This window comes from Papaver somniferum, unplaced genomic scaffold (assembly GCF_003573695.1).
Source record: "Papaver somniferum cultivar HN1 unplaced genomic scaffold, ASM357369v1 unplaced-scaffold_115, whole genome shotgun sequence".
Lineage (NCBI taxonomy): Eukaryota > Viridiplantae > Streptophyta > Magnoliopsida > Ranunculales > Papaveraceae > Papaver > Papaver somniferum.
Genome location: NW_020620492.1, coordinates 920,435 through 1,064,613, shown reverse-complemented (window position 1 = coordinate 1,064,613; position 144,179 = coordinate 920,435). Strand labels below are relative to the sequence as shown.

Sequence of the window (144,179 nt, the reverse complement as noted above, 5' to 3'; positions counted from 1 at the left end):
ATGAAATTTCTACATTAGGAAACCTTCATATATACAAAGATAATACTAAAATTTCAGCTTTGTCCGATAAGCGGAGAATGAGATAAATAGGAATCAGTCCCCTATTCGGGATTTAAACTCAGCAGACCATAGTCATATATTGTGCAAGCTTTTCATTATCAAACGTGACCTGATATGCGTGAAAATTTTACTGTACTTATATAACAAGGTAAAATACGACATACCTAAGTTTCATCATATTCCAACTGTTGAATTTAAAGATATCATTATAACAAAAGCACCGTATGAATTGGCTAAAACACGCCAATCAGAATGAAGTACGCAACTGTATTGAACTTTGGCATATAGAATAGAAGAGAAGTATGTGTCTAAATAAGATGACTTAACAAGTGATAGTGATTCTCAATGACACCCATGCAAAGTAGCAAGCCAATTAATGCATGATGACATAACAAATTATGAAGATAGTTGTAAAGGAATTCTGTTTCACCGAAACACAGTTTTAGTTGTCCAATCTTTGCAGTACTAATACTTACCTGATCCTCTTTAAATTTTTATGGTACACTTAAAACTCAATATTACACAACACACTCAAAAATCATAGCATTCCAACGGTTCATTAAAAAGATACATTACTCAGAACCCGACTACTTTCAATACGTGCATACAGAATTCAGTTCCGGATTTCTCACACTTTGGTGTACCTAAAGTGATCAGAACTTCATGAAATTTCTACATTAGGAAACCTTCATATATACAAACATAATACTAAAATTTCGGCTTTGTCCGATAAGCGGAGAATGAGATAAATAGGAATCAGTCCCCTATTCGGGATTTAAACTCAGCAGACAATAGTCATATATTGTGCAAGCTTTTCATTATCAAACGTGACCTGATACGCGTGAAAATTTTACTGTACTTATATAACAAGGTAAAATACGACATACCCAAATTTCATCATATTCCAACTGTTGAATTTAAAGATATCATTATAACAAAAGCACCGTATGAATTGGCTAAAACACGCCAATACGGAATGAAGCACGCAACTGTATTGAACTTTGGCATATAGAATAGAAGAGAAGTATGTGTCTAAATAAGATGACTTAACAAGTGATAGTGATTCTCAATTACACCCATGCAAAGTAGCAAGCCAATTAATGCATGATGACATAACAAATTATGAAGATAGCTGTAAAGGAATTCTGTTTCACCGAAACACAGTTTTAGTTGTCCAATCTTTGCAGTACTAATACTTACCTGATCCTCTTTAAATTTTTATGGTACACTTAAAACTCAATATTACACAACACACTCAAACATCATAGCATTCCAACGGTTCATTAAAAAGATACATTACTCAGAACCCGACTACTTTCAATACGTGCATACAGAATTCAGTTCCGGATTTCTCACACTTTGGTGTACCTAAAGTGATCAGAACTTCATGAAATTTCTACATTAGGAAACCTTCATATATACAAACATAATACTAAAATTTCAGCTTTGTCCGATAAGCGGAGAATGAGATAAATAGGAATCAGTCCCCTATTCGGGATTTAAACTCAGCAGACAATAGTCATATATTGTGCAAGCTTTTCATTATCAAACGTGACCTGATACGCGTGAAAATTTTACTGTACTTATATAACAAGGTAAAATATGACATACCCAAATTTCATCATATTCCAACTGTTGAATTTAAAGATATCATTATAACAAAAGCACCGTATGAATTGGCTAAAACACGCCAATACGGAATGAAGTACGCAACTGTATTGAACTTTGGCATATAGATTAGAAGAGAAGTATGTGTCTAAATAAGATGACTTAACAAGTGATAGTGATTCTCAATGACACCCATGCAAAGTAGCAAGCCAATTAATGCATGAAGACATAACAAATTATGAAGATAGCTGTAAAGGAATTCTGTTTCACCGAAACACAGTTTTAGTTGTCCAATCTTTGCAGTACTAATACTTACCTGATCCTATTTAAATTTTTATGGTACACTTAAAACTCAATATTACACAACACACTCAAAAATCATAGCATTCCAACGGTTCATTAAAAAGATACATTACTCAGAACCCGACTACTTTCAATACGTGCATACAGAATTCAGTTCCGGATTTCTCACACTTTGGTGTACCTAAAGTGATCAGAACTTCATGAAATTTCTACATTAGGAAACCTTCATATATACAAACATAATACTAAAATTTCAGCTTTGTCCGATAAGCGGAGAATGAGATAAATAGGAATCAGTCCCCTATTCGGGATTTAAACTCAGCAGACCATAGTCATATATTGTGCAAGCTTTTCATTATCAAACGTGACCTGATACGCGTGAAAATTTTACTGTACTTATATAACAAGGTAAAATACGACATACCCAAATTTCATCATATTCCAACTGTTGAATTTAAAGATATCATTATAACAAAAGCACCGTATGAATTGGCTAAAACACGCCAATACGGAATGAAGTACGCAACTGTATTGAACTTTGGCATATAGATTAGAAGAGAAGTATGTGTCTAAATAAGATGACTTAACAAGTGATAGTGATTCTCAATGACACCCATGCAAAGTAGCAAGCCAATTAATGCATGATGACATAACAAATTATGAAGATAGCTGTAAAGGAATTCTGTTTCACCGAAACACAGTTTTAGTTGTCCAATCTTTGCAGTACTAATACTTACCTGATCCCTCTTTAAATTTTTATGGTACACTTAAAACTCAATATTACACAACACACTCAAAAATCATAGCATTCCAACGGTTCATTAAAAAGATACATTACTCAGAACCCGACTACTTTCAATACGTGCATACAGAATTCAGTTCCGGATTTCTCACACTTTGGTGTACCTAAAGTGATCAGAACTTCATGAAATTTCTACATTAGGAAACCTTCATATATACAAAGATAATACTAAAATTTCAGCTTTGTCCGATAAGCGGAGAATGAGATAAATAGGAATCAGTCCCCTATTCGGGATTTAAAGCAGACCATAGTCATATATTGTGCAAGCTTTTCATTATCAAACGTGACCTGATACGCGTGAAAATTTTACTGTGCTTATATAACAAGGTAAAATACGACATACCCAAGTTTCATCATATTCCAACTGTTGAATTTAAAGATATCATTATAACAAAAGCACCGTATGAATTGGCTAAAACACGCCAATACGGAATGAAGTACGCAACTGTATTGAACTTTGGCATATAGAATAGAAGAGAAGTATGTGTCTAAATAAGATGACTTAACAAGTGATAGTGATTCTCAATGACACCCATGCAAAGTAGCAAGCCAATTAATGCATGATGACATAACAAATTATGAAGATAGCTGTAAAGGAATTCTGTTTCACCGAAACACAGTTTTAGTTGTCCAATCTTTGCAGTACTAATACTTACCTGATCCTCTTTAAATTTTTATGGTACACTTAAAACTCAATATTACACAACACACTCAAAAATCATAGCATTCCAACGGTTCATTAAAAAGATACATTACTCAGAACCCGACTACTTTCAATACGTGCATACAGAATTCAGTTCCGGATTTCTCACACTTTGGTGTACCTAAAGTGATCAGACTTCATGAAATTTCTACATTAGGAAACCTTCATATATACAAACATAATACTAAAATTTCAGCTTTGTCCGATAAGCGGAGAATGAGATAAATAGGAATCAGTCCCCTATTCGGGATTTAAACTCAGCAGACAATAGTCATATATTGTGCAAGCTTTTCATTATCAAACGTGACCTGATACGCGTGAAAATTTTACTGTACTTATATAACAAGGTAAAATACGACATACCCAAATTTCATCATATTCCAACTGTTGAATTTAAAGATATCATTATAACAAAAGCACCGTATGAATTGGCTAAAACACGCCAATACGGAATGAAGCACGCAACTGTATTGAACTTTGGCATATAGAATAGAAGAGAAGTATGTGTCTAAATAAGATGACTTAACAAGTGATAGTGATTCTCAATTACACCCATGCAAAGTAGCAAGCCAATTAATGCATGATGACATAACAAATTATGAAGATAGCTGTAAAGGAATTCTGTTTCACCGAAACACAGTTTTAGTTGTCCAATCTTTGCAGTACTAATACTTACCTGATCCTATTTAAATTTTTATGGTACACTTAAAACTCAATATTACACAACACACTCAAAAATCATAGCATTCCAACGGTTCATTAAAAAGATACATTACTCAGAACCCGACTACTTTCAATACGTGCATACAGAATTCAGTTCCGGATTTCTCACACTTTGGTGTACCTAAAGTGATCAGAACTTCATGAAATTTCTACATTAGGAAACCTTCATATATACAAAGATAATACTAAAATTTCAGCTTTGTCCGATAAGCGGAGAATGAGATAAATAGGAATCAGTCCCCTATTCGGGATTTAAACTCAGCAGACCATAGTCATATATTGTGCAAGCTTTTCATTATCAAACGTGACCTGATACGCGTGAAAATTTTACTGTACTTATATAACAAGGTAAAATACGACATACCCAAATTTCATCATATTCCAACTGTTGAATTTAAAGATATCATTATAACAAAAGCACCGTATGAATTGGCTAAAACACGCCAATACGGAATGAAGTACGCAACTGTATTGAACTTTGGCATATAGATTAGAAGAGAAGTATGTGTCTAAATAAGATGACTTAACAAGTGATAGTGATTCTCTATGACACCCATGCAAAGTAGCAAGCCAATTAATGCATGATGACATAACAAATTATGAAGATAGCTGTAAAGGAATTCTGTTTCACCGAAACACAGTTTTAGTTGTCCAATCTTTGCAGTACTAATACTTACCTGATCCTATTTAAATTTTTATGGTACACTTAAAACTCAATATTACACAACACACTCAAAAATCATAGCATTCTAACGGTTCATTAAAAAGATACATTACTCAGAACCCGACTACTTTCAATACGTGCATACAGAATTCAGTTCCGGATTTCTCACACTTTGGTGTACCTAAAGTGATCAGAACTTCATGAAATTTCTACATTAGGAAACCTTCATATATACAAACATAATACTAAAATTTCAGCTTTGTCCGATAAGCGGAGAATGAGATAAATAGGAATCAGTCCCCTATTCGGGATTTAAACTCAACAGACAATAGTCATATATTGTGCAAGCTTTTCATTATCAAACGTGACCTGATACGCGTGAAAATTTTACTGTACTTATATAACAAGGTAAAATACGACATACCCAAATTTCATCATATTCCAACTGTTGAATTTAAAGATATCATTATAACAAAAGCACCGTATGAATTGGCTAAAACACGCCAATACGGAATGAAGTACGCAACTGTATTGAACTTTGGCATATAGATTAGAAGAGAAGTATGTGTCTAAATAAGATGACTTAACAAGTGATAGTGATTCTCAATGACACCCATGCAAAGTAGCAAGCCAATTAATGCATGATGACATAACAAATTATGAAGATAGCTGTAAAGGAATTCTGTTTCACCGAAACACAGTTTTAGTTGTCCAATCTTTGCAGTACTAATACTTACCTGATCCTATTTAAATTTTTATGGTACACTTAAAACTCAATATTACACAACACACTCAAAAATCATAGCATTCCAACTGTTCATTAAAAAGATACATTACTCAGAACCCGACTACTTTCAATACGTGCATACATAATTCAGTTCCGGATTTCTCACACTTTGGTGTACCTAAAGTGATCAGAACTTCATGAAATTTCTACATTAGGAAACCTTCATATATACAAACATAATACTAAAATTTCAGCTTTTTCTGATAAGCGGAGAATGAGATAAATAGGAATCAGTCCCCTATTCGGGATTTAAACTCAGCAGACCATAGTCATATATTGTGCAAGCTTTGCATTATCAAACGTGACCTGATACGCGTGAAAATTTTACTGTACTTATATAACAAGGTAAAATACGACATACCCAAATTTCATCATATTCCAACTGTTGAATTTAAAGATATCATTATAACAAAAGCACCGTATGAATTGGCTAAAACACGCCAATACGGAATGAAGCACGCAACTGTATTGAACTTTGGCATATAGAATAGAAGAGAAGTATGTGTCTAAATAAGATGACTTAACAAGTGATAGTGATTCTCAATTACACCCATGCAAAGTAGCAAGCCAATTAATGCATGATGACATAACAAATTATGAAGATAGCTGTAAAGGAATTCTGTTTCACCGAAACACAGTTTTAGTTGTCCAATCTTTGCAGTACTAATACTTACCTGATCCTCTTTAAATTTTTATGGTACACTTAAAACTCAATATTACACAACACACTCAAAAATCATAGCATTCCAACGGTTCATTAAAAAGATACATTACTCAGAACCCGACTACTTTCAATACGTGCATACAGAATTCAGTTCCGGATTTCTCACACTTTGGTGTACCTAAAGTGATCAGAACTTCATGAAATTTCTATATTAGGAAACCTTCATATATACAAACATAATACTAAAATTTCAGCTTTGTCCGATAAGCGGAGAATGAGATAAATAGGAATCAGTCCCCTATTCGGGATTTAAACTCAGCAGACCATAGTCATATATTGTGCAAGCTTTTCATTATCAAACGTGACCTGATACGCGTGAAAATTTTACTGTACTTATATAACAAGGTAAAATACGACATACCCAAATTTCATCATATTCCAACTGTTGAATTTAAAGATATCATTATAACAAAAGCACCGTATGAATTGGCTAAAACACGCCAATACGGAATGAAGTACGCAACTGTATTGAACTTTGGCATATAGATTAGAAGAGAAGTATGTGTCTAAATAAGATGACTTAACAAGTGATAGTGATTCTCAATGACACCCATGCAAAGTAGCAAGCCAATTAATGCATGATGACATAACAAATTATGAAGATAGCTGTAAAGGAATTCTGTTTCACCGAAACACAGTTTTAGTTGTCCAATCTTTGCAGTACTAATACTTACCTGATCCTATTTAAATTTTTATGGTACACTTAAAACTCAATATTACACAACACACTCAAAAATCATAGCATTCCAACTGTTCATTAAAAAGATACATTACTCAGAACCCGACTACTTTCAATACGTGCATACATAATTCAGTTCCGGATTTCTCACACTTTGGTGTACCTAAAGTGATCAGAACTTCATGAAATTTCTACATTAGGAAACCTTCATATATACAAACATAATACTAAAATTTCAGCTTTGTCTGATAAGCGGAGAATGAGATAAATAGGAATCAGTCCCCTATTCGGGATTTAAACTCAGCAGACCATAGTCATATATTGTGCAAGCTTTGCATTATCAAACGTGACCTGATACGCGTGAAAATTTTACTGTACTTCTATAACAAGGTAAAATACAACATACCCGAATTTCATCATATTCCAACTGTTGAATTTAAAGATATCATTATAACAAAAGCACCGTATGAATTGGCTAAAACACGCCAATACGGAATGAAGTACGCAACTGTATTGAACTTTGGCATATAGAATAGAAGAGAAGTATGTGTCTAAATAAGATGACTTAACAAGTTATAGTGATTCTCAATGACACCCATGCAAAGTAGCAAGCCAATTAATGCATGATGACATAACAAATTATGAAGATAGCTGTAAAGGAATTCTGTTTCACCGAAACACAATTTTAGTTGTCCAATATTTGCAGTACTAATACTTACCTGATCCTCTTTAAATTTTTATGGTACAATTACAACTCAATATTCCAGAACACACTCAAAAATCATAGCATTCCAGCGGTTCATTAAAAAGATACATTACTCAGAACCCGACTACTTTCAATACGTGCATACAAAATTCAGTTCCGGATTTCTCACACTTTGGTGTACCTAAAGTGATCATAACTTCATGAAATTTCTAAAGTAGGTAACCTTCATATATACAAACATCATAATAAAATTTCAGCTTTTTCCGATAAGCGGAGAATGATATAAATAGGAATCAGTCCCCTATTCGGGATTTAAACTCAGCAAACCATAGTCATATATTGTGCAAGCTTTTCAGTAGAAAACGTGACCCGATCCGCGTGGAAATTTTACTGTACTTCTATAACAAGGTAAACTACGACATACTCAAATTTCATCATATTCCAACGGCTGAATTCAAAGATATCATTATAATCAAATCATGCATTTTCTTACCAAGATCTTTTGAACCACAAATTAGGGTTTTGACAGAGAGAGAGTACCCACAAAAAAAAACTAGACGCACAATCAAAATAAACAATCATGGAGATCAAAGATATGAAAAACAATCAAAACAGTACACAAATCAAACTATTATAAACAATCATGGAGATCAAAGAAGAAAAAAAACATACCTGGAAAAAAACTTTTCCTCTTCTTTCTCCTATGGTTTTCTACGCACCAAACTCCTTCCAAAATCTCTACTCTTTTGAGAGATTTGTTGTGAGACCAAAATACACTAAAAACTCCTTCGAACTCCCCAAAGCAACCAACTCCCTAGTATTGTAGGGTTTTATGACTAACAGGGAGTTCAAGAGCTTTTTTTAAACTCCTCAGCGACTAACATGTGTTTTCTAGAGAGTTTAGGAGACTCCTCTAAACTCCCCCACGACTAACAGAGATTTGGAGAGACTCCCTCAAACTCCCTCAGGACTAACAGGAGAAAACCTAAATACATTAAAATCTCTCGAACTCTCCCACGACTAACCCCCTGATAATATGTTTTTAAGATTTTCATCTTTAAAAGCAAGATCAAGATTGGACTATAACATGAAGATCTGAACTATGATCATGAGTCCATAAAAATATTCAGTTGAAATTCATTACTTCAAGGTAAGTTCAATTATTAAAATATGATGATAAATGAAACTTACCTGCAGGTCGATTTGATTATGCTGATGAACCTTCAGATGTAGTTGATCTTCTTTGGTTAATAATTGCATTAAACATTCGTCTTCCGTATGATTTCTCTCAATCAGATCCAATAGACGAATAGAACGAGAAGGTGAGAACCTGCGAAATAACTTCTTTTCCGTTGTTGCAACAGAAGATCTAAAAGTAGAAAATGGAAAATGAATCTCAGACATGTATCATACACAACTTAAAATCAAAGAAGAACGAGGTAAAGACGACGAACAGAACATATCCGAAGAATAAACTACAAGATTACGAACTGTTTGTGAAATATTGTGATGAATCACGAAGGCATGTGGAAAATTTGGATGACTTACTACGGACAGATATTTATGAATACACCGATGCAGCTCAGAAACGTTGACCCGTTTTCTTGCTATAGCCTGTCCCTATTTTTCACTTTTTAGGTTTTTTCGATTCATAATGTCCCGTAGTGCAACTATTTATTTGAACATCCGTAGTATTTTTTTTTTCCATTCTCCCGTGTCTCAGATTGGAATATGATTGGAATATTAACAATATCTAGCTCACGATTGTTCTAAATTTTAAATTCTAATTATTTATTTTGTTTTATCTTGATGAAAAGGTTAATGCAATAATAATAAAAAGACGCTACAACCAACTTATGACGTGATTCTTTTTTTTTTTTATTGTTGTTGTTGATATTTCTGTTCATGAAAGAAACTGTTTAAAGATCAGATAAAATTTTAGGTCTTGATATGTAATACATAGATAATGAGAATATGATGTGTTTTGCACTAGTATATGTATATACATCAATCATGATTCTGGTGATACCAGATCCTTTTTTCAGTTGAAGTTCTCATCTTTATATATATATGATGCATGTACTTCAGTTCTTGTGGTTTATCTGAGGATGGAAACTTGGAATGAGGTATATGCTCGACTAAACTATAAAACCAGGATCCATAAGAAAGAGGTAATGTATATTCTTCACCTTTAAAAGAACGTGTTTGTGACAGGCATCTTTAGATAACGTTTTCGCTTTCTTTGGATGGTCTAGCTTTCAAAGGGAACAAGCAATGGCCTAGTCTAAGCCTTAACAACACCTAACAAAGGAAAACATCCCCCACCTCCAAAGAACTAACAAAAAAAAAGGCTAACATTGACAAGATTCTCCACCTTTTGCTCCCTAAACATAAGTCTCCTACTGGGTTTTTCTTCTAGAGATCTCATCTTCTCAACTTCCAAATCTTCATTATCTGTTTCATACTCCGACTCGTCACACAGATCATCAGAATATTCAATTGTGACTTTGTCATCGTTGAGTTTCTTGTTACCATCTTGTTCTGCATGTTGTTCTTCTCTACTCTCTGTCAACGATTCCCCTAATTATTCATTAACAAGTTCAACGTCTGTATCCAAAACAGAAAAAGGATTGAGGGTGCAAGATTGAACTTGCGATGTAACTTTTATGCTTGATTTATTCTTCTTTCTATTACAAGAAATCCAATTTTCTACCGAAGGTTGGGCTACCTCTTCTATAACCCCATCATGATGTACACTAGCAGTCAAAATCTTCTTTGATTGAGCCGCCACCTCTAACTTGTTGCTTATACTCTGTAACCACTTTTGTTGTCTCCCCTACACCATTCTCATAACACTTCATTGTTGCTATTGCAGCATTGCTAGTCTTAGGAACCCACTTTTTTCTGTACTTAGGTGCACGAGTAGATCCAAACATAGCACTTGAATGCCAAAACTCTTATAAAGACAACATAGAGTAGGTTTCCAAGGATATTCGACCCTCACATTATACTTTGTATCATCAATTTGATAAGCAAGCTGGATCAATTTCCACTCACGCTCTAGTACAGAACATTTCTAGTTTTCACTGTTGTAGGAGTGTCAGTCATAATTGGAGTTCCTAAGAGACTACATATCCTAGCAAATCTAGTACATTCCAAAGATAAATTGGTAAATATCTACAGGTACAGATATGATTGAACCAATATGTAGATTATGGACGAATTAAGAACAATTTACTACTTATATACAAGAACCCATTTCTAAAATTCTTGTCCTATCCTGTTCTTGTGAAAACTTGAACATGAAAGCTTGTTCACCATAAATAGTCATAGAAAAATCTTCCTTCGTTTTTAAACTGATTTGTTAAGCTTTCTTTCACAAAAATAAAATCAGGTCTCTTACCCACGAAGTAACCCATGAAGAAAGACCCATTCAATTTAATATGAGAATGAAGATTACCTGATGAGAAGATGGCAATAGGTTCTCCATCGATGTTTTTAGGTTCATCAAACACAAGTTTTGTGGTTGTTTACATCCTAATAGAATTCTTTAGACGTGAAATCCATTTTTGATTATCAGTAGATGTAGGGTTTGAAACCTCCCAAATTTCATATTCAATAGATGAACCAGGCTATCTTAGAAAATCTTCGAACATAATGTTGAAACTGAAGTTAGAAGATGATTTAGAAGGGTTAGGTATCTGGATTAATCTCGAGGGAGGGATTGGAGAAAGAGGATTTTCGCATCCATCCATGAAATTTGACCCTATAAAAATCATCTTGAAATCCCTTGCCATGTCATTGCAAAGAGGACAGGTTCAGAAATTAAGTTGTCGATGGTCTAGCTTCCCACTGGTGAGATTCGATACGGAATTGGCAGACGTCTTTTCTTTGGTACAACAATGACGTTTTTTTTCCCAGAAGCAAATTTAACGGTTTTTATTTGAATAGCCTCACTTCCTGCCTTTGGTGAGTGCTATAGCGCCCACAGAATATAAACACTATTAGAGCACTGCTCTGTCGAGATCGCAAGCGTTGCTATATCAAGCTTGTTTTTCAAGTTTATTTTTCAAAACTATAACTCTTGATTTCTAGTCTACTTATAGCTATGTCTTGGATTAGGATATAATTTGTAGTTGAGCTTTAGACTTCACGGCGTTCATCGATTGAAGACGAAGAACTACTGAGGGGATCTTGTAAAAACTTCATCAACAAAAGGTATGTGGAGACTTGAACTCATCTCCTATTGAGACAAAGTCGTATAGCTATATATACTTTACAAAATATACATATTTGATATTTAGAGCTGAGTTTAACTCACTTATATCGTTCTCGAAATATGTGTTGGAAAGCTTTTGCTCAAACTACGATCCTCATTATTCTAGACGAAAGTCAAAATATGATCATGTGAAAATCACCTGGAAACATCTTACATGATTTGTGTGAGACAGTCATTTGATGTAGACTTGGAATGTTTCGTATTGATCATTCGATCACTTGAAAATTGCTTATAAGCTAATAGTTTGTGTGAGACAGTTGTTATCGTCTTCTAAGAATGTTTCAATACTTGAAATGAAAGTTTAGAACAATTAATCATTTTCTGGATATAACACAGTATGCATACCCATATGCAAACTGTTGTAGAAGTGATTCAGGTCCGGGAACCAAGTATCGTACCTGTATGCGAACAATTTTAACTGTGAAAGTACGAGAACTAAGTTTGCGTACCCGTTTGCAAACTTATTCACCTGAGTTCAGTCTGGAACGACAGTATGCATACCCATTTGCGAATTGTCGGAAAGGATTAAGTCCGAAACTTAAGTTTGTATACCCGTTTGCAAATTTATGTGGTTAAGTTCTGAAATCGGCTAAGTATGTTTGATAATCATGAACAAATATATTTATATATTAAGGAACGTAATCTTTGCAAACCGTGGATAAAATGTTCATGAATTGACTCTTTTGAATCAATCCGATTTTGCTTCAATTGTATCATGTATACTTTTATGAGAATATAAACAATTAAAAGACTCTATGATTAACATAGTTAGATTCATTTGATCTAGAAGTATTAAGATGAACATGGTTAACACAAAAGTGTTCATATGGCTAACTTCGGTTAACTGTTATTGATTCAACTCAAAATACACGTTAGGTACGGTTACCTATATCTAAATGAAAGTATATTGCATTTGTATGTCACAAGCTAAGACCATCTAACGGTGGAAAGATATTAGCTTGAATCTTAAATCACGTTTCATCTGACGGTGAATATTGATTGTTGTGTTACAAAGTTATCAAACTCGACTTGAAGACTATATAAGGGAGAACTCTAGCAATTGGGAAACCTAATTCCCACACCTCATGTGTGATACTAGTTACAACTGGAGTCGATTATATTTTAACCTAGGTTTTTCCTAAAACCATTATAGGTTAACGACTTAAAGACTTCCTTGGGATTCTGTAGCTAGACCCAACTATTTTCTCTGTGGTTACGTGTTCTTATCTTACTTGTTCTACTGTTTTGAGTACTATCTTCTCTAATATTTTCTCGAGATTTATCTACGATAGGTAAGATATAAAAAGTAATCACAAAGCTCTTCGTTTCATTCTTCACTAGTACAAACCTTTACATAGGCCACATGTTTTCGTTTATAGCCTAGCCACGTTTCAGATTATTTGCGTGGCTATTCATCATAGGTATAACTATAGCCACGTTTTGTGTTACCCTGTAGCCATAGTACGCCATTTTGGTCATGGGTTTAAACATAAACCCTTCAACCGTAGCCATAAACACCTTTTTGTCATGGGTTTAAGTCTAAACCCTTCTCATATTTCTTTACCATCTCAACTGCACTCTACAGAAATTTTCTATTGGAGAGAAGTATCTTATGTCTGTATCCCCTATTAAAAACAATTCTCCGATTGAAAGGCAGGAATATAATACAAACAACAAGTACCCTGAATGTCAACACACATCTCAGTCTACGGCATCGAAAGACAATTCTGAACTCCAAGTGGTATGTTCCTTTTGCAGGTATTTAAATATATAGTGTTTTGAGAGTTCCATATGTTAATGTTAATATAACATATCTGTTTGCAGTCTGGAAAATACGAACAAAAGTCTCTTGCATCTGAGCGTCTGCCCCTTAAATCTCCGGACGATTCTCAACTAAAAGACTTGACGTAACTTTCAACGGTATGTCTTTATCGCAGGTATTTAAACCCTTGGCTTTTTGAGAGTTGGTAAATACAAACTGGCTCATGCTTCACTGAAAAACTTCATTGCAATGGGTATTGTTCTTCCATTGGAACCAGGTCAGTTAGTACATGGAGATCCATCCAAGGATGACTGTGTCAGAGTGTCGGTTGAAAAATCGATATTAAAGAATCATTGTTTGCCAGTCCCATCTACTCATCTCAAAACAGTAGAGGATGCTAAAGGATTTTTTGTAGCATGGCCCAAAGAGTTTGTGATCTGTTGCTCTACTGTAAGTTGCTTTATTCCTTAATTTAATCTATCTGTTATAACAAAAATGTGGAACCACATACCTGCTTGTTTAGCTTTTCAGATCAGAACATCTATCATATGCATCCTCAGCATATAACTGTTAACATGGTTTGTTGCCTTATTATACGTCCACTTGCTTGCTGCAGGGCCTGCCACTTTCAGAAGAAGAAACCTTCAGATACGAAGAGCGGGGAGTTGAAGTCTAGGAGATCCAACAAGAGACTCAAGATTGTGGCCTAATTATTAAGAGAAATAGTCGAGGACTGTAGAATTTTGATGTTTAAACTTTTAAATCTCCCATTGAAATTTGTTATCTTTTGGTTATTTCACTGTTGATCAGATATTGAGACATTTATCATATTGTTAATAAAAAATATTTTGGTTCAATTATAATTGTAGTTTGATTAATTTTTATGGACGGTTATTTAGGTGAGTTTTGCTACACATGATAAAACAGGGGGCCACTAGGTCCCTGAAGACCGGATATAGTGGCCAGTACTACATTCACTTGGTTGAATATAAAATACCACCACCATTTAGATCTTAAACCATGTCCAAAGAATAAATTAATTTTCGAGTGGCTAAAAGCTATTATTTGCCACGTTGAATACGTTTTGTGTCATTTTATAAAGGTTATGGCTATCGTTTGTGGTATTCTCTGTGTCCAAAAGGTAAATAATAGCAACATTGAAAACACTTGATATGTCTCTAGAATATTTTTTAGCCACGGTGCGACAAATTCTTAGTAGCCATAACTTATTAATTGGCCATGTAAAATGTTTATTACGTGTCCATAAATATGGATGGCCATGGTACTATAGATTAAACGTGACTACAAGTCATGTATTGACCATGTTAAATTATTTTCCGTGTGACCAAATGGTAGAGATGGTCATGGTTAAGAAAAATTAATGTGGCTGTAACTCATGAATTGGCCATGATAAAATGAATTTTGCGTGTCCAATTGATGACAAAGGCCACGGCTAAACTAAAATTCACGTGACTTTAAGGTAAACTTTGGTCACATATAATCAAATTGTGTGTCTATAAGGATCCTATGGCCATGGTGATAGTGAAAATGCTTAACTACAAAAAAATAAATAATGAGTACCATATAGACACGGTTTTAGAGTTATGGCCATGGTAAATCATATTTTATAGCCACTCAAAGTTTATGTATCCATAAAGGTACCTCTTTGTCACGGCACCTTATGCCACATTTTTGGAGTGAAAAAAATCCATGACCAAAAGCCTATGGACACGGTGATTAAGTGTAGCCAATGTGAAGATTTGTACTAGTGGCTTTGTGATTCCACGATAACTTGTTCTACTACCAATTGTGAGGTGATTGATATTTCTAGGTTGTTCTTCGGGAATATAAGACCTGATTATCAGTTGGTTCATGTTCACCTTGATTTCTCAAAAGACGGAACAAAAAACTTCGTAGGTATTTCTGTGGGAGACAGATTTGTCTATCAGAATAAACTTTTCTATGGGAGACATATTTGTTTATAAGCTCTTCGACTTTGGTTCGTCACAACTCTTAGTTGTGGGTGAGATCAGCAAAGGGAATCAAGTGCGTAGAGTCCTTTTGGGATTCAGAGGCGTAAGTTTGTGACTGTACCTTAATCAGTGTGAAATTGGTAAGGGCTCAACTATATTCCAGTCCGAAGTTAACTTGTAGTAGGCTAGAGTCTGTAGCGGATTAATACAATGTGGTGTTCAAATATGGACAAGGTCCCGGGTTTTTCTTCATTTGCGGTTTTCTCGTTAACAAAATTTCTGGTGTCTGTGTTATTTCTTTTCCACATTATATTTGTTTATATAATTGAAATATCAGGTTCTGCATAGTTCAATCAATTGGTAAATCCAACCTTTGGTTGTTGATTGCAATTGATTGACACTTGAATATTAGCCTTTGGTACCATTCAAGTTGTTTCTCATAATAGTCAGGCTTGCGGATTTCTATCTGTTTGATTTGCTTATTACATTGAGAAACAAAGATATAACTCTTGGATACATTTTCCTTGATTGAGTCTAACTGTCTAGTTGATTATCTTGGAATTATATTGGACTTAGTCTATACAGATTGCCTAACGAAATATTGGGTGTGGTTGTTAGGCCCCCTCTTTTTCAATTGGTATCAGAGAGGGAAAACACGTTTAAGACCTCATAAGTCTGTGTTTTAGCAATCTGAATCTATGGACAGTAGTGTTATCTCAAACAACACATCACCAGTTCAGAAACTTTCTGACTTGGTGCAAAGCTTTATTTCTCCTGAGTAATCTCTCATGTCTTCTCCATTTTTTGAAACTATGTATAACTGGAAAACGTACCTGGATGAATAGTTTGAAAACATTGCTTCAATCGACGATCAATCAATGGAGTTCTGGAAATGGTTTCTCAAAATCTTTCAAACAGGTATACGAGAACGTCTAAAAACCGGGGGATGATGGCATGTCAGGAGAGTCGTCTAGTGGGAAAGGGGATGATGCTCCTAGGCCAGTTGGGATTGAAAGTGCCGGCAACGAAGAAGCCATTGAACCATAAAAGGTCCTTGGTGAGTGGGTTTTTTTTACAAAAAAAAAAAAAGAAAAAAAAGAAATACAACAACAGAAAGAATTTCCACCGCTGAAGACTAACCGTGAAAAAAAATTTAACGATCTCGCAAAAAACCATGATGATCTAATAATAAAAGGTGTTGACGAAGGATAATTGTAAGTTGCTCTTTGTTTTTCAGGTTTTGCAAGTTGTGTCTTTTTTGTTGAAACTCTTTGTATTTTTAGAAATTCCTTTGTTTATCTTTCTTTTTGATTTTTTGGACTTTTTGGTTTTTGTATATTGTCTCCGCCCAGACATGGCTTGTGTGCATTTTTGTCTATTCTCTTGAATGAACAATAATCCTTTTCCCAGAATCTAACAACCTTTTCTAGCGGAGGCAGAAATGACACCCATAAATCCAATGCTTCCCATTCTAACATAACAACATGTAATTATTGCACTATACAATTTACATGCAAAGTTGATATTTCTGGAGCTAGAAGTCATAGCCCTTACGAACTGAAAAATGCCGGTATCGGAAGATTCTGAGTCGTTTATTTAATGGTGGGTGACGTTGGTCCAATAATAAGCCAATTAAAATATATTTTGGGCTTCTATTAAATATATCCATGCTTTTAATAACGATATCCCATATTAATCATAACCCACAAAAAAAATCAATTTATTAACCATAATCCAAATCATAACCCAAAATATATCTAGTGAGTTACTAAGGATTTATAGCTAGTTAGTGAGTTAAATTGAGATATTACAAATCCAAATTGTCGACCAAAATATTTTATCCTCTTCTTCTTCCTTTCTATCCATAAACCCTAGAATTTCATTTTTTGAATTTTTAAAATGTCAGTCAACCCTATGATCTCCTAGGTTTAATGATTACACTAGATGACCGCTGCCACGGTGGGAAGGCCGACCTAAAAAATTGACGCAAGATTAAATTTGGTACTTACAATTAAGTTATGTCATATCAGCACGCACCCGGATTTGTAAATTTCCCATAAAATCGAACTTGTAAATTTGCACAGCGAAATTTCTAGATTACCACATGCGGACGGACGATTCGATAGTGATTCTATATATAAGCGTGGAGCAGTGGAGTTGCTAAAAAAACCGGCACAAAGCCACGAGTCCACGACCTCAAATATTAGTATTTTGTTTTATCTTTATACCAGTCCAAGATCAGTTCACACTTAATTATTGTTGTGCCATACGTCCTATCCAATCCACGCATGAATAACAAGTGTAAATAGTAACAACAATTTTGTAGGATCAGAATCTCGCAGCAATAATGCCTCAGCGAAATTATTAACAACACAACACAACAGTGTCGCAGAACAACCTCAGAAACGAAATAATAAACGACGTCAACTAAATCATGAGAAAAATGTGATGGTCTTGCGAAAATTAGGGAGTTTGCGAGATTAACATTTGTAAGGTTGCGAGAATGTCGCAAGCCATATCCGAAAATAAAGGACAAATTAGTTGTCATCCACTATGTAATTCCCTATAAATAGCCGTTCAGTTGTAAAGGAAAGGGGAGATCTTTTCTGAATGAGAAGCAAGTAAATAGGAGAGAGAAAATCTAGAGCAGTGGTTATTCTTGATTCCTTTATCTTTTCTTGTAAGATTATTCAAAGATTCATCAATAAAATTAAGATTGTTAATCCAAAAATGAGTTGAATGTTAATGAAATCATGTGAGGGGTGTAGTGTAGGATTTCCTGCAACTACATAATGGCGCTAGAAACAGGGAGGGATTGAATATTGTTCTAGAAAAAATTGAAGATTAATATTGAGATTTGTGAATATTTGGAGTAATTGGTTAAGAAATTTACATAATCTCTTGCAATTCATTAATATTGAAGAAATGGCTAGAAGAAGAAATACATCAGAACAACCAACTACTGTTAGAAGAAGCAAGAGACTTGCTCGAAGGGAAAGAAATGAAATGGGAGAATCTACTAGAATGAGAAATAATGGAGAAAATCAAATTCAACCACCAATTAAACAAACACTAGTACAAGGAAGGAATATAGATTATGATAGGGTGAGTATACACACTTGGCAATCAAATTCAGCAGAAGAAGTAGAAGAAGAACAACAAACCAAGAACCATAGATAGGTAGAGAGAAATCAAGAAGCAGATGAAGGAATAATTCATGGAGATGAGGAAATTGGAGCGTTAGAAACGTTGAGACGAAGAATACATGAAGAAAGAAGAGCTGAGGCAGAAGAACGTGCAAATTTAACAAGGAAAAATCACGAATTGAGGATGGAAAATATGAGACTACAGAGTAGAAGATCGAGAAGTACAACAAAATCATATTCAAGATCGACTAGAAGAGAGATGAGGCGAAACTCACCCACAATTAATGCTGGAAATAATATTCGAGAAGAAATATCAAATCTTAATGAAGAACATCGCGAAGATAGAGAAAGGACTGATGATCGTTACGTTCCAAAAAATGAAACTTTTGATGATAGGCAAAATGATAGAAATCAAGAGAATGGACAACGTCAGGGACGAAATAATCAAGATGGCGAAGGGAATCGAGAGGAAGTAAGGAGAATTTTACATGAGAGAGAAGCTCAAAGAAATTAACAAACGATTGAAGAAGAAATTGAAAGACATTATGCTGAACAAGCACGTTTAACTTGCGAACGTGAAAGATTGAGAGCGGAAATGGAAGAAAAAGAGTTTCAGGAGACAATTCGCCAGGACAATCACGACAATCGAGAAAGAAGGCGTACACAAAATCGGAATAACGGTAATATCAATGAAGAGTACAGAGGATGGCTGAAAGACAACGAATGGAATTGATAAGAAATGAACAAAATCATGGAGGGGAAAATGAGAGACATCATCATATGCGAATTAAAGATATAGATGAGGAAGAGAATCGCAGAAGAAGACGAGATGAGGATGATAAAGAAGAAATGCAAAATTTCGCGAGAGAAGAAAGACATGAACGCAGAAGAAGGGAGGTGAAATTAAAAAGACCAATGGATCAAAATTCAGATGTAAATAAACAAATCTTAAAAGAATTGGAAGAAATGAGAGGAATGCTAAATAATAGAGGAGAAGTAGGAAGAAGACAATTAGATGAAGCTATAGAAGAAGCTGCGAAAACTCCATTTACAAGGGAAGTACAACTAGGAGGAATACCTCCGAAATGCAATTTTCCCGCATTAACCAGTATTTTTGATGTAACAACTTGTGCAATTCAACACATTAAAGCCTACATGAGGTGCATGCACTAGTACAAACCTTCACATAGGCCACGTTTTTTGGTTTACAACCCAGCCACGTTTCGGGTTATTTGTGTGGATACTGGTCATCAGTATAACTATAGCCACGTTTTGTGTTACCATGTAGCCATAGTTCACCATTTGGTCATGGGTTTAATCCTAAACCCATCAACTGTAGCCATAGGGTATCGTTTGGTCATAGTTTTCAGTCTAATCCCATCACATGTAGCCATAAATGCCTATATGGCCACATTAAATAATTATGTATGTGTCGAAAGTGTAGGATGGAAATAACCACACCTATAAATCCGTGGCGGAAAGAGGATTTATTTAGCCACATTGGTTGGTTTATGTGTCCATAATATATGCTAGAATAGAGTTTGTTTAAGGTTTCAGAGAATATTCTGAAGGAATCTTACATGTAAATGGATCGTTCTTACCAAGTTTCCGACTTATAGTAGTCCACTCCCGGCTAGGTTTCGATCTCGGAGCCAGTGTATGCATATAATATGCCAGAACAGGGTTTATTTAAGGTTTCGTGGAATATTCCGAAGGAATCTTACCTGTAAATGGATGGATTCATCGTTCTTACGAAGTTTCCGAATTATAGTAGTCCACTCATGACCAGTTTTCAGTCTCGGAGCCAGGGTATGCATACAATATGCCATAATAGGGTTTGTTTAAGGTTTCAGAGAATATTCTGAAGGGATCTTACCTGTAAATGGAGGGATTCATCGTTCTAACCAAGTTTCTGACTTATAGTAGTCCATTCACGACCAGGTTTCGATCTTAGAGCAAGGGTGTGCATATAATATGCCAGAAAAGGGTTAGATTAAGGTTCCGTAGAATATTTCGATGGAATCTTACATATGAATGGTTGGATTCATCGTTCTTACAAAGTTTCCGACTTAAGCTTGTACGTCATAATACCACATTTGAAGTTCGAATCGACACTAAGCTTCATATTGATCGATTTCGATGATGTATCCTGATAAATTTGAAGTCATAACCCTCATGGAGCTTCTTGGTTCATAGTTTGTATGTCGTCGTACCAAATTTGAAGTTTGAATCGACACTGAGCTTCATATTTATCGACTTCGATTATGTATCATGCTAAGTTTGAAGTGAGATCTCTCCTGGATCTTCTTGGTTTATAGTTTGTATGTCGTCATACAACATTTGAAGTTTGAATCGATACTGAGCTTCATATTTATCGATTTCGATGATGTATCATGCTAAGTTTGAAGTTAGAACCCTCCCATAGCTTCTTGGTTCGTAGTTTGCATGGCGTTATACCACATTTGAAATTCGAATCGACACCAAGCTTCATATTGATCGATTTCGATGATGTATCATGCTAAGTTTGAAGTCAGAACCCTCCTGGAGCTTCATGGTTCATAGTTTGTATGTCTTCATATAACATTTGAAGTTTGAATCGACACTGAACTTCATATTGATCGATTTCGGTGATGTATCCTGCTAACTTTGAAATCAGAACCCACCAAAGCTTTTGGTTCATAGTTTGTGCATTGTTGTACCACATTTGAAGTTCATGACCTGTATCACTAGTCAAAATTGCTTCATGACCTATGTGACTAGTCGAAATTCAAACCGGAAGCATAAAGAGAAAGCACAAAAACACAAAGAGAAAACACAAAAAAAAACACACTTTCTTATTTTTCTGCTTCATTCCCATATATTTTTCGGATTTTTTTTTCATATCGAAAGTTGGTAATAAGATCGAATACACGAGTTTGAAATAGCACAAAGAAAAATACACGAGCTTCTCAATCCGTATGACAGTCTTAAATCAAATCTTGGCCATCCAAAGAGTTTCACAATCCGCATGACAGTCTTAAATCAACTCTTATCGTCGTTCAAATTCTTTTACATATAACAAAAAAAAAATGCTCCCATTTTCCTTCTCTCACTTTTCCCTCATCTCTCCCGCCTCTCAAACAAAGAAAACCCTAACTCTACCAAATTTTTTTTTCCAGAGAAACAAATCGGCTTCATCTTTATTATTTTATCATCTTACGATTTGAAGAACCCTGATCTCTCTTCTTTTGTTTTTGATGCATAACCCTGAATTTGTTTGACATAATGGGAGTTCAGATAAAAAGGAACATGGGTTTTCCATGACTGAGTTCAGAGAAGCACAATAAGGTGATAGTAATTTGATTTATATTTTCAATCTACGTTGTTTAATTGGATTTAGGGTTTTATTGATTTTTTTATGAAACGATTTTAGGGTTTAAGTGGTGGGATATGATGTTTTCTGTTATTGTTTGTGAGGATATGAAGATCAGACAATTAATTCTTCTTTTTCAACTGGTTTTTCTGCTCCTCCTCTTTATTTCGTTTCGATTACTTTTATCTTTACACCTCATTTTGTTTGTAATGGTTCGATTTTGTTTCAATTTTTTGGGGGTTTTCATCATAATGAATCCCTAGGTTTTATAATTGGGTTTTTCATAATATAGATGTTTGATTTGGTGTTTTGATTTAGTATTTGAACGATAGTGTAACAGGTTTAGTTTTGTTGTTGTGATTCGATTGAACATGGTTGGTTCTTGATTCAACAGGTCAATTCTTATTAAGAGATTGGGTTTGTTTGAATTCTTATTACATGAGAAGAATCAAGAGATGGGGTTTGTTTGAATTCTTATTACATGAGATTTTGTGTAAGGGTTTGATTGAATTGAGTCCTTACGTAAGGGTTTGAGATATTGATGCCATGGGTTTGTGGTTGTCGGGTTATAAATCTGAGAAGATGCGATAAATGATATACACACAGCTACAGGGAAGAAATGATTGAGTTGAATCCAAGTTGCAGGTGGTTTGAGCGGCTGATGGCCTTGAAAAGTTGGTTTGAAGGTAGGTTCTAGCGGTGCTGAAGAATGAATTTGGCTAAAGCTGATACTTTTGTTTGGTTGCAGTGAGCTTGATGGAGATTGCAAGGGGCCAGATGTTTCTACTGAGAGCTTGTCATAATTTCAGGCTAGGCTTGTAAGCTAAGCTTGAGCTGGTGATTGCAGAGAAAAAGGGTTGCTATATGCATTTTTGATGATGTTGCCGAGCAGTGTCAAGAAGCTGCTCTCAAGTAAGCACCATATAATAAGGTTCAATTCTGAATGTTGAGATTTCTTTTTATTCAAATCTATTTAATTTACTTTTGCTGACACAGATAGTATGATACTTATCTTCCTATTGGAGGCTTGCAATGATGAGAATTCAGATTTTCGCCAGGTTCATTCTTTACTGAGTCCTGTTGCAGTTTCTATCTCTTCTTTATATATGGATCTCATGTAATATGAAATACTATCTTCAGGATGCTGTATATGGAGTTGGTATTTGCATAGAGATTGGTGGAGCAGCGTTCAAACCTCTAGTAGGAGGTAACTTACTTTTACTGCGCATTCTATGAACTATCGGCTGTGGGTTCTTGATATGAACAATAATAATTGTTGGTATAAATATATATAAAAGCGTACCGACTTGTATTCATAATTTTCATTACAGAGGAACTTTCCAGGCTAAATGTTGTGATTAGGCATCCAAATACGCTATCTATGGACAATGTTATGGCGTATGACAATGTTGTTTCAGCTGTTGGGAAAATATGCCGGTACCATCGAGACAGTATTGATTCATCTCAGGTATTAGTTTCACTTGAGGCTCATATTCTTGGTTATTCGCCTTCATAACATGACTTTTCAAGCTCATATTCCTATATGCACTTCTCAGTGAAAAGGAATTTGAGTTCCTTCTTCTAGCATGATGATTCTTAATTAAGATTATGGAAGAGTCTGGTCCTTTTCGTATGATATCATCCTTCTTTGCTATGTCTTTATAATCAATTTTTAGAGTTGCTGATGCCTGATTGTGCTTTTTTTCCAAAAACTTAAATCAGCTATTTTGTTCGACTCATAACTTGAGTTTTATTTACCTAGACAAGTTATCTTTGTTATACAGAATTAGTCAGGAATTCAGAAACATAACATATGCATGTTCTGTTGTTTGGAAGGTTGTCCATGCCTGGATAAGTTGCTTGCCAATCAAGGGTGATCTCCATCATGGTGTCATACTGTCGGTCACACTAAGATAATAGTAAGCTTTGGTTCGAACAAAACTAAGTGTAACTTTATATCTTTATTTATCCTCTTACATGATAATCACCTAACTTAGATTTTACCCTCTTACATGATAATCACCTGACTTAAATTAATTGTGCATATACATGCCAACACAACTTACTCTTTATCTCTCATCGTTAATTTTGAAATAAAAAATTAGAGCGCATATAGCTTCATATGATATAATTTTCTTTCAATTTGTTCAGCTAAAAAACAAGTAATTTGAATTCTGCAGGTCTAAAGAAGATCAACAAGGACAAGGATGAATCCCTGGTTCAAGCTGAAACTGTCAATTGTCAGCTGCAGATCACTTGCTTGCTCCTTTGAGTGGTCAGTTCTGAAGTGTGCTGTCTATACAAAACATCCGCAAGGTGCAGGTGGAAGGTCAACTACCTGAATGCTTATCTAGGTTATCGACTGGATTTTCTTTTTAATTTATCATTGTACAAATCTGGTCTTATTTTGTTACACCCTAATAAAGGAGAAAATTGCAAGAGCTCAAGTGTGGGAATACTGTCACATTTTAATGGTTTACATTTTAATGAATGCTGGTATATTTTAAGATTCGATTACTGTTGAGATCTTAGACTGGTTCAATTCTAATTGTAGTCTTGATTAATTTTTTATGGATGGTTATTTAGGTGAATTTTGCTACAAATGATAAAAGAGGGGGCCAATAGGTCCGTGAAGATAAATTGGGCGATAAAAATTGCAATTTTTTCGAGTGACTAAAAGCTAATATTTGCCACGTTGAATACGTTTTGTGTCATTTTATAAAGGTTATCGCCATGGTTTGTGGTATCCTATGTGTCCAAAAGGTGAACAATAGCTACATTGAAAACACTTGATGTGTCCAAAAGGTGAACAATAGCTACATTCAAAACACTTGATGTGTCTTTCGAAAAAATTTAGCCACGGTGCTACAAATTTTTAGTAGCCATAACTTATTAATTGGCCATGTAAAATGTTTATCATGTGTCTCATAGTCTAAGAAATCAGCCATTTCTGGATCATTGTTGTACTTGATATGTATTTTCCTAGGTTTTTTAGATGAAGAGTGACCCTCCTCATCCTCCATTGAATCAAGAAGAAAATTTTTCTCACTTTCTCCTTCTCCTTCTCAATAAAAACTTTGATTTTTTTTTTCCCAAATTTTTTCATCTAAACATACCTTTATAATTCTGAAAATTATCTTAATCACTAAACAAAAGTTTTAATCACTAATACATATTACTAACACTAAAACGTAAAGGGTAGATTTGCCATTATAAAAAAATTTAGTTAAGGGAATTTCTGATTTTGTTATTTCACATCCTTTTTTATCTTCATTCAGTATGCCTAATAAGATTTCAGTATGCCCAAAATCATAGTTCCATTTCATTGTATAAAAAACAACGTTGAGAAATTGCAATCACATACGGATGCAACAGCATAGCAACCCCATGTATACACCAACCCAGACCCAGTGTGGGGTGGGACTAGGGGAAACGACTCTATCCCAAGACGAGTTGGTAAAGAGAGCGTTTGATCTTAAAATGCGGGTCCATCATGGACCGTCCATGTATCTTGAAACTTTTGATTTACATAGCCTCTTAACAAAAAAAATTATGGAGTCTGCGGTTCAAACTAAGTTTGATACAGGATTAAATCTCGATGTACTAGAGAATAAAGTTTGCAAAGAGTAATTTGCTAGTAGGATTTGTGGAAAGAAAATCACATGTCATTAGAGCTGCACATGAGCCGGTACAGTCCGGGTTTCTGATGGAACCGGCACATGTACCTGGTGTTGACCGGTACCTCACTTTGAGGACCGGTACCTGTATCTGGACTTATACCGGTTCCGGTAAGACTGTCAGTTCCACTTCGGTATGGGGTTTTTACCCGGTCTCTTTTCTTATATCTTCATTGATAGATACAGTTAACTTTATAGTTCAAATCATAGAATTTCCAAACAAATTGAATAAACCAAATTACAATGAATAAATACCAAATTTATCATCAACTGATTTGCATAACTCATATAATCACAAATTTGCATATTGAAAAAAAATTATCCCTGCCTTTAATCAAACCATAGCAATTAATCATGATTGAGTGATTGTTTTTGAAATAAAAATAAACTCCCACTGGAATTACTTTTCAACTATTCCTCCATCTTCAGTTACTCTTCAACTATGCCTCCATCTGATTCCTCTCTGTTAACCCTGTGAAACCTAATATCACCAGCTCAAGATCTATGAATCTGAAAAGAAAAAAAAAATTCAATTAGAAATTGGAGATTCAGAAATTGAAATTGAAATTAATATTATTAGCTCAAAATCCTGACTAAGATAGACATAATTAACTTAAAACCCTAATTGAGATTGAAAGATAAGTCTCATGAAAACCCTAACAAACACATAACCAAATCATGAAATAGAAAGCATAGGAAAAAAAAGAAGACAATGATCTTTACATACGTAGGATAATATTCCTTTGTGGTAGTTGTATTGGCACCTCCTCCGTACTGGATTACTCGTTTTCTTCCTCACGAAATCAGAAAAAGTGATGATTAGAGGTACAGAAAAAGTGAATGAAGAAGATGCATAAAGAAGAAATGACGAAGATGATGATTAGCGTGAGACTCTCAAATAGAAGGGAAGAAGATAGAGTAGCCGAAGGGAAGAAGAACTCCGGTAGAAGGGAAGAAGATGAAGTGAGACTCAACCGCAGTGAAACTGAAAATAAAAATGACAAACAAATCAATAAATTTCTTACTACTCCTAGCATGGATGGTTGAGATTGATTTCTCAAATGTTGATCAACGACTGCTATTAACCGGGATTTTCAAGACGGTACAAACCGGGACTCCCTTAGAACCGGTACCTGTCCCAGTCTATATCGGTTCTGATGTTCCATTCCCATTCCCTGTACCGGAAACACCGGTTCTGGTTCGATACTGGTTCTTTTTTTCGGTTTTGGTCCGGTTCACCGGTTCGAGTCTGGTTCTTGTGTACATAGGTCAGACCCAAGTTTATCCTGCAAGAAGTTGGTGCTCAGGGGAGTAAAATATTGTACGAGTCGTAACCTGCGGTGTGTCATTAGCATCAAAAAAGAAAAAAACCTTTATCAGCGTAATTAGTGTCACACGCCCAACTATCTAAATTCAATAGGTAACTTAGTTTTCAGATTCAAAATTTGGCAGCATCAAATTTTCTTTTATGCGATTGTCATTTCTAGATAAACAATCTGGTTATTTTCTTCTTTCTTTTTGATTTGTCTATTTGGTGTTTTCTTTGATCACTTACTCAGGTAAGTGGCATCACTGTCAAGTGACTTTACCACTAATCAATTTCTTTTATCCATATGAACCGCCATAATTCCTGAATCAAACTTAACAGGATGGACAAACCCCAAGCAAATACCGTGTGGTCTTTTAATCTGGAATCTATATTTGGAACGATGCCAAAAGACAACCACCATGCATTGAAAATGATACTTGAAAGACTAGCTCGAAACTAGAATCGAGAGAGCAGCATATCAACGGAGCTTTTGAGGCACTCAGCATTTGAAATTGTCGGGTAGACAAAAAAAGTTGTGAAATCACGAGATGAATCCGGCACTAATCGATATAACATATATTCAAAAGTAAAGCAAAGATATTAATTAATCCATTTTCAGCTCTGTATAAGTATTGTTGTTATTAATCTCTAAACCGCTGCACATCTTTACCTGAGATGAGAACACTATATCTGTTTTGCTTTGCTTTCTTCCATCTCTGGTGCTTTCTTCATTCTTTGTAGTTCTTACCAACGGTGCATCAGAAATGTTAAACAAGTTGGTGGTCGGTGCTGTTACTGATCAGGAAGATTTAGGTGCACATCTGATTCTCGCTGTAATGGCTGACGCTGAGAAGAGCCAATAAACGGATGGAACTGCAATACTTTGGGGTATGATATTGCTGAAGATGTGGTGGGTGAGTTTTCCTATGAAACCATGCGTACGTCTGAAAGAGGAGACTGCTAGAAGCATAAGGTACGCGGTTCCATTTCCAATCTAATTTTTTCCTGTTTAAAAAATGGCAAAAAAGATCAGGGATACTACTCAAAGCTTAGACAAACTTAGTAGTGATATGGGTAGATTTGAGCTGCAAGTTACTGCACCTTAATAGTATTAATGATTTCGTTGTTTTTTTTTTTTTCGTTTTCCTAATAATTCCAGATTTTCAGGGGTAAATATCCCGTAAAATCTAGCGACATACATGGTAAATATGGGATCCGGTGTGAGACAAAATCACTTCCTATTTTTTTCATGAGTGGTCTCGTGATCTCTGTCTGTAGGTGGATTTTTCGGGATCTTTATTCACTTTAATTTCTAGCATGACAGATTTTTTTTACGAACCAACATTTAGATAATTTGGAATCTTCTGGCCAAGCAAAGTGTTCCTTGTTTTCTAGGTGATAATTTGGAATGTTCTGGCCAGAGCAAAGAGTTCCTTGTTTTCTAGGTATGCCCGACCTTAGCTTGGGAAATTCTAACGAAGTTTGATACTGGATCCAATCTGGATGTAGTTAAGTACCTGCACCCATTGAAAAGTGGTGTATTAAAATGAGCGCAAGTCATCTACGAGAAGGAAATCCAAATTAAGTTAATACGCCCATGGACCAGTAGACCCAATTTATTTCATACTATCGTTTTGTTGTTTACCCGATTTATTATCTATGACCTTGGTAGAATGCTACCCAATTCATTTTACTAGACAGGGTTGAGAACAATTTATGTTTACTTTTTCGTGCCATACTAGACAGTATACTTAATGGAAATTTGGTATGATATCACTAACCGTGTTAAGCAGATGGTGGTGAGGATTTGCCAATTAATTCATCACGATCATCTGGATAAGTAGGTGACATACTAACAAAGTGATTTTTCAATTAGCACATACTAATTATCTGGATATGAAGTTGATATGACATTTTGCTTACCTAGAGATGACATCTCTGACTTTAATCCATAAAGAATATGGGAAATTTTGATAAAAATATTCCCGTTTTTTGATATTCAAAAAATAAATGCCCCGTTTTTTTACAATTTGTTAAAGTATCCTAACGTTAGTTTTTCCATCTAATGTTAGTTAAGTCTAATTTACTTTACATATTTGCCCTTTATTTATTCCCACATTGATTTTATACATCATTTTTCAGGCTTTTCGAGTCTGGTTCAGGATCGTTACACCGCTTTCAGGTTCGTTACCTCATTCCCCAAAAAGGGTTCATCATCTCAAGTATTTTGGGGTTTTTGGTTGGAAGAAATCGACCGTTTACGACATATTTTAGGTTCATCGAGCCCGGTTAAGGATCGTGACAACGCTTTCAGGTTCGTCGAACCCCGTTTTCAGGATCGTTACACCGTTTTCAGGATCGTCGGAACATTTACCCTCCCCTCCAAGGAGATGTAGTTCAGGAGTAAATAGGACTTTTAATCGGAAAGATAACGGCCACCTAGCACTTAACTGGATGAAATTCGCCTTTTGAAGAAAACGGGATACTTTAACAAATTTCTAAAAAACGGGGACATTTTTTTAGTGTAATGTGAAAAGTAGGGGTACTTTATCAAAAAAAAAAAAAAAAAACCCAAGAATATAAGCTCATACAACTAGTTGTTCCTGTACCTGCAAGCAAGCGGGCTCTATTTGTTTATTTACTAAATGGGATGTAGTAGAACTTTCACAATAGCCATTTCACATATTTCTTATTACATGATACATATTGGCATTATACATTATGGTCATACTCATACATGTGGTTTACTAATTTGTCTGTCCCAATTCTAAGTAATTGTATAAAATCCAAAAAAAATAAATTGTTAAACCTTAAAATGGTCAAAAAAACTAAACGACCTATACCTACATAGGACAATCACTTCAAAAAAGATGTTCATTTCATCTACATTGGAAGTGGATCAGCCACCTAGGACCAGTGACAACACACACGAGAAGACATAAAAGTAATTATACCTGGATGCAATTCGATATTATAAAATACAGTGACAATGAGCAACCATAGAGTAAAACCTGACTATTAAGTGTCACCCAAGTGAATTCAACCAGTCGACTATGTAAAGTGACAAAAAACAAACCTCTTGGCATCATTCGCGAATAAATAGAGACCTATAATGCCTTTCGTAGCCTGATCCTTAAACGGTGTTGGCCATGCAGTCAACCGAGGCACCTCCTCCAATAACACTTTGTAAGGGAACTTTCGTACCGCCTCAGGAACTTTGGGGGATGAACCGGTGGATAGATGTGCTTGAATACCATCAAATAACTCATAACTCTCACATTTTATTGACCAAAAAATCTACCTCTGCCAATAAACAAGAAATCAACACATTAGATTCCACATATATGACAAACCAGAGCTGATATGCCTTCGCCATAGGTTTTGTCACATGTATTCCATTAAATTATTAGTTACGGATATGCATTTAGTTTTAAACGAAATCCACTATTGACAAAAATGGCATACTGAAAAACATCTTAAAAGGCAAGAAAGAAAACCCAATTTATTGTATACAATCAATTTAGTTTCTACCCAATTTATTATATACGATATTGTAGAAGTCTACCCAATTTATTTTACTGCATCTGAAAACTTCCCCAAGGGGATGAGGCACTCAAATCAAACTTCACGGCATTAAATATGTACAATGTGGTGTATCTGCCAGTTTTTGTGATAGATGCCAACATAGAAGCCCAGAAAATGAAAAATTCATTGCCCGACCAGAAAATTTAAAAATCTTGTCAAATAAAATCACTAAGCAGATATTATGCCAATATTTGGATCTTACCCAAAGATGAATTTAATTTCCCAAAAGAAGAAGTAAGTAGCTTGGTCACCATCAACCATCTCAATAGTAGTATAACTGTTTTCTCTAAAGGCCAAACTCTATGCACTAGTATATCTTCAGAACCCACCAAAAACACTAGACTCAGATGTTTTGTTATTTACATCAGATGCCAATATCATGTACACTAGCGTACCTCCATGGTTACTATCACCTGCTAAACATTAAAGGATCACCATTACATTCTACAAGTTGGCCATTACACTCTATTAGATTTTTCCCATTAACACATCCAACTCAATGGCCACAACCAATAATTTCAATAATTTAAGATGCAACAACTTAACACGAAAGAATCGAATTAGATTCATGTGGATATCAGTGATTTGTTGCTGCTCAGTAGGGTGAAATACCTAGGCAAAACATGCTTTTGTTGGAAAGAAATTTTTTATTGTTTCATACATAGTCATTTACCTTACACGGAGGACCTTCGAGCCAAACATTGGGAACAGAAGCAGCAGCGACAACTTGAGCAGCGTGTCTCTTTTTCTTATAATGGAAAGTAGCAAATTCTAACATTTTCAATTGGCATATTGTTGCACATAGTAGTAAACGAAGAAATCCTTTAATCATATGAAACTGATACACTAAGTCGCAGATTCACATGAAACTGGTTCATAGAACAAATATCTAAATCATTTGAGCCGTTTCCGTTGCCACATCATGTGTCGCTAACTATACACTCCCATTTCTCTTTATCCTATGGATAAGATCAAGCCTCTGGCTATGGCAATCATCATGTGATCCCTAAATCCCAATGTAGCTGATATGCTCAAAGGGTGTCCAAATATTCTCCTCATCTATCAAATAGCTGGCAATGATTTTACGATTGCTATCAAATCTCGGCAATGATTTTACGATTGCTATCAAATGTTGGCATGAAGTCTAATGAAAAAAATTACATCTGATTGTCGAACGGACAATAAATTGCAATGTTTCCTATGAAACAAATTACATCTGATTGTGGAACAGATAATAAATTGCAATGTTTCCGATGGCATTCGACATGGATTTCACCTAATTAACTAACACACAGTGAATAATACTAAATTTATAATGTGATATAGGTACAACTGGTTACTACTATACCCAAATTGGTATGATGTTTATGATTAGATACAATGAAATTCAACATGAAAAAAAAAAGAATTACCTTTTGGAATGATTCACCTGCTAATCTTGCCCGGTTAACACCTTCATCAGCTAATTGATATTCCGAAAGAAGCCCATTTTCCTGATTTATGAAAATTACTAGTCCTTTTAGCAAGAAATCAAACCAATTCATCAAAGTTTAAGGTTTACATAAAGAGATCAGAAGCAAGTTCACAAAATAAACCAACAAAGTTGGAGACAAGAAAACAAACCAACGAAGACATGAAGCGGCCTTTCTCATTGGGATGATTTTACCATGTCTCAGATCCAGTATTTGTTTCCAGGGAAACAGGATTTCGCATGTTTTATTTCACAGGTTTCGCTCTCCCTCTCTCGATTTAGATTCGGGTAATAAAAAAAAAAAATTACCCATATTACTAACTAATTTCATAGAGTAACTAGGGTTTGCAAATATTAACTATTGTTGGGGATAAACTTGTAAGAAAAAAAATGAAACTTGAGAAAAATTGACGGACAACCGATTTTGTCCGTCAACTTTAGTTAACTTAAAAGTTTTCCTTATCAAGGCAAAATCCAAACGTCTGTATTTCCATGACGATAGCTCTTCTTACTTCACTCCTCCAACACAACAACCATACATTAAAATTTCCTGGGCATTTAGCCCATTTCTCTTTTATTCTTTCAACAGATTTTTAAAAACAAAATTCTCATCAACATAAAAAAAAAACCACAATACTCGATGGAGATGAAAAAGAATAAGGTGGTGCTGGTGATGCTTAGGATGATAGTGGACTAGTGCAAGGGACGGAGCCAAAACTTTGCTTTAGGGGACAAATTTGTATATCGAAACTAGTGATGGAGCCGGAATATTTACTTAGCTGGGTCGAAGCCAACACCTAACTGTAACTTCCATTTTCTTGGGACCCCACAAAAGGCCAAAATTATAGTAGAGTGATGACATCGGAGACTTGAGTTCAAGAGTCCTCCGCATCGAAGTTTTTTTTTTTTTTTATGTACCAATATTCTGTGGAGCACGTGTCACAGTTGTAGTGGTCGTATACTCGTATATAAGATAACTGTATAACCCTAACGATGCACATGAGTTTGAGGAACAGCAGATCCCTTCCTGATTTGCTTTATCCCATCTCGAGGAAGCATACTTCGACGGTTTAGATGGTAAAATAAACCCTAGTCTAGGGAGGTGGTTTCTGGCGAAGGGACATAGGTAGCTGACATATCTAATCTACATTCAATGCAGGGATCTCTTATCTACACGCTTAACCAAAGCACGTGGAGAGATGTGAGATGGCAGATTCTGACTGGCGAAGGCTCGCGGTGAACGAATGTACAACTTGTACTGAGGTTGGGTAGTTCTCGAGAGAACGTGGGTCAGCTGAGGTGGCATAGTCCGACTGGAGAAAGTGTGCGGTGAACAAAGGTACCATTTGTACGGACGAGATATCAGGATACAATGGACCCAAAGACAACAAAGATATATCTAGAGAAGAAGGGGATATAAATGCCAAGCTCCACCAGCAAAGAACGACATTCAATACCCGAAGGAAGATCTAGTCTTAAGCGTATACCTCTTTAATGTTTAGAACTTAAGTAGTTACTATAATTTGAGTTCTCTCTATTACTTTGGGAAGCATTTAAGATCTTTGTAACAACCTAAATTTAATACAAACAATCACTCATTACCCAGACGTAGACGAAAGCTAAACCACGTAATCTCTTGTTTCTCTTGATAACTTGGTAGCTTTTACTTTACCTCGGTATTGTTCGTTATTATTATCTTTATCTTGAGTACCTTTTATTACTTAACCATATCAGTTCAACTGAGATATCATTACTACTTAGTATTGGATTCTCTGAGATGTATACAGTAATATGGGAAAATTAGTAGTCACACTTTACTTGTTGAATGAAGAAAAGAAAAGGAAAAAGGCCAAAATTATCAGAAATATCAGTCCGATGTTACAAATTAGCCCCCACAGAAGGCTAAATTCACTAAAACTTTCGAGCTTATTTACACTAAAACACAAAACTGCACCAGAGAACAGAAACAGGTAAATAATGTTATGGTAATTATAATTTACTGAGATCTACGGCTATAATTCATTAAGATTTATGACCTTTATCAATCAGATGAAATTGATGCTTTCTCAGATCGCTTTTGGAAAACCGAACCATGATTTACTAGTTTGTATGGAAACTGGAAGGGGGAGGACTCGTAACAGTTAGATTAATGGAAGTCTAGATTTTTATCGGGAGAGAGCAAAGATCCTAGCCACAAGTTGATACAACGGATGTATCCCAGCCGTCCCGTGACACAGCATACACTATTGTTGTGTAAGCATTGATTTAAAACCATCAATTACCATTGGATTAAACATGCGGTTTAAATAATTTAAAACCATTAATTACCATTGGATTAAACATGCAGTTTAATTTCGGGTTAAAAAGTTAGGTACAGACGTCCACTTCGGTTTTACCCGTACACAGTGCAACTCAGTGTTAGGTACACTGTTATTATCATCATTATGTATCTGTCGAAGAACTTGTCGGTCATCTCGCCTGCTGTAATCTCAAAGGCCAAAGGGGAAAAACTGTTGCCGAGTGCCGACCACCGTCACCACCCTATATCAAATTAAGGGGTTCACGCATGACAGGAATGAATTTGCTGCTATAATCACAAAACGCTGCTCTTGGAATTAGAATATCGAAACTTGAAAGGCCTGTAACTTGGACCGAGGTAAGAAAAATATCATGGGTTATTACAAGCATATATCACAAATAAATGAAAAACAAAAGAAAATTTTTTGGCTTCGTCTGGATCGTGGTGCTGACGAGTTTCGAAGTGGGATCATTATTGTATGATTTACTACCAGCCTTTACCATTACATAACACATTTACCGCAAACGATAACGCAATCTTAGTGTAAAATTATTTGAGTGGTCTTTACGGGATAAGCGTGTTCTTGTTAGGTACAAGCATTCACTGAATACGGTCAGTCGATCTTTACTCAATATAGGTGTATCCATGCATTTACTACATATGGACAGTGTTTACTCAGTATAGATAGCCAGCCATACCTGTTGGAATATATCGTGTGTTCAAGTCAGAAGACCAAGTTAGTAACTGGATTTGAAGACTAAGTCAGTAACAAGATATGACTACTCTAGCTGCATAAGTTCAACCTAGCTAGTCAAAATAGGTTTACCAGTATTATTCCTATAAATAGGAATCATAATGTAACTGTAAAGGCATCTCTGAATGTTCTCATGATCATCAATAATATTATCTCACCCTCTGGGGTTTTATCAGGTGACGTAGGTCGAGTGACCAAACCACTTTAATCTTTTTGTCTTCTCTATTTTATTTTAATCTTGTCTCTTATCATAAATCTATTATAGTATCAGAGCAGGAGAAGATCAAAATATCTTTTTCTGATCAATTGCTTCCGCATTTGATTTTTTTTTTCGCCTTCTCATTTCATTATTTTTCCCGAATATTACTTTTTGTTCGGTGATTCTTATGTTTTGAGTTGGTAGCGCAACTAGTTGATCTAGTTTCTTATTTGGATACTGTCATTTGGTTTTCCAAATTCTCTTTCTCTTCATTATGTCTTCAAAGCACTGTAATGGCTAACACAGTCGACTACTTTTGTTATTCAGTGCCTTGCTCATTAGCACTGTCATTTGCTAATCAATCTAATTTTATTTTTTATTTTGATCTTTTATATCAAAGATTAATACAATGTTATTTTATTCCAAAAGTAACTTCAATAATCTCTCCATTATTAAACAACAATTAATCTCTTTGTTGTTCTGTCCAACTAATTTTGTTGGTCTCCATTAGCTTTGCATATTCCGAATTTGGAGGATCATATTTACCATAATGTGTTGTCTAAGCCTCGCGAGTGGTGTGATTCTTTCGGATCTCTTTTTTTTTTTTTCGTTGTTGTTGATCCGTTGAAAGCTATCGGTCAGTCAAGACTGGTCCCTTCAGGTCTACGGTTGGCTATTTTTCTTTGTTCTCGTGTTGTAAATGGTGGAGTACTCCCATTACAGACGATGTTTGCTAACCTTCTTTTTTGGTGTGTCTCTGATGCATCAACATATATCGAGTGGATTTTAGGTTCTCATTCTAACCTAGAATCACTGTTTCACTTATCAATGAGTTACTATCTTTCTCTCTACAAATCAACTTCTTATTGGGTATAATTTTGTTATTCCAATAATATTAATAAAGGATTCTGATCTTGTCTTGTTCAAGCATTCAACCAAGTTAATTTGGTTGTTCTCAATCAACATCATTAGCTTCTTGTAATGGTTTCCGACAATGGATACTATTGTAGACCTAATTGTGATCATTCTATTATCACACTCGAAACAATTATCTTAAAATCAGTTCTCCCTGTGATTAACATCAAGTGTTTATGGGTTTTTAGGATTCATATGTGTGAATCTTCCCTTTCATAATGAACTGAATTTCCCTTCAAATTACGGATGAAAGGGTACAGCAAAACTGCTTTTGTTAGTGTCTGTTTTTTTTTTCTTTCTGTCAATCCTGGTATCGAACTAGTCTATTGTACACAGTTCTTTATTGGTCTCTCATCCAATTCATGGTTCAAATCTAGACGTAGTTTTCCATTGCAAAAATTCTCTCAAACATTATTTGTTTTTATAAGAAGTATCAATTCTTGTTTGGTTAAAAAGATTCAGTAATCAACTTCTAAAGCAATTTCGCTCATCTAAGCTCTTTTGAGCCCATAAGGCAAATGCAATTGCTTGTTTAAGTATTTCTAGGTTTTGCTGAATGAACCTAGTCATTGTCCTACTCTCACACGATCCTGACGGAGGAATTGCGATATTATTTCTTCTCTTAGCCAGTTTATCAGAGTTATCAATCATACGACTCTTTCCAGTTATCCTTGTGGACAATCTCTTTGGATGTTTTATTCACGTCAAAGACCTGTTTTATATTTTTGGTTTATGTAAAATTGTCCCTTTCATCAAAATATTGTGTCTCAAGTTGGTGGTTCCTGCCACCATCGTTTTATCAAGTTCTACCTTCACAAATTTTTTATCAAGATTTCTTTTTCTTTTTATCAATACCTAAATGGTATTCATGTTCTCGGTTCACAGTTCCATTTCTTTTGCACTTTGTGAACAGTCATTAATCTTTTCAGGTTTCTTTTCTCTGAAAATCAGTCCCAATTTTTAGGAGATGTCTGTTCGATTTGGCATTAGTAGCCATGTATTTCCTAAAATATTTCACATATCTCGAGAGATTTGTTCAATCCCAAATTTTTCTTATCAAATCTTTTCTTTCCATCTGTCATACATTTTTCAATAAGTTACGAGTTGTTCATAAACCCATGTGGAAGAAGACACTGAAGAAAAAAAATAAATCAAATTGCTGGCTTAAATTACTTAAGAAAGCCGGCTCATAAAGTTTAACTTCCAAGGTCCGTGAATGAAGATCAAGTTGAGGATCTAGTTTAATTCCATGGTGTTTTCAAGATATCGTTCAAGTTGCACATTTCATTTCTTTCCGTGTCCAACTTGAATGAGGGTGTTGGAATATATTGTGTGTTCAAGTCAGAAGACCAAGTTAGTAACTGGATTTGAAGACTAAGTCAGTAACAAGATATGACTAATCTAGCTGGATAAGTTCAACCTAGCTAGTCAAAATAGGTTTACCAATATTATTCCTATAAATAGGAATCATAATGTAACAAGGCATCTCAGAATGTTTTGATGATCATCAATAATATTATCTCACCCTCCGGGGTTTTATCAGTGTACGTAGGTCGAGTGACCGAACCACTTTAATCTGTTTGTCTTCTCTATTTTATCTTAATCTTGTCTCTTATCATAAATCTATTAATACCCCCTACTTTGATTTCCTATTAGCCTTTCTATAAAAAACGAGGACAAAAAAAAAAAACTATAGTATGTCATAAAAAGCAAAGAAAAAAACTATCAGTAACTACGGTTAGTTTTCTCTGCTTGTTTTTAAACTTTCTTGATGTTTATCTGTAGACTGTAATTATACATCCGCTGCCTCTTCTAATTTTCAGCTGTGTCGGTTGAAAGTTCTATGCGCTTGTATGCGTCGATTTGCGCAATTTGTAGTTTTCTAATCCTTTTTTTCTTATGCGTGAAGGTGAAGGTCGTACCGTTTCTGGTCAATCATCATGGTGATGATTGAAGTTAAGAGGGAGATAGTCATCTGTAGTCAAACCGGCAGAAGTCAAATTTCAACCAGCCTCCAGTCTTAAGCAAGGCTTTCGTTACTTACTACCCAGTTTCTGGGACAGTGAAGGAAAATGAGTCAGGTAGAGCTGAAATCAATTGCACCGGTGAAGGTGTAAATTTTATAGAGGCAGAAACAAATTTATTTATAAGGATTTCGAGGAATTCACTTCTAATGAACAACTTTTGCCTCTATTTCCCGATCTTGATTATAGCGACCCCGATAGTTTCTTCGTATCAACCCTTTTCTGGTTTGGGCTTGTATATATCTATACTTCTTTTGGTTCAAGTAACCAGGTTTAATTCTTACTCATCTTGGTTTTCATGAATACAGGTAACCATTTCAAGTTTAAGTACATCCCTTATTCCAGTGGCTTGGAGTATTAGTGTATGAAGTCTCCGGGATAGACTTCATCAAGACGTGGTCATAGATGGTATCATACCTGTACTGTTCTTTACCCGACCATATTACGAGCACGTGAATCACCGGTTGTTTCTTTCCTTATATCGAATATAAACTACCTTCAGTCTTCTATCGACATGAAAGGTAGTTTATAGTCGATATGAGGGAATGAAATTATTGATGAAAGATATAATAACATCAAGTTATTCATTCTCTGATGGTTTTCAGCTGGTGTAAGAGTGAAAAAAGCTAAACCAAATCATGGAATCTACTTAAAAATCTTTAATTAAATTTTTGGACGAAATGTTCATAGACGTATCTTTTTTTCTTCTTTCTTCTTTATCTCTTGTTCTTTTTGTATTTTTCTCTGGAGGTTATATGTCCCTCGGCCTATTTTTATTCTTAATAAATTATAATCAAAATAGTTATTCTTTTTTCTCTTCCCTTTCTTAAAAAAAAGAAAGAAAACCCTTGAGCCGTCTTGCTCAGATTTAGTCTTTTTTTTAACAAGTTTTTGGTAGTAGGTAATTGAATAAAATGTTTTTACATCATTTTTGATATTCTTTGACATATTTTTTCGACTTCTTGTGGCGATTTTCCTACGTCGTTGTGGGGCGAGTTCATCGAATTTTAATGGCTAGTTCGTGGCTTGCTATTCTTGATTCAAAAAAAACGACGATTCATCACAACATCGCTCTCAGTCGACATCTGTGTTCTTGTGAATCGACAAGTTTATGGAAAAATTACTCCATTGTTTTAGGAGCATCTCTTATCGAAGAAGAATACAATCAGATTAAATGGTTGGAAATTACTTCCGGATATACCATCATCTTTCCCTTATACATAAAAAGAAATTGGATATCTTTGCGGTTTATTGCTCTCTCTTCGCGATCTACTTGTAATTGATGTCCTTATTTGTATTAGGGTTTTGATTGTAATGTTAGATGTTTTTGTTATTTTTGTAAGTGAACATGTAATCGTTATTTTGATTTGAACGAAATGAAATATGTTGATTGTCCAAAAAAAAAAAAATTTTGATAAATTATTCCGTCGAGATCGATTTTACTTTACCCATGCTCTAAAAGACAACATCTATGACATAAAACAACATGAGTTCATGAGCCTTTGACGGACGGATTACATTTTGAGAGACAAATGTTATATCCGACAATTGCAGTTTCATCCCATCGAAAAATATCTGACGGATATAAGTGTTATAACCTCTTTTATTTATGAATATACTTTGAGTAGGTTCCTTCTTAATTAGGATCATTAATAAAAATCAAATTAAATGTTATTAAAAATAAATTAAAATCAATAACTTTTTAATTATCTCAATATTTAATATTTTACTTTAATATCTTATTAAAGAGGTTCGGCTTCGTTGTCCAGGTATTTCTCGTTGGGGAATTTTGCTATGCTAGACATGCTAAACTGTACTATAGCTATGACGAATACATTTTGTCCTTTGTGCTCGGTGTTCAACAAGGTGATCCTCTTGGTCCCCTTTTGTTTGCTTTGACACTTCATCCTCTTGTGACGTCCATTTCCTCTCGTTACAAGCTTGATTTGCATGCCTGGTACCTGGACGATGGCACTATCATTGGTGACACAACGGAGGTTGTTATACCTTTGAGTATTATTGAGCCTGAAGGACCGGGTAGAGGTCTTCATCTTAGTATCAAGAAGACTGAGGTATTTTGGCCCACTCCTGATCCTCGCAATATGGAGGTAGGTGCTTTTCCCCTCAGACATTGATAGGCCTAGCAAGGGAGTTAAGCTCTTGGGTGGACCAGTGAGTTTGGATTTGGATTTCATGAGGGACATGGCGCTTCATCGGGTTAATAAGACTATTCAGCTAATATCCGCTATCAAAAAACTCAGAGATCCCCAGAGTGAGATGTTGCTACTCCGTAATTGTGTCGGTGTATCCATACTATACTTTGCTATGCATACCACTAATCCGGAAGCTTTGCAACATACCTATGATCTCTTTGACGATCATCTGGTCCAATATTTGACGTTTTTAATCACCGGAGATAGAGCTATTTTTCAGCCTTTGCAACAGAGACTGGTTACTCTTCCTATCAGAGACGGTGGTCTTGGCATTTATACCATGGATGACACTCGCACCTACTGCTATCTTGCCTCTCAGAGTCACACTGCCTCGGTGCGGAAGGTGATACTTGGTAGCTATTTCTCAGGGGATAATGGGGTTGCCTATCAGTTGGCTCTTCAGAACTACATTCAGGTATGTGGTTTTCCTTTCAATTATTGCGTCAACGACACTTCCCCTCCTTCTATGCGCTCCCTGACAGTCACTTATTTTGATGCAGTTAAGAAGGAAATCCCCGACCAATTTACTTTATCTGCAAGAGACTCAATTCTTTGGCACTGCAATCAGATCAAACATGCTCAAGATTACCTTTTAGCTGTTCCGATCAGTGGTCTAGATCAGTGCCTTGGTCTCAGACAGTTTAGAGATGTCGTTTGTTATCGCCTTGGTATCACTTTATTTATTGAGGTCGGGTTGTGCTCTTGTTGTAATAAGCCTATGGATATGTTTGATGATCACACGCTTCACTGTGCTAATGTTGTTGGTCTGAAGTTCTGACATGACTTGGTACGTGATATAATTGCGAATATTTATTTCAAGGATGGTGTCCATGTACGCAAGGAAGTTGATTTGGATTTTTTATCTGCGTCTAACAAGGATTTACGTCCAGCAGATATCCTTGTTCTCAACTGGGAAAATGCCCAAGATTTGTGTATGGATGTCACAGGTGTCTCTGCCTTTACTGAAGATGGTGTTCATGCTTTCATCCCAAGCCAAGCAATCGCGCGTAAACGTTCTAAATATTTGGATGTGTGTACTTTGCATGGTTATGGTTTGGGTATGCTAGCCTTCTCTACCTTAGGGGAACTTAGCAATAATATTGTATGTTGTTTCAAGCGTCTGAAGAATTGTTTAGTTAATCATGATGCTGGCAGTGGACTTGATAGTTTTATTTTTCATAGATAGGGTGTTGCTATTCAGAAAAGGGTTGGTGTCGGCTACCAACTAAACCCTCTTTTGTTAATAATTTTTAATTTTATATATAGATTAGTTAATAAATTATAAAATATTTTCACACTAAAAAAATATATTTAAATAAAAAAGTACAACACCCAAAAATGCTTACATTCAAGAATCACAAAATTAAATGAAAACTAAATTATTCTCCGGTCATTGAAGAACTATGCATAAAAACACTAACTATAGAGAACCAATTGTCTATAGCATGATAACCAATTGTCTTTTCATTTAAATCATGCATCAAGAAGCAAATTAAATAAACAAAACAAAACAGTAAAATTGTACAAATCATTTATAAAGAACAAAATTATATAGCATGCCTGGAGGCGAAACAAATCAAAAGAAAAAAATTGTTTGGAAATTACCTTGGTGATATGAAGACATTTGGTGCAAAGAATCACAACCACCATTCTCCTCATCCAGGCATCACAGATCCGATATGTAACCTCTCTAAAATTTTCAGTGGACATGAGATGAAAACAAATAATGTAGTATTAATCCATTCGATTGATCTGCACTTAATAATTTGACAAGATTCATTAACTTATGTCAAGAAAAAATCAAAGACGTAGTGGGAATCAATTAAAATTTTAGGGAAGTTGTTAATTTTGAGAAATTCAGTAATTTTAGGGAAGGAAAATAAAGGCTCACGTCAATTTTGGGTTTAAATATTGTCAGAATGTTCATTAGTTTTAATATCTTCTACATGCGACAAATGCCGACTTTCTTTTAACATGATTTTTCATATTTTAATTTTGAAATGGAAGGGAAAGTTGATGTATTTTTAATGGCATACACATGTATAGAACATCTAAATTAATCCTAAGAAAATTAGTAAGAACTAATAAAAATTATGTGAGATCCGGCCTAACCAAAGCATACGTTAGAGGAAAACAATATTGCCCACTAAATTGGATGAATGTTACATTGTCCAATTTTTCTTTTTTTATAAATGAAAAATTATTAGAACACGGTGTTCTAGGTTATTTTGGTTATTTTAGGGTTCACCAAGTTATTAGATAAATTAATATTGCAATGAGTGCCGTCATGGAATGGGTTATTTCCAGTAGTATGAATACAAGCAAATGTTTATGTTTTGTACTATATCATGTATTATACATGCATATTTTCCCCTTTTTAACTACTATGGTGAAAATTGAAAACACAAAGGCCAATCAAAATGGTAAGCTATTTCGTTTCGCTATAGATTATTTGTAGCGAAATTTAACTACTATGGAATTCTGTCTCGCTTAAATGTCGCGATACCCCTTAGTTATACTTTAAAGTTGATCATATCTGATGCGTCTTCTAGATAAACGTAATTTTTGAAACTGAGTTTCAGTTGGATTTTTTATTTTATGGAAACTCAGTTTCTGTTTTTCAGTTGAAACGGTAACTGAGTATCCGTTGACCTTTATTCGAAAACTGAGTTTTCGTTTCGTAAATTTTATTTTTTTGACCTTTTTCTAGTTACACTCCTCTCACACTTGATCGTAACCATCCATCATTTTTAATGGCTCTATTTTCTCCACTATTGGATCGTAACAGTTATATTTCAAAAATTCTTGATATTTCCTCTATATAAGGGAAATCTAGTTCTCAATTCAATCTTGTCACAATCAATTGAGTTTAATAGGTTTCTTATCTCTCTTCTACTGTAGTTCTTTGATTTTTCTTATAATCGAATGCACTATCATCGTTTTGACCAGGAACAACTTCTTAATTTAATTATGTATCAGCATATTCTCCATCTGATGATGCTCGTATTCCATATTTGAAACCTCAAAACTAGACGATTCTACTACCCGGACTGTCGGTTGTGCTTGGCCTCCTTTTTGAGGACATGCTCTAATGTGAGCAACAATATCAATCCTTAGTTGAACGTGCATTTCAAGGTTTTTTAGACGTGACATAAAAACACGACCATTATTCGTTGGCTCTGGAATCGGAAAAGGAACAACTCTACCACAATCCCTATCTCGATGTTCATGCTCAATAATCATGTTATGTAAAATCAGGGAACATTTCATTATTAAGTTCAAGTTAAATTGGTGCCAATACTTATACGGTGATCCGATGATTCTAAAGTTACGTTGAACCACTCCAAAAGCACGCTCGACATCTTTTGTTTCAATTATTTGATACTTGTTGAACCGTACCATGTCTGGAACTTCCGATGTCTGGATGAAAGCTTATATAATTGTAGTCAACTTTTTATAGATACTATCGGCTAAGAAATAACCCATTTTGCATTGGTCACCATTGATGACATAATTGGATGGATGTGCTACACCCTTGAGCATATTATCAAAGAGGGGCAAGTGTGCCAACACATTGAAATCATTATTTCACCCAGAAATTCCAAAAAAGGCATGCCAAAACCATAAATCATATGATGCCACCGCCTCTAACACCACAAAATTGTGCTTCTGTTTACCTCGGTAAATTCCTTGCTAAGCTATCAGACAATTCTTCCATGACCACTGTATAAAATAAATACTACATAGCATTCCCGGAAATACTCGCTCGGCATCCTCACCTAGAAATCTATGAACATCTTCATGAGTAAATTGGCGCAAATATCTTTCTCTAAAAGTCATGCAAATTTTATAGCAAAAATATTTTTAGGAGATAGTATGTTGTGGTGGCACCCATACTAGTGTAGTTATCGACGCTATCAGCCGTTGTACTACGGTACAAACATTTCATCATGACAACTGATTTCATATGTGGAGAATGCCCCATAACACTAGTTGCATTTGGACGTTGATGTCATTCTTCATCCACTTCAAGTAATTTTCCTAACAATTTCTTGAATAAATATTCCTTCATTCCTAGACGTTGTTTGGATTATCTTGAAGTATAACCAGTTCCGGTAAGAAATAATCATTTATCATTTTCGCATCTGCCACACTCGATCTCGAGTTATTACACTCCGTGTTTGCACCTTCTTAGGCACTGATTGCCGAATAATACACCAGCGTTCTTTTCCAAATGGATTCCGTATTTAATTCTCACATGCGCCCGTATTAGACTCATATTGTACCTTTGTAAATAACAATTCTAGTTTCAATTTCTCTATACCATACATGAAATACAAGTCAATCAACACTAAATGTCAATACATAGTTTATAAACATTTCATTCAACACAAATTAAGATATATATCACAAAATAAGTAATAATCATGGATTTTTCACTATATCTATGTCTTAATGTTGCCATTGACTTACATATGATATACCTAATCAACTTCATATAAAAGATTTGGCATCAAAAAATAAAAAAAACTTCATATAAAAAATTTCATGATTTTCAAAAAAAAAGAAATAACTTCAAACCCTAACATTAGAATGACCTACCTGTGATGATTTTGTGAATGATATTTGAAATTTAAGAATGCAATAGAACCACTCTTTTGTTTTTATTTTATGGGTTTTCATAAAAAAGGAACCCTAGATTTTTAGTTTGGGGTATTTAAATTTAATTTTCTACTAGATATATGTTTCCCACAGAACAGCCGACCTAGGCTGATTTGTTTTAGGGAAAAAAAGATTTATTCGATTAGAAACTTGGACTTTTTACTTCAGATAACTTTTGAGACTTGGTTGTTCGAAGTGGTGAGTTTGGGGTTTTTAAGAGAAAAGTTTATTTAGGTTATTTTGATTTTATTTATTTATTTTGAAGGGAAAAAGGCTTCGAAAAGCCCCAGAAAAATTAGATTACCTCATTAAGTTGAGGTTTTAAGAAATACAATCAGGAGGAGATGTGGCATTCCACCATCCCTCCAAGTTGTTGTTCATTGAAAATTGACAAAGGTTATGAGCTAATTCATTAACATATTTTGGAACATGCTTAAATTATAAACTCTGAAAACAACCAGTCGATTACTTTATCCTTGTGACCAAAGAATAGATGCTCCATGGGATATGACAGTTGTCCTCTAGAATAGCTTTAGTCATATTGGAAACATCTCCTCCGGTTACTACATTCTTCGGCTGTAATTTTATTGCCAACTCCATTCCTAATAATACCGTTTTTGTTTCAGCAATCAACGAACATGTAGCATCGAAGATAGACGTACCACATCCCAAGTATAATCTGGAATGATGTTGTGCAATAGCACCAGCCGCACCATTGTTAGGGATGAAGCAACATCTACATTAATTTTCACATGATGAAAAGATGGAGGATCCCATTGTATAGAAGAATGAGAATTAATGTGACAATATGCACCATGCTTATTTTCTTGAGTGCAGTTGGTAAAGTTCAAATTCGCCAAATGAATCACTTTTCTAGGAGAGAAAGCATTTCTTGAAAAGACTATCACTACACCATATGACATGCTTGTTTCACTATTCATGGCGGTTGTCATGCAACCCACGGGTTATTGAACCATGATGGTGTAATACTGCACTGGCGATCCTCGCACTGGCATGAAGCACCATGAAAACGCTAAACTGCACTTAGTCACCCTTCCACTGGCTGATGCACCATGTTCTCGGCCAGCCACCCACTGACGTTATGTACCATGATGGTGCAATATTGACGCTTGACGAATATAAACTGCGTAATGCACCGTGATGGTGCTCTAGGCCAATATTCCTCTTAGCACGCAAAATAAGCGTGAGATAAAGTTTCAACTCATGCCAATGACGCATCTTTGAGTGCAGTTGTTACATTACCACTGCTAGTAATTCAATATGCAGTTTTTAAGGTACTTTTTAGTCACCTCATTTGTTGTAATCTCAATTCGATATCAATTTTAGCAAGATAATGGCTTCATGCAATCTCAATTCGACGCATCAATTTTATCAAAGTAAGCAGCGCTTCACACACGATTGAAACTAGAACATCGAAACACATGATCACAAAATGCTAGTCTTGAAATTAACTAGAATATTAAAACATATGATTGATCTTGGAAAATTTCTTTCTGAAACTAAAAATCTTTAACTTAATCTTATTTGGTAGGATTTTATTCATTTTGAATGAAAGAATTCGGAATGAAATGAAAAGGCTCGTGTTCCCTGTTAGGACTAAGATAAAGAAAAGAAAAGGATTGTATATATATTATCAAATGAGATATGAAAAACATTTTTTTATTTTTGATAAGATAAAAAATTGATCCTTAAAACTACATTTAGGTACATTAACAACCAACAGTGTTGGGCGGCCCTTTACCATCATATATAGCTGCACTAACAAGTAACAATAAAGAAAAAAATAAAGAGCTCCTCATTCTAAGGTAAGATTGTTTGAGTGGAAATGCTAGGTCTCCCTAATTCTTTTCCCGGCAAAAATCCCGCGTCTAACAAAACACCGGCCACATTTTTCCCATTGACCATCACGATGCACAGAACGCACCCATAACTGTCTGATTCCCTATCGGGATAATTTGTGGGAGCAAAGTGCGGTAGGGGGAGCACTCCCCTTATTTGAGTGGTCTTCAATTTTCCAAAAACGAACTATTTGAGTAATCTTTACGGGTGAAACGTGTCTTCTGTTAATAGTTAGGTACAAGCGTCTATCAAATATTGTTAAGTCTTTACTCAATATGAATAACCATACCCTACCTTGAAGTTCGAACCCAATTAGCCACTACATAAAAAGCGAAGACAAAAACTACAGTATTCCTCAGCATGGCTCCATAGAGAAGATACAAGAATAGACCCCCATCAGTAATTACGGTTAGTTCTGTCTGCTTCTTTCTTAATATTCTTGGTGTTTATGTGTAGAGTCTGTAGACTATAGTTATAATCTGGGAACTATCCTCGGTCTAAGATGCGCTTATATACTAGTTATATTTTTAGGTTAACTGGTAGTAATCTGTTTTTCAATTAAAAGTTGTACCCGCTCTTGTAATTTTCATCTGTTTCCTTGCAAGATGCGCTTATATGCATCAACTCCGAGCGCAGTTTGTTGTTTCTAACCCTTTTTTCTTATGAGTGAAGGTCGTGCCGCGTTTCTAGTCAATCAATATGGTGATGGAAGTTAGAGTGAGAGAGTCATCGGTTGTCAAACCGGCAGAAGAAACACCAAAAGTGTGTTTATGGACGTCAAACTTCGACCAGCTATGCGTAGTACACGCACAAGCTGTGTACTTTTACAAGCCTCCAGAATCAACAGACGACGGTTTTTCTTCCAGTTCTGGCGATTTCTTCAACTCTACTGTACTCAAGTATGGTTTAAGTAAAGCTCTAGTTACTTACTACCCAGTTGCTGGGAGATTGAAGAGAAATGAGTCAGGTAGAGCTGAAATCCATTGCACTGGTGAAGGTGCCATTTTTATAGAGGCAGAAACAGATTCATTTATGAAAGATCTCGGCGAATTCACTCCTAATGAACAACTTGCGCCTCTCTTTCCTAGAATTGATTATAGCGATAACGATATCTCTTCTTATCCACCCTTTCTGGTTCAGGTTTGTATATATCCACAGTTCACTGCCCCTTTTTGGTTAAGATAATCAAGTTTAATTTTTAATAGTCGTCTTGCTACTCATTTATACAGGTAACTCATTTCAAGTGCGGTGGTGTTTGTCTAAGTACAGCACTAAGCCATATATTAGTCGATGGAGTCGCCGGAATTAACTTCATCAATACGTGGTCAGATCTATGTCGAGGAGTTGAACACATTAAAAAACCTCTCCCGTACTTTGATCGAACCTTATTACGTGCTCGTGACCCACCAAAAGTTTATTTCTCTCATATCGAATACAAACTACCTTCGGTTGATTTACCTACTACTTCACCCTTACCCAAAATTGCAATTGTCAAGCTAAATCTCTCAACCCTGCAGGCCAATCAACTGAAATCCAAATGCAACAATTACCAGTACCGCCGGTTCAGTTCGTACGAAGTCATGGCAGGACACATATGGCGTTGTTTATGTATAGCACGTGAACTTAAAGACGATGAAGAAACCACAATATCTATCCCATTAGATTGTCGTTCGCGTGCACGTCCTCCTCTTCCTGATGGTTATTTCGGGAACGCTATATTTGATAATACAGTTAGGGCATTATCAGGTGATATTGTCTCAAAACCATTAGGTTACACCGTTAATTTAATACACGAGACGTTCAGGTCATCTGGAAACAATGAGTATCTTAGATCAGCTATTGATTATCTGGAACTAAACCCAAGTATCCGTACCATTGCCAAAGGTAAGGGATGCAATTTCAGACTTCCAACCTGGGTTAGATTGCCATTATATGAAGCTGATTTTGGGTGGGGAAAACCAATTTATGTGGGTCCGGGTGTGAATAAGTTTTTGGGTCGAACTTTTCTGATTCCAAACCCCGCGGAAAGTGACGGTGGCGTTTGTTTAATTATTCCTTTGGAGTCTGAATATCAGATGAATATTTTTAAGAAAGTTTTTTATGATATTTGATTTCGTCGATCACCTGACTTCATTAAAAGTCGCAATGGTAATTGCAACTTTAAATTAATTTTCCTCCTGTTATGTTTGGTTCTTCTTTAATATTAATTTTCATCGGAGTTGCTTTAAGAAAAAATAAAATTTGATTTGATTAAATTGTGATAAGTTAAGATTATTTAATTTGGATTTTTTGTTTACGAATGAATTAAGTTTGCTGTGTAAGTTCATTTCCATTTTTCATCTAAGTGATAACCGCAATTAAAATTATGTACATGTTGCATTTTTTTTTTTCAAAGGAGAATGGTTATATTAAGAAGAAAAACCTAGCCCCAGCCAGGAAAACAATACAAACAATCTCAGTCACGAAAGCAAAGTTGAAACAACAAAGCAAAACCAAAATTGCAGGCTAAAAAGCAAAGCTACAGCTTGGAAAAAGAAGTTGCAGGGCTCTTAAACTTGGCTGCAGCTGAAGAACACCCCCAAAAAAGAGAACTGCAGGCAAGCTCCAAGTTTGCAGGCGAATAAACCAATACTGCCGGCGAAAAACCATAACTGCAGTGCAGAAAAAGGAGCGTCAAGCCTGTAAAAGAAACCTGCAGTTGAATTTGACGCGAAATTAAAAAATGATTTCTCGTTTGGAACTTTTTTTTATTTTTTGACGCGAAAATAACAAGATATCCCTCCCCTTTCAATGGCAGCAAGGGAATAAAATAACCAAAAATGTTACCAAATTTCGTCTGCCTGTATTTTTCATATTCCCAACGTATTTTCCGGCAGTATCATCCGCCAACATACTACTCTCGAAATGGCAACACTATTTAAATGGCAACGCTTAAGCTTGCTACCGTCACTGGCCTTGACGTTAGAACGCTTATAAGTGTTACTGAATTGGTGACAACAAAAAATTTAGAAATGCAAGCGTCTGAATTTGCCATGATCACTAAATGCTTCTTTTGAGATTAGAACATCAAAAAGTGGGTTGAATTACATAACTCCTTCAGTATGTGTGGCTGTATGGTAGAGATGATTGATAATCTTTGGCTTCATTTTAAGAATTCTCAGAAGATTTGGCTGATGTTTTAACTCTAAATGAGGGCTAGTATTGGGTGTTTCCTGAAATTCTGAATTTGTTAGCTTGGTGTTGGGCATCCAATGTATTCTATCATTTAACTGATTCATGACATATGTAACAAGCTTGCATTTGTATCAATATATACATGGACATTGTATTCGCCCGATATAAAACGTAACAATCTCAAAATTTGATCAGTGATTGGAAGGGCAAAATGATATTATATTAGTTGCAGATCAAATCAGAACAATGTTGTTACAGTACAAACTAATTACTTACAAAGTCATAAATTTCTTTGAAAATACAGTGTAGGCACATCATTTTCTGACAGTTATGTATCCACTTATGGTCCCTCTCAACTACATTGTTAGAGATCAAAAGAAAACATATTAAACGATGTACATACGAGTGTATAAATAAGTAGAGAATAAACTTGGTCTTGAATGCCTACCAAGAAACAATAGCTATATGCCTATGTTTAAACCACGAGTGAACTTATTGCTGCGGTAGTTTTGTTCGTACGCTGGAACATGACTCGTTGAAATTACAATAAATTGATTTACAATATAACAGGTGCAACGAGCATTTTCTAGAGCATTTTTCATATCCGTGTTTACCATAAGACATTACTTTTGCAAGATTGTTATTACAAGGAGACCAATTTACTTGGGGGAGCGTAACAATTCAGTGCTTGGGACTGTTTTGTGTACTTCTGTTCACTCATTCATTCTAAACTAAAATCTGCCATTCTCGATATACCTAATCCGCTGAAATCAATATACATACTTACCCTGTTGATATTAATGTAGTACAGTGGTAAAATGCCAATTGCAATGACCTGAAGTAGAAACTTACCAGGACCAGAAAAAATTATCCATCAAAACCAAAACGAAAAATTCTTTACCCAAAGTTGCTTGATTTTATGAACTTACGTCGTCAAGAATCCCCATTGATCTTGGTTTGAAAGTAGCTAGGGATATCCTCAAAGATTCTAGATGATTTTTTTTATTCTGGTGTAACTCCAGTTAGGTTTCACCAATAACTTTTGGAGAGTTAGTTGTTGGTGGCAAAATCCTATACCGACAGTAACAAGCAATTGCTCTCACTCTTTCTCTCTCCTCTCTCCAAAATTCTTTTTCCTTCTTTTCATGAGTATGGAGTAATCTGTTAGGATATGCATGGGGCTTATCAGGATTATGAGTTAGGGGAGGATAATGGGATTAAATAACTTGGATGTTGCGGAAGTAATAAGAATCATGATATGTTTTTTCTTAATTTTTGAAGTTATTTTTATTTTTTTATTATTTTGATTTTTTCTTATTGTGGGAGTTTTGGTTCTGTTCCATCTTTCTATCTTTCTCCTTGAATCTGTTGATTCATTTTCTTCCGACTTCTTTTGTTTCGGATTCTCTCTAATTTCTCTATTGCTTTGGATTTCTATTGCCTCTCCTCTTTTTTCATCTCTCTAGATCTATATCTCTTCTATGCTCTTTTTAGCTGTTTGGGTATTTCTCTTTTGGCTCGATTTTCTTTCAACAGTAAGCTGTGTTTGATCTTCTACTTTCTTCTTCTTCTCAGGTCTTTCTCTCTTTTTCTTTCATTTTTGCTGGTCCAATTTATGCTTCTCTCTTGGTCTTAACCTGATATAGATCTAAAAATAAAATATTTTCCCTGAACTGTTTGATGGAAAAATTTAATCATTTTTGCTAAAAGTTTTCATATAAAAAAACCCTTATTTCCCCTCTTCTCTGGATGTTTCTCTTGATTTAAAATGAATTTCAAAATGGTGACCATCTTGTTTCTTCTTCCCATTTCCGGATCTAATCTTCAAAAGGATATTTACCCTTCTTCTGATTGTTAGTCCTCTTAATCTTTCTATTATTATTTCCTTCCCTTGTTCTTTCTAATCTTGATCCGGAAAATGAAATTTTTGAGAGTATCTAAAAGTTGTTTCTCTTCTCTCATTTAAGGTGTTTTTCTTTTCATCTTAAATAGGCATGTTTAAAATTTTCCGTGAATAGGGATGGGGGTTGTTTTGTATTGGCTAGTTTTATTTTAGGTTTGTCTTCTTTAAAGACCTTGATTATGTTCAAATCTCTGTTAGATTTCTTTGGATTGGCTTCTTCTTTCTTGCCTGTTTGGTCAGATTTGCTTAGGTTTCTTAAGGATTTTAATCTAATTCTAATCTTTGTTTTCTTCTTTTGTTCATCTTCTTTTCAACTGTTGATAGGATTTTCACTTAGTCTTTCTCTGAATTTTTTGTGTGATTTAAAAATTTGTTGTGAAAAAAAAAAATTGATCCCATGTCCCTAACCCTAACTCCGCTTATCCCAAATAGCCTCAGGTAAGTCCTTCTTCGCTAATTCCTTTTATTTATATTTTCTCCTACTGTTTCTTACTCTTAATCTTAAACATCTTTTGTGAAATTTATTCGAAGGCATCAGTTCGTTCTCTCCAAGGAAAGTGTTCCGGCGGTATTGCGGTTGGCTACACAGGGGCCTTTTCCTCTACTTTGTCTCTTGAAATTACCTTTTTGGGTTCGTGTTTTTTTTTCCTATTAAAACATTTTACAGATCTAAAGGATTAGCATCCGGTAAGAAACTAGTTGGAAGCCTATCAACAAGCTGAGATCCAACTCTTTTTTGAATAACTACACCCAACCTATGGAAAAGAAATTCCCCAACTCGAACATTAGGGTCATGGCTAGCAATATAATTGCATAGACGTTTCAAGAAGTCTATACCATTATCCCCCAACTTTCCCAAGGTGGTGAAAGCAAGCGCTCTAAAACCATAGCCTTGAGATGTACACTTCTCCAAATATTTAGCATTCTTGCGAGTAACGGCGTTTTTAATGGCCAAGGCTGAGACAAAGGAACGAACCTCACCACCGGTGAAAAGTGAAACACCAGTCACATCGAAACACACGTCACGCCCATCATCCCAATTATATTTTCTTTAGATCTTTTCTCTAGCAGACAGTAAATAGTCTTGAATAATTTGTAGCGTGGTACTTGATCCTCTATATAGGATAGTTTAATTGCTTTTTAGTTTTCGGTTGGTTATCCAGGGAACTCTTTTCCCTCTCTCTATTGTGATCCTTGTCACTTTTCACTTTTTGTTTCCATGTTTATAAATTAATGACAACATTTCAAGTCCACTAATTTAGGTTTTAATTGAACATTAGGATCTCAGTGTTGCTTTGAAAGAGTGTTGCCTCAATTGTTAGATAGTACAACACTAGTACTAGTCTCTAGTTTAAGTCTTTGGTTTTTATAGAATCCATACTTTTTTAAAATTTCCCTGTTGTTAGGCCTTGGCTCCAAGTCTCTAGTTTCTTTATTGATATTCTACTTTATCGCTTTGTCACCAGAGTAGTTGAGACTGGGCAGTAATCTAGACTTCTTAAACTGCCTTCATCTTGTACAGTTGTGCTAGTTTTTTTAGTATCAGTTAGTTTTCGATTTGTGTTAGTTTCAATATGTTTTATTTCAGTTTACTCTATCCTCCTATTTATATGTATTGTGGTTGTGTAATGTTAGTGTGTAATTTAACCATTTTTTGTGTTTCTTCTTGGAATAGGAATCTGAAAACTCCTGTGAAACAACATGATGCTGAAATCAATACTGGCGATGTTCTATTTGGTCGTATTTTTTCGAAGATGCAACCTTCACCATTTAAATCTTCGATTGCGGCAAAGACTAAACCGTCGTCCTTAATCATTAAGAAGAGATTTCTTTCCTGTATAGACCGTTGTGACAATTTTATCAGACTTGTTCATGGTAGAAGGGCTCAAAAATCCACCTTGATAATTTTATCGCAAGTTAAGACTGCGAAACTTCACAACTTGTTTGTGAATCAATACATGCTGTCAGTATTAGAAAACTACTCATTGGGTACCGATGGAGATCGAATGCTTCCTAATTTAGTGAAGAATTATAAAAGTTTGTGTTATCTTTGCAGTTTTAGTTTTAGGGTCTTCTCTTGGACCTATCGCGTTGTGCTCTTTTCCTTCATTAATCCCTGCGAGTTTTTTTTTTATCTCTACGAGTTTTCCTTTTTAAAGTTTTTAACGAGGCAATAAATACGTGTCCAACACGTCACATCTGAAAGAGCTCGATCATTTACATTTATACTTTTGTTTTCGTCACATTAAAAATCATAGATGTGCGGTGTGCCTATCTGTTTTGGAAGTGAAATGCTTTGAATAGACACATAACAAACACACATTAACGTTATTTCTTAGGTCACACATTTTCTCATTCGAGGAATTTTGTCTCTCGTATATGATTATATCTAGGCCCACTGACAAAATAGGTATTATTTTGGTGAGATGCAACATAATGGACCTATTCCAATGAATTCACGTTTTGGTACAATCAATTATGATACACAAATAAATAGATCACGTACATTTTTGGTTTGGCGCACCAATATGTTAAGGGAGACAAGGACTCGACATTTATCTCTTTTGGTTTGCACTTGTGTTTTTAGCTAGATATGTACGAAAATTACAAAGCCACGGAATAAGTAGAACATTTTCTCTTATTCCAGGAAAAAAAAAAGAAAACTTAAAGGAAGATCATGGAGGATCCCGTACGAAATCAACAGTCCAATTGTAAACACAGCTTTGCTCTCAGAGGACTGTGAAAGAAAACAATTTGCTATTAACCGGACTAACCATGCCACTTGGGTCCAGTCTTGGATGATGGATCCATTCGGCAATAACCAGGGAAGGCATTGCCAGTTTACTTTTTTGGTGTTTATTAGGAGGGTGTGTATATATACTTATAAATGAGGGAGGATCCCTGGACACTCTTAGATGGACAAGGTCAGACATGATTTGCGTCATTTTTTCCGTAAAATCTAAACGAAAATTTGGGATGAATCTGGCGACGCACAAAAGCTTGTTCGTGAGGTTTTGAAGATACCGTTATCTGGAGGTGTTAGGTGTGATGATGACACTAAGGAAGACAACAGGATTGGCACCAATGTTTCCACTTGTTTGCGCAAGGTAGCAGATGGGCACTTCACAGCTGCCGTTAAAGCCATTAATTCATCAGGGGTAGCGTCGTACAATGAGACTACAAGGAAAGCGTTGGAGGATAAACACCCGGCCATGTCCCCTCCACGGATACCAACTACTCCATTGTATGAGACATCTTTAATGGCTGAGGAGGGAACCACTCTGAGCTGTATTAAATCGTTCCCTAAAGGAACCTCATGTGGAAGGGATGGTCTTCGGGCACAACATTTGTTGGATGCCTTTTGCGGGGAAGGTTCCACTATTGCTGTTGAATTAGTCACGGCAATAACGAGGGTTGTCAATCTATGGCTTGGTGGGAGATGCCCACCTAATCTTGCGGAGTTTATTGCATCGGCACCCTTAACACCTCTCCTTCAACCGGAAAAAAGCATCCTCCCTATTATTGTTGGGACGATTTGGCATCTCCTTGTGTCCAAGGTAGCAATGAAAGGGGTTGGCAAGGACATGGCAGCATATATACTTACAAGATTTTTCAGTTTGGAGTAGGTGTCTCAGGAGGTATGGAGGCTATCTTACACGCTGTGAACAGGTTTTTCAGTAAATATCACACAGATGCTAGCTCACTATGTTAACTGTTCACCAATGCTTTTAACCTATTTGACCGAACATCTATGTTGCTTGAGGTACGTAAGATGTGTTTATCCATATTTCCTTGGGTAGAATACCTGTATGGTCAACCCGCAAAATTGTATGTGGGAGACACATATATATTCATCTATAGGGGTACAACAAGGTGATCCTTTCAGGCCTTTATTATTTTCTTTGGTGCTTCATCAGCTCGTAACAAAGATAAATGAACAATGCATATTATCCCTACAAGCTTGGTATCTTGATGATGATACCTTTATTGGTGACACTGCAAAAGTGGCGAAGGAACTTACCATCGTCCAGACAGAAGGACCCGTGCTAGGGCTTATATTGAATATTAAGAAAACGGAAATTTTCTGGACCTCTTGTGATGGACGAATGAGAAGTGATGAGATGTTTCCTGCTGAAATCTCAAGACCAAAAAATAGGGTCAGAATTTTGGGTGGTGCAGTCATCCTGGATGATGGGTTTGTGAAAGAACTTTCCATTAGGAGAGCAGAAAAGGCAGTGGATTTAATGCAGGTTTTATCCAAGTTACGTGATCCTCAGAGAACTGTTACTCCTACGTGCATGTATGGGTATCTCCAAGTTTCTTTTTGGGCTTCGTATTTGCCATCCGGATTACAATGTGGAAGCTGCTGATATTTTTGATAGAGGCCTGAGAGAGGTGACAGAGGGGATTGTAGTTTGTGGGGGTCCATTCTTTGGATATCTATATTGGAGGCTATCCACATTACCTATTAGATATGGAGGCCTGGGTTTATACACTGCTAAGGAAGCATTACAATATGCCTTCCTTGCATCGCGTGTGCAATCTTGGGTACATACTGAGGGTTAGTGGAGTAGAAGGCATGGATGACAACTTTTATAAGGCCTTGATGACATTACAACTAACTCTTCCTGATTTTGACTTTCGTAGCTTTACCAATAAAGACACCGCCCCCCTTACAGCACAAAGTACCCTGGCGAATGCTCTTTTTGGTAAAGTGGTTAAGGACATGTACTGAGTTTACGGGTTATCGGATAGGCATAAAGCGGTTTTTGGTTGCCCAAGCAGCACATGCCCAGGATTTTCTCCTTGCAATTCCGATTGAGAGACTTCGACAGGAGATGACTCCCTAGAGGACTGGTCCATTCCTAAATACCGGTTAATGATCCCTCTATACCCTTCAGATTCACGATGTCCTGTCTGTATCACAGGATGTTTGGACTCATATGGGGAACATGCAGTTCATTATTGTAAGGTAGATCCTGGGTTCAAATATAGACATGACCATGTGAGAGATACTTTATATGATGTACCATGGAGAGCTTGTATCTCGGCAAAGAAAGAATCGACTGTCAATTTTTTGACAGACCCACTTGAGGGGAGATCAACACTCAGACCAGCAGATGTTCTTATTTTTGGATGGGCTAATGGAAGACACACATGTGTTGACCTTACTGGGGTATCCCCATTAGTAGGTATTGGGCATGGCGTTTTTACAGTGGGTCAAGCATCTCTTAAGGCTTCCTCAGGTAAGATATCGAAGCATGAGAAAGCATGTATTGACAATGAACATGCTTTTATCCCTTTTTCTTTTGATACTTTTGGTTATTTGGCTCCAGAAGCGGTTGGACTTCTCAAGGGAGTTCAGAAAGTCATGCACAGTAATGTCATGACCCCCGGTTCGAGAGAGTTCATTTTTAAGGGGATAGGTTTTGCAATTCAAAAAGGGATTGCGACGCAGCTTGTTGCTCGCTTGCCTGCTATGTAATTTATTTTTCTTGTTTATCTAATAACATAATTAGCTTTTTTTTTCTTTCTGTTGTTGATGTTGACTTAAGGATTTAATGACTATCTTATTGTTTTGGGTTTTAGATAATAATCATATATAATTTTAAACGACAATAAATCTAAGTTTAATATTTTGATGATATGTTCTTCGATATCTTACCTGAGGCATCCTTAAGAGCTGCTGTATTTTCCAAATAACTATCCAATTTTTTTTGTTCTTCCGTCTTCTTCATCTCCAAACCTATATTTGCTCGGATTTAATCTGAGATATCAGATATTCCGAGTAGATTTTGGTTTGTGTCATTAGTTTTTAAAGCTTTCAATAAAAAAATCACAATTTTTGTGATTTTCGGTTTTTTATTTTTGTTTTTTCTGATCGATCTGATGGATCATCTGTGTTGTCAAAACTTGTTATATAATAGACTTAATGGAGTTTTATGATGGTGCTATTGCATTATTGTCAAGTATGTTTTGTAATAAGACGATAAGATTTAGTAAGTATTTTTGTTGAAGTTAATTCTTTAGCCGAAATATGGGGTTGTATGGTAGGATGATTTGGAATGTTGGTTACCTATGACTTATTCTCTAGTTTTTGAGGTTTTGGAAAAGATGTGGACAATCCTAATCAACATAAGACATTATCTACCTATAAAATGCATGTATTTATAAAATTAACAATCAATAAGATTTAAGGCCCTAAAATTTATCCGAATATATAACCTACTTATCAATATTCTGAACCATTGAAGATTTTTCATCAAAACTCCCTTAATTATAGAAAAATTTGGTCCCCAATTGATAAAGAAAGTCTTTGGTAAAAACTCACGTAAGAAATACATCAAGTTTCGACGGGACTCTTTGAAGATTGTAACAGACACCATGTCATAACCGACTCGTGGTTTATTTATGTCTCGAACCCATTCCATCTTTTGGTAAATCTTAGTGGTATATTCAGTCATATGTGCACCCTTGTTGTTTTTCTTCTTTCATTATTCTGAATCATGTTTAGTGATAACGAATGCTTAAATTTTTTGATTTGGTTTAACTTTGTTATGCAGTTGAATGCAAATGTGGTTAATGAATATAATCGAAGTAGCAAAGCTGTTATAGGTGAGACCATATGGTTTGGGTTGATAAGCAAGTTCACCTCCACTATAGGAGTCATTGATTTAGTTCACACTTCAGTTGGGTTCAGAGTATAATAAGCTGAACATAATTCATACAATTGAGATGTCTTTCAGCTGTTGTTATTTCCATTCAGAACAGGGGCGGAACCAAGTTTGTAAGATGGAGGGTGCGTAAAAAATTCCTCCATATGCTTGGGGGTGCAAAATGGGCTTGGGATGCCATTTTACATTGCAAAAAGGCCCAAAAAAGATGCAATTAGTTACATGCTGAAAAAGCTCCAGATAAGCCCATCGATTCAGAATCGTCTTTAACACATATTCTATTGTTGGAGTAGTTGGATATTATTATCCAGCATATTCTGTAAATCCTCGTACTCATGGTAGAGATACAAGTAATAAGACACGTTGTTCCCCTTTAATGTTTTTGACTATTATTATTGGGAAACTCTTCCGTTCAACGGTAGTGTGAGATGTAATCTGAGAATTTTCATGATAGTACCAATCAAAATTGCATCACCTTACAAAAACCTTTTTTTTGTTGTTGAATTTCTGAAAATTAAATGCCTAGTAAAATTAGTAGAAATCATAGGGTTAAAAAAAATTAAGTGTACATAGAATTAGGAAAAATTACATCACAAAAAAGCATCATAGGGTGGAGTTAGTTCAATAGGCCTAGCTTAGGATTGTAAATGAGTAAATGTTAGATCAATGTCCATATTATCACTGCCACTATATTCAATAAGTTTCCATGTGAACTTATTAACGGCCACCCAATGAGGGGCTAACATCTTTTGGCTCTGCATAAACGCTTTTCCTAAACAATTATCCTAATTTTTCTCTAACCTATTTTTTCTCAATCATCTTCCTGTTTAATCTAGATACTCGGTTTTGGATCTTAGATTTACCGAGTAAATCTAGGAAATAATAGTCTATTGTTTTATTTTTCAATAAAAAATATTGTGTTCTTGCAATATTTAGGCTTTAGGTTTTAGATTTATGTTTTTCTTGTTTTAGTTTCAATAAATTTATCAATGGCTAATACATGCCATTTGTTATTTCGTTACGCTTATATAGCGGTTTCTTATTGTCAGCGGGGCTTTCTAATGAGATTCCATGAAATAATCAATATATGGATTTGTTACAGCAGAGTTTTTCTTCAAATATTGTCTCTACAATCTCATCAATCCAGGTTAGTGGAAGGAAGAACATAGAAAATATGTTATGTTGGACGAAATTTGATTTTGTTGTTCGTGTGGAAGATTATTCAGGGTTTTCCGTTACAAAGTTTTGAATACCAAACTGATTTTGATACAACTTCTTCTCTAATGGACGAGACAAAGGTATGTGATTTGGAAATTAAATTGAAGAAAAATCTTAATCTTAAGGATGTGATTATTGAGGAGTATGCAATAAATGACCAACAAGCCGATTTAGGGAACGGAAAATGGGTCACTTGTCGAAATATTTTTTAAAACATGGTTCAAATGGACGAGTAAAAATTATTATGGGTGAAATGGACACCAAAAAAATAGCAAGGATGAAACTGGATTCCTCCTGACTTTAACTTAAAAAATAGCAAGGATGAAACTGGATGCATCCTGATGTAAATTAAAAATAATAAAAAGTATTTGAAAATGGGTAGGATGAAACTGTTTACATCCTGGCTATTTTTACATTTTTGTCCATTTAAACAGTATCAAAATCTAAGTGTCCTTTTCACCCAGGAATTGTTGATTTTGGTCTTTTTAACAAATTTTGTGTTTGGGGAATGATCAAGTTATTCTTTGGAGCATCTTATTTCTCACTTGTAGGATCAAGACCCATGTTAGTTTCTTCCATATTATTTGGTTTTATGTAATCTCAAAAAATGTAAATCACACTGCATGCTTGTTGTGTCAATGTGCAATGTATAATGATGAAACAAGAGGGTGTATTTATGTTAATACCTCTTCTATGTAATCCTCCAAACCTCAACTTGAATGAGGTAGTCAAATAAATAAATTATAGGGGCTCTTCAAAGCCCCTCGTCCCCCTCCTTCCTTCAAAAAAAATTAACGGCCACCCAACAAGTCAGAATGTCAAAATCATATCTAACTTAATATTTATGAATCAGACGTATGAAAGGAGTCAAACATCGAGTCAGATTTCATACCAAATCCAAACAAACTTGAAACCATCTAAAACGGAAAAATAAACGGTTTAACATTTGATTCGTGTCGAGTCGGAAATCCATATCGAGATCGCGAGTCAGATGGTGTGAATACCGAAATTAGATTGCCATCCAAAAAATCCAACTTCAAGAGCTATGCAAAAAGGTCCTAGGGTCGAACAACAAGAGCTACGATATACGACTACAAACTTCATTAAGGTTTGTAAAGATGCCCCTGAGATGACACATCTTCTGTTAGCTGATGATTCTCTTTTATTTTCTAAAGCCACTGCTCAGAATTTTCTTGTCATAAAAGACAATCTTCAAAAATATTGCTTGGCTTCTGGGCAGGAAATAAATTTTGAAAAGTATGGTATTTTGTTTAGTAGAAAAATCCCTGAACATAGGAGAGTTCTTTTGGCTAATATCTTAGATATCCAAAATAGGGATCTGAGAGAAAAATATCTTGGAACTCCTACTGTTTTCCAAGCTTCAAAAATCCAAACCCACATGGGTATTCTCCAAGATGTTGATGCCATAATTACTGTCTGGCTTCACAAGCTGTTATCCCAGGATGCTAGAACTACTCTTATCAAACATTTTGTCCAGGCTATTCCTCTCTTCCAAATGGGTGCCTTTCTTATTCCTAAACACCTCTGTAAACAGAAGGACTCTTATCTCTCTAAGTTCTGGTGGGGTGAAAATTTAGACCCAAAAGATAGGAAATTGCATCTGCTTGGCCGGGACATCCTTTGCTCCCCCAAGGAAGAAGGTGGTTTGGGTTTTAGAAAGTCTGAATTAAACAATCTAGCTATGCTAGCTAGAAATGCTTGGAGAATTATTGAAAATCCTGATTGCTTGTTAGCTACTGTTCTCAAGGCCCAGTATTTCCAAAGAACTGATTTCTTGAATGCTAAGTGCACTGATAAGTGCTCTTGGACCTAGAGGTTCTTACATGCCATAAAAGAACTGATTAAGCCTTTTATTTCTTGGATTGTGGAGGATGGTCAATTTATTGATCCCTGGTGTGATAAATGGATACCTACTCTGAGTTCTGCTACACCAAACCCTCTAGTCCCTCTTGACCCCAATGTTAAAGTTTCTTATTTTATTAATCCCCTCACTAGAAGTTGGGATGTTCCTAGACTCAACACCCATTTTGACAATGCTTCTGTTCAGAAGATTGTTACCATTCCCTTAAGACAGCTTTGCACTCCTGACGGGAGGGCTTGGGATCTTTCAAAGAATGACAAATTTACCTCTAAATCTGCCCATATGGGACTCAGAGGCCTCATGCCATGTAAAAATCTTTGGATGTATATCTGGAAAGTTAGAATCCCTTACAAGATTCAAGTTTTTCTATGGAAAGAAACTAGAAATACTCTGCCTGCTAGAACTATTTTGCATACTAGAATGCCTATGCATGTTGTGGATTGCACCAGGTGTTCTGATCCCCATGAAACCATTATGCATGCTTTGGTCCTTTTTCCTTTCGCTAGTAGGGTTTAGTTTATTTCTGATTTCAACATTAATACTAAGTTTTTTCAAAACAAATCCTTCATTGATTGGCTCCTTTTTTGGCTAACTGGTACTACCTCTAAACTCCCTGATGAAGCTCAAAGCCTCTTTGTTGCTATCCTGTGGTGTGGTCCATTTGGACCAGTAGAAATAATATTATTTTTCAAAATTTATCTGAGAAATATACAACTGTCCTAGCTAGATCCAGAGCTATGCTCCATACTAGGAAACCTAGTATCTCAGTCTCCTCTTTGATGTCTGTTGGTATTTGTGACAAATGGATGCCCCCCTCTCTTGGTTGGATTAAATGCAATACTGATGGTGCCTTTGATGTTATCTCTGGAGCTAATGGTGCAGAGTATGTGATGCGGGATTTCTCAAAGAAAGCTTCTTTTTGTGCCTCCTTAGTTTTTGAAGTTCATTCTGCTGAAGAAGCTGAAGCCAGAGCCATCTGGGCAGTTCTGAAGAAAGCTCTGGAGAAAAAATTCATCCACATCATTGTTGAGAGTGATGCGAAATCTCCCATTGAACAATTTTCAGCTGACAAATTTGATGGAGATTCGCGAACGGATGCAATTTTTAAAGATATTAAACTTTTCTCTTCTAAGTTAGTAGCATGTATCTTTACTTTTCAACCGCGTATTTGTAATTCTGTAGCTCATGAGCTAGCCCTTTGGCAAAGAAAAACAATTCCTTTATGTACTGGTATGTTTCTCTTGTTTAGCTCATCCCAACGGTTGAGGGGGACATTAGCGTTTTTGAAGGAAAAAAAATAAATAAACCCGACACATTTCAGATGCGGCGATGTGGCCCGAATCATCTCATACGAACAAAAAAAATGGGAGAAGAAATTTGGGGGAAAATAGAGAAATCAAATCTTTCAATTCAATCATTATGTTCAATCAGGTCACTAATCATAAACCCTTCCACTTCTAATCATATCATCTGTGCCATATTCGAAACCCTAACTCAGTATTTACATCAACAACAAGAACAAACCCTAGAAAATCAAAATCAAAATCAAAATCAAAATCATTACCTCAAACTCCTCTGTGATATAGCAATTAATCATCATGATTTCACACGTATAATATTCGACAGGGTCCGTTCTTTCGCTTCCAGTCGTTCTGTTAATTCGCAATTTAGAGTTGAATCTCTATCAGTTCTTCTCACTATTGCTGAGCATGATGAAAATTTAGTATCTTCTATTGCTGAATTTGATGAGAATGTTATAATTGAGCTCTGTTTTGATTCTTCTGTGTCTGTTAGGTATTGGGTTTTTAAGAATTTATTTAGATTTCGGATTCGAGATGAAATTTTAGTTCGAGTTTTGTTAGGGTTTGTTAATGATCCTTATCCTTATGTGAGAAGAATTTCTTTAGATGGTTTAGTAAGGTTGAGTAAATCAGTGGTGGAATTTAAGAATGGTGGATTGATTGCGGAAGGATATGATCGGGCGGTTGATTCATTTGTTGATAGAAATGATTGTGTTAGGGCGGCTGCAATTTGTGTGGTAAGTGGTTGGAAGCAATTCTATGTTGTTCTTAATTCAATGTTTGTGTGTATTGCTGAAATGATTTTATTTTGAATTTTAGGTCTGTGTATGGGGGCAAATGTTAAAGGATTCCAGTGGTGAGCAGGATTGGTTGGATTCGGTGTTTGTTCAGGTAATGCTTGAATTTAGATAGTTAATGTGATTGAGAGATAGATTTAGACACCAATTGGTACCACAACAAGGACTTCAGGGGATCCCATTGGTGAAACCTTGACTCTGCTTGTCCTCATATGTGCACGTGTCTAGGACTCCTTGGGGGTCTCTTATATTTGTTTGTGATAGTTAGAAATCGTGTAAATACATTAGGAATGTGTGAGTGCTTGAATTTTGAGAAAGACTTGAGTTGTTTCATGGGGTACTTGAATAACTGCGTTGGAACCAAATTTTGTCCAGTGAATTATGATTACTCCTGTTTAGGTTTTTTTAATGTATGTTCTTCTTCAGCTGTGTTCCATGGTGAGAGATATGAGTATGGAGGTACGGAATGAAGCTTTTGTCTCCCTTGGGAAAATGAAGATGGTTTCTGAAGATATACTACTGCAGACCTTGTCAAAGAAAGTCCTAGGTAACCTGAAAGAGAGAAAATTTCCTGGGAAGAGTAATACGAAAATTTTGGACCTACCAGCTTCAAATGCTGCTGGTGCTTTTATTCATGGGCTCGAGGACGAATTCTATGAGGTGATTCTTATTAGTATTTCCAGTTTTGCTTAATTTGAGCGTAAACACATAGAATTACAATATGCATCGTCAACTCCAGCTTGAATTTCTCACACACTGCATTGTTCTTACTGCTTTTGTTGAAGGTTAGGAGGTCAGCCTGTTATTCGTTGGGGATGCTTACAGATTTCTCTGCCCGATTTGCAAATGATGCCTTGAATTTGTTAATGGACATGTTGAATGACCATTCTATGGTTGTTCGGTTGCAAACATTGGAAACAATGTATCATATGGCGACATGTGATCGTCTGAAGGTGCAAGAGGCACACATGCATATGGTATTCCTCCTGTCCTTTTATCATTTTTTATTAAACCAAGGAGTGGATTGAACATAATACATATATTTGCATTTTGGGATCACATCGTTGGACAGTTGCAACACATTCAGCAAGAGAAGTTTTTGGTTTTCAATAAGTTAGACCTACCAATTATCTTATATCACAAGACTGGGCCTATCTTTGCAGTTTCTTGGTACCCTGGTGGATACAAGTACCTTGATTAGACGTGCAGCCAGAAAAGTCCTCTGCTTACTGAAACTGCCATTCATGAAGATTTTTAAATCATCGATTAATGGCCTTCTTACCAACTTGGAAACTTATCCTGAGGTGTGTACATAAATTATGATTTTTTTGTAGTTTTACTCTGGTTGTCACTTCATGGGCTAAGACAAACTTTTATAGAATATAACTCTTGCTATTCTCCTCCCAGGACGAAGCTGATATCTTCTCTGTTTTGTTTTATATGGGTAGAAACCATGGAAATTTTGCCGTCAGCTTTGTTACAGAATTGTCTCAAGAGGTTTTTGTCTTGCCTTATATTACACTTAGATTAGTATAAAATGTAAACAATAACTGTTCCCTTATTTTTGTTTCTCTTCTGCCCTGTTCACAGATAAAGCCGTCCTGTGAAGGCGAGCTCAGATTTGATAATCCAAGAGTAGCTGCAGTATTGGTTTTAGCCATTTCAGCACCTCTAACACATGAACGTCTTGGGTGTTCTATTCCATCAAAAGTATTTTCATGTGCAATTCCTTTTCTTGGAAGAATTGCATTTTCTTTAAGAGATTGTGCGACTCAAGATACCCTTTTAGCCTATTTGTTAAAGTTCAGTAAAATTACACATGTTCCTGGCATGGAATCATCTGTAGAGGATGATCTCTTTCCTGTTGCAGGAGGAACGCTTCAGCTTCATAATATCGATGAGATATTCAATCAAGTACTACCCCTGCAACAAATTTGTAATGGAGCCTCTGAAGATCTATTTCGAAATGATCTGCGAGATCTAAGGCAAACAACTTTCCCTCTATCTCATCAACGGAAAGTGATTTTCACGGACGAGGAGGCAGAGAAAAACGTAAATCTTATTCTCAGAACTGTAGCTGCTACCTGGCAACTGATAAAATCAGGGTTCACAGATGAAGTACAAAAGACTTTGAGGTTCTACTTTTGAACCAATTTCTCATGCAGTCACATGTTTCTATACTTATTCGGTAAATGATATGATACTCTATTTTCTTTTTCTCACATATAGGAGCTGCAGTAAAGACCTGGCAACAGTAGCTGTGAACTCGAAGAGACTAACTGGTTTGTTGGCCTTTGCATCTCAGTATGTTCAGGTAGTCCAACATCTAGCAGAAATATGGGTTCATTTTCTGCCATTAAGTAAGCTCCGTTATCGGAAAATAGGAATGTTGGATCATTTATTGGAAAAGCTAGATTATGATCTTAGAAAGCTAAGGTACGAGTTTTCGGGGTTGAGTAAAAAAGAAGAACTGCCTATCTTAGAATTGGTACTTCTTGCTTGTGTTCTGAGGTTGTCCGAAATGGAGATCTGTTGTAATGTTAATACATTGAAGAGGGTGCAATCTACCATCTCCGACATAGAGCTTCTCTGTGAGGACTTGCACATCAAACTTTCCGAATTTGCTGGAGAACTGAGAAAGTCATTGAGTGAACAGGGATACCTAGATGATGGTGCTTTGAGTCAGCAATTTTCATTCAAAAGATTACTTGATTTATTTTCACTTAAAGAAATGGTGTTTGATGGAATGTTAAAACACATCAAGGCGGAATTGGGTGTACCAGGTAACGACTCAGAAAACCCTATTCCCTTCGTTTCTGGATTGCCTGCCGGTGTTACAGTCCAGATGACATTATTTAATGTATCGGACAAAGACAGATTGTGGCTAGAGATGTCTGCACATGAGGGGGGTCTATCTCAGTATGCGTTTCTTGGTTCAAACCAGATTGGAAGTTATGACGAGATCAACAAAGTTAAATTAAGTGTACCGTTCTACAACACTCCTAAAGCAGCTTCTTTCGTATTGAGAGCATGTGTTGTTAAGGAATATCCATCTGAAGATGTATATCAACCGGCAAGAGGTTCTGGTGGGCCAAAAGGGGAGCTCGGCGTTGTCAGCAATATAACCAAAATTTATTTGGGTGCAGCCAAGAGTACAACCTGAAGGTTGGAAGAAGATTGATTTCAACAAATCTCCAATATACTTTGGCTCGAGGAAGAAGTTCTGCAGGGTCGACAGCATTTTCTTCATGTCATGGATTTTCTTACCATGTAAAGGAACTATCTAAATTGAAATCAGAGAGCAAAGAGTTCAAGTATTTGAGGTGCCATGGCCCATACCTGCTCTTTAATTGAGACCTTTATCAGTTAAGAGTCAATTTGACTGATGCGATTGCAGGATGGCAGAACGGAAGACTGGAGTTTGCAGAGTTCAGATTCACCGGTTATGGGTTAACTTAGTTCACCTATGTCAGTCGGTCTGATTGAAAGAGGGATAATAAGGACATTGCATTTCCGATCTGGGTCAACTCATTCCCAGCTGTTTGAGAATTCACGATTCATACCCTCTCCACATGACTCTGGGAATGAATCCATTAACGTGAGCCATTCTCATTTCAATTTTATCAAAGAGAACAATTAGTAATCACCTCACTATCCTTAGTTTCACTTAGCAAAAGACTAGTAGATTCATCATCACTGCCCAGGCAAGAGTTATGTTCGTCATCTTAATGTACAGACTAAGACAAGCTCTTATCAGTCCAGAACAGACTATGTTAATCTCTTGTGTGAATGGCTGTTTTGCCCGGTAAATATCAGTGATTTAATTTTTAAGATGGTAATAATGGTTGACTGCCCCTGTTTAACTAGTGAAATTATTAAAAACGGAAGATATTTTTAGACGTGGGATCAGAAGAATCTAGTAGATAAATTTATTAAATTTGAGACGAAATGGCTAAATCATTCCCAGCTACACTGAATGCATTGTCCCCTGATGAACCTGATTTGCAATCCTCTATAGCGAATGAGAGTGACTGATCCTTAATGTTATACAAAATTCGTTTATTAGTTTGTTGCATGGCTCCTAAAACAAAAGCTACCCAATTCGTATCCCCACGGATGATGCCTAAACAATAAACTTCATTAGATATCATCACAAAATTAGCTTTGTAACGTGGAATAACGTAGTCAGCATGCTGAAAATGAAGTATCACGGAAGGAAAGTCGGCAATAGAAAATGCTTCCGGTATTTGGAAGCACAAATCAAAATCTTGCTGGGAACCAATGTTTTTAATGCCGAGCTCGTGAAAATGTGCCTTCACCAGATCTGCAACTCTATCGAAATGAGTTTTATACATAACAGATATTATAGTACCAGAATCGATGTAAGTACCACCACCTCCTTCTTTGTTAATCTCAAACGTCCCTTCAAGAAATCCTACTCTTTTGTTACCTACACTAATATCTTCTAGATTTAAGTAATATATCTATGTGAGAAAATTATTCACAACAATAGGAGTTGTATGTACTTCTTGACCTGCGCCTCCAATTGTCGCATTCGCACCGAACCTTAAATACGTATTGGATCCCTCAATGCTCGGGTCATACGTCTTCAAGCAGTAGGAAAATTTACCTTGTCCAACATCTCCTAATTGGTTTATAAAAACCGTTCTCTTGATCCTAAACCGAGTATTCCTGCAATAAGATCAGGTTTTCCATGTAGATGATTCTTACCTAAGAACTGATCGAAATTGTGCTGGCGAAAACCACAACCCATTTTCAAATCAATACTTTCAAGGCCACCGGTATCGGAGCCTACAATGAGATTTTCTTCAACAACAATACCAGACGTAACTTATCCAGTCGTATAATATGTTATATAAGTGCACTGGTCTTCAACATTGCACTTACCCTCGCAGAAACGATGCTCATTACAAGACATAGGACGATATGTAGTTGACAAAAAGGATAAAGTGACATATCTTGAGTGAAAGTTTCGGCGGCACCTTCACATTGTAGCCACGTAAAGCTACTACATGTGTCAACCATCAAATAATAATTTAGGAACGGTTGTCGTTCACCTTGAAAAGCACCTATACCAACCACTGCAACATAATACATAGATGGATCGAAAGCAACAGGAAGACGTGCAACATCGGGATTTATGGTCCGCGTTGCATTGCTTTGGATTAATATCTGCGACTCCATATAACGTGCTCGTGTAAATATATTAAAGAAAGAAGTAAAGTATTGTTATAGGTAATGATTTCATAAGATTTACAGACACAAGAATATGAGGTATTTACTAATCTTTATTACAGGATTTAGTGTTAGAGCATTGCTCAGTCGAACTCGCATGTGTTGCTATCTCAAGCATGTTTGTCAATGTTAGTGATCAAAACTATATGTCTTGATTTCTAGTCTTCTATAGCTAAGGTCTCGGACTAGGATAGAAAGTGTAGTTGAGCTCAAGAACTCCATGGAAATCATCATACAAGACGAAGGACTACTCAAGGAACTGGTGGATCTTCATCGACTAAAAGGTTTGTGGAGACTTGAACTTATCTATCACTCAAAAATCTATTTATCTCCTATCTTGAGACAAAAGTCGTTTTGCTATATAGACTTAGATTATACACATTTGGTATTTCGAGCCGAGTTTATCTCGCTTATCTATTTCTCGAAATATGTGTTGGTAAGCTTTCGCTTTAGCCAAGTTCATCTTTACCTAGTGACGAAATTCATGTTATGTTTCAATCACTTTGAAAATTGATCTGACGAAAACTGGTTTGTGAATAACAACTATATAACGTCCTCGGAGAATGTTTCAATGATTGAAATGAGAGTTTAGATTATATAACCATTGGAGGATATAAGCATTGTTGTGGAAACACATATATGTATAAGTCCTTATTCCTTGTACCGAAGTTTGCGAACTTTGTTGATCAAGTGAACCGGAATAGTGCGTGAGCTAAGTACGCGAACCCAGTCCGCGAAATGACGAAGTTCTCAAACCCGAGAATTTCTGTTGGAGTTTGTAAACTCCATCCGGGAACTTAAGTCCGCGAACCCAGTTCGCGAACTTGAGTAGGTTATATCTAAAATGATGTTTGTGAACTTATTCATATTAACTAAGGAATGCAATTGCAAACCGTTGCTATATAGTTCATGAACCGATTCAAGCGAATCGCATCGTTTTTGCTTCAATTGTGTCTTGTGTAGTACATAAGATTTCATTGCAATTGAACAACTCTGTAACTAGTTCATTTGAGTCATTTTAACTAGTTATGGTGAAGAAGAATATGGTTGATATGAAAGTAATCATATAGATAACCATTTGGTTAACTATTGCTGAACCAACTAATGTACAAGTTTGGGTACGGTTACACAAGCCTAGGAATGTGCATTTCATTTGTGTATAACAAACTATGTTTTTCATCTAACGGTTGATAAATATTAGCTTGAATCTAATCAGGTTTTCATATAACGATGAATATTAAATGCTTTGTTACCAAGCTAACATTGATTGCAATCCCTGATTTGAAAGACTATATAAGGGAGAACTTTAGCAACTGGGAAACCTAATCCCCACACATTATGTGTGATACTAGTTGTGCTAAGCTAGAGTCGATTCTCCTTTATCCTTTGGTTTCTTCTTCTAAACCAGGTTAACGACTTAAAGACTTCATTGGGATTGTGAAGCCAGACCGATACTACTTTCTCATAGTTGTGTGATCTGATTTTGCTGTTTATTACGTACGAGTACAATTGTAATAATTGTCTTGAGATTTTTATCTCTAATAGGCAAGATAAAAAGTAATCACAAACATCTTTGTCTCATCGTTTGTGATTCCATAATATCTTTTTTCGCTGCATTGATTAAGACTATTGTGAGGTGATTGATAATACTAGGTTGTTCTTCGGGAATATAAGTCTGGATTATCAATTGGTTCCTGTTCACCTTGATTTCTATCAAAAGACGGAACAAAACTCGTAGGTATATTCGTGGGAGACGGATTTATCTATTACTGTAGACTTTTCTGTATGATACAGATTTGTTTATTAAAGTCTTCGACTTTGGGTCATAGCAACTCTTGGTTGTGGGTGAGATCAGCTAAGGGAGTCAACTACGTAGTATCTTGATGGGATCAGAGACGTATGAGCATATTTGTACCTTGGATCAGTGTGAGATTTGTTGGGGTTCAACTACAGTCCAGACCGAAGTTAGTTTGGAGTAGGCTAGTGTCTGTAGCGGCTTAATACAGTGTGTGTGTCCAATCTGTACTAGGTCCTAAGGTTTCTCTGCATTTGCGGTTTCCTTGTTAACAAAATTATTGTGTCTGTGTTATTTATTTTCCGCATTATATTTTGTTATATAATTGAAATATCACAGGTTGTGCGTTGTTCAATCAATTAGAATATCCGACCTTTTGGTTGTTGATTTAAATTGATTGACACTTGGATATTGGTCTTTGGTACCATCCAAGTTATCTTTATTTGTTAAAGACTCGCAGATTTCTATTTGCTTGAGTATAGATCAAATCGAGAGATTGAGATATAAAACTCTTTGATGTACTTTTATCTAGATTGAGTCTGATTGTCTAGTTGATTCTCTAGAAAGTATATTGGAGTTTGTCCATACAGATTGCTAAGCGAAAGATTGGGTGTTGTTGTTAGATCCCCGCTTTTTCAATTGGTATCAGATTAGGCAAACACGTTTAAGACCTTACAAGTCTGTGTTTGTAGCGATCTGAATCTATGGATAATATCGCCTCTGATAATGCAACATCAGTCAAAAGACACTCATGTGAGTCACAATGTTCTGAAGCTTCTGAGAATAACTCTATCTCTTATTCCTTGACTGAATCAATATTCGACTAGGAAAAATCTCTTGATGAGAAGTTGGATGATCTTTCAGATGATAGTGATTCAGAAGAAGGAAAAAGTATTGATGAGGAAGTCTCTGAATATATCAAGCTGTTCGACCGTGCCTTGAAAGAAAAAAGGTCAACAACTTTCTTGAGTAAGTACATGGCTCCTCTTTGTCAAGAAAACAGAAAATTGAGGAAACTCTTTAAAGGATATGACGGTGGATATAATCTCCTAAAATCTATCATTAAAGATCGTGAAGAAGATGTACGCACAAAAGGTCCGAATGTGACAATCTTCTTCGATAACTCTCTGAGTTGAGAGAAAGACTTGCAGATGCTGAAGCAAGGTATGACTCTCAACAAAAATGTTTTAATGACAAAGAACTTAGTCTTCTCGCCAAAGAAAATTCCTTGGAGATTGACCTTGCAGCTGCTCTTAATAAAGTGAAATCACTGGAAGAGAATCTGAGTAGATTCAATTCTAACTCTACTAAATTATCTTCTATGATTAGAGAATGTAAATAACATCGTGATACACATGGTCTGAGCTATAAAGGAGTAGACGCTTCAAAAACTAGTAAGATCAATTTTGTTAAAGTTATTGATAATTCTTCATGTGAAAAACCTTTAGAAGTGGGTAATATGCCTAAAAACAAGGTTACTTCTCCTTCCAAATCTACTCACACGAGAACCGTTAAGAATAATTCCTTTAACTGCTATTACCGCGGAAATAAATGACATTCTGAGCGAAGATATCGTCTTCGTGTAAGGAATGAAAAACTTCACAACATCCTTGCATGGATGTCTAAAGAAGTTATCAAACCTGTCTCTGATATTATTGGAGTAAAAGGAAATTTCAACAATCAAGAAAACTTCCTTGATAAGTCGTTTCTTAATCGTTCCTTTGAAACAAAAAATTTATACAATGGTAGAAGGAAGAAAGGCAGAAAAGTAACTGACTTATTAAACAACTCTGAAAAGAGAGAAAAGCATAGGAGAAAGAAAAAAAGGGTCAAGTTCCTTGTGTCTCTCTGAAGAAGGCCGTGAATCCAAGCATTTTGCCCCGGATTTCTTACATACCGATAATCGGGTCTCAGAACATAAGATAAGCATAAACAGGCTCAAACGGGGCATCAAAAACACATGGAAAGTGAATAACTCAGGTACTCCTAGTTCCTCTCCTAATAAAACTTCTTCAATCTTGTTGTGTGATTTGTCTCTAAATCCCCTTAAAGGAGAAAAAAAGAAGCCAATTTTGATGAGAAAAATGCTCATCTTAATACACCTTGACTGCTCACTATAGCATCCCTCTTTTATTAAAGAAGGATGCTCATTGTTCTCAAGAAGTTGTCTTGAGAAAGCTATCAGTGTTGTATGTTATCTTCTGATGATCCCAAAAATCTTTTGAGTCTCTATTTTTTTAGAAATCCCTTGCTCAAATGTCCTTCCACTAGTCTTTTACTTCTCCATTTTCTTGGTCACATAAGTACTTTGACCACAAGCGCACATCCACTAGACCCACACGGACGTAAATTTTCCTAAGGTTTTTATGGAACCTCCTTATATTTCTATATATATATGTCATCAATTAACATGTCGTTCCATAAGGTCAAAAATATTCTAGTGAATTTTTAGCACAACGGATGGAAGCAACAAAGATGTGGTCAAGGAGGGAAAGACTATCGAGTTCCATGATGATCCTGTTTTCATAACATGCCATCATGATATTGATCATGAAAACAAAATACCATTTCAGATGTCTTCACAACTGGTATGAAATCTTCTTCGGGATTTTGAAATCGTTCGTGAACAACTCGGAATTGCAACAAGGAATCTTGAATTTCTGAAAAACGAACTGAAGAAAGAAACTGATGAACTTGTTCTTGTTCAAACTTTAGTTGCTAAATGGGTTTATTGTTTTTGAAATCATGTTCTCCTAGATTTTGTTTTCCTAGTAAATCTTCTGTTTTTCTTCTTTTGTTTAGAATAATAACTAGAGTTTGGAATAGCCATTATTGTGATTACACGTAGATATGTCCGACGTTTTCATCTTCATGTTTTTAGATTTATTGGTTTAATTCTAAAATTGTTTGGAAGATGATTTTTGCAGTATTAATCTTTATGGTTTTATATATTGCAATATTGTTATGGGATATGTATGTTTGCGTCCGTGAACTTGATTGTCCCATACCTTGTCAAAAGTAAAGTCGTTCATGAGTTGATATGCATGTATCGAGAAAAGAATGAATGGACTTTTGACAAATACAAAAGTTAAGCCTATTATGTCATTTTTTGATGGAAGATAGGTTAAAATATTTTGTGTTCAAGGATTATGTCTATTGAATGTCATTGTGAAAATGGTGATGGAAAATAGAATGATTCCTTGCTTATTCCACGGTATAAGGTCGATCTCCGATCCACAATTTTTGTGTACATACTGTGTTGTTCCATAAGGTGTCTTATGTTGAGCTCTATCGACTGAGTCATTCTCTTGGCATTGTTGTTGTTCCATGAGATACTTTGTGTCGAGCATGACCAATTAAATTGATTACTTTTGTGATTAATTTAGTTATGTATTTCGATTAGATTAATTGTGAGATTTCTTGTGATAAATCTAATTGAGTGTTTTTAAGTCTCCGTAAGTTTACTTATGTTGAGCATGTTTGATTAATTTAATCATGGGTTCTCTTATGGTTAATTTAATTGAATATTTTGGATTCAAATTCATACTTGTATGTGATTTGTTATGTCCAAAGAAATCCTTATTTTCTTTTTTGAAATTAAGGTCGATCTTGTTGTTCTTTCGGGAATGACATTTTATGGGGGAGAGTTCTTAATTGAACTTGTGCTTAATTTTCAAGTCTTTGTAGGGAGTGCGGATGTGGAATATTATATGGGTTATCTTGTATCTTTATAGACTCCTTGATGAATACATTTAGCTTCGGCTTTATGATTGCATCTAAATAAGATGATATGTGCTTTCTTTTGGTCATGAAATGCCTCTTTAGGAAATTTCATTAGGATTCCGTTCTTGTACCTTTGCCAATTTTATTGACAAAAAGGGAGGGAAATATGTAGTTCACACTACAAATACATATGGTTTTCGGATCATTATGTAACGGGGAGTGGTTTCCATGTGAGATGGAGTATTGACTAAGGTGGAGTGACATATCACCATAGTATTGTTGTTAAAGTTGTGATACAATTGAACTTTGACGTTGTGTAATGATACTATGACACTGTCTAACAATGATTGAGAACTCTTGTTTTCTCGTTGTTATAACTACGGATTTTCAACAACGATAATGCTAAACTTACAACCTTTGGGATAATTAGAGTACTTGTAAGTGACGAAGATTTCGAGTAATGTTGAAGATTAGGCATGTGGAATAGGAGCTACAAAAGTTTATTTATATATTTTTTGTATTCCATATGTATTGATAGTTTCGTCACTAAAATTGACAAAGGAGGAGATTGTTAGAGCATTGCTCGGTCGAACTCGCATGCATTGCTATCTCAAGCATGTTTGTCAATGTTAGTGATCAAAATGATAAGTCTTGATTTCTAGTCTACTATAGCTAAGGTCTCGGACTAGGATAGAAAGTGTAGTTGAGCTCAAGAACTCCATGACAATCATCATACAAGACGAAGGACTACTCAAGGAACTGGTAGATCTTCATCGACTAAAAGGTATGTGGAGACTTGAACTTAATTATCTATCACTCAAAAGTCTATTTATCTCCTATATTGAGACAAAAGTCGTTTTGCTATATAGACTTAGATTATACACATTTGGTATTTCGAGCCGAGTTTGTCTCGCCTATCTATTTCTCGAAATATGTGTTGGAAAGCTTTTTCTTTAGCCAAGTTCATCTTTACCTAGTGACGAAAGTCATGTTATGTTTCAATCACTTTGAAAATTGCTCTGACGAAAAATAGTTTGTGAATAACACCTATATAACGTCCTCTGAGAATGTTTAAATGATTGAAATGAGAGTTTAGATTATATAACCAATGGAGAATATAAGCATTGTTGTGGAAACACATATATGTATAAGTCCTTATTCCTTGAACCGAATTTTGCGAACTTTGTTGATCAAGTGAACCAGAGTAGTGCATGACCTATGTCCGCGAACTCAATCCGCGAACCCAGTCCGCGAACTGGCGAAGTTCTCAAACCCGAGAATTTCCGCTGGAGTTTGTAAACTCCATCCGGGAACTTAAGTCCGCGAACTTGAGTAGGTTATATCTAAAAACGATGTTTGTGAACTTATTCATATTAACTAAGGAATGCAATTGCAAACCGTGGCTATATAGTTCATGAACCGATTAGTGAATCACATTGTTTTTTCTTCAATTGTGTCTTGTGTAGTACATGATTTTCTTGCAATTGAACAACTCTGTAACTAGTTCATTTGAGTCATTTGAACTAGTTATGGTGAAGAAGAATATGGTTGATATGAAAGTAATCATATGGATAACCATTTGGTTAACTATTGTTGAACCAACTAATGTACAAGTTTGGGTACGGTTACACAAGCCTAGAAACGTGCATTTCATTTGTGTATAACAAGCTATGTTTTCTATTTAACGGTTGATAAATATTAGCTTGAATCTAATCAGGTTTTCATCTTACGGTGAATATTGAATGCTTTGTGAAAAACGGGGGTCTAACAACACCACCCAATATTTCGCTTAGCAATCTGTATGGACTAACTCCAAAATACTTTCTAGAGAATCAACTAGACAGTCAGACTAAATCTAAGTAAAAGTATCTCAAGGAGTTAATATCTCTCTCTTGTTTTGATTTACTCAAGCTAATAGAAATCAGCGAGTCTTTAATCAAACACAAGGAATAACTTGGATGGTACCAAAGACTAGTATTCAAGGATCAATCAATGACAATCAACAACCAAAGGTTGGATTACTCTAATTGATGATCTAACACACAACCTGTATTTTTTCAATTATAAAGATAAAACAATATAATGCGGAAATAGAAATAACACAGACACCAGAAATTTTGTTAACGAAGAAACCGCAAATGCATAAAAACCCAGGGACCTAGTCCAGATTGAACACACACTGTATTAAGCCGCTACAGACACTAGCCTACTCCAGGCTAACTTCGGACTGGACTGTAGTTGAACCCCAATCAGTCTCCCACCGATCCAAGGTACAGTTGTAATCCCTACGCCTCTGATCCCAGCAGGATACTGCGCACTTGATTCCCTTAGCTGATCTCACCCACAACTAAGAGTTGCTTCGACCCAAAATCGCAGGCTTTGACAATAAACAAATCTGTCTCACACAGACAAGTCTATCAAAGGATCAATCTGTCTCCCACAGATAAATCCTAAAAGTTTTATTCCGTCTTTTGATAATAATCAAGATGTGACGGATCATCTAATTTACCCTCTAACAGGTTGGATTTCAATCCGTCAGCAAGGCTAAACTCCCAGTACGTCACTCGAAAATAAAAATAGAGTGATAGACAAAATGTAAGCTAGATAACATTTCGGGACTAATCTAGTAAGGTCCAAAATTAGAAAATTTAGAAGACTATTGACATTTCTAGTAACTCAAATGTGGAAATATATGTAAAGACAGAGTTGGTTTAGAAAAATTAAAATAAGACTTGTCCAAATAGGTTGTCTAACTGAGTAACCGTCATGGTCCCTTGCTTCGAAGTAGCAAACTCAGCACACTTCATGGATCTGATTGTAGGCGGGAAATACATGTTAAGAAACAACTTTTCGAACTCCGCTCATGACATACTTGTTTCGTCTCCCATTCGCTTTTCATACTTCCACTAATCGTCTGCATTATCCTGAAACATATATGTAGCAAAGCATACTCTATCTTCCTCAGCAACTAAATGTGCGTCAAACTCCTTTTTTATACCCTTTTTCAGCTTCTACGGGTTCTTCAGTACCATGGAACGCTCTCTCACCAACCACTTTCTTGAATTCTTTAAGTCTATAACATAACTAGGCCGCGACTTGTTCTGGTTCCCAATAACACCAGCCATGGTTTGTACGGATTCTGCAAATTGCTCACAACTTGCTTTCATCATTTTTGCAACAACAAGATTCTTGGCTTTACCATTTCTAGATGAAGAAACACCTTTAAGCTTCAAGATCCTCGGAGGCATCTTCACAATACAAAGACATTTACATGAGTTAGAAAATGTTAGTAATGTTCATTACTAACAAGCGGAGTAATATGTATATCACGGTTTCTGGCTTTTCCCCAAACCCCAAAACAAAAAAGAAAAAGACTTGGCATTCAGTGATACAAAATAAAATCTTAAAAAGAATACTTTTGAAAACCATTAACAGAACCTGACACTTCAAATGTTCAAAGCAAAGTATCATTTCAAATATCTTCTTTCGGAGCAACTCAAATTTATCGAAAAAGAATGGTATACACAGTCCCAACATTAATCAGAGAATTTTCATGCAATACAACTTTCTTCTTAATCAAATATAGATTCAAATTAAACACATCCAAAACATTTCTATGGGATTTAAAACAACCAAAGCATACGAATGAAACAAAATTCTTGAATAATCGAACAATCTAGTAAAACAAAGAAATCCAACCACAGTCCAGTTAAAATCGGAACACGCTCTGATTACCAACTGTGAGGGACCAGCCAATTTACCCTCTAACGGGTTGGATTTCAACCCGTCAGCAAGGAAAAACTCCCAGTACGTCACTCTGAAAATAAAAATAGAGTGATAGAGAAAATGTAAGCTAGATAAGGTCCAAAAATTAGCAAATTTAGAAGACTATTGACATTTCTAGTAACTCAAATGTGGAAATATATGTACAGACAAAGAGTTGGTTTAGAAAAATTAAAATAAGACTTGTCCAAATAGGTCAATTTATTTTAATTAAAACAAGCATTCAAGGCATTTCTCGTATAGTTGTGAAAATATGAAAATGCATAAGTGAAAGTTCAAACAAATTGCAATAGTGTACATAAAATAACTTGCTGTATGTATTCAAATTGATGAAAAATGAGATCCAAATAAATACCCACCACTAGTATTACTTGATTACTAGAGGATAACATGTAAAGAGAAAACTTATTAGGCAGTTCACTTCGGAGATCCAGGCAAAGTTAATGCACACAGCACACTTCTTTTTAACAGTGAAAAACAATCCAAGTATACATGAGAAGAAAACAAGTCCAAAGGGAAATTAATTTACATATCCGGAAGCATGCTCATACATTAGCATTTCAAGAAATGTAAGTTCCATAAGAGGTTTTGTGTACACCGAATCTAAACAGACCTTAGAACTTTACATACTTAATCCAAACCTGTCATTTCGTTGCAAAATAAACAGCCACTATACACATCAAAAATATGGCGGTATCCACGAAAGAACGACAGTAAAATAGGCATGGATGTTTTTCATTTCTAAACTACCCAGCAACCCCGTGATATACACATTAGAGACAGCAGGATACTAACTTTCTACGCTTGCAGGGCCTGCCGTAAGCTCTGCCCGGCTTACTGCTGCAAGCTCCGCTCGTACTCTGTGGAAAACAAAAACTAAAAGGAGTGAACCACAACTCAGTAGGAGATATACGATTTAGTACGAAATGTTGTCGTAAAATTATATAAAGGCATAGGCAAGAGCAGCAGGAATAATAATTTATGAAATGTAAAGCTTCAAAATACTCAGTCGATAACTGAAATTCAGTGCCGCTAATAAAGATAAGTTACTCTACTATTCTTCGGCGAACCCCGTTGTCAGGGTAATCCGATACCAGCCACCGTTATCACACAAACGGTCTTCCGGGTTTCCATCCGTAGATGGGGTGCCAATTAAGGCCTGACGGTCCTATAGTAGAGTCATCTAGCTCTCAATCATTTGCAAACAATGGAAAAATAACATTTACAAATACACTCCAGGATAGAGAGACAACTGTGAAAACTAAAAGCTCAACTCTGAACTCAAATCTCATTTATGCAAGCTATAAGCAATACCGGCATACAGTCTGAAAGTCTGAATTTCATGCATTTAACTTGTAAGAGAGAAACTCAAACTATCACAGTTCGTAAACTTGTTCATTTCGACTAATAGAATACAGATAAAATAAGTTAAGTGGGATTTCATAAGTATCCAGTACAAGAATGACACAAACTTATTGAAAACAAATTGTAAAAACAAATGATCAACCCATTAAGTTTTGTTTCCTTTTTATTACAAAGCAAGTACAAAAATAAGATTTGGGAAATGTCAGTAGCGTGAAAAAAAAAATGGTTAACAAAGAAAAAGACTTAAACTAAAAATGACCTTTGGTCATACCATGTCCACTGACCAGAAAAACAAATCTAAGGTTAAGGTAGATTTCAAGTATAAGCATGTGAAAAGGGAGTAAAATGAGTAGTAATGGTACACAGATAGCTGCAAACCATAGTTAATCTTCATTAAATCTTTTAAACATTCGAAATCATTTACATCTCCACGGAAAATAGACGCACTGAAAGGTAGGATGTCATCACAAGTTTTCTTTTGGTGCAGAATTAACAAAAGGGCATGGGTAGCTTAAACTAGAATTCATGTATAAAACTGGTAGGGTTCAAGATTAATAACCCTTATAAATACCCGTCTGTTGGTTTTCACAAATCATTTCAGTTATGGAAGATTTAAATACCTATTTGTAAAAAATGCACAATCAAAGTATTTCCAAGAAAATGAAATCAAGTTATTCGCAATACAAACCGATTCTCATTAGTTCATAAAAGGAAATTCGTTAAGGAATTTAATCAAACAAGTAATAGGCTAAATAAGAGCACCATATTTTATCAACTTAAGTCCCACTGAATGTTTAGGAATTATAGAATCCAAATCAAGTTCTTCCGTTTTCAAATTCGCAAATATATGAAAAATACCAGATGTCAAACTCAGTTGCATTCAATTTGAAATACAAATTGGAGAGAAAGGAAAAATATTGACAACAAGAAAAGAGACAAGACATGCATTCAAATCAAACTAGGGCAAAGAAGATTGGTGCATAAAAATTTAACTCAAGAGAAGAAAACCCCTACCTTTGGAGGAGACAAATCCACCGGAAACAGTTGATGGGTTGAACTCAATTTTTAGATTTCCAAGTTACAATTTTTCTCCTTTACAGTTGAGTGAAAATCATAAGTAGATGTCTTTTGGCAAAAACAAAGTTATGTTGGAATCTTATAGAAGACAGAAAAAATCAGAAAAGCCCCAATCTGCTCATGCCTTACGCGTGTCTTACATGCTTAAAATATTTAATGTATCCCCTAGCTTCTACTATTCATGCTCACTAAATCCACTAAGGGATAACCATTTTATATAAACCCCATAATGGATTGTGTTAGGGATTAAAGCCCTAGGAAAATTTTCATGGTGTTACACAAGGTGAACATGAACCAATTGATAATCCGGTTTTATATTCCCGGAGAACAGCCTAGAGATATCAATCACCTCACAACAATCTTAATCGTATGGTAGCGAAACAAGATGTTGCGGAATCACAAACAATGAGACGAAGATGTTTGTGACTACTTTTTATATCTCACCTATCGGAGATATTAATCTCAAGACAATCAATCTGATTGTACTCGTACGATAGAATATGCAAGATTAGATCACACAATTACGATAAAAGTAGTATCGGTCTGGCTTCACAATCCCAGTGAAGTCTTTAAGTCGTTAACTTGGTTTTAGAAGAACAAAACCAAAGGTTAAAGGAGAAACGACTCTAGAACGCAAAATAGTATCACACGTAAGGTGTGGGGATTAGTTTTGCGCAATACTAGATGTCTTCTTTATATAGTCTTTCAAATCAAGGTTTGCAATTAAGTTACCTTGGTAACAAAGCAATCAATATCCACCGTTAGATGAAAAACTGATTTAGATTCAAGCTAATATTTCTCAACCGTTAGATCGAAAACTTAGCTTGTTACACACACTTGACGATGCACGTTTCTAGGTTTGTTAACCGTACCCAAACGTATGCACTTTTTGGTTCAACAATAGTTAACCAAAAGGTTAGAATATGAGCATTTCATATCAACCATGTTCTTATTTACCATAACTAGTTCAAATGACATCAAGATGAACTAGTTAAAGAGTTGTTCAATTGCAAGGAAATCTCATGTACTACACAAGACACAATTGAAGCAAAGATGATTTGATTCACTTGAATCGGTTCATGAACTTTTATAGCCACGGTTTGCAAACTGCATTCCTTATTCTTTTTAAGTTTAAGTTCAGAAATCATCTTCAGATATATAACCTTCTCAAGTTCGCAGACTAGGTTCGCGGACTTAAGTTACCGGGAAGAGTTTACAAACTCCAGCAGAAATTCTCGGGTATGAGAACTTCGCCGGTTCGCGGACTTAGCTTCATGCCAGTAGTTTGTCAACTCCATCAGAAATTCTCGGGTTTGAGAACTTCGGCAGTTCGCGGACTTGGCTCACGCCATTCTTACGGTTCTCTTGATCAACAAAGTTCGCAAACTTTGTTTCAAGGAATAGGACTTATACATAAATGTGTTTCCACAACAATGCTTATGTCCACCATTGGTTATGTAATCTAAACTCTCATTTCAATCATTGAATCATTCTTAGAGGAAGTTCTATAGTTGTTACACCATTTCTCGTCAAAGCAATTTTCAAGATGATTGAAACATATCATGACTTTCGTCACTAGGTAGAGATAAACTTGATCGAAGCGAAAAGCTTACCAACACATATTTCGAGATAAAGATAGGCGAGATATACTCGGCTTGAAATACCAAATGTGTATAACCGAAGTCTATATATATGCATACGACTTCTTGTCTCAAAGATTAGGAGATAGAGTAGATAGACTTTTGAGTGATAGATAAGTTCAAGTCTTCACACACCTTTTTATCGAGAAGTTCCACCGGTTCCTTGAGTAGTTCTTCTACTTGTATGATGAATCACCATGAAGTCCTTGAGCTCAACTACACTTTCTATCCTAGTATGAGACTTAGTTATAATAGACTAGAAATCAAGACTTATAGTTTTGATCACAAACATTGACAAACATGATTGAGATAGCAACACATGCGAGTTCGACTGAGCAATGCTCTAATACTTTGTTACCGAGCTAACATTGATTGAAAACACTGATTTGAAAGACTATATAAGGGAGAACTCTAGCAACTGGGAAACCTAATCCCCACACATTCCGTGTGATACTAATTGTGCTAAGCTAGAGTCGATTCTCCTTTAACCTTTGGTTTCTTCTTCTAAACCAGGTTAACGACTTAAAGACTTCATTGGGATTGTGAAGCCAGACCGATACTACTTTCTTGTAGTTGTGTGATATGATCTTGTTGTTTCTATCGTATGAGTACAATTGTAATAATTGGCTTGAGATTTCTATCTCCGATAGGCAAGATAAAAAGTAATCATAAACATCTTCGTCTCATCGTTTGTGATTCCACAATATCTTTTTTCGCTGCGTCGATTAAGACTATTATGAGGTGATTGATAATACTAGGCTGTTCTTCGGGAATATAATTCCGGATTATCAATTGGTTCTTGTTCACCTTGATTTCTATCAAAAGACGGAACAAAACTCGTAGGTATATTCGTGGGAGATGGATTTATCTATTACTGTAGACTTTTCTGTGTGATACATATTTGTTTATTAAAGTCTTCGACTTTGGGTCGTAGCAACTCTTGGTTGTGGGTGAGATAAGCTAAAGGAATCAAGTACGTAGTATCCTACTGGGATGAGAGACGTAGGAGCATAACTGTACCTTGGATCAGTGTGAGATTGGTTGTGGTTCAACTACAGTCCAGACCGAAGTTAGTTTGGAGTAGGCTAGTGTTTGTAGCGGCTTAATACAATGTGTGTTCAATATGGACTAGGTCCCGGGGTTTTTCTGCATTTGCGGTTTCCTCGTTAACAAAATTCTGGTGTAGGTGTTATTTCTTTTCTGCATTATATTTTCTTATATAATTGAAATATCCCAGGTTGTGCGTTGTTCAATCAATTAGAATATCCGACCTTTTGGTTGTTGATTTAAATTGATTGACACTTGGATATTGGTCTTTGTGCGTTATCTCTCTTTGATAAAGACTCGCAGATTTCTATTTGCTTGAGTATAGATCAAATCGAGAGATTGAGATATAAAACTCTTTGATGTACTTTTATCTAGAATGAGTCTGACTGTCTAGTTGATTCTCTAGAAAGTATATTGGAGTTTGTCCATATAGATTGATAAGAGAAAGATTGGGTATGGTTGTTAGACCTCCGATTTTTCACTTAGTCAAGTCAATATTTAGTTGATTTGACTATACATATATACTCTAATATACCCCCTCAATATGAACAAGTAAAGAAACAAGCACAGATTGTAAACAAACAAGTCAGAGACCTGACAAGAGACAGTATGTAAAAAAAATACTCAACAAGAGCCAATCTGACAAACAAAGTAATACTCAACAAGAGCCTAAGAAACATAACAGATGCTCAACAAGAGCCAATCTGACAAGAAGTAAAAAGCTAATCTGAAGCAGAACCACTATCAGCTGAAGAGTGCACTATTCTTTGTAAAAGTCTTGAGAAAGTTGGATAGCAAAGACCCTTAGTCATAACATCAGCTAACTGCTCCTCTGTCACTACATGACTAACATGAATAATTCCATCTTCTACCAGTCCTCTGACAGTATGGTAATTTATCTCCACATGCTTGGTCCTGGCATGAAAAACTGGATTAAATGCTAGGCAAATGGCACTTTGACTATCACATAGTAACTGCAGAAGATATGCAACTGAGACATTCAATTCTGTTAATAAATATGTAAGAAATTGCAGTTCAGCAGTAGCCACAGTTAAGCACTTATACTCATCTTCAGCTGAGCTCCTTGAAATAGTTGGTTGTTTCTTTGAAGACCAAGAAACAATAGACTCACCCATAAACACTGCATATCCAGAAGTAGATCTTCTTGTATCTGAGCAGCCATCCCAATTAGAATCAGTATAATCAATCAAAGTATGAATATTCCCTCTCTTTAAAGTAATTCCAGTACCCAAAGTACCTTTCAGATATCTTAAAATTCTTTTGACAAGAAGGAAGTGCTGATCAGTTGGAGCATGCATAAATTGAGACACATAATTGACAGCAAAACAAATATCAGGCCTTATATGAGTAAGATATTGTAAACCACCAACAATTGTCCTATATGCTAGTGGATCAGGCAATAAGACTCCATCATTGATATAACACCTTTTACCCTTTGCAACTGGAGTGTCACAAGGCTTGCAATCCAACATTTTTGCCTTAGTAAGAAGCTCTAATGTATATTTTTGTTGAGTTAAAAAGATAGCACCTGATGATCTAGTAGCTCCAATACCAAGAAAAAAATTTAATAAATCTTTCATAGCAAATTCTTTACTCAAAGCCTGTATCAACTTATTAATAAGCACAGCAAAACTTCCCGTTAAAAGTATATCATCTACATATAGCAATAACACCAACATATCTGACTCTATGATGTAGATAAACATAGAGTGATCATTCTTCGACTTAGTAAAACCATACTGAAGAAGAAAAGAGCTAAATATATGAAATCAAGCCCTTGGAGCTTGTTTTAAACCATATAAGGACTTCTTTAAGTGACAAACATGATCTGGAAAATATGGATTAGTGAACCCTGGAGGCTGTTTCATATAGACATCTTCAGTTAAGTCACCATGCAAAAAAGCATTAGACACATCAAGTTGTCTAACTGACCAATAACGATTTACTGCTAAGTTTAACACCACTCTCACAGTTGTGGATTTAAAAACTGGACTAAAAGTTTCTCCAAAATCCACTCCCTCGTGCTGATTATAACCTTGTGCCACTAATCTAGACTTCAGTCTATCAATGGTTCCCCCAGACTTTAATTTCACCTTATATACCCATTTACATCCAAGAATATTCATGTGAGGTTTAGGTAGAACATAAGTCCAAGTCTCATTTAACATAAGAGCATCATTCTCTTCTTTCATAGAAACCATCCATTTAGGTTCTTGACATGTTTATCTAAAAATTTTAGGCTCAGTAATAGTGGTTAACATACTTGTAAAGGCAAGAGAAATTGGATGCTTAACTGAATGATGGAGAACAAAATCAGAAAATTGTTTAGGTTTAGATATGTATTGCATTGATCTAGTAGTTATAGAAGAAGAAGGAGTTGAAGCATATGGAAGTAAAGAAGAAGCAGTATTGTCATTCACAGATGAAGATTTATCCAAATCAGAATTAGAATTGATATGATAGGTGAAGAAGAAGTTGAATTATAGTAAAAATTACATGCATCAAAAATGACAAGTCTGGATATATGTAGTTTATGAGAGACACATTTGTATCTTTTATGCAATGGACTATAGCCAATAAAGATGCATTTAGCAGATTTTGGGGACAATTTTTCAAGTCTATAATGACCAAGAAAAGGAAAACAAATGGAACCAAAAACTCTTAAAATTCAGTAATATGGAAGAGTTTGAAATAAAATTCATAAGGAGATTTCATAGATAAAACAAGAGTAGGAGTTCTATTAATGATATATGCAGCAGTAAGAAAAACATCATACCAAAAAATTTTAGTTGTTGAGGAACTAAACAAAAGGGTATTACCCATTTTTGTAATATGCATGTGCTTTCTTTCTGCTAAACCATTTTTCTCAGGTGTATTAGGACAGGAAAATCTAAGATGAATTCAATTGGAATCAATAAATTGTTTAAAGGATCCCTTAGCAAGTTCAGATGAATTATCTGTTTGAAAATACAAAATTTTTGTAGAAAACAAGTTTTCAGTAAGAGATTTGAAATGTGTAAAACAATGAACAACATCAGTTTTGAGTTTCATAGGATAAATCCAGTGAAATCTACTGACATCATCCACAAAAAGAATATAATATCTAAACCAGCATGAGAACTGGTTGGAGAGGGTCCCCAAACATCACAATGAATAAGAGACAATGGCTTAGATTCATGAGAAGTAGAAAGAGGAAATAGTAATTTCTTACTTTTAACAGTTTAACAAGGATGGCGTAATTGATTCTCATGATCATAATTAAGAGAAATGACTTTAGTGGAATGCAAGTGTTGAATAATTTTCTTAGAGGGATGACCCAGCCTATTATGCCACAAAGATGGAGAAGCAATAATAGATGAATATGAAGTAAACAAAGCATTCTTATTGGCAGAAATATGAGTGAGAGGATACAAGTTGTTAACCATTTTCCCTTGAGCTAAAAGAGCATGTGAACTTAGGTTGTGAGGGTAAAATACCCGATTTCCACGTGTCATCATCTCAGGAGATGATCTCATGCTGAGACGATAAGAGAGATGCACCAAATCATAATCCATAAAGTAGTTTCGTCTGAATGGAGACGACTGCTACTACGTTACATGTATGACGCGTGTAAGGAGTGGTCTAATCCGCTCAGACGGTCAAGTCTAAAAAGGAGGAACGCATTTAATGAAGAGTCAGAAGAAACGAGGACGAGTCTACAACATCTCCGAGATCTCGGACGACCTATACTATAAGCCCGAGGATGATGCAACACGAGGTTACCCAAAGAGAGCAGCACGATGATGCATGAAGCAAGATAACTCGGAGAGGAACCCAGCATCCCATCAAGGGGGATAGTATATAAGCTCTTTCGAAGACCAGAGGAGATAGACGACAAACTACATGTTCAGCGAGGACGAACCTTCACGAGTTTTATTTGCCTATAAATACCGGTCCATGTAGAAGGAGATGGACAAATTATGTATCAATAGATGGTCTTTCTATAGAGAATTCCTTAGAGAGATCTAGATAGAGAAAAAGTTAGAAATCTAAGTGATATTTGTACTTCTTTCAAGGGTAAGACCTTATAATCAATAAGAAAACATCTTCTTTCCCGTGGACGTAGGTCTTAATGGCCGAACCACGTTATATGATTGTGCCAATCTTTACTTTTCATACTCTTTACATCTTGTTCATCTTGAATCTTGTATGTTTTAGTAGTTGTTAGTTTTTAATCTTACTTGGGTGTAGTCATCAGAAAAGATGCAACTACATTTTGACGCTAGAAACAGGGAGGTATGAAGATATAATCTACCTCCTTAAAACAGCTCTATATTGTTTTCATAATTTCTTTAAGAAAAGGTGGATTTCATACCGCTATGTAAAATTCTGTCAAAATACATGAGTAGATCTCGGATCCAAACACGATCTACGAGATCAGTGGAGTTCTGATGACCCTCAAAATCGGCAGATCTACACTCTTTTCTTTATTTTTCGTTGAAATTTTCATTCTTTAAGACTTCTCATATCTTCCTAAAGATACTCAAGAGATTTGAAGATCGGAGGGAAAATGGAGTCACAAGCACTTCAAAACACCACTCAAGCGATCTCCTCCATGAAAGAGTTGGGATTCATAGTCAGTAAGCTTCATGAGTGGAAATATCACTCATGAAAGTTGAAAAGACAAGATTTATATGAAGTTCAAAAGAAAAACTCAAAATAATCCAAGATCTTCTTCTTAAATATTCAAATCTAAGTCAAGGGGAGAGATTAATAAGTAAATAATCAGTCATCAAACTAAAAGTTTGTTGAAAACCAAGAGTTTTTAAAGGATTTAGAGATATTTTCCTAAAATGGAAGATATGGTGAGGTCATCATGATTTAGTACCCACTAAATAAGAGAAGTGACGTACAGAGAAGGGTATTTCTCCCACAAAGAGACAAGAAAGATACCTTTGGCCCACCACTTTCACTCTATGCAAGTGGGGAATGTTTTGACATTTTCACATGTCTCTCAAATTTTTCTGATAAGTCTTCCTGTACTAGAACTGTCCAGTATGAACTATGACTTAGTAATTGCACGTGACTTGAAAAATAAGGGTCGCCACTTTTCTGAAAGAAAAGACAAATTAAGTATTATTGCGTATTTATCAGGGAAGATAATGGTGACGAGACGATCCGCTCGCACGAACCATGGTGAAACCGGTGGAGCCCCACCCGAAGGACTTGACGATATGGAGTTAGGCGATCCTTTGCACAACGGTGTAGTCCCAGGAGAAGGACAATTCGATAACCAATATCGGGAAGGTCTAACAGATAATTCTAGCTCTGATAAAGAAGGAAACCCCTTCGAATGACAAGACGATGTCCTCTTAACTCAACCAGGAGGGTTGAATCATTTGCTAAGGATATTTTCATGAAGATTCTTATTCGAAAACAAGACTTTTCAAAATCTTTCGCGACCACTCATCTCGTCTCAAAAAAAACACCTAAAGAATATTTTAATGAAGATTCTTATTCGAAGAACCTCCAAGAAAAGGAGCAAAATGTGAGGGTAAAATACCCGATCGCCACGTGTCATCATCTCAGGAGATGATCTCATGCTGAGACGATAAGAGAGAAGCACCAGATCATAATCCATAAAGTCGTTTCGTCTGAATCGAGACGCCTGCCACCACGTTACATATATGACGCGTGTTAGGAGTGGTCTAATCCGCTTAGATGGTCAAGTCTAAAAAGGAAGACCGTATTTAATGAAGAGTCAGAAGAGACGAGGACGAGTCTACAACATCTCCTAAATCTCGGACGACCTATACTATAAGCCCGAGGATGATGCAGCACGAGGTTACCCAAAGAGAGCAGCACGATGATGCATGAAGCAAGATAACTCAGAGAGGAACCAAGCATACCATCACGAGGGATAGTATAGAATCTCGTTCGAAGACTAGAGGAGGTAGACGACAAATTAGATGTGCTCGCCGAGGACGAACCTTCACAAGTTTTATTTGCCCATAAATACCGGTCTATGTAGAAGGAGATGGACAACTTATGTATCAATAGATGGTCATTCTACAGAGAATTCCTGAGAGAGATATAGATAGAGAGAAAGTTAGAAATCTAAGTGGTATTTGTACTTCTTTCAAGGGTAAGACCTTGTAATCAATAAGAGAACATCTTCTTTCCCGTGGACGTAGGTCTTAATGTCCGAACCACGTTATATGCTTGTGTCAATCTTCACTTTTCATACTCTTTACATCTTGTTCATCTTGAATGTTGTATGTTTTAGTAGTTCTTAGTCTTTAATCTTACTTGGATGTAGTCATCGGAAAAGATGCAACTACATAGGTCTCTAATCTCAAAACTCCATGGATCAAAAACAAAATAACAACAATTACCCTTAGTAAATTGTGCAATTGATAAGAGATTTTGTTTGATCTCAGGTACTAGTAAGACATGTTTAAGTTCAAAACTAACTTCAGGTGTTTGTAAAATAGAAGTACCAGATTGAGAGATTTGTAAGGTCTTACCATTACCAACAATGACTTGATCTTTTCCCTGATAATTAGAAGTATTCTGAAAAATCCCCTTGTCACTAGTCATGTGTCTTGATGCACCAGAATCTGAAACCCAAGTTGTTGAAGTAGAGGCACCAGAAGGATCATCACACAAATCAGCAGTATGAACTTGTACACCGCTAAAAGCTGTTTCAACCTGAGCCAAATTTGCAGTAGACGTTGTCTCAGAACTAGGTGGAGGATGATATCTGAAGAAACATCTAGAAGCATAATGTCTTGTTTTACAACATATTTGACATTCAACAGTAGAGAAATTTACAAAGGATCTAGTATTAGAACCACCATCTGAAGCATCTGCACTTGAACTAGTAGAGCCAGCAACACTCTTAAATTGAACATTGCCATTACCAAAGTTAGAAAAATTCCCTTGATTTTTCTTGTTCTTTCCCTTATTCTTCCCATTCTTGTTACCAGTAGTAACGTTTCTCCCATAAAAGGCTGAAGGATTATCCAGAAAGGTACTTGATTCTTGAGTTTGAGAACTTAGCCATTGTTCATGTGTTAACAGTCTAACTTTTAATTCACCAAAAGTATATGGCGTTTCACGATTCTGTGCAGAGATTACAAAAGTATCATATTCCCTACCCAGACCATTAAGAACATACATCATCAAATCTGCATCTGAAACTCGATCATTAATAGCAACCAGATAATCCGTGATTGTCTTCAAATTATGTAAGTAATCACAAATTGATTGAGAACCCCTTCTAATACCATATAATTATTGGCGATATCATATTACGTCTTTCTCCATATTGAGATTGAAAACTAGATTCAAGATATTGTCAGATCTCTCGAGAAGTAGACAACCCAAAAACATCACCAGAAACCGTTTCAGTAAATGTAGCCTTTAAACAACTAACAACAAACCTATCTTCCATTCTCAAGTATACCCATCTTGGATTAACACTACTAACACCATTGGTTAAGATTTGAGATGGAGGTTCAACAATCTCACCACTAACATGACCATATAGATCAGTAGAAATCAATACAGATTCGAATTGATCTTGCCATAGAAGAATGTTGGTATGATCTAACTTTAAAGAAACAAAATTTCCTATATTATTGAACGGCAAAGCAAAATAGCTATCATTACCATACATATGAGCAGCGGAATTAGGAATTTCACCCTGTGGATATGGAATTTCTTGATGTTGCTGTTGTTGCTGTTGAATTTGTTGAATATTCATTGAACCTATGGTATTCGGCATTGTGAGATGAAGAAAGAACCAAGATTCAAAACTAAAGAAGATCAAGATTTTGAAACTTTGTTTGAAAAATTAAGCAACCAAAGTTGAATGAAGATCAAAAAGTTATTGAAAAGAATATTTGATATTATAGAGTGAAACAATCACAATTCTGTTAAAAAAGTTGTTGAAAAATTGTTGCAGAATTTTACCTGGGTCGTACCTTCAATGATACCATGTAAAGATATTAAAGAAAGTAATAAAGTATTATTACAGGTAATGATTTGATAAGATTTACAGACACAAGAGTAGGAGGTATTTATAACCCTTATTACAGGACTTAGTCAAGTCAATATTTAGTTGACTTGACTATACAGATATACTCTAATAGCTTGAGTTTTGGATTGTTGAACAAATCCATGAAGCCTTTCCTCTCTTGTTAAACGGTCACCTGGATATAAAGGTGATTCTTTGGAGTCACGACGAGGACTGAAACATGAGTGATTGACAAAAGAATGAAAATGAAAAGAATACATCTTCCCATTTTTGAGCTAAAAAGAATATTCATTACATCACAATTATGTGCAATTCTGAAACATTTAACTTATAATACTGGATTCAAAAAAAAAAAAAAAAAAAAACTTATAATACTACGTCTCTCATATTGAGAAGATAAAATCTTATGGAATTTTGATATTTTTGAAATTAAAGAAAATCTTTCCGTATCATATGGAGTGCTGAGAGATTATTTTTCCATCAATTTTATTGTTTTATTATTTTTGATAGGTTCTTTTTTTTAACCGTAAATGCATACGGCGCACGTCAAGCTTCGTCATATAAGCCAACATCAAATCCTACTATAATTATTTATTAAGCAAGAAGAAAAAACAATCACTAGATTTGTGCCCGTGCGTAGGGAATATTTTTTCTTTTAATTTTGTGTGCGCGGGGTTTCACCGCTCCCCGTGGCAATGAATTTTTGATTTGGTGTGTGTAGGGCTTCGCTCTCCACGTGACGGTGCATTGTTTTTTGATTTGGCGTGTGCTGGGCTTCGTCCCGTCCCGTGGCGATGTATTTTTGATTTGATGTGGCATGGAAAATACATTAAACAGGCGGAGAATATATGCTATTTTATTTATTTTTTTCCTTTTAACAGGGTGTGCGCGGGGCTTCACCCCGCCTCGTAGCAATGCATTTTTGATATGGTGTGTGCGAGGCTTCACCCCTCCCAGTTGCGATGCATTTTTGATTTGATGCGCGTGGGGCTTCGTCCCGTCCTGTGACGATGTATTTTTGATTTGACGTGGCAGGGTAAATATATTAAATAGGTGGAGAATATGTGCAGATTTTATTTATTTATTCCTTTTTAACTTGGTGTGCGCGGGGCTTCGCCTGCCCCGTGGAAATGAATTTTTGATTTGGTGTGTGCAAAGTCTTCGCCCCGACCCCGTGGCGATGTATTTTTTATTTGGCATCCGCAGGGCTACTCCCCGCCCCGTGGCGGTATATTTTTGATTTGGTGTTGGTGGGGTGGGGGTGGGGGGCAATACATTAAATAGGCAGAGAATATACGAGCTTTTATTTATTTTTTCCTTTTAACTTGGAGTGTGCGGGTGAACCTGTGGCAATGCATTTTTAATTTGGTGAGTGCGGGACTTCATCCTACCCCGTGGTGTGGCGGGCTAAATATATTAAATAGGTGGATAGTATGTGCATGTTTTATTTATATATTAATTTGGAAAAAAATAGTCCTACTATTGTAGTAATACTCGATTTTCAAATTGAATTTGGACTTCTATAAAATTCCAAACACGGTAAATTAGATTTTCCTTTTAAGTTTGTAATTTTCAAATTAATCATACATTTCCAAGTGTCCTCACCTAAATATTGCCATGTCATGAATTCCAAGTTGGATTTGGTTTCTTTTTTTTAATCTTTTTCCTATTTTTTTTTAAATTTAAACTAGTCGAACGTTGCCAAATGTCCTGACCAAAACGCTCGTTTGACAAAACTCAAAAAAAAATCTATTTCGACCAATAGGAAATGAAGGTTTCCTCATGTGGAAGTATTTTTTTCATATATGAACCTTACTGCTTCGTTACAGGCAAACCATTAGAGACTTTTCGGAGTAGTTCTTTAGCAGTATCCAAACATTATGTTAACATTCTGTGTCAACAAAGTATAAAACATTAAAGACCGGCCTTTATTATTTAGTTAAAAACGATTACACCAAACATGAATATAAGTGTCAACCCACAACAAACGTACATGTAATTAAATCAAAGCACAAACGTACATGTAATTAAATCAAAGCACAAACAAAGACGTACAAAATAATAATTAATGTGCACATTAAGCACCAAACTTGTCTTACTTGATCCTGTAAGTGTTCTTCCAACAAATCCAACTGTGTGTCGACGCGATATGGCGGTCAGGCCTATACATATATATACACGCTTAGATCGACGCATCCATCAATGACAGTGGATATAGACACTCTTGAATTCAAACCAGTCACAGCTTCTTTCATGATGAGTAAAATGATCTACAACATGCCCTCCACACCCATGATGACTGTAGAAACTAATAGGTTCCCCAGTGTATTTAAAACGATAACCCCAATGATAGCCATGGGGTACGTCTGCGCACCCACAACCGCGGAATTTCAGACCATGTCCGGAACAGCCCTCCCCATTCCAGACTTTGATTGAGCTTGCATTTGCAAAGTCTGCAATTAGACATGCAAACACAAGAACCATAAAAACTGAAACCATGGTTGATGATTTCTTGGAGTTGGTTGCCATATCAATAGATCGTAAATAGATACGAGCAGAAACTTTTTTGGAAATTATAATTAAGTGAGTAAATTGAAACTCTTTTGCTTGGTAATGAGATTATAATGTATTCTCATTCGGTATTTATAAGTAAGAAAATTGTTTAAGAATTAACCCTTGTTGGTGGTTTATATTTTAAAAATTACCGCGACATCACAGTGATAGTAACCATGGTGTAGAATCGGTATCAACGAACTAGTCGCATATGAATAAGAAGAAAGATAATGTGAAAATATTACAATAAAAAAAATGAAAGAAGACATGGTAAAAGAATTTGACAAATTCGTTATTATTATTCACCCAGTCACAAAATCTAAGTCACTTCAATGATTCTAAAGCTTATGACTTGCACATTTTGATTGGATGCCATTAGTTAATATAACTTGCGTGTTTGGAACCTTTTGATGAGGATGAGATGCCAACCAATATATGAGTTGTGTGCTTCAAAAACAAAGTAAAGATTTTGAGTTGAGACTTTATTGCCGACATCGATCTTTAACGAATGAAGGCTAAGTCAGATTTGCTTAAGTTTTAGGTATCACCAGATTGATCGCCACCATTAATATTAATTTCATTTGGAAATACAAAATCCTATTGCCGACATCGATCTTTCTGATGCTATTCATGACGAAATTCCAGTCGAAAGAGAAGAATTTGCTTTTACGGGTGGCTGCACTTAGAAAAAATTACCTTCCATGCAACATTGTAAATCAATAGGACATCGTTTTAGTGAACGCAAATGCTGTTATGGAGTTGCTAAAAGTGAAATTGTTGAAACACAAGAGCCAAAAAAAGAAAATTGATACGCAATATGTTGCCAAACCTTTGAAGAAAGTATTTATTGGCAACCCTAATGTACTTGGTGTAGATATACCCAAAATCATGAGAAGGGTATAAGAGTAATTACACCCATGAGGCTAGTCATAGAACGCTGAAAGAGCATAAAGCACCGAAATTACATGTCATTGTAAAGGATTTGGACCAATCAAAGAGGTTTGGTCAAATGGTCAAACTGTCTTGAAAAACAAGAAATGTCGTTGTTGTAATTAGTAACATCTCAAAAGCACATTTCAATAACTTTTTTCTTCATAAAAGAGGCATGCCTCATAATTCCATCGATAGAGATCCGAGATCGAAGACAATACAAATTTCATCACAAAGCTGATTAACATACATCATATCTAAGATAATTCCTCATGACAACATATTCTCTAATTCTAACCATTACAACCATTCCAATAATCCCAAAGGACAATAACAGTAACACATCAAGGCTAAGAGACCATATTTGATTTGTTGGATTCAAATTTGCACTATGCAGTTTTGCAGCAGTGGGATCTTTAAGAGATCCAACAATGGGTTTTTCAATCAACCAAGGATTTTTAATCACATGCTGATGAAGGGTTTGAATCCACCGAGAGTTTTTAATCTCTTGGTGATAAAATTAACAGTAAAAGTGACACATATTTTTATTCAACCAAGGGTTTTTAATCACTTGGAGATAAGAGTAACAAAAGTAGCAGAGGCTACTTGTCGAAATCGGTAAAAATCGGTCAGAATCGTTGTCGGAGTCTGAGAACATTTGTAGCTGGAGTAGATGATGTTGTTGCTTGTGATATTGGTCTTGCTTTTGTAATTGTTGTACTTGTTTGCATTGATAAAGATATTGTTTTTGTTGCTTGTGTAGTTGAAATTCCTCCATAGAAGATCATCATCCCACAAGGACTTAGGAAATTATCCAACCTCTTCAAATTGATTGAAGAAAATATAGGTTAAACCCCCAAAATAAAACACACCCAACTCAAAAAAGTAGAAGAAAATTAAAAACTGATAAGAGGAACAAAGATTAAAATTATATAAGCTAAAACGTAGAAACGATTAAGTAAACGAAGAGATTAATGAGGTATAAAGATGCTATAAAAAAGAAGCTGAGGTGTGACAAAAAGGGCTAGGGTTTGATGACTGGATACTATTTTCTGGAGTAGAGCCGATACCCTTTCTATTTTTTAGGGTTCTACACTTGGTAATTCATCTTATACACTTATTATTAAATACATGCACTAACCACATTAATGAAGTGGTCTCACTAAGAAAAAAATGCTGGACAATATCAATAGTCAACATCAAGAGAGCCGTGCGGCATAGGTAGCTCATTGGTTCCTCATAGATTGGTAAATAGTGTGTTATCTTCTGTTCAATCTCCTAGATATGAAATGGCTAATACATAGAGAACATCAGTGTAAGTAGTGAGCATGAAGTTCGCTAAACAAATAATTATTTCATCATGCTAACCAAGCTATATTTGAGGATGTTGGAAAATAAAATCCAATTTGGTATATGAATGGAAAAATACCGTATTGGATTCGGGTGTTTCAGGGCGTTGAGTTGTATCAGTGAGCTTAAGCTTAAATTGGCCTATTATTTAGGTTAAGTTAGTTTCAAGTTGGAAACTAAAAGAAACCTAAAACCGGACGTGAAAGGATACAACCCTTAGGAATTGATATAGGTATTTAAAAGTCGCATCCCTTGAGAAATCCTTGTAGCATCATGATTCTTCATTAAAGAAGTATTTGAAGCATCATGATCCTTCATTGAAGAGATAGTAGTAATTTCTATAAATACCCTGCACACACTTAGAAAAATATATCAATTAGAAACATATAATCATTCTATGCATTCTAAAAGCATCAATTAAGTTTGTGCCAAAGAGAGTTCACCATTCTAAGTTTTGGTTCGCCATAGTTGATCAACATCGAGAAGTAAGTCGTTGTATCCTGGGAGACATACATCGATAATATGTAAGAACCAGTGCGGGGATGAATATGTCTTAACGCTAGAGGATATAATTCCTCGACTTTGGTTTGTCTAACTGGGTTTGAATTCTTCTTCCCTCTTTTATTCTTATTAAAGTTTATACAGAAGATATTGCAGTAAAAGTTGTTAATGAAGTTCAAAAACTGCTAATAGTCTTAGTAATAACGTTGTTGATAGCATGAGTCCGGGTTGTTTGAAGGAAACTAGCTGATCAAAATTTATCCTAGAAGGAAGGTTAGATCTGTTTTTTTTTTTTTTTTGATAAACTCAAACTTCATTGATAGTAAAGTTAGGTTACAAAGGGTTGCAATACATCAAAATTTAAGTAGCATAATGAAATACCATTCAGTTCTAGTACAACAACAACTATTCTAACAAGAGAAGAGAAAGAAAATTGGTAAAAGACTAGAAACAAGTATGAATAGAGGACCAATTGAATTGGTGGAGAAATGGTTTTCGGATTACAAATCCACCATTTTTGATAGTTTTATTCTTCTTGAGAAAGAGATACCCCATAGGAGTGATTTGCTTTTGTTCTTGAATTTTCCGGTCGCCGGAGATCACCGGAGATGTAATTGAAACCTTGTAAACCCAACATAAAACGACCACTGAAGTCCAGATAGGATTGTCTAAGAGCACAAAGATATCCTCCATGAAGACGAAGATAACTTGCCGCCGGCAAGAATGGGTGAAACCCAAAGCTAAATCTAAAAAACATTTAAATCCTAGCTAAAACAATGAGAATCTCACAACAAATGGAAGGAAAAGTGGGTACTGCTCAGATCTATCCAAGAGGAGCAATCTGAGTAGTAAGAGACCGCCGGAGAATGAGAAGCTTGTTGTCAGAAATCGTTCGAGCAAGAGAGTAGGAAAAGGAGGAGAGATGACTTAAGTCTGATGAATTTCTAGTTAGATCTTTTCACAAACACAAAAAACCGAAAACAAATCTCCTCTTAGAAATTAGTGTGCAATTCAATCTGAGGAGATCCGTCTTTCGAGGAGATTCATTTACGAGGAGATCCTCTTAGAAACGGATCTTTTCACAGACACAGGAAACAGAAAACGGATCTCCTCTGATTCAAGCTGCATAGAGTCTTTATTCTCGCGTCAAAAGAATTGCACACACAAAATTAGTTTTTCTATTTTCTATTTTTTCCTTTTTCCTTTCTTTTTACTAATTTAACCTTGATATATTCTCAATCGTCACTTCCGACTCTATCCGATGTATAGTAGACATTGAACGCATCACGCCAATGCATGGTCATGCAAGCTGTCGCATATTTTCTCCTTCGCGCCGCCACTCTTGCTTTTGGACACAAACTCTGTGAACTTGTGCCATGTGGGTGAAAATTTTACTAGCTACCAAATATATTGCAGTATCACGTGAATGATTGACAAATTAACTGTATTTTTTTGGAGAAGATAAAATTCATTCACTAGAGAGTGCTGAGCTAGCACTAAAAGAAACAACACACAACTATTCAAACTGGACAACACAAAACGAGTAAAGGGGAGCGTAAAACATGGAACAAAAAAACATTTCCCCTACTACATGCTTGAAGCTAGTTACTACTTAAAAATCTCCCAACCGTGCATGAAATCCACAAACTTAAAATGCTTAAAGGATTCATGAACTCTCTCCCAACTGAATAAGGAAGCCTTCACTTGAATAATAACCCTTTATACTGTTTTTCCTTGTTTCGGAAAACTCTATCGTTCCTTTCCTCCCAGATTTGCTGCCATATGGCGAAGGGCAAACAGAATTTAAGAAATTCCCTTGGTTCGGTCCTGAATTTCAACTGCCAAGACACAACGAAATCCATACATGAATCTGGCGGCCTCCATCTAATTTCCAACAAGTTTAAGAAATGATCCCACACTTTCTTTGCAAACTCACATTGAATAAAGATGTGTGAAATTGATTCGTGTTCTTGATGACACAGACAACGGTTAATGTTTGTGATTGCCATCCCTCTTCGACGTAAACGATCAATAGTTGGTAATCCATTCATTTCTGCAGCCCAAACTAGAAATGACACTTTCGTTGGGATGGCTGAATTCCAAATGTAATTCGACGACATTCTGCGTTGTCTTGCTTGAGCTTGAGCTTGAGCTTGTCCTCGTAACTGTTGTTGTCCATCAATCATTTCGTAACAAGAAGAAACCGAGAATTCTCAATTTTTACCCGGAGTCCATGACCTTGTATCTTCTTTTGTTCCTAAATTGCTAGGATCCCCAATAGTTTCAATGAGCGCAGCAACATCACTTATATTTTCTTATCTGAAACCCGATTTAAAGCCTAAATCCCATGATGGAGTTTGCAACCCATTTATGTTCACCATTCTGTGTATCACTCTTCCTTTCTTGCTCGACTTTCTCCAAATTTTAAGATAGAGCTCCTTCAAGGGTTGAGCTGTTTTCCAACTATCTTCCCAAAAACGAACATTCTTACCACTCGATACAGTTTGCTTAGTCCCACTTTTCAAAATTTTTGATTGCTTAAGAATATTTTTCCATAACCCACACCCTTGAGTCTGGTTTGTTTGTGGAGCAGTCCATGCCTCTTCATCACCTCCGCACTTCTCTTGGATGATTTTGCGCCATAGACTAGATTTCTCTTTTCCATATCTCCAAAGCCACTTAGTTAACAGGGCTTGGTTCATTAATCTTACAGATTTAACCCGTAGGCCACCTTCTTTTTTTGACCCGCACACCTTTCGCCATAAGACCCAATGCATCTTCTTTCCATTTTCAGAGTCTCCCCAAAGAAAATTACGCATGATTTTTTCCAATGTATTTGCTACTGATGCTGGAATTGCAAATAAAGAGAGATAATATATTGACATCGAGCTTAAAACACTCTTAAGAAGGATCAACCTCCCTCCTTTCGATGAGTATTGCCGTTTCCATGACGCTAGACTTTTCTTTAGCCTATCAATAACCGGATCCCAAATACTTATCCTTCTTGAAGAACTACCAATAGGAAGTCCTAAATAAGTAATTGGAAGACTTCCAACTTCACACCCCAGTACGCGACCACATTCTTCGCAATTACTGGCAGCATCTCCTACTCCAATAACTGAAGACTTTTCCAAATTAATATTCAATCCAGTAATTTGTTGCAGCTCAATTAGGATTTGCTTTAATGCCGTAAACTGTGCAGGATTTGCATCAAGAAACACAATCGTATCGTCTGCAAACTGTAAATGCGTTATTGGCGTTCCATTGCTCTTTACTTTGAAACCGCTTATTAACCCATTTCTTTCTGCCTTCTTCATAAGAGCTGAAAATACCTCTGCGACCATTAGAAATAAGAACTGTGAGAGGGGATCCCCTTGCCGAAGGTCTCTCGATCCCTTAAAGAAGCCTGTTGCTGCCTCATTAACTATAACAGAGAACCGCGTATCTTCATAACAATTTTTCATCCACTTTACCCACCTCCAGCCAAACCCCATTTTCCGACCAATTATCTCAATAATTTTCCAATTGACATGATCATAGGCTTTTTCCATGTCTATTTTACAAATGATCCCTGATTTCTTCTCTTTTATTCTCGAGTCTATACACTCGGACGTAATCAAGATGCCATCCAAAATTTTCCGTTCACGAAGAAATGCCCCTTTCTCCAGAGAAATGACCTTTGGAAGTACCACCTTCAGCCTATTTGTAAGAACCTTAGCTATTATCTTATAAACACCCCCGATTAAGCTTATCGGCCTGTAATCTTTTAATTGTGCTGCTTCAGTTCGCTTTGGTAGTAAAGAGATAAAAGTACACTTCATTCGCCAATCTAGTCGACCTTCATTGTTGAACTCATTAATCACTTTTAGAAAATCATCTCTAATTTTACTCCAGCAAGTTTTAAAGAACTCTTTTGTGTATCCGTCGGGTCCTGGGGATTTGTCGAGGGATATACTAGAGGAGGAAGTCCTAGAAGCAATGAACAAATTAACTGTATAAAAACTGCCAAAAGAAAACCCCACCACCACCACCGGCCACCACTAGCTAGCACTGGAAGTTAAATTATTTTTCTTCGTAGATGCGTTTACCTTAAAACCTCCCATCACCACAAGTACTAGCACTGATACCAGGAGAAGATTGAACAGTTAAGAGTAGATAACAACTTGAAGCTGAAAGACATGCAAGCATCTTAATGATAATGTTTCCATGATACGTTCATTCCAACCTCTAGGAAAGGAATTGCCATGAATTCTACAGATAATTTTTTATTGAATATATTGCAGTCAATGGGTCAAGCTATATATACTTGATGCCACTGGTATGGTAACTTACTGGTAAATATTTTTTTCTCTATATCACTTTTCATTTTGTATGTGCAATTCTTAATTTATTCTTCATTCTTTTACGGTTTTTAGTTAGATTGTGCACTTGATTGATTATGGGGCTATGTGGAGATTCAATCATACTGCAGGAATCGATCAGCTGAGAAACTTTATGGTTATTCTGCTTCAGAAGCTCTCGGTCAGGATATCGTTGAGCTCAATGTCGAAAGAGAAGCCAGAGAAGAAGCGAGGCATATAAACCGCAAGAATGCTTCGAGCGGAAATTGGACTGGGACATTCCCAGTTAAGAATAAACAAGGGATATGGATTTTTGTTCATATTACCCTTACGCACCTCTATGATGATGATGGTAATGTTGTTGGGATTATGTGTGTCTGCTGATGCACAGGGCTTTCTTCAAACGCCATCAGTTTCATCTTCGAAGGTCAATTCCAGTACCCTTAGTCATCCGACATCTACACGGGATATTGATTCTAAACAACCTTTGGAAATTGTAGTTGCTCGGAGTGGAGATCGCATTATTACAGGCGACCTACCTTTAAAAGCTTCCCCAGTGCAAAAACTTTCGGGTAGAAAATTCGGAGTATATAGTGGGAAAAGTGAAGGCATGATTGGTACTTCAACAACAGTGGCTTGCATTAAGAAGAAAAACATATCATGGCCATGGAAACTAAGTCAACATGATGGGTTGGTTGCAAGGGCTAGATATCACATCTTCGCCTGCTGCATGAGACATGAACAACAAAATGACTTCCTTCGGTCAAAGAGTTAGCGTCCTGTGGAACGCCAAAACTCCAGGTTCTGGGAAGTAATAACCAATTTGCAAATGAGGCCAATGATTCTATTGCGGCTGTCAAAATTAGTGTAAGCCTTACTAGTAATACCAGTCCTCTTTGTAAATTTGATCCGGTAACAGATTCATCAGATTATGACATCTTGTGGGAAGAGTTAACGGTTGGGGAAAAATTAGGGAGAGGTATTAAGAACTTTAGATATTTCTTTTGATTAAGGAATTTATTTTCCTTTTTAATATGCCGTAGTTTGCTGATCTGATTGCTCTCAGGTTCATGTGGAACTGTATATCATGGTATGTGGTGTGGATCGGTAAGTTTGCTGTTCTTTTATAAGAACTTAATTAATCTGCAGGAGGAATAGTATTAGGAGAGTTATATATGGGCTCAAGACTGTTGGCTTGAGACCCAGGCTTGAGACCCAACTTGATAGTCTAATGTAAGGACTGTTGTGGACAGTCCAATGTAAGGTCGAACCCTAGGGTCTAAAACTAGGGTTGTGCGTCTTGTATAAAGAGAAAACTGAATGAATGAAAGAGGGAGGAATTCAGGCTTGAGACGTGTTTTGAGATAACACAAAATCTAACATGGCATCAAGAGCCAGAGTTGATTAACAAGAATAAGAGAACCCTAGACTAGTAAACATGGCGGATGATACATAATCATCTAAAAGAGGAAAAGAGGTAGAAAACAGTATGCAAAATAAGAAACCAGAATATCATCTGGGATCAAGTGATGGACCAGGGATTGTCATCACAGCGATTGTGTTAAAGGGAACAAACTATGATGAATGGGCTAGAGCAGTGAGAAGATCATTGATAGCCAAAAGAAAATTTGGTTTTGTTGATGGAACCGTCAAAGAGCCAAAGGAACCTGAGGAGTTGGAGGAGTGGATTGCAGTGCATTCAATGCTGGTTTCTTGGATCAGCAATACATTGGAGACATCTATTAGATCAACGTTGGGGGATTATGATGATGCGAGCTTATTATGGACGCACTTGAAGAGGATATTTTGTGTTGTAAGTGGAACTCGGATCTTCCAGTTGAAAGCTGCCTTAAGCGAGTGCAAACAGAAGAAAACTGAGGAAGTTGTTGTGTACTATGGGAGATTGAATAAGATATGGAATGAGATGGTGACGTACATGAAGATACCGAAGTGTAGCTGCGGCCAGTGCACATGTAACATTGCGACACAGGTTAGTACGTTGAGAGAAGAAGATTTCTTACACTATTTTTTGATTGGTTTGGATACTGTGTATAGCTCCCTGCGTGAACAATTACTGGAAAGAGATCCACTGCCATCTATAGATGTGTCTTATCAAGCAGTGGTTAATTCGGAACGTCTAAAATTGGGGGACGGAGTTGTGGCGTCTCAGACACAGGACAATGTTATGGCGTTCAAGGTTCAGTCGGATCAACGTCCATACAATAATATGTATGATCCTAACAAATATTGCAAGCACTGTAGCCGAGAAGGGCACTCACAAGAAGGGTGTTTTCAGCTTATTGGATACCCGGAATGGTGGGGTGACAGACAAAGAGGTGGAAGAGGATATGGTCGAGGAGGCAGAACTGGTGGTCGAGGACGTGCTGGTGCCGGGTTTGTGAACATCGGAGGAGGTAGAGGACAAGGCATTATACGTGCGCATAATTTGAACATCTCGGCAGCAACAACATCTCATCCTTCCACTGGGTCTTCAGGAGATGCATCAGGACTGACAGGCGTGACTGCAAGTCAAGTTCAGCAGGTTCTTGAATATTTAAATTCAAGAAAATTCAGTTCCCAGCTCCAAGGTAAGACAAATCAAACACCCTGGATTACAGACACACGAGCTACAAATAATGTTACGTGTAAAAGAGATGATATGATAAATGTGAAAGATATTAGAGCATGTTCTGTGGGATTGCCGGACGGAAAATATGCTCACTCTGAGAAAATAGGAACAGTTATTCTTCCTGGTGGTTTGAGATTGGACAATGTGCTTTATGTGCCACAGATAACTTGTAACTTGATTTCAGTTACACAACTCATTGATGAGGTAGTATGCAATGTTCAATGTACTAACAATTTATGTCTTATACAGGACCGGTTGACGAGGAAGGTGATTGGAGTGGGTGAGCGATGAGGTGGACTATATAGTTTCTGTGGTGTGCCTCCAGTTAAAGTGCTTGCGGTGAGTGATGATACGTATGAGCTGTGGCATCAGCGATTGGGACATCCATCAGAGAAGTAGTTTTGCTAGTAGTTTGAGCAAATGCAGTTGTAGTTTTGATTTGGTTCATATAGATTTGTGGGGTCCTTATAAGACGCGTTCGTCTTCTGGAGCACAATATTTTCTGACAATAGTAGATGATTTTTCAAGAGGTGTGTGGATTTATTTAATTCCAAGCAAAACTGAGGTTGAAACAATATTTCTTAACTTTATTGCGCTTGTGAAACGTCAATTTGGTAAAGAAATCAAAATTGTTAGAAGTGATAATGAAACTGAATTTAATGCATTGCGTGGCTATTTTAAGACTAATGGAATAGTTTTTGAGACATCCTGTGTAGGAACACCTCAACAAAATGGAAGAGTGGAGAGAAAACATCAGCACATAATGAATGTGGCAAGAGCTTTGAGATTTCAAGCAAATTTGCCGATCCGATTTTGGGGAGAATGTGCTTTGACAACAGCGTATTTGATTAATCGTACGCCTACACCGGTTCTAAACAACAAAACTCCATATGAAGTTCTATTTGGGAAACCGGCACCATATAATCAGTTGAAAGTATTTGGTTGCTTGTGTTAAGCACATGATCAAAGTAGTAAAGGGGATAAGTTTGCAAGTCGAGGAAGAAGGTGTGTATTTCTTGGTTATCCTTTTGGGAAAAAGGCATGGCCAGTATATGACTTAGACAAAAGACAAGTTTTGGTTTCAAGGGATGTAGAGTTTTATGAACATCAGTTTCCTTACATATCTAGGGTACCTGATAAGCCAACTGAGATAGTTCGGGCTAATGATGACGTGTGTTGGAGTGATGATGAAGAAATAGTGCAGAACGAGAACCCAGAAAGTGTTACTGAGAATCCAGAATATGTTTCTGAGTACCCAGAAGACATTACTGAGAACCCAGAATATATTACTGGGAACCAGGAAGGTATTACTACGAACCCAGACAACATTACTGAGAACCCGGAAGACATTACTGAGAACCCGGAAGACATTACTGAGAACCCGGAAGATGATACTAAGAACCCAGAATATATTACTGAGAACCCTGTGGTCTCGAAGGAAGAAGTGACGGAGGCTAGTATGGGTAAAGGAAGGCGACAGAAGATTCCGTCTAGTCGTCTCAAAGGTTTTGTAACGCACACTGTATGAGAAAATAGTCCATCCCATGCTCACTCTCCACAGTCATCATCCTCAGGTACGCCGTATCCTTTGACGTATTATGTTAGTTGTGATAGATTCTCTACAGTTCATAAAAAGTTTCTTGCAGCAATTACTGCTGGGTATGCGCCTAAAAATTTCAAGGAAGCCATGAAGCATCCAGGATGGCGTAAAGCAATGGCGGAAGAAATACGAGCTTTGGAAGAGCAAGGAACATGGGAATTAGATTACCGCCAGGAAAGAAAGCTCTTGGCAGTAAGTGGATTTACACCGAGAAGTATGATGAGAATGGACAGTTGGTGCGGCTCAAAGATAGACTGGTGATCTTTGGTAATCATCAAGTAGAAGGGTTGGATTACAATGAGACATTTGCACCAGTGGAGAAAATGACGACAGTGTGGACTTTCCTAGCTGTGGCAGCAATTAAGAATTTGGAAGTGCATCAGATGGATGTACATAATGCATTTCTTCATGGAGACTTGGAAGATGAAGTATATATGAAGATACCACCCAGATTTTCTCAAGGTAAGTCTAATATAGTGTGTAGGATGAAAAAATCTTTATATGGTTTGAAGCAGGCTCCTCGGTGTTGGTTTTCAAAATTGTCTGCAGCTTTGAAGAATTATGGGTTTCGGCAATCATATTCCGATTATTCTCTTTTTACTATGACTAAGGACAAAATCCAACTTAACGTTTTGGTCTATGTGGATGATTTGATTGTTGCGGGTAATGATTTAGTTGCACTTGATCAATTCAAACTTTACTTGGGACAATGTTTCAAGATGAAAGATTTGGGAAAGTTGAAGTATTTTCTGGGTTTGGAGGTGGCACGGAGTGCACAAGGTTTTTATATATGTCAACGCAAATATGCGCTGGATATCATCATGGAAACATGTTTATTAGGTGCAAAACCTGCAGAATTTCCAATGGAAACGAATCATCGTCTTTCTTTGGACAACGGAGATTTGTTCACGGATGTGGAAAAATATCGAAGACTGATTGGGCGTTTAATCTATTTGTCCGTGACTAGGCCGGACCTAGCGTATTCAGTTCATATTTTGTCTCAATTCATGCAACTGCCGCGAATAGCACATTGGGAAGCGGCTCTTCGGGTGGTTCGATATTTGAAGAAGAATCCTGGGCAGGGAATTCTGTTGCGCTCTGATAGTGGTCTTAATTTGAAAGGATGGTGTGACTCAGATTGGGCTGGTTGTCCCTTTACTAGACGCTCGTTGACAGGATGGTTTGTTCTTCTTGGGTATTCTCCAATCTCCTGGAAAACTAAGAAGCAACATACTGTTTCTCGTTCGTCAGCTGAAGCGGAATATAGATCTATGGCGGCGGCTACGTGTGAATTAAAATGGTTGAAAAAATTACTGGGTGATTTGGGAGTTCATCATCCACATGGTATGTGTCTTCTATGTGATAGTCAATCGGCTTTGTATATTGCTCAGAATCCGGTTTTTCATGAACGAACAAAGCATATTGAAGTTGATTGTCATCTGGTTAGAGATGCTATCATGCAGAAGATTATTATGCCTTCTTACACTCCTACAACAGTGCAATTGGAAGATATTTTTACTAAATCTTTAGGGAAAGCTCAGTTTCAATTTCTTATTTCCAAGATGGGCATGTGTGATCTCCATGCTCCGTCTTGAGGGAGGGTATTAGGAGAGTTATATATGGGCTCAAGACTGTTGGCTTGAGACCCAGGCTTGAGACCTAACTTGACAGTCCAATGTAAGGACTGTTGTGGACGGTCCAATGTAAGGTCGAACCCTAGGGTCTAAAACTAGGGTTGTGCGTCTTGTATAAAGAGAAAACTGAATGAATGAAAGAGGGAGGAACTCAGGCTTGAGACGTGTTTTGAGATAACACAAAATCTAACAAATAGTTAAGCATAGATTTTGGAAACATAGTGCACAAGTTAAGAACTTAAGAAGTACGATCTCCTTTTTGCAGGACGTTGCTCTGAAGGTATTGTTTAAGTTCGAGTACTCTGATGACCTGCTACACTCTTTTAGACAAGAGGTAGTTCTTCAAAATTCAAACCAAGCTCATTGACATTGTCTTCTATAGACATGCATATATATATGCCTCGTTCTAATTAAATATTTTTTTTTGCAGGTGTTGCTTATGAAAAAGCTCCGTCATCCAAATGTATTACTCTTTATGGGGGCAGTAACTTCACCTAAGCACATGTGCATTGTCACAGAGTTCATGCCACGGTTCGTTGTTTGCTTTATCTTGTGATATAAACTTCATAGTCGACTGTAGAGCACTGTTCTTGTTTTCTATATATTCTTGTTTTCTGTATATTGAAGAGGATTTCTTGTTTGGACTATGTTTTAGTTATCGTTCGGTACCATTTAACTAACCGGGTTTAGAATAATCATTATGTAGTGGAAGTTTGTTTCAGTTGCTTCGCAGAACTAGTAAAATAGATTGGAGGCAGCGTGTTCTCATGGCTTTAGACATTGTATGTACTCCTTATTTAAAGAGCAAACTAAAATATCGCAATCGATATATTGTTATATACCTATTCATCATTCCTTTCGCCAACTTTTCTGTAGGCACGAGGTATGAGTTATCTGCATAATTGCAACCCACCAGTTGTCCATTGTGATTTGAAGTCGTCAAATCTGTTGGTTGATAAGAATTGGACTGTGAAGGTTAATGTTTCGTTGCCTTTCTAAATTAAGATTCTCTTGTTCAATTTATTTTTATCTTTGGAAAATGCTATGATATATCATCTATTAATCTAATTTGGACTCCTTAGGTTGGTGATTTCGGTCTTTCAAGACTAAAACACGCAACGTATCTCTCTCTGAAGTCCGGCAAAGGAACGGTATATATTATAACATTGCCTTCAGTATTGTTTAAAGATTTTTTATTTTCTTGCTGGTTTGATTGTCTAGTTATTTACCAAGTTAACTGTTTACGAGTTTGTCTTTCCACTTCTTTTCTTCCCTCCAGCCGCAGTGGATGTCTCCAGAGGTTATTCGTAACGAACTCTCATATGAGAAGTAAGTTAAAAGCGATTTCAGTTGCGTTCTTAATGAGATTTGGATTATTTGATTTCTGTGTCCAACTTCTGAAATAATAATAAACTACTGCGCAGGTCTGATGTATATAGCTTTGGAGTGGTATATGTGGGAGCTTGGTACACGAAAGATCCCTTGGGATTTCCATGTATTCATTAAACTAATTCGAAAACTTGGTTACACTTTTCATTTCTGCCCAAAAAAAGTGCGCGCCATGGTATAACATATGATCATAATGCAGAATATTTACAGTTTTAGGGAGTGATCATTTATGCAGGTGATTGGAGCTGTTGGATTCATGGACCAACGACTTGAGATTCCAAAGGATACAGACCCACATTGGGCATCTCTAATGGAGAGCTGCTGGCAAAGGTGCTTATATATTTGGTAACTATGTACATTTTTTTTATCTACGTAGAATAATGTCTCCGGTTATATCTTGATCATTAATTAACCTTTCTTTTTTCATTTTGACAATATGTAGCGAGCCAAAATGCCGACCAGCATTCAAGGAATTACTAGGAAAGCTGGAAACTCTAACAAAACGTTATTCTGTTCAAAAGCCTATATCAAAGACCCGCTTGGCCAAAGTTAATTAGCCATGCAACAGCACAAGATTAAGCTTCTGGTTCATCAAATAATTGATGCATATCACCAAAACTTTCTTTAATCTTTGAATATGTTGTGAAAGAAGCCCTGGGCGCTCTAGGCACACAAATCGTTAAAGGGGCGCCGAGGCAATAAAATGCCATAGGCGCTAAAATGTGTTCAATATTTTTAATTTTGTTTTCCACGGGTGCCTAGACGAAGGGCTTGGCACCTCTCTTAGCGCCTAACATAGCTCTTTTTTCTTTTCTTGTTCCTTCTTTGATCGTGGTGAAGCAAAAGTTTTTTTTTTTTTTTTTTTTCTGTCTTTTACCAAATATCTCTTATTTAAAAGATTTTTTTTTAAGAAGAGATGAGCAAGTCGAAATTTATGATAAAGACCCGGCTTTTATTCAATAAACAAACCAATTACATCAAACATGCATACATGGATAAAACAACAACAGACGTAGGTGTAAACTTAAATTCAAGGACAAACAAAAACATAGAAATAATACATGCGTATTCAACTGTGTGACGGGCCAGGCGTATACGTATATTCATATCGATCGATCAATCAATCAATCAACAGTGAATTTTGACACTTTTGAATCCAAACTCGTGACACTTGCGTACATCATGGTGAAAACGATCATGGACATCATGACACCCATGATTATTGTAGAAAGTTATACTTTCCCCGGTGTAATCAAATTTATAACCACCATGAAACTCATGGGGAACATCTGCACACCCACAACCATGGAAAGTTTGATCGTGTCCGGTGCAACCCGGCCCCTTCCAGACTTTGATTGAGCTCGCACTTGCAAAGCCTACAATAAGACATGCAAACATAAGAACAGCAAAAAATGAAAGTAGGGTTGATGAGTTTTTGTAGCTGGTTGCCATATCTATAGAAGGAAATCGATATGAGCAGAAAGTATTTCGGGAAGTATTGAGTAGATTGAAGTTGTTTGCTTGGTAATGAGAATATATTTACCACTCGGTATTTATAAGTAAAAAACTTATATACGAGATTAATCCTTATTGGTACGTCAAATTTAAATACTTTACCTGACATCAGTGATAGTGGCCATGGTAGAAATATTGGTACCAAGTACCAACGAACTAGTCGTATGTTACAAAATAACAAGAAAAATAATGTAAATTGTACAATAAACAAACGAAAAAAGACTTGGTAAAGAATTTGACAAATTCGTTATTAATCACCCAATCACTATATACCTATCATTTCGCAGTAACGCGTAAGCACGAGTTGGACGTAAATCTCGTTTTTTTTTTTTTTTTTTTTTTACTTTAAAGAAAAAACTGAAACAGAAATGGAACGAAACATAGACCTTATCTCCTAAGATAGGAAAGAGAGCAAACAAAAGGAAATAAAAAAAGATTTCAAAATCATTTAAAGCCAAAATTTGGGAGAGCGGATCCCCAGTGCAGTTTTAATGAAGTCAGGTGGCTGGTACCACCACTGTGTAGTATCACCATTTTCTCCCCATTTTTCTAATTTATCCACCACTGAGATTCCTTCCCTGTATATGTGAGAAAATCTAAATTGAATTGTCTTTGGAAAATACATGCAATGTGTAACCTGTCCCTAGCCTCTTTTTGATTAAACAAGTTTACGACCGCGGACCGGATCCACCAATAATTTCTTTTCCTCGTATTGAATATTTGAATATGAACTACCTTCCATCCACAATCCTTCTACTTCATCCTTCCCAAAAATTGCAATTATTTAGCTCAATCTGTCAACCATGCATGCATGCTAATCAACTCAAATCCAAATGACCAAATACAATAAGGACGTGTATGGGTTCAGTACATACAAAGTCATCTCTCAGCCATGCATCCCAGTCAACCCAAATCCAAATGACCAAATACAGTAAGGAAGAGTATCGGTTCAGTACATACAAAGTCGTTGCAGGACACATATGGCGTTCTTTTTGTAAAGCCGGTGGACTTAAAAACTTTGGTAGCGGAAAATCCCACTACTACACCCTTAGATAATGTATATAACAAACTAAGAAATCATCATGAAGAACACTTACAAGAATTTTATTAAGTTTAAAAATCAATACAAAGAAGTAAAGTAAAACTCTTGTCTTGGGGAGCAAACAACTTTCTCTTTCTTAAAACTCTATCTCTATTCTCCAAAAAGATCTCCCCCCCAACACAGTGGTAGTTGGTCCTATATATAGGAGTTTTTACATAGTGGAGGACAGCTAATAAAGCCCATATTTTCGGATCTAACGTGTGATGTCTTCGCACGTTTATGTTGGATCTTCTCGCATGAACCCCTTGACTTCGTACAACCTTCACACTTTACTCGTGACTTCATGACGTCATTGATTCCGTCACCTGGGATATCTTATATGCGAGTATGTTCGCCCCCTTATGATAGTATCCCTTCGCATGATACCTATGGGTGCGATATTTAACCCCTACATTTTTCCTCTTCTCTTAGCCATCTTTATTATGGAAAGAGAAATGAGAGAAACTACTCTTATAATCCTCTTCATGCATTTTACGTGATTTTCCGCACCTTATCAACTTTTCATATTTCTTAACTGACATTATTCCGAGATCTCGGACTTTAACTTCTCCACGTGTCATTCTTATCGATTCACTTTTGGACACGTTGCGATTAATCCCTGCAACTGTCCCTTCATGTCCTATCACTCATTAATGTGTTCATAAAAGTGAATTTCGTGGGGAGGAAACGAAATCCTTTATAAGGCCTCTTCTCGTTTTTATTCCTTTTTTTTTTACTCTCTTCCTTCAACCTGTGCAACTTTTCTTTTCTTATTGTAGTTATTTTTTCATTCAATCTTGATTCTTGATCTTTCTTCGTTCTAACTGTTGTTTCTGTTTTCCCGTATGTTGTATTATTTCGCCCCTTTAATCATCTTAGCTATCTTGACTACCTTGATCTTTATAATCCCATGCTAGAAGATCAACAATGGGGCACAATCCAGGTTGGAGAATGGTAGAACAGTTTGATAGGTTACAGGTCGAATTCAGGGATAAAGATTTCACATTATCCGCTCCTTCTTCATCAGTGCTTACTTTGACGCTTAACCCTAAATGGTTCAAGACTGATCAATGGAATGATCAGAAAATCATTATCTCTGTAGGGAATCTTCTCGCTGGTCTTCCTATCTCTCTCTTGGATCCGTGAATTCCTCTGTTTTATAAAATCCTACCGCATGATAAATTTAAACGTGCGATCTTTCAGTTGAGCGGGTACGCTATAAGGATTATGGTGGAGTTCGCTCGTCGTGCGGCTGGATTAGGATCCCTTTATCCTAGAGAATACAGGAATGAAACATGTGCTGAATTAGAAATTATTCCTTCTAATTATACTGTTGAGAGCTTCTTTGCTAACTACGATGTGGTGATCATGAAGTCTGAGTCATCTCACTGGGCTTTCCGTCTGTCGAGGAAAGATGGTCTCGCAGAGAATCAAAGGATTATGAGAGACGTTGATTTTAATGATAAGACTAATCGCACTGCACAGAACTCTAATGACAATCGCTGGGATGTTTATCCTGTTATTCTTGAGGGTCCATATATTACTGGTTATGGTGACAATAGGTCGATAAATCCCCTTCCCGAGGGTTTTTCGCTCTGCTCTTCTTGGGAGTTTAGTTGGATTGAAGAGGACAAAGTGGTATGTCTTTCTAACCTTCGCCCCATTATTAGTCCTACTTTATTTTACTCTTCTTTTTTCTCTGTTTCACTAGTTTTTTCTCCTCCAGATTACCAAGATGAAGAAGGACTATAATGCTCATAAGAAACAAAGCACACTGGAAGCTCTACGTTCGATCACATATGAAGTAAGAAATACTTTTAATTTTACTTTAACAATATTTTTGCCTCTATTTATTATCTTTATATGTGTGCGAAGGTGGAGGGGCTAGATATTGGTGGTACTGATGATGAAAGCTCTTTTGAGGGCGAGGAGAAGGATTCTACTCGCGCGAAGCCTATTAGCTGTGCGAAGTCTAAGAAAAAAGTCGTTGCTTCCAAGTCTTCTTCGAAGAATGCCAACAAGAAAGATAATCCCCAGAAGAAGAGAAAGATTACCTCTACTACCTCGTCTCCTAGCCCTTTAGTTCCTCACTCTTAGAGAAATGAGCTACCATTCCCTGATGAATCTACTTCAGCTTCCCCTATGACCCAATTATCTCTCATCTTCAAAGATTTCTTAGCACCTGTTGGTGATGATAACTTAGTTCGCACCTGCCAAATGATTTCTTCCATATGCGATGCTCCCACTTTGAGTCATGAATCTCTTCAGGGATCTGCCTCAGCCATATCTCTTCTATGTTATTTCTTCTCCTTTTCTTGTAGACTGGGGTGAGTTTAAGCTAATAATTCTTCTATATACTTTAATTATTTTGAGTTGCTTCGTCTTCTGGTCCTTTCAGGTGGCGCGAGCTTCTCATGCGGTTGCCTCTGACTAGCAAAGAAATAATCACTCCTTAGAGTTTGAGTATGCGAATCTTAAGGGGGAAATTTTGGGTAATACACGGGCGGCTGATACTCTTTGTCTGAGGAACAATCAGTTAGTAGGTGTGTTTCTTTTCGCTCCCTCATACCTTGTGAATTTTTGTTGTGTCTTCATAGTTTTTCTATTACTTAAACCTGCAGAGCTTTATAACTTAATCGAGGTGGCGGCTATACTTCCTGATGATAATGATGCCCTTTTAGAGCTTCTTAATGCTTCGATGGACAATTTCCCCATGCGTGGTCTAGAGAATCTTAGCTGGAAGGAATGGAGGCTAAAATACGAAGCCCTTATTTTTGATCATAGACCATTATTAGTTTCTAATAATACCTTTGAACGTCGCGCCGGTGAGGATAAAGAGAGAATAAGAATTTTAGAAGCCAAAAAGAATGCTCTTATAACTGAGAAGGATCAGGTAACTGCTAATGGTGAGAAGACTTTCAAGCACTTTCATGAGGCTCACTCAAGACTCAGATAGTAAGGGATTGTGTCATAAGTGAGAGGGATGCTCTTCTCGCTCGTGAAAATAAACTTCGCTCTCGTCTTCTGATAGGGAATGATGCTGAGTTTGAATGGGCTACTAGAGTCCTTGATAATTCTCGGCTTGGGTTGTCTAGAAATGTTAGAATCTGACCATGCATCCCTGGTTAAAACCATCATTTCCAAAAAAAGAAGGTTTCTCATTGTCTTTTTTATTTTATTTTATTTTGTTAATAATTTTTCCCCTGCTTTATCTCTTGAGTTATGTGCGAGCGATTTTGACCCTTATTCTTATCTCCTCGCAGCTGCTTAGAAGGAATTTCTTGAAAAAGAGCAGAAGTATCAGAGACATATTAAAAGCTTACAGGCGAAGTCTTCTGCTGAGATTGAAAGGTTGGAAGCGAAATTTGTAGCTCGTGACACCAAGTGCCGTCGACTCAAGAAAATGCTCAAAACCACCATTTCAATTTAACCAATGATGTTATTCGCATATGCGATGGAGCTATTAAAGAAGAAGTAGGTGAGCTTTGCTCTGAACATCGCATTCCTTTCCCATCTCATTATGAGTTTGAGGCTCCTTCAGAAAATGAAGAAACTTTCGAAATCTTAGATAGTGATGCTGAATATGAGGATTCTGATGAAGAAGGTCATGTCTCTGAGGTTGACAAAGATAGTGCTGGAAAGAAGTAGTTGCCTGCTTCTCTTCTTCTTTTACGTTCCGTGTATTATACCTTCCTATTTGTACATATACTGAGTATCTTCCATATTTTAATAGATTTCACTTTTTTTTTATGCTTCTCCCTCCTTTTCATGTTTGTTTATCAAAAGAAAGATGTTTTTCTTTCTAATAATTCGTGCTAGCTTCCGGGTAATTTATAGAAGCAAATATAATAAACTATGTGCGTGATTTTACCATATAATAATACATGCGCGTGAGTCTATCATGTGTACGAATATAATAAACTATGTGCTAGCTTCCGGGTAATTTATAAAAGCAAATATAATAAACTATGTGCGTGATTTTACCATATAATAATACATGCGCGTGAGTCTATCATGTGTACGAATATAATAATACATGTGTATGAGTTTATCACTTGTGCGAATATACGATTTCTATCATGTTTGACACGAGGCAATTATGCTAGTGCGAATAATATACTATTATTATGTTTATAATCCCATTCTTTCCTCTGTTATTCGCAGGAGTGCAGTTTCCTCTGTTAAATCCTCATTTATGCATGTTACCTTTGTAATTCAAAATCATACCTTTATATTGTATGGTGTGATCATACCTTTGTCTCTGCTTTTTTTTCATCCTGCAAAAATAATGTTAGTGCGGTCTTTTGTGTTTTTTCGTGAGGTATTATTGAGCCTCCCTAATTAGAGGTCTCAATCAGTCTCCCCTGTTAATAGGACTTATCTTTTCCTCAGGGTATTCATTTTGGTCTTGCGAAGAAATCGCAGGATGTGTTTACGCTTTCGCGCAGCGACCCATTGATCTCGTCTTATCATCTTTCGTATAATTGCCTTTGCAGGAATTTTTTTTATGCACCAATACGACAGGTCTATACTATTGTTTGAGTTTTAGTCCCATGATATTGACGTCTTTTGACACAATTCAGCTCCCTAATGGAGGGTGTCGTCCTTATCTTCCCCCTGGTTGTCCTTTTAAAGAGGCGTACTCGTACCGGGTTGGGGTGGTCTCCTCCCATCCAGTGATGCAACAACTAGTTTTTTTCGCGTTCTCTTTCGAGACCGCACCCTAAATGGGGTGTCTTGAGGACCGAGTGTATCATAGCCAGGACTTTCCAAGAGCGGCGAGGTACGCTCCAGACGCCCTCGGCACCCTTGGCTCCACCGTGTACCGCGGCGCCCTGGTCGAGTTTCTACACTCCATGATAGAGAAGTTAGTACCTTAGTCTTTCGACTAAGGATTCCCTACTGGATATGCTTTTATTTCTCCCCCGATATCCATGACTCGGGTTCCAGGGTTGGTATGGCTTTCGCCTGAGCCATGCATTACTAGGTTTTCCCCAATTATGACGCGCGTTAGGGATTATTTATATTTCCTCTTGCACAAGTGCGTACTAGGGTTCACGCCACCATTGGATAGGTAGCCTCCCTAGTTAGAGGTTTTAAATTTTGTTGCCCCCTAAAGAGGTCTTATTTTGGAAGTCTTATTTTTGCCTCGTTTTTCTGCTTGCATGTGAAGAGTATTCGTTGTAGAAGGAATAGATTTTTTTTATAAATAATCTTTTCTCGTACAATTCTGATTTTTCTTTCTCTTCTTTATTCGCACAAACATGAATATCCTTACTAATACTTTATAATAATCTATTAGCTACATTGCACCTTTTTACTTCTTTACCCACTTCGCATATAGGTAGTACTTTTGAATTGGTTTTACCGCACATCCTAACTGTAAAACTGCTTCAGATTTTTCTTATTATAAAGCGTATTCTCCATTTTCTCCATATTTATTCCATCTCTTTCCATTAACTTGTACATCCCATTACCAACATATTTCTTCACCACATAAGGTCCAATCCATGTTACTTTTCCTTTCTTGTTATTCCCTTGCTTGCGATATGGTGGTACTTCGCTCATTACTAACTCTCCAGGTTGGAACTCTGCCCTTTCATATTTCTTCGCGTATTCATGCCTTTTTGCTATCTTGACCGTCCTCATCTGAATTTTTCCTATGCTAGTTCCTTCTTTGTTCTCTTTTTCAATCCCAGCATCTTCTTTCTTTGATGTTTCCTCATCTTCATGATAATCACCAATTTCTCCTTTTTTTTCTATGAAATTCACCATCAATCTTTCGCACCGCTTACTTTCTTCCGCATCACGCTTCCAATTTCTTCTCTTCACTTCACTTTTCTCAACATCAATTTCATTGCATGTTTTCGCTTCATTAACATCTCCTTTGATGATCCCAATGCCTTGTGGTAATGGAAACTTGATACACTGATGATATGTGGAAGCCACACCCAGAGTTCTATGTAACCATGGTCTTCCAATTAATGCATTGTATGGAGATTCGACGTCCACGACACAAAAGGTTATTTCTGTGGAGATTGTCTTAAGAGGGATTCTCATGGTAATCTCTCCATTTGGCTTGTTGGATGATCCATTGAAGCCGTATATTTTATAAGTTGACGGAATCAAATATTCATCTTTTCCTCCCATTGTCTTATATGTATGATAAAAAAAAAATATCCACCGAGCTCCCAGAATCAATTAGTATTCTATTTATCGCCCATGTGAGATCTTCTTCACCTTCTTCCTTGTCCGGATTTTCTTTTGGTATTATCTCTAACTTAACCACTAGGGGACTCTCATGGAGTTCGTCTCCTCCAGATACTTCTTCTGTGCTAAATGTGATTGGTTGCTTCTGCCATTCTTTGAGTTTTGGTATCTTTACTAGGTTCATTATTTCCTTCCCTTCAACATCCCTTGCAAATACGCGGCTTAACACATTGTCGTGGAAGTCTTTTATACTTTTGAATGTGTGTATTATTGAGTTACAGGGTAAATTCTTGGCACTCGCTCCCACTTCTATCAGAAAGGTATTTTTTTCTTTGTCCGCTCCTGACGTCTGTTCACCTGTTGTTGGTTGTGTTGGTGGTGGAGGAGGTAGTGGTGTAGCTAGGAAGTGGTTAAGCTTTCCTTGTCCAATCATTATTAATATGATTCGTTGTATGTTATTGCAGTTATTCGTTGTATGTCCATGGAAACGATGATAAGCGCAGAATTCCTTACTTCTTCTTCCAGATGGTGGTTCCTGCCCTAGATTAGGTGGTGGTGTTATCTCCTCCATTAATATAACAGCTTCCCAGACTTTGTGCACTGTTTTGTTAAGAGGTGGCATCCTGACCTCCTCACGGGCCCTGTAGTTCACGCCTTGATTGTAATACCTCCTATTTCCTCCAAATACGTCTCCATGATTATCGTATCTTGCAACCTTGTTGTTTCCTCCATGGTTGTTATATTGCCTCTCTCTGTATTATTGCTCATACATTTCTTGGTATCTGCTACTCATGGTTACCTGCTTTTGTTGGTCTTCCACGATTAACTTCTCTTCGCTTCCCTGCGAATTGCTCGTAACAGCGTTCATCATCCTTGGTAATAGACTTGCATTTCCTGTTGTTTCGCTCGAGACTGCAACCGGGTAGGACTCCATATCTTTCTTCTTTTCTTCAAGAGTGATATACTCTTCCTAGTATACGCGCAACTCCGTCATCATTATTCTGTCTTTTATTCTGAACAGCTGTGTGAACAACAAGTCAGTTGGAAACAATGCATTGATGAATGCTAAGATGAGATTTCTTTCATCCACTCGCCCTGCCATTTCGCTGCTTATTTTCCTCCATCTATTGGTCATATCTCGTAGGCTTTCATTCGTTCTACTTCGTAGGCTGAATGCTTTTTCAATTCCCGGCTTTAGCATGCTGCTGATGATGTATTGTCCTAAGAACAAACTTTACAAATGCTTGAATGATGTTACTGAACCTACTGGAAATCCATCGAACCACTTCAAGGCTTCTCCTGCGAGGCTCGCTGGAAAAAACTTGCATAGGACCGCATCGTTATCCTCATATTATAACAAAGCTAAGATGTATATCTTAATATGTTGGATCGCACATGTAGATCCATCAAAGATGCTAGGAAACTTGGCTAGCATGCACTTTCTTGGTATTGTTACTGAATGTATTTGCCACGCGAAGGGTGTCCTTGCTGCTTCTTCTAGCAGCCCCCTTCCTCCATCTTTCCCTTTTGTTACTAATTCTCTCAGCTCTATTTCTCTTAAAATTTCACCGTTTAGGAATATGTCTTCTTCTTGTTGTTGCATAGGTATTTTCAACCGGGATTGCCTCAATCTGTTGTTGTGCCTGCTTTGTCGTATGGATTCTTCTATTTCTTGCCGTTCTTCATCGTCTCTTCTTTCTCTTCGCCTCTCCCTTTCATTTCTCGCGTGCTCCTGTGCATCTCTATCCCTCTCGACGATGTCTTCGCCCGGGTTCATCCTCACCTATTTGGACATACCGATCTTCTATGCGATTGCGTTCACGTTCATCCTGCGAGTTTTCGTTTACCTGAAAAGTGTCATCCAAACTATTATCCATAAACTGTCCCTGTTGTTGATGGTGGTTTTTAGCTTAGGGTTAAAATCGTAAAACCTTAGTCCGACGTGACGTCACTCTGTAAGGAAATGGATCCGTGAGTACTAACATGTCCACTAGCGCATTTATTGAGACTTTCAATACGTCTATGAGAAATTTACCAGGGTACCTTTTTTTTATATATTTATACGCTATGTTCCACGACAGAACCCGCAAGTATCGAATGACATTTTCTCCGCACATGCCAGCTGCGCATGCTAGCCAAGTGTGCCAATGACATGCCAACCATGTCAGCCACATGTCCGCGGCAAAGGCATGCCAACCATGCCAGCCGCACCACCGTGCCAACGGCATGCCATCCACACCTCCGCGCCAAAGGCATGCCAACCATGCCAGCTACATCACCATGCCAACGGCATCCCAGCCACACCTCCGCGCCAAAGGCATGCCAACAATGCCATCCGCATCACCGTGCTAATGGCATGCCATCCACACCTCCGTGCCAAAGGCATGCCAACCATGCCAGCCGAACCACCGTGCCAACGACATGCCAACCACATATCCACGCCAAAGGCATGCCAACCATGCCAGCCGCACCACCGTGCCAACGGAATTCCAACCATGCCATCCACACCTCCGCGCCAAAGGCATGACAACCATGCCATCCGTACCACCGTACGTGCCAACGACATGCCTACCATGTCAGCTACATACTCGCGCCAAATGCATGCCAACCATGCCAGCCGCACCACCGTGCCAACGGCATGCCAGCTACACCTCCGCGCCAAAGGCATGACAACCATGCCAGCCGCACCTCCGTGCCAAAGGCATGCCAACCATGCCAGTCGCACCACCGTGCCAACGGCATTCCAACCATGCCAGCCGCACTGATGAGTGCCAAATATTGTATATATTTATCCCTTTTTGTTGGCATTTAACTCATCTTTTGTGCAGTAATTCTACATTTTATCCCATATTCTGTATTTTCATTGTTTTCAAGAATAAATATTTTTCTTACTTAATTTTGCATTTTTAGGTAATAAATAAAGTTTGGATGAATAGCAGAGCGGAAAAGAGCTGAAGAGTGGTAAAAAGCCGGAAGAAATTACGCAAGGAAGCCGCAAAGAACGGAGCGCACGTCCAAAAAGCTAGGAATGGGCTCAAGAAGGAAGAATTGTGCTTAAAGAAGATATGGGCTTGGCATACCCAAGGCCCAAAACCCTTACCCAAACCCATTTTCTATAACCAAAACCGCCTCCATCTTCAGCCGTCGGATTGGATCCATCTCATCATCCGATGGTCGCTCCTTCATCGCTCATCAAAATCTGAAGCTCCTATCACACACCATAGTAACTAAATTCCAAGCCTTCAGATTAGATCACATTTAGATCCTACGGTCGCTTCTTTTCCTGCGCATCAAACCTCGATACTTCCGCTTAACACTACAACACCTAACTCCATCTGGTGTCGTCAATTTTGTTGTATCTCATCATCCGACGGTCGCTCCACGATTACCCACGTATAGCCGTTGGATCTACCTACCATCTTCCCATCCATCGCTCCTTGTCGCAGATCATCAACCCGCGCTATCCCCGCTTCATACCCTAGCATCCAAAACCATCGACCCAAAACAAACACCCACCTTCTTCTTCCCCAAAACTCACTTCCCCCAAAATCTTTCTTCTTCCCCCGACAGTTGCAGTCGAGCTCTGCTCCTGCCTCTCTTCCATCTCCACCACGACCACAAGGACACCACCACCATCACCTACCTCTTCCCTAGTCGTGTCTGTCTTGTTCTTAGCATTAATTTTTGATGTTACCAAGAAGACAAACATAGCTAGGGTTTCACAGTGGAGAGAAGGATGAAATTGGAGCAGCGTTCGAGTAGAAGATTAGCAGAGGAGGAGAAGTACAAGCATGGGTCAGCGCTCAATTGCAGAGGAGACAACAAATTCAGAGGGTATGGTGAGTTTTTCCCAAATTCCTATAAACCCTAATTTTGTTAAATTTGGGGGTTTGGTGTAAAAACCCTAATTGGGTGTTCTGATTATAAATAGGAAGTGAGGGTGTAATGTTTTGGGGATGCTGGACTAGCCAGTGTCCAGAACTTAGTTCTGTTAATGTTCAATTTCAGTTCAATTTTAGTTCAATTTTCAATTTCAGTTCAATTTCATTTCTGTTAATGTGTGTGAAGTCAATTTTAGTTTTATGCTGTGATGTTTAGTTTCTTCAATTCTCCTAGTGCATAGTCATGTTAGTGTCATGTTAATTCACTGTAAATGTTTAGTGTTAAGTTTGTGCACTGTTAAGTGATGGACTGTTAGATTAAAACCTGGGTGCATTGTGTTGATTGAGTAGTGGGGAGAAACTAGTGCTCACTAGTGACAATGAGCAAGCTAGTTCTCTTCCCACTCTGGAAGAATGCCTAGAGCCATTGACTTGGCTTTGTTTCTTTTTCTTATTCATTTTCCTTAGCTATCTCCACATCCCTGCCCTTGGCCTTAGGCCTTGGTTTGTATTGTCATCTTTCTTTGCTGTCTAGTATTTGCTTTGTTTAGTTCTTGGCTGTTCTTTTGTTTTCTGTTTTGCTTCCATCTTTGGCCATTGGCCACTGTTTTTCTTCCTCCTCCCTACCCTGCTACTCAGTGCTTTGGCCACTGCCTTGCAAACTGCTAGTGCTGCTGTGCCTCTGCCCTGCAGTACTGCTGCTGCTGCTGCTTCCTTTTCCTTGCTACTACTTGCTGTTGTCTGCTGCTGCTCCACTGCTGCTGCCTTTTCCCTGTTGCTGCTGTTGCTGCAGCTGGTTAAGGCCTAAGTCCTACTGCTGCTGCTGCTTCCTCTTCAAAGCCTAGCTCAAGCTAAAGGCTCAAGGCCCAGATCATCATTAAGGTCTAAGGCCCAATTCACTGTAAAGGCCTAGTTCACAGTTCATTCCCAAAGGCCTAGCTAAACCAAGCCCAGTTTCTAAGACCAAAAGCCCATCAGTCCACTGAACTTAACCAAAGCCCAGGTCATAAGCTTCAAAGCCCAAGGTTTAGTTCACAACAAAAGGCCCAGAAATAGGTTCAGAACAAGAAAAGCCTAGCTTAACCTGAGGCTCATCCAACTGATCCCAAGGCTCAGTTCACTCCATTGAACCCAAGTTCAATTCCAAGCCCAACAGTTCCAAAGGGTATTCAAAGCCCATTGATATTCAAGACCCTTTGGTATTCAAATCCCATTAGCAAATTTAGAACCCAAAATAGCTAGAAACTACAAAACACACCCAGTCTCTGTGGATCGACCCGTACTTGCACGAGCTACAACTGACGACCGTGCACTTGCGGTATTACTGTAGGCCCGTTCTCATTTCACTTCAATTTTATACGCTTCCCGGGCCCACCAAGTTTTTTGGCGCCGCTGCCGGGATTGGTGCTGTGTTTTTCTGTGTTTTATTAGCTATTTTTGCATTTCACTGCATAGCATTGCATCTGCATCTGCTTCACTTCATTTGTGTTGGACCTGCTGTTCTGAACCTGTTTTTCCTCTGCTGGGACGCCACCAAGGAAAAGAACCAAAGCCCAACTGGGTTTTTGCAACAATATCAGAGCAGCTGGGCTGTGCTTAAAAGGTAACCCATTTAAGAGAACCCGAATTGTGGGCTTCCAATTTTTAATTGTGGGCTTGTAATATTAAAGCCAATTTTTGGGCTTCTCTTATTTTCTGTTGGGTTTGTAATAATTTATTTGTGGGCTTGTTTGTTTAATTTGTGGGCTTGTATTTAATTTTTGTGAGCTTGTTTAATTTGGACTTGTATTTTGTATTCTGGGTTTTTAAACCCAGCTGAGCTTGTAACCGATCACGCTAGTTGAACTCGTTAGTGGGCCGAGTACCCAAATTCTAGGCCGAGATTTTGGACTCAGTTCCACCAAAAGTTTTCAACCAAGCGGAGCCAAAGCAAACGCAAAACAAACAGTGGGCTTGCTCCCATTCAAAAACCAAATTTTATTTTCTTTTAAAAAAAAAAAAAAAAAAAAAAAAAAAAATTTACTTTACTTTTCTCCCATTCAAAAAAAAAAAAAAAAAAAAAAAAAAAAAAAAAAAAAAAACCAAAAATTTCTTTTGCTCCCAATTTTAAAACCAAATTTCCTTTGCTCCCATTTTAAACCAAATTTTCTTTTTCAAATATCCCATCAAAACCAAAATTTTCCCAAAAATCCAACCAAAAAACCAAATTTTGAAAACCCATTAAAACCAAATAGTGGGCTTTGTGTCTTTTCAAAATGGGCCAACCTCGTGCTCTCCATGAATACATGTATCCGTCAATAAAAATTCCATTATCATGTATTGTATTACCTCAAACCAACCAATAACCCTTTTAAAATAAATGCAAGCATGATACAAATACTTCCTATATTTCGAGGGTTCGATTCTGAGAACCCCTATACTCATGTAAGAGAGTTTGAACAAATTTGTCGGACTATGCAACCTGATCATATGTCCGAAGACTCTCTGAAATTGCGTTTGTTTACATTTTCTTTAAAGGAAAGGGCCAAAACATGGTTTTACGGTTTGAGACCACAATCAATCAACACTTGGGACCAACTCACAGATCTATTTTTCAAAAAATTCTTTCCACATCATAGGACCATCGCTATTCGTCAAAGTATCAATTGTTTTGTCCAATTGGATGAGGAAACTGTTTTTCACTATTTTGAACGTTTTAATGATTTGTTGAGTGAATGTCCGCACCATGGATTGAGAAGTGGAGACTTGTCGTCATCCTCTATGAGGGACTAGACTTTAAATCTCGAACCATGGTTGAGTCTATGTGTAATGGTGAGTTTATTGATAAATCTGTGGATGATGCATGGAATTTTTTAGCCGAGATTGCAGAGAAAACCCATCAATGGGAATCCGTTAGGGAAACAGGAACAACACCACATGATATGAGTCACCCCCATGAATTAGAGTTTTATTCTTGTAATAGCTCCGACCTTAGGATTGAAAATTATCCTAGATTGCAAAATCCCTATCATGATGATGATGATGATTATGATGTTGTTAGAAGAACATGTCTATACTGAAAATGTTATGGAACCTTTGGGTTCAAATACATTAGGCTTCTCTGCCCCGACCTTAATGCATGATATTTCTTCTAGTATTCCATGTGATGTTTCCCCTGATGTGCCGATACACGAGAATAATCTGTTGATGATGTTGATAATTCTGATTGTGATCTTGCCAATTTGATTGATGATTGTGAGCATGATGTGACATGTGTAGATGAGTTAGAAGATTTTGATTTGATTGATAATGATATGCCTATTCTTCTACCTAAGTCACAATCTGATGGCCTTCCACCCAACCTAGATTTGGTTTGTACCCATATTGTCAAACCGATTTTTCTGAAAACTCCTAATCTAGGATTGGAACTGTGTGCCTCCCAAGTCCTCTTGGACTATTTTGCTTCAAAATATAACACTTTTAAAGAGCCACAGTTGGAATGCATTTCTTTGCCCATCCCGAAAACAGTCCATTATGAGTTAGACCTTTTGAATCCTGAACCCCTAAAATTAAAAGATTTTGTGCTTAAAAGTAAACCTGTTGAACAATTTAGGTTTAGGGGTGATTCATTCGGTTTTTCTCACTCCCATTTAAGTCCAATTTTAGTGTTTTGAAACTTTCTATGTCTCTACACTTTTTCTTTTGGGTTGATCCTCAACTCTTTAGACTTTTGTGTATGGTGAATTTTTTGTATATAATCCAGTAGATAAAATTTTAAAAACCCTTTTGTTCCTTTTGTATATATTTTGCTAATCCAATATGATCTCGGCTGAAATATGTTGGATTTTTGCCTTGAATAACGGAGTTTTAATTCTGCTTTCGCCGAAATCGGGTATTCTCTCTCCTTTTACTCTACTCAGCATGTCCCTTTCCATATGTTTTTAATTCTTTCCATATTTTGAAACATTGAGGACAATGTTTAGTTTAGGTTTGGGGGTATAGAGTAGATACCATGATAATTTGCCATAATTGAAAAAAACTCCTTCTTTTTGAAAAAAAAAAATTCCAAAAAAAAAAAAACAAAAAAAAATAAAAATAAAAAAAAAAAAATTGAAAAAAAATCATAAAAATGGAGCTCATTTACCTTGAAATGTTGACTCTTGTGCAAATATGTATTTTTATTAGGAGTCTTAGTCTAGATATTTAGGCACCCTGATTCTAGCACAATTCACATAGTGATAAGAAATTTGCACGCGCACGATCTACCAATACATGTATGGCCTCGATCTTCAAGGTGTTTGATAGGAAGTTACGATTGCCAATCACTTTAGAATACTGAACGAAACTTGACTAGCTTGTTCTTTGGTTGGTTGGGATAGAAGGTGGAGGTTACATTAAGAAAGACAACCATCGAATTTAACTGGGTGCATCAAAAAGGGCTACCTCTTGCAAAGTGTCATGTAATTTTGTTTTTTGTATATGTATCAAAAGTGTTTCCTTCTTAAAAAAAAAAAAAAAAAAAAAAAACGATGTATATTCAGAAAAAAAAAAAAAAAAAAAAAAAATCAGAAAAAAAAAAAAATCAAGTATTTATCAATTCCATCATCTCTTGTTCCAAAAAAAAAGAGAGTAGTCAATGTAAATAAGAGTCATGTAAATAGTCATTTTGTTGTTTTTGTAATAAGCAAGGAGGGTGTATGCCATTGATGTACAACGCGAGTAATTGTGAAATACCTCCAACTCATTCACAATTCTCGTAAAGTCCGGACAGCTAGCTAGATTTCGACCTTGGTTCTTAGCCTGAGAAACTATCTCTTGGTGATTAGTAGTCATAACTTCAGATCTTTCTTTACACATGTGTAGATACACTTTACACTCTTATCACATGTTTTTTGTTATCAGTGCTAGGATTGTGCCTTCGATAGCTAGATTGACATCTCCATTTTGCTGTGAGCTTAAACTGTTTTGCACATGTCACATTTGATGGAATCTGAGCTTATATTTTGACCTAGAACTTTGTAGGTACGTTCTAAGCAAACCTTCACGAGACTTCAACTCGTCCACTAGGGACACTTAGTGGTTTAAAAGGCTTAGTGCATACGCTAAATGCATTCGAGAGACCAGCGACAGTGGTATAGTAGGATTTCCTTAGTTTTGTTTTACTTGAGGACAAGTAAAATTCAGGTTTGGGGGTATTTGATGAGTGCCAAATATTGTATATTTATCCCTTTTTGTTGGCATTTAACTCATCTTTTGTGCATTAATTCTACATTTTATCCCATATTCTGTATTTTCATTGTTTTCAAGAATAAATATTTTTCTTACTTAATTTTGCATTTTTAGGTAATAAATAAAGTTGGATGATGCGCGGAGCGGAAAAGAGCTGAAGAGTGTGAAAAGCCGGAAGAAATTACGCAAGGAAGCCGCAAAGAATGGAGCGCACGTCCAAAAAGCTAGGAATGGGCTCAAGAAGGAAGAATTGTGCTTAAAGAAGATATGGGCTTGGCATACCCAAGGCCCAAAACCCTTACCCAAACCCATTTTCTATAACCAAAACCGCCTCCATCTTCAGCCGTCGGATTGGATCCATCTCATCATCCGATGGTCGCTCCTTCATCGCTCATCAAAATCTGAAGCTCCTATCACACACCATAGTAACTAAATTCCAAGCCTTCAGATTAGATCACATTTAGATCCTACGGTCGCTTCTTTGCCTGCGCATCAAACCTCGATACTTCCGCTTAACACTACAACACCTAACTCCATCTGGTGTCGTCAATTTTGTTGTATCTCATCATCCGACGGTCGCTCCACGATTACCCACGTATAGCCATTGGATCTACCTACCATCTTCCCATCCATCGCTCCTTGTCGCAGATCATCAACCCGCGCTATCCCCGCTTCATACCCTAGCATCCAAAACCATCGACCCAAAACAAACACCCACCTTCTTCTTCCCCAAAACTCACTTCCCCCAAAATCTTTCTTCTTCCCCCGACAGTTGCAGTCGAGCTCTGCTCCTGCCTCTCTTCCATCTCCACCACGACCACAAGGACACCACCACCATCACCTACCTCTTCCCTAGTCGTGTCTGTCTTGTTCTTAGCATTAATTTTTGATGTTACCAAGAAGACAAACATAGCTAGGGTTTCACAGTGGAGAGAAGGATGAAATTGGAGCAGCGTTCGAGTAGAAGATTAGCAGAGGAGGAGAAGTACAAGCATGGGTCAGCGCTCAATTGCAGAGGAGACAACAAATTCAGAGGGTATGGTGAGTTTTTCCCAAATTCCTATAAACCCTAATTTTGTTAAATTTGGGGGTTTGGTGTAAAAACCCTAATTGGGTGTTCTGATTATAAATAGGAAGTGAGGGTGTAATGTTTTGGGGATGCTGGACTAGCCAGTGTCCAGAACTTAGTTCTGTTAATGTTCAATTTCAGTTCAATTTTAGTTCAATTTTCAATTTCAGTTCAATTTCATTTCTGTTAATGTGTGTGAAGTCAATTTTAGTTTTATGCTGTGATGTTTAGTTTCTTCAATTCTCCTAGTGCATAATCATGTTAGTGTCATGTTAATTCACTGTAAATGTTTAGTGTTAAGTTTGTGCACTGTTAAGTGATGGACTGTTAGATTAAAACCTGGGTGCATTGTGTTGATTGAGTAGTGGGAAGAGACAAAAACTTGGTGGGCCCGGGAAAGCGTATAAAATTGAAGTGAAATGAGAACGGGCCTACAGTAATACCGCAAGTGCACGGTCGTCAGTTGTAGCTCGTGCAAGTACGGGTCGATCCACAGAGACTGGGTGTGTTTTGTAGTTTCTAGCTATTTTGGGTTCTAAATTTGCTAATGGGCTTTGAATACCAAAGGGTCTTAAATATCAATGGGCTTTGAATACCCTTTGGAACTGTTGGGCTTGGAATTGAACTTGGGTTCAATGGAGTGAACTGAGCCTTGGGCTCAGTTGGATGAGCCTCAGGTTAAGCTAGGCTTTTCTTGTTCTGAACCTATTTCTGGGCCTTTTGTTGTGAACTAAACCTTGGGCTTTGAAGCTTATGACCTGGGCTTTGGTTAAGTTCAGTGGACTGATGGGCTTTTGGTCTTAGAAACTGGGCTTGGTTTAGCTAGGCCTTTGGGAATGAACTGTGAACTAGGCCTTTACAGTGAATTGGGCCTTAGACCTTAATGATGATCTGGGCCTTGAGCCTTTAGCTTGAGCTAGGCTTTGAAGAGGAAGCAGCAGCAGCAGTAGGACTTAGGCCTTAACCAGCTGCAGCAACAGCAGCTGCAGCAACAGCAGCAACAGGGAAAAGGCAGCAGCAGTGGAGCAGCAGCAGACAACAACAAGTAGTAGCAAGGAAAAGGAAGCAGCAGCAGCAGCAGTACTGCAGGGCAGAGGCACAGCAGCACTAGCAGTTTGCAAGGCAGTGGCCAAAGCACTGAGTAGCAGGGTAGGGAGGAGGAAGAAAAACAGTGGCCAATGGCCAAAGATGGAAGCAAAACAGAAAACACAAGAACAGCCAAGAACTAAACAAAGCAAATACTAGACAGCAAAGAAAGATGACAATACAAACCAAGGCCTAAGGCCAAGGGCAGGGATGTGGAGATAGCTAAGGAAAATGAATAAGAAAAAGAAACAAAGCCAAGTCAATGGCTCTAGGTATTCTTCCAGAGTGGGAAGAGAACTAGCTTGCTCATTGTCACTAGTGAGCACTAGTTTCTCCCCACTACTCAATCAACACAATGCACCCAGGTTTTAATCTAACAGTCCATCACTTAACAGTGCACAAACTTAACACTAAACATTTACAGTGAATTAACATGACACTAACATGACTATGCACTAGGAGAATTGAAGAAACTAAACATCACAGCATAAAACTAAAATTGACTTCACACACATTAACAGAAATGAAATTGAACTGAAATTGAAAATTGAACTAAAATTGAACTGAAATTGAACATTAACAGAACTAAGTTCTGGACACTGGCTAGTCCAGCATCCCCAAAACATTACACCCTCACTTCCTATTTATAATCAGAACACCCAATTAGGGTTTTTACACCAAACCCCCAAATTTAACAAAATTAGGGTTTATAGGAATTTGGGAAAAACTCACCATACCCTCTGAATTTGTTGTCTCCTTTGCAATTGAGCGCTGACCCATGCTTGTACTTCTCCTCCTCTGCTAATCTTCTACTCGAACGCTGCTCCAATTTCATCCTTCTCTCCACTGTGAAACCCTAGCTATGTTTGTCTTCTTGGTAGCATCAAAAATTAATGCTAAGAACAAGACAGACACGACTAGGGAAGAGGTAGGTGATGGTGGTGGTGTCCTTGTGGTCGTGGTGGAGATGGAAGAGAGGCAGGAGCAGAGCTCGACTGCAACTGTCGGGGGAAGAAGAAAGATTTTGGGGGAAGTGAGTTTTGGGGAAGAAGAAGGTGGGTGTTTGTTTTGGGTCGATGGTTTTGGATGCTAGGGTATGAAGCGGGGATAGCGCGGGTTGATGATCTGCGACAAGGAGCGATGGATGGGAAGATGGTAGGTAGATCCAACGGCTATACGTGGGTAATCGTGGAGCGACCGTCGTATGATGAGATACAACAAAATTGACGACACCAGATGGAGTTAGGTGTTGTAGTGTTAAGCGGAAGTATCGAGGTTTGATGCGCAGGCAAAGAAGCGACCGTAGGATCTAAATGTGATCTAATCTGAAGGCTTGGAATTTAGTTACTATGGTGTGTGATAGGAGCTTCAGATTTTGATGAGCGATGAAGGAGCGACCATCGGATGATGAGATGGATCCAATCCGACGGCTGAAGATGGAGGCGGTTTTGGTTATAGAAAATGGGTTTGGGTAAGGGTTTTGGGCCTTGGGTATGCCAAGCCCATATCTTCTTTAAGCACAATTCTTCCTTCTTGAGCCCATTCCTAGCTTTTTGGACGTGCGCTCCGTTCTTTGCGGCTTCCTTGCGTAATTTATTCCGGCTTTTTACCACACTCTTCAGCTCTTTTCCGCTCTGCTATTCATCCAAACTTTATTTATTACCTAAAAATGCAAAATTAAGTAAGAAAAATATTTATTCTTGAAAACAATGAAAATACAGAATATGGGATAAAATGTAGAATTACTGCACAAAAGATGAGTTAAATGCCAACAAAAAGGGATAAATATATACAATATTTGGCACTCATCACGCACCACCGTGCAAACGGCATTCCAACCGTGCCAACCGCACCTCATGCGCCAAAGGCCTTACCATTCCAGCCGCACAGTCGTGCCAACGACATGCCAAAGCCATGACGGTCATGCCTTCATGCCGCTGGCTGCCAAACAGAGGTTTGCAACAATCAACGGATACCCTTCCCTCTGAGATGCAGATCTCAGCCGTACAAGTTCGCCACCAAATGCGTGGAAACTTCTGGCCCAATGCCAAATTCCAAGGTTTATGCAAAAACCCTGATTTGGCCGGGCCTAAAACATGCCAAACCCATGTCGGCCATGCCTCCATGTCGTTGGATGCCAAACGGAGGGTTGCAACAATCAACGGCTACCCCTCCTCTTGAGATGAAAATCTCAGCCGTACAAGTTCGCCACCAAACGCGTGGCAACTTCTAGGCCAATGCCAAATTCCACGTTTTATGCCATAACCCTAATCTGGCCGCGCCTAAAACATGCCAAAGCTATGCCGACCATGCCTCCATGCCGCTGGCGGCCAAACGGAGGGTTGCAACAATCAATGGAAACCCCTCTTCCGGAGATGCAAATCTCAGCCGTACAAGTTCGCCACCAAACGCGTGGCAACTTCTGGCCCGATGCCAAATTTCACGGTTTATGCCAAAACCCTAATTTTGCCGCGCCTAAAACATGCCAAAGCCATGCCGCTGGCTGCCAAAAGGAGGGTTGCAACAATCAACGGCTACCCCTCCTCCTGAGATGCAAATATCAGCTGTACAATTTCGCCACCAAACGTGTGGAAACTTCTGGATCAATTCCAAATTCCACGGTTTATGCCAAACCTTAATTTGGTCGCGCCTAAAACATGCCAAAGCCATGACGGCCATGCCGCTGGCTGCCAAACGGAGGGTTGCAAAAATCAACGGCTACCCTTTCCTCCTGAGATACAAATCTCAGCCGTACAAGTTCGCCACCAAACGTGTGGCAACTTCTGGTCCAATGCCAAATTCTACGGTTTATGCGAAAACCCTAATTTGGTCCCGCCTAAAACATGCCAAATCCATGCCGGCCATGCCTCCATGCCGCCGGATGCCAAACGGAGGGTTCCAACAATAAACGACTACCATTCCCTCTGAGATGAAAATCTCAGCCGTACAAGTTCTCCACCAAACGCGTGGAAACTTCTGGCCCAATGCCAAATTCACGGTTTATGCCAAAACCTTAATTTGGCCGCGCCTAAAACATGCCAAAGCCACGCCGGCCATGCCTCCATGTCGCTGGATGCCGAATGGAGGGTTGCAACAATCAACGACCACCCTTCCCTCTAAATGCAAATCTCAACCGTACAAGTGCGCCAACAAATTAACGCGTGGAAACTTCCAGCTCAATGCCATATTCCACGGTTTATGCCAAAATCCTAATTTGGCCGCGCATAAAACATTCCAAAGCCATGCGGCCATGCCTCCATGCCGCTGGCTGCCAAACAGAGGGTTGCAACAATCAACGGCTACCCCTCCTCCTGAGATGCATATCTCATACGTACAAGTTCGCCACCAAACGCATGGAAACTTCTTGGCTGCGATGCCAAACTCCGTGGTTTGTGCCCAACCCTAATTTGGGCCACGCCAAGATCAAGCACGATCCATGCTGGCCATGCCTCCATGCCGCTGGATGCCAAACGGAGGGTTGCACCAATCAACGACCACCCCTCCTTCTGAGATGCAAATCTGAGCCGTACAAGCTTGCCACCAAAACAAACGATTTGTGGCAACCTCTTGGCTGCGAGGCCAAAATTTCACGGTTTGCGCCAAACCCCAATTTGGCCGCGCCAAGAGCGTGCACGAGCCATGCCGGCCATGCCTCCATGCCGCTGGCTGGAAAACGGAGGGTTGCTACAATTAACGTCTACCCCTACTCATGAGACACAGATCTCAGCCGTACAAGCTTGCCGCCAAACCACACGACTTGTGGCAACCCTTTGGCTACTCTACCAACTATTTGGTCACGGCACCCTAATTGGACACGCCAAGAGCATGCACAAGACATGCCAGCACCGTGGACACGACACTGGATACCAACGGAAGGTAGCCACAATCAACGGCTACCCTTCCTCTCAAGATGCAAAATCTCGGCCGTCGAAGGTCGCCACCGAACCGGCAAGCCTCTAAATTTTAACTTGCCAAACAATAGAAACATGCTATGCGTTTTCCACGAAAACACTCGAGACATCAAGACATGTCACAAACTAGGGGATGCTCATCAGGGTATTGGTCTGGCAGTTTACAGCATGCGGCGTGCAATACGCCCGTTACAAGAATGTGTCATAATAGTAAGGCGTAGTAATGACTGGAAATAATGGCGAAACGTATCCTTCATTATGGAAACATCAATTCCAGGCTTTATCCGTTACCATTTTCTTCCATTAATCAACCGTTTCCACTTCTTACGAGGCCAGGGTACGTTTTGTTGCGACTTGTATAAATAGGTCTCACCTATTTCCACCAAACAACAAGTTTTGGTCAGGAGAATACAACACTCATAAATCACTTGTTAGCCTTCCACATTGCTAGTGTTTCACTTTCTGATACAAGTCGTAAAACAACCACTCTTCCAGAATCAACTATTCTGGTCTCAACATTCTTTTCGTTTCCCTCCCCAAGACCAACCCTTCTCCTTCACTTTATGACTGAAGCAAGTCTGGAACGACCATTTCTTGGTTTAGGACGGATTTTTACATATTGATCTCTCCAATCTAAAGTACTCCCTTGTAGTACATTTTTTAGTGTTTAGACTCGTTTCTCATCCATACTCGACATTACCAAAATCAGCAGAAACCGTTTTCACCCTCAAACAATTGGCGACCACAATGGGAGATTAATCTCTCGGTTACAATATCAACCTCCAATTCCAAATTTCATCCTTCAACCCGGATATCGAGGTGGTAGAAGCAAACGACGCAGGGTTCAACGGCTCAGTTGTCAGTTATTACACGATGAAGAATGACTGGGGCCTTCTCACAGTCACAACGACGTTGCCCACAAAACTCAGACTTACGCCCGGAAGGTCCATTTTGTTGGGAAACCCTAAAAGCAAGTAAGTATCGTTAGACAAAGTACATAATGGGAACCGATAGCCATGTCATCCCCAAAAATTCCATCCCATACTTTCTACCGTCATACAACATTCACGGTTCCATGACTCTCCTGGGATATTTGTGCTACTAGCAGTCATGATAAAAAACGGCATTATTCTAGAAAATTAACTCCAAAGAATAATCCAAAACCCTCATAGGTAACAATTATCTATCAATCCAAAAAAAAAAAATCAAACCATAAACTAGGCGTTTCGTTTGCCTTTCAAAAAAAAAAAAAACCTAAGCAAAAAAGAAGTTCAGAAGACAGAAGATATTCAAGGAAAATAATTCAGCAATGGCTTGCTCTTCTTAGAGAAAGCCTCCTTCGCGTTTTGGAGAACTGCGTGTTTCAGATTCAACTCCTGGGACAACTTCTCGACTCCTTCCTCTTGTTGATTAATCAAATTCTTGGAAGGGCCGTCAACCTCTTCGGCCTGCAACCTTTGGACCTCATACAAACCTTCACAGAACCAGGAGACGTTGGACTCAAAGCCCACGCACACGTCCCGGTGAAACTTCCAGCTTGAGATTACATCTTCAGAAACAGTATGGACAGTCACATTGCACATGTCATGAATCAAAGATAAAGCTTCTTCCACGCGCTTGACCAGTGCAAATCGGATAGTGATCTTTTTGGATGTGGAAATATGTCCATACCTTTCCCATATCATGGTATACAACGCCTCATACTTAACTGGTACGCTGAAACCCCAAATCATCACGCGACCTTCATGAGGAGTCAAAAATGGAGGGTCCAAATTGGCGCCTGCACTTGATTCCGCGACAAGCAGGGGTTCCTTGGAGAAAATCATACCTTAATCCATGGGAGAGTTTCCTATCATGGACATAGCAACATCTTCACGACGATCAATCTCCATCTCCAGGTTACCAGCGGGTACGGTTTCCATAATTGGAGACACAGTTACATCTTCATTGTCGTGAATCTCCATCTCAGAATTATTTTCATAAGCAGACTCCTCCTCCTGTAAACACCACCAATTGAATATTTGTGCGGTATAAATAAATAGTCTAAGATGAAAACGTGTGGGAGACTCACCGACTCATCTGTGGGCCCACTGGATTGGAAGAGGACTCGCTGCCCCTCTCTGAATAATTTCCCCCATCACCGTCAGACTCTGAGTTTTGTTCTTCTTCATCTTCCTCTTCACCGCTGAGAGGCTCAATATCGCCAGACTTTTCTTCAGAAGGCATCACCTTTTGACCACTTGCAAGTCTGGTAAAGGCGTTTATCTTGTTGAGACCCTGAATCAAAAAGGGAAGAGATGTTCAGTGGAAACAATTCAGAATATTTATGAAAGACGACCAGATCATGAAGAAAATCACACATACTAGCATATTGAAAGAACTAAAAGTCACAAGAGCCGTCGAATCCGACTGAAAACCACCTGCACGGTTTTTAGACCTTCGCTCCTTTTTCTGGGACTGTCCACATCCGAGCTAGGAGATTTTTGCTTGGAAGTAGAAGGATCCCTCAACAATGGATGTTCCGGTAAAGTCGCATGGGAAGGCTTTCCACGAGAATTTTCCACCACGTCATTCACAAATCCATGGATGGAGAGAAACTCATCCTTCGAGAACATGTTATACCTGGAGGTTGTCATTGTACTTCGTTCTGAGAGCAAGAAAGGAAGACTTTTACCTGGCGCAAGAACACGGGCATCAAGAGCAGCTGGAAAAAATTCTTCCGAAGCAACCGGCTGACGAGTAAATGGGACCCCTTGGTAAAATCCCATATGCCGAGCCACCCTGTCAATAAATACAACCTCTCCAACGCCTTGAAAGACCCCCGGAAGAAAGATGGCACGTGTCCGGGGATACAGCTTCTCATAAATACCACCTCTCCAACGCTCATATTCTCTCCAGCAAAAAGCAAAGTCAAGTTCGGAGCAGTGGCAAAAGTATTCGGCTGAACTATGGGCGCATGGACTGGAGCCCAACGACGAAATATAACGGCATAAGCATTGTCAAGGAAGTCAATGAGCTTTGATCCATATTTTGGACGCTTATTCAACCAACGCAATATTCTGGAGCCGCCACAAGACTCAATAAGTAAATCCGACGGTTTGGGAGCATATTTTACGAAATTCTCCCACAACCATGTTTGGAGAAAAGCAACGTGGACATACGAGTCCACTTTCATATAACCATTAGAAGCGTACATGTCCGCGACCAGATGATCCAGATGGGTGTACAAAGATCCAAGAAACAAGCCACCAATGGGAAGAACGACACCTTTCGCCAATTTGATGGCGAATTTAATGAGATCCTGTCTTATCTCCTTCTTACCAGAACCATCATCGAAAGTATCTCTGGATATCCAAAGAACCAAGAATGCCGCAACATCAAGCGTACTGTTCACTTGATACGGCTCTGATTCATCCTGGAACCATTGAGACCCCCACCAGCTGTGGAAACGCCTCGTCTCGTTTTCCTTCCGGACAAAGCCTTTCGACTTCGCAACAAGAGCGACGCGCATTTTTTCTTCATCTTCAGACAAGGTGATATCAAGATTCCATGTTATGGGAATGTTCAGCAAGACGGCCACACTCTCTAAAGAGATAGTCATTTCACCCCACCTGCATATAGCCGTGTGAGTATCTGGACACCATCGGGAGATAAAAGCAACTAAACTCGGGATGTCTTTCCTAATTTGAAGTACCGCAGAAGATGTGATGGCACCAATGATTTGCGCCTTGGTCAAATTGGCTCTTATGCAGTCCTGACTTACCATGAATTGCATCCATTTGTCAAAAGAGCGCAACGTACTCTGACAAATTCTGAAGTCAATGGAAGAGGCAGGATACTCTTTCCTTTGGAGGCAAAAAAGTATTACACAACCTGGTCGAACCGACCGGGCGTCTCCTTCATCCTCTGAACTGGTCAGAAAGAAAAGAACAAACCTGGGATGATTTATCCTAGCTATGGCGGATGTTGTAAATAAGTCATCATATGTGTTTGGCTTGGAGCTGCCAACGTTTTTCGAAGCCGCGACAGGGTTTTTCTCAGGTGACATTCTAACAAAACCTTCTTAAGCTGTTTTCACTTTCAAAATAACTACAACAAAAGAAAGGGGTATGAAGAAAGTTACTACCAGAAGGAGGGTGCATGGAGATTACTTTATCAGCAATGAAGAATTCATTTCGGTTGCAAGCGACTCTATTTTTAGCCGCAAGTCATAACACACATAGCCAGAGAAGTGAGGACCGATACTCGCGAAAGACAAAGTTCTGCGCTGCCAAGAGACATACTCTTCGCCGAAACCACACGTTGCAGTGGGAAATACGCTCTCGGACATTAAGGTGCGCCTCTCACCGCGGGAACTATGCTCACGGCCGCACAAAAAAAAAAGAAAAAAGGGGAAACCCTAATGCCAAGTTTTCATGGAATCAACGGAAGTCGCCTACCCGTGCATGCCTACTTTACGTAACAATTACTTCCAACGCTATTCATGAGGTGACCGATGTTGTGATAATCAAATAGGAATTGTTTATGATGAAGTCTTTCTACAAATTTACGGAAGACATACCTATGGTTAGGGTTTACACCAATATACAGGAGCAATATTTTTACAAATTTTTGGAAAATGTACCTACGGCTAGGGTTTGCATCAACACAAGAAGAACAAGATAAAAGAGAAATGATGGAGTACATACCTGGAAATGCTCGCCCAATTTATTGTTATTGCTCTACCGCTAAGACCAGGACGTGAGAACAAAAATACGAGATAAAAAGGAGAGCTAACCCCCTTTTATAGGCGTGACACTTTTGGAATTTTAATAAGGAAAGGATTTAACTATTTGAGTCACGCATGGAAAGAGGCAACCGGTCCCGCGATGGAAAGCTGCACGTTTCCAAACAGTCCGCGTCCAAGATGAGCAGTGCCAAGTGCACATGCCACGTCAAGCCATCTCCCACGCCAAACCGAGCCAGCGTCCATGCCAACCCCCACGTCCACACCAAGCCAGCACCCACGCCATGCTTAGGGCCACGCTACACCAAGCCAGCGCGCATGCCATGTGAGCGCTCACGCCATGCCAGCGCACATGCCAAGCCAGCTCCCATGCCACGCCAGGTTGGCTTCTTACGAATGCCAAGTCTATGCCAACGTCCCGCTAGGTCAATGCTAATGGCTCATTCCAATCCAATCCAATACTAACGGCTCCATTCCAAGACGATCGATGCTAACATCTCCATCCCAATCCGTCAAATGCTAAAGGCTCATTCCTAGCCATTACAACGCTAACAACTCCATTCCAAGCCGAGCAACGCCAGCGGCTCACTTCGCGCCGTACAATGCAAGCGGCTCCCCACCGAGCCAAATTCGTGCAAAGACGCCAACATGGGAATCGCAGATGTTCCTTTCTTCCGAAAAAGGTTAGCCGGATCTTCCTGACCATCTTTTCATGACTTTCCGTTTTGATTTTGTCCTTGTTTGTCACCATCTTATTCTTACCTCACAACAACGCTCTTATTCCGAGCTAAGGAGGGGACTTAATGTTGATGGTGGTCTTTAGATTAGGGTTAAAATCGTAAAACCTTAGTCGGACGTGACGTCACTCTGTAAGGAAACGGAGCCGTGAGTACCAGTATCTCCACTAGCGCATTTATTGAGCCTTTCAATACGTCTATGATAAATTTACCAGGGTACCTTTTTTTTATATCTATACGCCATGTTCCACGACAGAACCCTCAAGTATCGACTGGCATTGTCTCCGCACATGCCAGCCGCGCATACTAGCCAAGTGTGCCAACGACATGCCAGCCACACCCCCGCGCCAAAGGCATGCCAACCATGCCAGCCGCACCACCATGCCAACGGTATGCCAGCCACACCTCCGCGCCAAAGGCATGCCAACCATGCCAGCCGCACCACCGTGCCAACGACATGCCAGCCACATATCCGGGCCAAAGTAATTCCAACAATGCCAGCCTAACCACTGTGCCAACGGCATTCCAACAACACCTTCGTGCCAAAGTCAGGCCAACCATGCCAGCCGCACCACCGTGCCAACGACATGCCAACCATGCCAGCCACATCTCCGGGCCAAAGGCATTCCAACAATGCCATCCGTACCACTGTGCCAACGGCATGCCAGCCACACCTCCGCGCCAAAGGCATGCCAACCATCCCAGCCGAACCACCGTGCCAACGGCATGCCATCCACATCTCCACGCCAAAGGCATGCCAACCATGCCAGCCGCACCACCGTGCCAACGGCATGCCAGCCACACCTCCGCACCAAAGGCATGCTAACAATTCCAGTCGCACCACTGTGCCAACGACATGCCAACCATGCCAGTCACACCTCCGCACCAAAGGCATGCCAACCATGCCAGCCGAACCACCGTGCCAACGACATGCCAGCCACATCTCCGCGCCAAAGGCATGCCAACCATGCCGGCCGCACCACCGTTCCAAAAACATGCCAACCATGCCAGCCACACCTCCGCGCCAAAGGCATGCCAACAATTCCAGTCTCACCACCGTGCCAACGACAGGCCAACCATGCGATCCACACCTCCGCGCCAAAGGCATGCCAACCATGCCAGCCGTACCACCGTGCCAACGGCATGCCAGCCACATCTCCGCGCCAAAGACATGCCAACAATGCCAGTAGCACCACTGTGCCAACGACATGCCAACCATGCTAGCCACACCTCCACGCCAAAGGCATGGCAACCATGCCAGCCGCACCACCGTGCCAACGACATGCCAACCATGCCAGCCACATCCCCGCGCCAAAGGCATGCCAACCATGCCAGCTGCACCACTATGCCAACGACATGCCAACCATGCAAGCCACACCTCCGCGCCAAAGGCATGCCAACCACGCCAGCCGCACCACCGTGCCAACGACATGCCAACCATGCCCTCCACACCTCCGCGCCAAAAGCATGCCAACCATGCCAGCCGCACCACCGTTCCAATGGAAAGCCAACCATTCCATCCACAACTCACGCGCCAAAGGCCCAACCATGCCAGCCGCACAGCCGTGCCAACAGCATGCCAAAGCCGTGCCGTCCATGCCTCCATGCCGCTGGAACGGATACCCTTCCCTCTGAGATGCAGATCTCAGCCGTACAAGTTCGCCACCAAACGCGAGGCAACTTCTGGCCCAATGCCAAATTCCACGGTTTATGCCAAAACCCTAATTTGGCCGCGCCTAAAACATGCCGAAGTCATGCCGTCCATGCCTCCATGCCGCTGGGTGCCAAACGGAGGGTTGCAAAAATCAACGGCTACCCCTCCTCCTGAGACGCAAATCTCAGCCGTAGAAGTTCACCACCAAACGCGAGGCAACTTCTGGCCCAATGCCAATTTCCACGGTTTATGCCAAAACCCTAATTTGGTCGTGCATAAAACATGCCAAAGCCATGCCGGCCATGCCTCCAAGCTGCTGGCCGCCAAATGGAGGGTTGCAACAATCAACGGCTACCCCTACTCTTGATATGCAAATCTCAGCCGTACAAGTTCGCCACCAAACACGTGGCAACTTCTGTACCAGTGCCAAATTCCACGATTTATGCCAAACCCTAATTTAGCCGCGCCTAAAATATGTCAAACCCATGCCGGCCATGCCTCCATGCCGCTGGCTTCCAAACGGGGGGTTGCAACAATCAAAGGCTACCCTTTCCTCCTGAGATGCAAATCACATCCATACAAGTTCGCCACCAAACGCGTGGAAACTTCTGGCCCAATGCCAAATTCCACGGTTTATGCCAAAACCCTAATTTGGCCGCACCTGAAACATGCCAAATCCATGACGGCCATGCCGCTGGCTGCCAAACGGAGGGTTGCAACAATAAACAGCTACCCTTCCCTCTTAGATGCAAATTTCAGCCGAACAAGTTCACCACCAAACGCGTGGAAACTTCTGGCCCAATGCCAAATTCCACAGTTTATGCCAAAACCCTAATTTGGCCGCCCCTAAAACATGTCAAAGCCACGCCAGCCATGCTTCCATGCCGCTCGCTGCCAAACGGAGTGTTGCAACAATCAACGTCTACCTTACCTCTGAGATGCAAATCTCATCCGTACAAGTGCGCCACCAAACGCGTGACAACTTCTGGCCCAATGCCAAATTCCACGGTTTCTGCCGAAACACTAATTTGGCCGCGCTTAAAACATGCCAAAGCCATGCCGGCCATGCCTCCATGCCGCTGGCTGCCAAACGGAGGGTTGCAACAATTAACGGCTACTCCTCCTCCTGAGATACAGATCTCAGCCGTACAAGTTTGCCACCAAACGCATGGAAACCTCTTGTCTGTGATGCCAAACCTCCGCGGTTTGTGCCAAACCCTAATTTGGGCCACACCAAGAGCATGCACGAGCCATGTTTGTCATGCCTCCATGCTGCTGGCTTCCAAACGGAGGGTTGCAACAATTAACGGATACCCCTTATTCTGAGATGCAAATCTCAGCCGTACAATCTTGCCACCAAACCAAACGATTTGTGGAAACCTCTTGGCTGCGATGCCAACATTCTGCGGTTTGCACCAAACCCTAATTTGGTCGCGCCAAGAGCATGCACGATCCATACCGGTCATGCCTCCATGCCGATGGATGTCAAACGGAAGGTTGTAACAATCAACGTCTACCCCTCCTCCTGAGACACAGATCTCAGCCGTACAAGCTTGCCACCAAACCACACGACTTGTAACAACCCTTTGGCTACTCTGCCAACTCTTTGGTCACGGCACCCTAATTGGCCACGCCAAGGGAATGCGCAAGCCATGCCAGCACCGTGGCCACGACACTGGATACCAATGGAATGTAGCCACAATCAACGGCTACCCTTCCTCTCAAGATGCAAAATCTCGGCCGTCGAAGGTCGCCACCGAACCGACAAGCCTCTCAATTTTAACTTGCGAAACAACAGAAACATGTTATGCGTTTTCCATGAAAGAACTCGAGACATCAAGACATGTCACAAACTGTGGGATGCTCATCAGGGTATTGGTCTGGCGGTTTACAGCATGCGGCGTGCAATACGCCCGTTACAAGAAAGTGTCATAAGAGTAAGGCGTAGTAATGACAGGAAATAATGGTGAAACGTATCCTTCATTATGGAAACATCAATTCCAGGTGTTACCCGTTACCATTCTCTTCCATTACTCAACCGTTTCCACTTGTTACGAGGTCAGGGTACGTTTTGTTGCGACTTGTATAAATAGTTCTCACCTATTTCCACCAAACAACAAGTTTTGGTCAGGAAAATACAACACTCAGAAATCACCCGTTAGATTTCCACATTGCTAGATTTTCACTTTCTGATACAAGTCGTAAAACAACCACTCTTCCAGAATCATCTATTCTGGGATCAACACTCTCTTCGTTTCCCTCCCCAAGACCAACCCTTCTCCATCAATTTGTGGCCGAAGCAAGTATGGAACGGCCATTTCTTGGTTTAGGCCGTATTTGTACAGATTGATCTCTCGAATCTAAAGTACTCCAGTGCAGTACATTGTTTAGGGTTTAGATTCGTTTCTCACCCATACACGAAATTACCAAAATCAGCAGAAACCGTTTGCACCCTCAAACACCTGTGTATTATCTCCGTGCTCAGATCTACTTCTCCTAGTGGTACTCCTGCTTGTTCTATATCTCGATCTCGCACGTCTTGTTCTGGATCGTGATTGTGACCTTTGCTCTTGTAGTCGATGATTTTCCACTCTTAGCTCATCATTTTGTGGCGTAAAGTTCGCACGTAATTCCTCTTTCTTCTTTCATCTGCCAATCACCTCTTTAGTTCTCCAATGGTCATGTTGTCTTCATTTTCTCCTACTGCTCCTCGCTCCTGTGTTCCCTCTTCATTTTCTTATGCGGTATCTGTATTTGTAGTGTGAACACTTACTTCATCAAGTTTTCTTTGGTCGTTCTCCCTTTGTTCCTGCTGGATCTAAGATATGATCGTTTGAGGTCTGTTGTTCCTCTCTCTCATTCTTGATGTCTCTGCAATTTCCCCTCTTCTACCTGCAATTCTTCTACTCCTCCTAATCGGTGTTGCATTTTATCCTGCAGATGTTCGACTCGCCATTTTGTGTTCCTGAAATAACAAACCCTAAGCTTATGCAAATCCAAAACCTCCTTCCTAAATGAAAACTGCGTTTTAAATGAGTGAATCCAAACGTCGAAATTCCAAGAAAATAATCGAACTCTTTCACAAAAACAAGGACAAAAAGAATTTTAAAAAAAAATCAACTTAAAACTTTCACAAACAGGTATAATCCCAATCCCTAGCTGCATTCTAGAGCCAAAATGTAGTAGCGGAAAATCCTACTACTACACCCTTAGATAATCTATATAACAAACTAAGAAATCATCATGAAGAACACTTAGAAGAATTTTATTAAGTTTAGAAATCAATACAAACAAGTAAAGTAAAACTCTTGACTTGGGGAGCAAACAACTTTTTCTCTCTTAAAACTCTATCTCTATTCTCCAAAAAGATCTCTCCCACAACATAGTGGTAGTTGGTCCTATATATAGGAGTTTTACATAGTGCAGGACAGCTAATAAAGCCCCTATTTTCGGATCTGACGTGCGATGTCTTCGCACGTTTATGTTGTATCTTCTGGCATGAACTCCTTGACTTCGTACAACCTTCACACTTTACTCGTGACTTCATGAAGTCATTAATTCTGTCACTTGGGATATGTTATGTGCGAGTATGTTCACCCCCTTATGATAGTATCTCGTCGCATGATATTTATGGGTGCGATATTTAACCCCTACAAAAACGATGAAGAAACCACAATATCAGCATCTAATTTTTTCATAAAACTCAAGTGATAATAAACATAAAGCTAATATTCTGGTAATAAGTTTATTTTATAAAGTTTTAGATTCCTAAAAAATTACAGTATTCCAAAATATTAGACCACACCATTTACCAATTTTCAAAGTGGTAATAGTGGATTTTTTTTTTGTTTGATCGATAAAAAATTGAGATATTTTGTAAAAGGATCGTATGTTTATAATTTAATTAGGGTCTGGGTCCTAAAAGTTGCAGTTGATGCATTTGGGTCCTAGGCCGATCAAAGACAGTTAAAAATGGCTGCCTGACTTTTTATTTTATTTTATTTTATTTTGCATAACACCTGGACCAGCAGTTAGACAAGCATTGACCGTTCAAATTCCTTCCGGTCATCTTCTATATCTATGCTAGCTCCAGAACTACACATGATTATTTCAAAATGATATAAATCGTTGATATTGTTTTCAATTAATTACTTGTGTAAGTATACGGTATACCCCTTAACAACTTCATATATTCGCTCTTAGTTTTGTTTTCTCCGCCCCGTTGTCTCTGTTATACAACTAACAAAACCAGAGTTGTTG

The 144,179-nt window shown here is 37.7% G+C and overlaps 4 protein-coding genes and 3 long non-coding RNA genes across 9 annotated transcripts; 3 read left to right on the top strand and 4 right to left on the bottom strand.

The window, feature by feature from the left end:
* Positions 1-30,117: 30,117 nt before the first annotated feature.
* On the bottom strand, positions 30,118-32,600 carry LOC113329007. Its single transcript, XR_003349692.1, has 3 exons — positions 32,466-32,600; positions 32,255-32,335; positions 30,118-30,560 (listed from the first exon to the last, which is right to left on the bottom strand). It is a non-coding gene; the product is annotated as an uncharacterized LOC113329007 (long non-coding RNA).
* A 15,338-nt stretch (positions 32,601-47,938) lies between these two features.
* On the top strand, positions 47,939-49,350 carry LOC113329080 (shikimate O-hydroxycinnamoyltransferase-like). The gene is made up of 2 exons (XM_026576051.1): positions 47,939-48,379; positions 48,469-49,350. The coding sequence occupies exons 1-2, from the start codon at positions 47,939-47,941 to the stop codon at positions 49,348-49,350; spliced, it is 1,323 nt and encodes a 440-aa protein (XP_026431836.1).
* Positions 49,351-51,496: 2,146 nt separating this feature from the next.
* On the top strand, positions 51,497-54,371 carry LOC113329138. The gene is made up of 2 exons (XR_003349731.1): positions 51,497-52,754; positions 52,848-54,371. It is a non-coding gene; the product is annotated as an uncharacterized LOC113329138 (long non-coding RNA).
* Positions 54,372-63,372: 9,001 nt separating this feature from the next.
* On the top strand, positions 63,373-68,027 carry LOC113329217 (protein SIEL-like). 2 transcript variants are annotated; one of them, XM_026576182.1, is made up of 9 exons: positions 63,373-64,128; positions 64,211-64,282; positions 64,615-64,848; positions 64,974-65,165; positions 65,352-65,492; positions 65,596-65,685; positions 65,779-66,323; positions 66,418-66,971; positions 67,066-67,209. In XM_026576182.1, the coding sequence occupies exons 1-9, from the start codon at positions 63,412-63,414 to the stop codon at positions 67,074-67,076; spliced, it is 2,556 nt and encodes an 851-aa protein (XP_026431967.1). In that variant the 5' UTR covers positions 63,373-63,411; the 3' UTR covers positions 67,077-67,209. The 2 variants fall into 2 exon arrangements, with proteins under 2 accessions (XP_026431967.1, XP_026431966.1); XM_026576181.1 differs by having other exon boundaries at positions 66,418-68,027.
* Positions 68,028-68,120: 93 nt separating this feature from the next.
* Positions 68,121-68,830, bottom strand: LOC113329079 (aspartic proteinase nepenthesin-1-like). Its single transcript, XM_026576050.1, has 2 exons — positions 68,819-68,830; positions 68,121-68,672 (listed from the first exon to the last, which is right to left on the bottom strand). Exons 1-2 carry the CDS (start codon positions 68,828-68,830, stop codon positions 68,121-68,123), a joined length of 564 nt encoding a protein of 187 aa, XP_026431835.1.
* An 8,663-nt stretch (positions 68,831-77,493) lies between these two features.
* Positions 77,494-81,298, bottom strand: LOC113329286. Of its 2 annotated transcripts, XR_003349802.1 has the most exons (3): positions 81,125-81,298; positions 79,541-79,605; positions 77,494-78,210 (listed from the first exon to the last, which is right to left on the bottom strand). It is a non-coding gene; the product is annotated as an uncharacterized LOC113329286 (long non-coding RNA). The 2 variants fall into 2 exon arrangements; XR_003349801.1 differs by lacking the exon at positions 77,494-78,210 and having other exon boundaries at positions 79,177-79,605.
* A 17,651-nt stretch (positions 81,299-98,949) lies between these two features.
* On the bottom strand, positions 98,950-99,435 carry LOC113329078. Its single transcript, XM_026576048.1, has one exon. It carries the CDS (start codon positions 99,433-99,435, stop codon positions 98,950-98,952), a length of 486 nt encoding a protein of 161 aa, XP_026431833.1.
* Between the last annotated feature and the right edge of the window lie 44,744 nt (positions 99,436-144,179).

Coding starts and splice junctions, on each gene's coding strand:
- LOC113329080 (XM_026576051.1), top strand. CDS start 47,939: ATGGTGATGGAAGTTAGAGTGAGAGAGTCATCGGTTGTCAAACCGGCA. Junction 48,380..48,468: donor ATCCACCCTTTCTGGTTCAG/GTTTGTATATAT, acceptor TCATTTATACAG/GTAACTCATTTCAAGTGCGG.
- LOC113329217 (XM_026576181.1), top strand. CDS start 63,412: ATGCGGCGATGTGGCCCGAATCATCTCATACGAACAAAAAAAATGGGA. Junction 64,129..64,210: donor GGGCGGCTGCAATTTGTGTG/GTAAGTGGTTGG, acceptor TTTGAATTTTAG/GTCTGTGTATGGGGGCAAAT. Junction 65,686..65,778: donor TTACAGAATTGTCTCAAGAG/GTTTTTGTCTTG, acceptor CCCTGTTCACAG/ATAAAGCCGTCCTGTGAAGG.
- LOC113329078 (XM_026576048.1), bottom strand. CDS start 99,435: ATGATTGATGGACAACAACAGTTACGAGGACAAGCTCAAGCTCAAGCT.